At 34.5% G+C, this 143,646-nt stretch overlaps 12 protein-coding genes, 1 non-coding gene and 1 pseudogene across 19 annotated transcripts in view; 2 read left to right on the forward strand and 12 right to left on the reverse strand.

The window, feature by feature from the left end:
* Positions 1–13,713: 13,713 nt before the first annotated feature.
* LOC115979297 lies at positions 13,714–17,720 on the reverse strand. The gene is made up of 4 exons (XM_031101309.1): positions 17,656–17,720; positions 16,813–16,962; positions 15,906–16,088; positions 13,714–14,123 (listed from the first exon to the last, which is right to left on the reverse strand). The coding sequence occupies exons 3-4, from the start codon at positions 16,056–16,058 to the stop codon at positions 13,869–13,871; spliced, it is 408 nt and encodes a 135-aa protein (XP_030957169.1). The 5' UTR covers positions 16,059–16,088; positions 16,813–16,962; positions 17,656–17,720; the 3' UTR covers positions 13,714–13,868.
* A 4-nt stretch (positions 17,721–17,724) lies between these two features.
* On the reverse strand, positions 17,725–21,816 carry LOC115980372 (putative pentatricopeptide repeat-containing protein At1g12700, mitochondrial). Its single transcript, XM_031102628.1, has 4 exons — positions 21,503–21,816; positions 20,342–21,445; positions 19,036–19,120; positions 17,725–17,811 (listed from the first exon to the last, which is right to left on the reverse strand). The coding sequence occupies exons 1-4, from the start codon at positions 21,814–21,816 to the stop codon at positions 17,725–17,727; spliced, it is 1,590 nt and encodes a 529-aa protein (XP_030958488.1).
* A 15,347-nt stretch (positions 21,817–37,163) lies between these two features.
* On the reverse strand, positions 37,164–44,634 carry LOC115979298 (RNA polymerase II-associated protein 3). Of its 2 annotated transcripts, none has more exons than XM_031101312.1 (12): positions 44,479–44,634; positions 44,051–44,119; positions 42,963–43,115; positions 42,734–42,858; positions 42,356–42,477; positions 42,165–42,247; positions 41,039–41,194; positions 40,173–40,316; positions 39,328–39,510; positions 38,805–38,899; positions 38,609–38,706; positions 37,164–37,572 (listed from the first exon to the last, which is right to left on the reverse strand). In XM_031101312.1, the coding sequence occupies exons 1-12, from the start codon at positions 44,518–44,520 to the stop codon at positions 37,469–37,471; spliced, it is 1,374 nt and encodes a 457-aa protein (XP_030957172.1). In that variant the 5' UTR covers positions 44,521–44,634; the 3' UTR covers positions 37,164–37,468. The 2 variants fall into 2 exon arrangements, with proteins under 2 accessions (XP_030957172.1, XP_030957171.1); XM_031101311.1 differs by having other exon boundaries at positions 44,051–44,149.
* Positions 44,635–46,155: 1,521 nt separating this feature from the next.
* LOC115980373 (uncharacterized protein At2g29880-like) lies at positions 46,156–48,316 on the forward strand. Its single transcript, XM_031102629.1, has 3 exons — positions 46,156–46,503; positions 46,591–47,028; positions 48,098–48,316. Exons 1-3 carry the CDS (start codon positions 46,156–46,158, stop codon positions 48,314–48,316), a joined length of 1,005 nt encoding a protein of 334 aa, XP_030958489.1.
* A 5,295-nt stretch (positions 48,317–53,611) lies between these two features.
* On the reverse strand, positions 53,612–54,421 carry LOC115980374 (annotated as a pseudogene).
* Positions 54,422–63,230: 8,809 nt separating this feature from the next.
* On the reverse strand, positions 63,231–66,832 carry LOC115979299 (polyubiquitin-like). Its single transcript, XM_031101313.1, has 2 exons — positions 66,703–66,832; positions 63,231–65,069 (listed from the first exon to the last, which is right to left on the reverse strand). The coding sequence occupies exon 2, from the start codon at positions 65,067–65,069 to the stop codon at positions 63,465–63,467; it is 1,605 nt and encodes a 534-aa protein (XP_030957173.1). The 5' UTR covers positions 66,703–66,832; the 3' UTR covers positions 63,231–63,464.
* Positions 66,833–68,782: 1,950 nt separating this feature from the next.
* Positions 68,783–68,894, reverse strand: LOC115983046. The gene has a single exon (XR_004089851.1). It is a non-coding gene; the product is annotated as a small nucleolar RNA U19 (small nucleolar RNA).
* Positions 68,895–78,818: 9,924 nt separating this feature from the next.
* On the reverse strand, positions 78,819–83,651 carry LOC115980085 (anaphase-promoting complex subunit 11). Of its 2 annotated transcripts, none has more exons than XM_031102353.1 (5): positions 83,636–83,651; positions 80,701–80,728; positions 80,554–80,566; positions 80,158–80,276; positions 78,819–79,329 (listed from the first exon to the last, which is right to left on the reverse strand). In XM_031102353.1, the coding sequence occupies exons 2-5, from the start codon at positions 80,717–80,719 to the stop codon at positions 79,214–79,216; spliced, it is 267 nt and encodes an 88-aa protein (XP_030958213.1). In that variant the 5' UTR covers positions 80,720–80,728; positions 83,636–83,651; the 3' UTR covers positions 78,819–79,213. The 2 variants fall into 2 exon arrangements, with proteins under 2 accessions (XP_030958213.1, XP_030958214.1); XM_031102354.1 differs by lacking the exon at positions 83,636–83,651 and adding an exon at positions 80,855–80,937.
* On the reverse strand, positions 78,819–83,762 carry LOC115980084 (pentatricopeptide repeat-containing protein At3g24000, mitochondrial). Of its 2 annotated transcripts, XR_004089311.1 has the most exons (4): positions 83,636–83,762; positions 80,701–80,728; positions 80,158–80,276; positions 78,819–79,329 (listed from the first exon to the last, which is right to left on the reverse strand). XR_004089311.1 is itself a non-coding variant. In XM_031102351.1 (2 exons), exon 2 carries the CDS (start codon positions 83,076–83,078, stop codon positions 81,054–81,056), a length of 2,025 nt encoding a protein of 674 aa, XP_030958211.1. In that variant the 5' UTR covers positions 83,079–83,081; positions 83,636–83,694; the 3' UTR covers positions 81,018–81,053. The 2 variants fall into 2 exon arrangements, 1 of the variants encoding a protein (XP_030958211.1); XM_031102351.1 differs by lacking the exons at positions 78,819–79,329; positions 80,158–80,276; positions 80,701–80,728 and adding an exon at positions 81,018–83,081 and having other exon boundaries at positions 83,636–83,694.
* Positions 83,763–90,832: 7,070 nt separating this feature from the next.
* On the reverse strand, positions 90,833–92,293 carry LOC115979454. The gene has a single exon (XM_031101503.1). The coding sequence runs from the start codon at positions 92,267–92,269 to the stop codon at positions 91,109–91,111; it is 1,161 nt and encodes a 386-aa protein (XP_030957363.1). The 5' UTR covers positions 92,270–92,293; the 3' UTR covers positions 90,833–91,108.
* Positions 92,294–100,282: 7,989 nt separating this feature from the next.
* On the reverse strand, positions 100,283–105,502 carry LOC115980059. 3 transcript variants are annotated; one of them, XM_031102264.1, is made up of 7 exons: positions 105,096–105,502; positions 103,030–103,699; positions 101,879–102,548; positions 101,662–101,762; positions 101,473–101,562; positions 101,165–101,289; positions 100,283–100,700 (listed from the first exon to the last, which is right to left on the reverse strand). In XM_031102264.1, the coding sequence occupies exons 2-7, from the start codon at positions 103,663–103,665 to the stop codon at positions 100,544–100,546; spliced, it is 1,779 nt and encodes a 592-aa protein (XP_030958124.1). In that variant the 5' UTR covers positions 103,666–103,699; positions 105,096–105,502; the 3' UTR covers positions 100,283–100,543. The 3 variants fall into 3 exon arrangements, with proteins under 3 accessions (XP_030958124.1, XP_030958123.1, XP_030958122.1); XM_031102263.1 differs by having other exon boundaries at positions 100,341–100,700; positions 103,030–103,727; XM_031102262.1 differs by having other exon boundaries at positions 100,341–100,700; positions 103,030–103,752.
* Positions 105,503–122,407: 16,905 nt separating this feature from the next.
* On the reverse strand, positions 122,408–127,141 carry LOC115979317 (putative pentatricopeptide repeat-containing protein At1g12700, mitochondrial). 2 transcript variants are annotated; one of them, XM_031101338.1, is made up of 3 exons: positions 125,086–127,141; positions 123,721–123,836; positions 122,408–123,054 (listed from the first exon to the last, which is right to left on the reverse strand). In XM_031101338.1, exon 1 carries the CDS (start codon positions 126,949–126,951, stop codon positions 125,149–125,151), a length of 1,803 nt encoding a protein of 600 aa, XP_030957198.1. In that variant the 5' UTR covers positions 126,952–127,141; the 3' UTR covers positions 122,408–123,054; positions 123,721–123,836; positions 125,086–125,148. The 2 variants fall into 2 exon arrangements, with proteins under 2 accessions (XP_030957198.1, XP_030957197.1); XM_031101337.1 differs by having other exon boundaries at positions 123,721–127,141.
* Positions 127,142–131,503: 4,362 nt separating this feature from the next.
* LOC115980375 lies at positions 131,504–132,253 on the forward strand. The gene is made up of 2 exons (XM_031102630.1): positions 131,504–131,736; positions 131,878–132,253. The coding sequence occupies exons 1-2, from the start codon at positions 131,504–131,506 to the stop codon at positions 132,251–132,253; spliced, it is 609 nt and encodes a 202-aa protein (XP_030958490.1).
* An 8,685-nt stretch (positions 132,254–140,938) lies between these two features.
* LOC115980376 (60S ribosomal protein L12-like) overlaps positions 140,939–143,646 on the reverse strand; it is a 2,963-nt gene continuing 255 nt past the window's right edge. Inside the window, exon 2 of the mRNA XM_031102631.1 lies at positions 140,939–141,253. Within this exon, the coding sequence (XP_030958491.1) occupies positions 140,939–141,253 (315 nt within the window). The remainder of the gene's footprint in view (positions 141,254–143,646) is intronic.

A 143,646-nucleotide genomic window follows, 5' to 3' on the forward strand; every position in this document is an offset into this window, starting at 1 on the left:
AGTACAATCCAAATTCTTCATCTAAATCTTTTGTTAAAAAAAAAAAAAAAAAAACAGCAACATGTACACGTTTAAGTTGAAAAAAAATCTTAATTAAAAAGTTTATATGATTTTAATTTCTTCTATAATTTCTAAACGGATAAAATTCATAATTTGATTATAATCCAAATTCTTCATCTAAATCTTTTATTAAAAAGAAAAATCTTCATTAAAAAAAAAAAAAAAAAAAAAAAAAAAAAACAGCAACATGAACACGTTTAGATTGAAAAAAAAAATCTTAATTAAAAAAAAGGTTGGCTGCCCCAAATTGCAAGAAATTTATAGATAAAAACAAAACCAAAAATAAATAAATATTAAGCCTTATGTATATCACTATATCCTATTTGAATTTGACCATAATTGAAATACTAATCCGCATCAAATGCCACTTCTAAAACTAATTAGATAAGTTTATCAAAAAAAAAAAAGAAGCTAATTAGATAAAGCGTGTATATAAAAAATTCTAATTAAAATGAATTACAAGGACCAACAAAGCTAATTTGATAAAGCCTAAGACACCTAAACAAAAAGCAACATGTACACGTTTAAGTTGAAAAAAAAAAGGGTTGGCTGCCCCAAATTGCAAGAAATTAATAGATAAAACCAAAAAATAAAATCAATATTAAGCTCTATGTATATCACTATATCCTACTTGAATTTAATCATAATTGAAATACTAATCCGCATCAAATGCCACTTCTAAAACTCATTAGATAAGTTTACCAAAAAAAAAGAAAAGAAAAAGAAGCTAATTAGATAAAGCGTGAATATAAAAAATTCTAATTAAGATGAATTACAAGGACCAACAAAGCTAATTTGATAAAGCCTAAGACACCTAAACAAAAAGGAGAATAAGCATTTTTTTTTTTTTTTAAAGCAACATGTACACGTTTAAGTTGGAAAAAAAATCTTAATTAAAAAAAAAGGTTGGCTGCCCCAAATTGCAAGAAATTTATAGATAAAAACAAAAAACAAAATAAAATAAATATTAAGCCCTATGCATATCACTATATCCTACTTGAATTTGATCATAATTGAAATACTAATCCGCATCAAATACCACTTCTAAAACTAATTAGATAAGTTTATTAAAAAAAAAAAAGCTAATTAGATAAAACGTGAATATAAAAAAATTTAATTGCAGAATTTTTTTTAGATTTTTAGATTTTCAAAATATATATAATTTTTCTTCTCCTATAATTTATAAATTAATAAAAATCTTAATTTGATTACAATCCAAATTTTTCATCTAATCCACATAATCCTTATTTTTCAAGTGTAGTGTATTATAATCTAAATTCTTCATCTAATCCATTTAATCCTTATTTTTAAGGTGTAGTGTATTATAAAAAATAAAAATAAATAAAAATAAAGCAGTTTTAACAAAACATGCAACTTACATTAAAAAATAAGTGTTTTGACGTAAAATTTTAAAAAGAGATTAAATTTAGTTGGTTTTCTTCTTTGAAAAGTAAATTTAGTTGGTTGGTGCCACACAACTACAACCTACAATTGTGTCTATCTAAATATTATCAACAAAGTCTAAAATAATAGGATAGAAAGAAAAAAAAAATCCAAAGCATAAAATATTAAAATGTGTAGTTGTGTAAGTAGAAGTATAGCTAATCCCATAAATTTAAAAAAATAAAAATAAAAACCACTTTCATTGGGAGGATATACACACGTAAGGAATTAATAATAAATTTGTTATCTACTTTTTCAAATATATTTTGTTTTAATCTATTTATTTTTTGAATGAATATCAAATTTTTGGATAACCAAAAAAAAACTAATAACGTTAACAACTTGATATTTACTGTATATTAGGAAAAAAATTGTAATTAACGTTAATAACTTGATTGTTATGGTATTTGATTTTAAATAAATTTATTCTTTTTTTTTTCCTTATAACAACTTTTTTACAACTTAAAATTATTATTTTAAATAGAAATAACTTTTTAACATTTTATTTTTTGGGGGGTTGAAGTTTACCATGGTTGAAATTTTGTTTGTTGGATAAATGTAGGGATGATTATGGATAATAGTTTTATTATACCATGACTCTCATCTTTAGATTTTTAGGTCACTATAAATAATAAGGCCAAATTCATAATTTATTTTATTAATATTTTGAATGTCCAAGTATCTATCAATTTTTAGGGTTATTTTTTATTTGTTTTTTTGTCAAATTCAGTCCCTCTTCGCTTCAAAAAATAACTTCCCAATTTCTTATTAATATTATTCATGTTGTTTTTTATTATTTTTTTCAGTGAATTTTATTATTATTCATGAAGTTTTTTATTTTTATTTTTTCAGGTAGTTTCATTGAACTTCCGAAGCACTCGATCAAAAGTTTTTCTCAAAAAATTTCTTGAAGTTTATATTTACACATTTTGTTTTGATAGGGTGAAATTTGGTGTCTCTCCCCTCACTTTCAAAGATAAAAATTTAATTCTTACGTAAGTTTAACTACTTTTATTTTTTAAAGTTTAGTAATTTGGGTTGTTCATAATACTTAACTATTACATTGAGGTTACCACTTAAATATGCTTTCAATTTTTTTTTAATTATTGAATTGAAGGTTTTTCATTTAAATATGCACTTGAGTTTTAATTAAGCAAACTCCCTTTATATTTTTAAGGCATATCCTTTTATATTAACTGCATAATTATCCACCATATTCCATTCAATTAATTTTGGACTTATATATGATTTTTTTTTTAATAAAAACTTAATCTTACACAATATATATTCATTATATAACTTAAAGTTACTTTATTTATTAAAAAAAAAAAGAGAGAGTAAAAGATTAATTTATTTTTATTATCTATTTAATTTTAATTAATATAAAAATTATTATTTTTATTTTCATTAATTTACACGTGATTCTTGATTAAACCGTGCATCGCACGGGCATAATACTAGTATATATATAAAACCGAAGCTTCTGCTAGCTCCACAATTTTCCACGTCATCTTTTTTTCTTAAATTATTTTTGATGTTTTATTATATTAGAATTTATCCATTTAATCCCCCCACACCCCCCCCCCCAAATCAGGTCACCCTTTTTTTTTTTTTTTTTCTAATTCTCCTTAACGTATATATATATATTATATATATTATTTATATACAGTGCTTACATAAAAAATATTATTTCTGAAGAAATGTGGGGCCCCAACCCTGCTGCCACAAGAAGATTACCAAATTTCTCTATTCCCTATTCATATCATGATTATGTAACTGCCTGGTTCAGATTCATGCTCCACCAAAATGAAAATATGTCCCATTCATGGTTTATTAATTTTGATAAAGAATTTGATTCTGAACTCCCTCTCTGGTTCATCCGTTGGTGGACCCAATTTGGTTCAATTATTGAAATATTCCCTGTGCCATTAAAGGATTCTTTCCAAAATTTTACATTAAGGTTCAGAACTGATGATCATGGAGCTAAGTTCACTCCCCTGCTTCATTTCACTAAAAAATACAAGGTTCCTTGGATTCTAAAATGGCAGTATGTTAAAGATGGTGATGTTCTCACTCGCTGTTGTTATGTTAAATGGTGGGATAAGTTTGCCCACACCCAATCCATCATTACCAATGTTGCCAGAGATTTCCCTTCCCCAAGTGCTTCCCCACTTCGAATCACTACTCCTATGCAAAAAGCTGTAATTGGTGCACCTGTTTCCTCATCCGCTAAAAGTGGTAAGCCACTCCTTTATGGTATCAGAGCCACTCTTTTCTGGCCGGTGGTAGTGTGGTTGTGTTCTTTATCTCTTGTCCGTGTCTACCCGAACGCTTGATATTCCGTTGTTGTGTTCCCTTCTTACCGTCGTTGGCGCCACCCTAGTCGTAAAGTGAATTCCTAGGACCTAGCTGTAAGGCCCGTTTAAGCCAAGAGAGGGCGTGTAGGGCATGAGAGGTATGAGGTTGGTTAGGGTATGTGTTACGAAATGCAACGGTTGTGAGAAAAACATGATAACTGAGTGTTAAACCTAGGTTAGTATGGATAAGTTGTGGAGATCCAACTCCTCTATCAGCTCCAGGACTAGTTGTCCTCCTGATATTGTAAATGAAGAAGATCACACTATTGATGATAATAAGTTGATCCCTGATTTTCGTAAATGGACTATTCCTAAAGTTGATACTAAAACTATTTATAAAACTAGTTTTGTTGAAAGTACTTTTCATTCTGCTTATAAAGCTAGAACTGTTGAACAAATTTTCTCTATTTCGAGAATTCATGAAAAATGTTGTTTATTCACTAAAAAGAATATTAATGACTTCCTTGCTGCTAAAAAATTCTATTATTTGCATATTGGTATGGTTCAAGTTGCTATTAAACCGCTTACCCGAAAGGGTATTAATGCTTCTGTTCTCATGTGTTTAAGAGATGCTAGATTTAAGATTTTTAAAGATAGCATTCTTGGTATGATCACTGCTTCTTTGTATGATGGTCCTGTTTATTTCAACTGTTATCCTGATCTTACTCTTGCTTTGGATGATCCTAATATTGTTAAAGCTTTGACTTTGAATATTGCTTCATCTGGCTATCACATGGAAGAGGGTAGTAAGCCTTTTGCTTTGATTTATCGCATTTATTACAAATTAATGGGTACTCAAATGAATCCTTGTGCTATAATGCCTAGAGAACCTTCAGGTAAAACCATGTTAATCCAATGCTCAACTCCTGATGCTAAAATCCAAGTTCCAAAAATGATTCAATGGCAAGATGTTAAACTTCCTAAGGATTGGTTGTTAGAACAAGAAACCCCTCCTGCTAAACCCATTTTTGATGAGCTTGATCTCACCCATATTCAACAATATCTTGATGGTACTGTTAAAATAAGTTTTCAAAACAATCCACCTTTGAGGATCAACGAAGGAAGACATTCCTTTGCTGGATCTGAAAGTATTTCAAAAAGAGACCACGAGATCAATGAATTTTTGAAAAAGAATTTGGAAACATCCTCTGATTTAAAGCTAAAAGGTATTTCAAGTGATAAATCCCAATTTAGCTCTGTTTACTATTCAACTAAACCTGAAACTTCCACTCCATTTAGAAAAACTGCTAATGAAGATGAGGAAGATACTGTTTCTGTTACTCCATCTGATTTTGATTCTCCTATTGAAACTCCTCCTGTTTACCAAAATCAATTAAGAGTTTTGACTGTTTTAAATGATGATTTTGAAATTGATTGGGATTCTTTGTACAATGAGTTTATGCTTGCTTCAAACAAAACCAAGAGAAAATATTTCCAAGATAATTTTGCTCAGTCTGATAAAGACCGTGTTAAAAGAAAATGGTTGGAAATGATGAACCAATTGAAAAAACATATTTTGTTCTTTGATTTTCTTGAAAACCATTATGTTCCAAACAATGAGGTTTCAAAACAACATTTATATGTGATAAAGAAATCAAATTTTGTTAAGATTGATAAAACCATTGTTAGGTCTAGTCATCCTCCTCTTGATTCAATTTTGATAACTACTAAAAAGGATGAAGTGACAAAAGAGGAAGTGAAGGCCTCTCCTTTCAAAATTGCTGACGATCAAACTCCTATTGTTAGCCTTATTGAACAAAACAATTTCACTAATCAATCTTTGCATATTATTGGTCAACAGCTTGACCGTATTGAAGAAAAATTTGTTGAAAAATCTGTTCCTGTTTTTGAAAAATCTGTTCCTGTTAAAACTGAGAAACCTTTGATTGATTTACCCAGTCAAAGAGAAAAAGTTATGTTTAAAACTTCTCAGTCCAAGACTCTTGAAATTGTTGACAAAATGCTTTCTAATTTAAAAATTAAAACTGAGGGTACTGGTACTTCTACAAGTGCTTCAATGAATCGAACTATTTCCAAAAAAGAAATTGTTTCTGAAGAAAGTACAGATTCTGATACTGTTTCTTCTGTTTCTTCTGTTCCTGCAAAAAGAATCTTTGATGACGATTTCCCAGAAATTAAAAGGTTTGTTGGGAACTCCAAACCCATGTCTTTTACAAAAAATTGGTATCCAAAACCCACTCCTCCTGACATGCAGTTTGAAGAGAGATCTTTTCAAACACAGTTTTCTGTCTCTGCTGATAAGCTCTATGAATGGAATATTGATGGTTTGTCTGAACAGGAAATCATTAATAAAATGAGTCACATGTCTATGGTTGGTATTGCTTATCAAAACAACCATGATCTTGATCAACCTGAAATTGTTAACTTGCTTCTTACTGGGTTTTCTGGTACTCTTCGTGGATGGTGGGATTCATACATCACTGAAGAATTCAAAGAGTCTATTAAACATGCTGTTAAAAAGAATGAGGAAGGTTTGCCTATTTTTGATGAAAGTATTGGTCGTGGTATTCCTGATGGTGTCAATACCTTGATCTATACTATCCTCAAACATTTTGTTGGTACTCCATCCAATATTTCGTCCCGTGTTTCTGATTATCTAAATAATCTGAGTTGTCCAACTATGTCTGATTACAGATGGTATCAAGATGTTTTTACTTCCAGGGTGATGCTCCGAAAAGATTGCCATAAGCCTTATTGGAAAGAAAAGTTTATTGACGGTCTGCCTCCTATCTTTGCTCATAAGGTAAAACAAGAACTAATGGGAAAAAATGATTCTATTGATTATGATAATTTAACTTATGGTGATATTTTCAGTACTATTAAAAAACTTGGTATTAATATGTGCAATGATGAAAAATTGTTAAAACACCAATTAAAGAATAAAAGAAAAGCTAAATATGAAATGGGAAATTTCTGTGAACAATATGGTTTACCTCTTATTGCTCCTTCTAAGCAAAAAGGTAAAAAACATGATAAAAGTTACAAAAAATACAAAAATAACTTTATTAAACCCAATGATTTCTATGCTAAAAAGAAAAAAGTTTCTAAAAAACATGTTAAACAGAGATCAAATAAAGGTAAATGTTTTAACTGTGGTAAACCTGGACACTTTAGTAAAGACTGCAAAGAAAAACCTGGTAAACTGAAAAACAAGTTCAACATGTTAAACATTGATGATAATGCGCAAGAAGAATTATTCAGAATCCTTGAATCAAACAACTCGTCTGATTCTTTGGAAGATGATTTCTCTTCTTCATCTGATTCTTGCTATCACTCTGCTGATGATTCTTCTGATTCTCCTAATATTAAAATTGGTTGTAGAGATTCTTGTTGCAATGTTATTAATGCTCTCACCAAAAGTGAAGAAGATGAAAAATTAATAATTCAACTAATAAACCAAATTCAAAACCCTAAACTCCAGAAAGAATATTTGGATAGGTTTAAGAAAAATTTGATAAGAGATGAAACTGGTAAAAAACCAAAATCTACTATAAGCTTTGAAGAAACTTTGGAAAGATTTAATAAAAAGAAATCTAAAGAACTAACTGTTAATGATCTCCAAAGTGAAATTCATATTATTAAACATGAGATAAACGAATTAAGACATGAATTTAAAAGCATGAAAAGTGATAACCATAATCTCAAACAAGAATTGACAATGCTAAAACTTGATAAAGATCTTAATAAGTCCAGTAACGATCAAAATGAGCACAGTGACGGAAATGATTCCAGTCAACAGACTCTTCTTTCTGATGAAGGTACTCCTGATACTTTCATTAATCCCCAACTTGCTTTTGTTAATAAATTATTTCCTCCAAAATGGTTTACAAAGGTTAAAATTGTTGTTTCTCCTGATTATCATTTCACTGTTATTGCTATGATTGATTCTGGTGCAGATATGAACTGCATCCAAGAAGGATTAATTCCCTCAAAATACTTTGAGAAATCTACTGAAAGATTGGTTTCTGCTAATGGTTCTCAAATGAAAATTAAGTATGAATTGAATAATGCTCAGGTGTGCCATGATAATGTTTGTTTCAAGATTCCTTCTGTTCTTGTCAAAAATATGACTGATAAAGTGATTCTTGGTCTGCCATTTATTAATGCTTTGTATCCTTTTCTTGTTGAACATGATGGAATTACTACTGATCCATTCGGACAGAAAGTAAAATTCAAATTTGCTTCAAAGTTTGAGATTGATATTGATAATCTGTCTTATAAGAAAGACTCTCCCATGAATGAACTTGTTCAAGAACTAATAATGAATTCTGATGATTTTAAAGATAATTTTCATAACACCAAAATGCTAAAAACTATCCATTATCCTAACATTATCAATGATTCTTTGCAGGAATCGGACAATGATGCGCGGATAAATACCACTAATAAGTGGGATAATAGTAATAATATTCATACTTATACCACTAATAAGTGGATTATTATGGAAAAGAAAAACAAAGGAAAAGCTCCTACACAGGACTATTCCCAGATTGCAATGCATGAAGGCGCATCTTCTGGAATAAAACCCAGCGGATCAACATCCCTTCAAGGATATGTCCCAGCTAAAATGACATATTCTAGTGGTGATATGATAATTGCTTTACAAGAAGTCTTATCTAGATCCTTACAATTTCATAATGGGATTTATAGTGAATTACCAGATTCCATAAAATATATTCTTGATAATCTCTATGCTGCTTTTACCGAAAACAACCGCTCCTTGTTTGAAAAAACCCTCCGAGCTCTCGAAATCCACCTTGTTAATCTTACTGCTCAAACTGAAGCTTATATAAGCTATGCTAACCTTATTTCAGAAAAAATCCTTACTCCAGAAAATACTCTTATTTCAGAAAATGAGGCTTTTAAAAGCCATCTTGTTGACCATCCAAATACTTCAATTGATCCTTACATTAGTCAACTCTTTGGCATAGAGGATATCCATTCAAAGGATAGAATGACTATAATGGGCACTGACTATGCCAGATTGAGTCTTAAGACCCAATCTATGGTAAGAAGTGCTTTTGCCAACTTGCCATCAGATATACAATCTCGTATTCTGAAAAGCAAGGCTATGTTTAGGTCTTTCGACCTATGGTTCAAATGTTTTAAAAGGCTTGTCACAGCCACTATTCCTGATCCTGATGAATTAGATGAAGGTGATAATGTCTTCATTCAACTTGAATGGGAAGAACACTTTGGGAGTACTCTTAGAGTTTATGAAAAGAAACACCCATTTCCTGGCCTCTTGGTAAATTATGATGATGGTGCAATTTTTGCTGATGATTCAGATGATGATGATGACAGGGACCCTAACTGGCTTTCACAAATGTTTGAATATGGCTTTATCAGATCCATAAAATTAACAAGCCATTATCAGGCCAGCCAACTCCCACAGATTATTCAGGATGCTATTAAACAATTCAACAGTCCTTTTGCTTCCATTAGATGTTGGAGTACGCCGCCACAGTGGGAAAGAGATAACTGGATGAACGTCCAGCCTTCAAAACATCTCGTTCTCATTAATGGTCACACTCACCAAGGACCATGGTTTGAAGGAAATTCTCAATTATCTTTTGATAATCCTCGTGGTCTTGCAGAATGTTGGAGAAATTATTTTAATAACCAGATTATTAATGTTGCCCAGAATTTATGGAAAAATTATCATTTCATGGGAAGCACCAGTAGAATTTCTGTCTTTGGTCCCAGACCATATTCCGACGCCATTGCTCATTTGCGAATTGCTGACCATTGTAATCCACGTAGCCTTCTTATCCCAGGTAAAACTCCAACGTTTGAGCCAATTTTATACTGCGGGTTCTGTAACCAGTATGCTATTTCCCATGAGCACCCATGTGGTTCTCCACAAAGTCCTTTTGATCCTTTTGATGGTTATCCCTCTGATGCTCCCTCTACTGATTGATGAGGTCACTACTGTTTTAAGACTGGTGTTACTTTATTTGTCTGGCTTGCACAACAGCCAAAATATTTTATTGTCCTTCATAAATATGCTGCGGAAAATCCGGAACCAATTCATGATACTCCGAATTTTGCGGAAGATTTTGATTCCACTATTTGTCTAGCTTGCACAACGGCCACTATTTTTCTAGCCTGCACAACGGCCAGATCTATTACAATATTCAAAATATTTTGAAAGGCATGAGGCCATGATGATTGTGAAGAAACAATGCTCTGACAAAGGCTTCCTTTGTACCTACACAAGATGCCACCTTTGGAGTCTTTTTAGAAAAGAATGGAGCATCTACGTACTTGGTGGTGGCATGCATGCTTCTCCTCTTGTCTTTTGCCATTATTCTCCTGACATGTTGGACCAAATAATTGTCAAAGGTTCAGAAGTTTTATTTCAAAAAGTGGAAAAATCACTATTCACAGATTACTGTTCACTAATTACTGTTCACAGATTACTGTTCACGGATTACTGTTCACGGATCACTGTTCACAAATCACTGTTTACTTTTACTGTTCATGACACTGTTCACTCCGAAATTTTGCCTATTTAAGGGGGGTTGTCCCTTAAATTTTAGGGTTTTTTAAGTCAAGTTTTACTTCTGAATTCTCTTCCCTTAGAACTAGCCTTCTTAGAGAGAGAACTCACCCTACTTCTACTACTACTACCTTGATTCATCCATATTCACCACAAACTTTGTAATCCTACAAACCTTGTAACTAGGACTAGTTCAAGCTTTGTAACTATTAACTTGTACTGTTGAGATCTTGTATTCACTACTACTACTGTAAGTGTTTATTCTACTTTCAATAACAAGTATTTTCAGTTCTATGTTCATTACTTTATTTGTTGCTACCACTACCTTGGACGGATTACCGCCATACCGGATGGTTCTAAATTGCTTTCATTTATTTTGAACTATTGTTCTTATTTACTTTTAATTATTTTGATATATACTGCTTGGCTGGTTCTACCGCCTTATTATTGTTCTTACATTATATATATATATATATATATATATAGATTATCAAATTAAAACCCTAATCCAAGTTAAAACTCCCTCTTTAGCAGCCATGGATCACTGCCACTACATCGATTTCTCTTTGCCTCTCCATCATCGCTCAATCCAGTCCATCATGTTTTATTTTGAGGTAATTAAAACAGGTTTTTTACTCTCCTTAATTTCTATATATTGCTCTCTCTCTATCCACTTCAATTGTTTATGGAATTTTGTTAGTTTGTGGTTGTGGGTTGCTCTGGATTTAAGTTTTTTTGTTTTTGTTTTCATGGAATTTTGTTGGTTTGTGGTTGTGGGTTGCGGGTTGCTTTGGATTTAAGTTTTTTTTTTTTTTTTTTTCCTTTTCAGATTTCCACGTTTTCTTCTTCTTACTTTGTTGTCAAATCTATGGCAAAGAAGAATCACGAAATTTTTGTAATTAGATTTTCTTTTTCCCTTTTTTTTGTATGCAATTTTTATTGGATTTTTGGTTTCTTGGGATTCTTTTATTTGGTTTTAATTCTGGGTTTGTTTTTGTTGATATATAGTGTTTTTCTCATCTTCATTTTACATTGGTTTGGATTTTCTTTTTCCCTTTTTTTGGTTATGCAATTTTTGTTGGATTTTTGTTTCCTGGGATTCTTCTAATTGATTTCAATTTTGGGTTTGTTTTGGTTTGATATATAGTGTTGCCGTCGTCTTCATTTACATTGGTTTTCCCTTTTTATAAATTATTATAATCTCTGGGTCTTATTATATGATAGCCTATGGAATGTTATGTTGGGGCTGCCACTATTTTGGATTTCGTGGGAATTTTTTTTGAAGGTTGGGGTTGGTTAGTATAGTTGCAAGTGATTGCTGCAACATGGTATTCTCTTTTCTTGAGAGAAAAAATAACCCTTGGTTATATTGATGTTGGTGTTGCTGCAACATGGTGCTCTCTTTTCTTTTTAAAATTCTCTCTTTTCATTAAGTTTTTTTTTTCTTACATGTACACAAGCCGTTTGATAAAATTTGTAAGTGATTTTTTGTTGTTGTTCTAGAAGTCATAATAGATGGAGAGTGGTAAGGAGGAAGATAAGTAGGGAATGTGATGCTGTGTTGTTGATTTAATCAGGGTGAGATGTATTTGTTGGCCTTTTTTTCTCAATTTCATTTTTTGTGTGATGTAAAAAAATGACTGCCATTTTTTTTTTATGCTTTTTCAATTGAACTAGGATGGATTTTTTTTTTCTCCAACTTAAATGAATGACTAGCTTTTATGTACTGCGCCTATTCTTTGAACTTGCTTTCAAGTTCCACATGATTATATTCTTTAAGAAAACATGTACATACTCCAAATTAAAAAGTAGGCTCTAACTATTTGTATTAAAAATTTGTTGTTTTCTTCCTCTTGGAATATACTTTTAAATCCTTTATGAGATTTTGTGTTACCAATATTTGCTATAGCTCAATTTGTTGTATAATTTATAGTGGTGGAACTACTGAGTGTGTATTTTGGTTTCTACAATGAAAATGGTTGGTTTGAGATCTCTAAATGTGACAATAATTATTTGCGAAGTTGTGAAGTTTTGTTTAAAGGTGGGGAGCAACATTTTGTGTTGGGTAGGAAACATAGGCAACCACAAAATTTTAGAGGGTGGTTAGAGATGATCACCCGGAATGGAAGTGGTGGCTGGATGGTATGGATGATATAATATATTATATAAGTTATTCCAACTAAAATAAAATGAAATGAAGATTTGAAATAATATTTTAAACTACCATAAATAAATATTTGATATAAACTAAAATTAATAAAATTCTCTTTTTAAAATCTTATTTTCAATAGTTTTCCCGTGCATCGCACGGGTTAGTGACTAGTTTTTATAAATGTACATCTCATGTGTGAGGGTCGAGTTTGTTTAAGTATATTTATGAAAGTCTAAGGTTTAAAACATCCCATTTTAGAAATATAAGATTTTTTTTTTTTTAGAAAATAAAAATATAAGATTAAATGTATACCAATGATAAACTATATATAGATATATATATATATATATATATATATCTATGTATTATCCAAAAATTTGGTTATTGGTGTAGAAGGAAATTGAATTGTATTGGAATAATTAATTTGTGACTTATGAAACAACTAGTTCCACTGATGATATAAATACCATAAATCATTCAGCAATAAATCAATCAATAAGGTGTAGATATATATATATATATATATATATATATTTTGATACAAGATAGAAATTCTATTCTAACCTAAACTAAGTGTATATATGTGTAAAAACTCCCTCATGGAGACTTGAACCCCGATCTTTACCCCCCATACCTCACAAGCATTTATAATTGTGGAATGACTATCACATCAAGAGTGTGCGATGGTAATAATGTGTAGATATATACTAGAATAACTACATCTTTTCTTTCTTTTATTAAGTCAACAATATGTCTTTTCTTTTAATAAGACTTCTCGAGGAATTGTAGGTCTTATTTCATTATATTTGGTTTAGGATTTCTGTTTAATAAAATTTATCTTTTTATCTTTCCTTATTTCTCAAGTTAGACAAGGATTTCTTTTTAATATATTTCATCTATATTTTATGATTCTTCTTTTAAAATGAAAAAAACTCTATTAAAAAAAAAAAAAAAAAACTTAATCACAAATAAAAAAAAATTATTTTAGGATGTCATTTTCATTTTTTTCATAATTATAGCCTTTTTCTTTGATCTTTAATGTGGCGCTAGAGAGTGTTTCAATTTTCTTTTCAAAAAGTTTACCACATGACAGAATTTCCTATTATATTGATTGATTGAACATGTCTTTAAAGTCAATATTCTCAAAATTTGGATCCCAATGATAATTCCTGTAATAATGGATAAGATAATGGAGATTGTAATATCAAGGCTTAATATGTCATCAAAATCAGTTACCTATGTACACATGCACAAACTCAGAACAATGGATCATAGACTTGACTTGAAGGGATCATGTTAACAAACCATATGAAAAAGAACATATTTCAGACCTTCATGGATTCTTTTTATGAAGGTCCACAAAGTAGACCAAATAGTGGTGGAGCATTTCAGCATTTAAGTGATTTGGGATTATGATGGCTGAGTACAAAAAATGAAAATGTGATAGCACAAAGACCATCCCTAAGATCTCTTTTAGAACACGCTTGTCACCGATTGAGGCAGTATCTTGAACGAAATTTATCAAGCATCTCTGCATACTCAATTGGCGTTGCCTCGCTACAAAATACTTCATCCCAAATCTTGTTATCTGTTCAGAAAATGATTTAGTATTAACAAAAGAACTAAACTTAATGCAAGGAAAATTTAAATACCAGAATGCAGATCAGAAATTTACTTTAGTTTCACTCTTTTGCAACAAGGAATATAATTTTGTAGAGAACCAACAACAATGTGTATCTGATTATCATATTAAGCACAGTAGCCTTTAAATCCTCTGAAACTTTAGCTGCACAGACTCACTTGTTGATGAAAATCTCAGAGATTCTTAACCATATAAACTTCTCACCATATGTGTCCATTCTATTTATATTTAAACATAGAACACATACACATCTAAATATCTAATCAGATCCAGAATATGAGTACATTTATGCATTCATAGTTCAACAAAGATCAGCACCCTAGATGAATAGATTTTGAGATTTCCTAATATACCCAGTGGATGCTAACTCTTGCCTTCTCAATAAGGTCAGAATCATATTTTTTAACTGGACAAATTTAGAAGAGCACCCCCCTTTCCCCCTTCTCTCCTTATTCGCAGGCAGGGAAAAAAAAGGAGCTCAAGCTTTCGAGGAATTTGTATCCTGAAGGTTAATGATCAGAAAGGCAGTGACTTATTATTACCCATCCATGGTCTAAGATATATCCTGAAAGATTTTACCTTTTGTTAGTCCTAGACTATGGCATAATTTGTATACATTAATATAGACTTTGGCCCTTAGCTGGGGAAGCCTGGAACTGACATAATTTCAGATATACCAACTCGTTTCTTGTACCTGCTCTTTCTACCGTACATTGGGGGTGGTCCAATCATGCAGGCTAACACAATGAAAAGCACTCAACCAAACCCACGTCCCCACTGTGACTCCAACAGTTTGAAGTGAGGCTCAAGATGCCTTTATAAATTTGCATCAAAATAACGTGTAAATCTTAACAACTTGCAATGCCTTTATACAAGACAACTTGCACTCAAATAACATGAAAGCTAAAAAGCACTGTGGGATAAAACTTGATATGCTAAAAACATAAAATAAACGACACATAATCACAGTAAATTTATTAAAAACTGTAAAAGCTTGCTCATGTATATTACCATCTCTATCTGTAGATGAAAGGCACATGATAAGCAAGTCAAATCTTGAGGCATTAGTTAAATTTTCTACGTATTTGATAGCCAGATCCATTTCTTCACTGCCAAAAGTATAAAGCACAAGGGCATTAAGCACTATACAGAGCACAAACAAGAAATTACACAATCTGGAAAAAGACATTCATAGATATGTACTTATGCGAAAAAGGTGGCAACACATTTAATAATGTCAACTAGTAGGGAAGCAGACAAAGCATTTTTGAATCTGTGACAATGCAGTTGGAGATACTGCCTAATAAAGCAAAAAAAACAACTATTAGTGGCAACATCATCGAAATAACTGAAACAGGAAAAATAGCATAAAAGAAAGCATGAGTATTGTAACTAGGACAAACAGGCCAGGAAAATTTCCCGGTTGTTTTACTACATATGAATGTGAAAACCTCTTCGAATAGTCCCTAGAATTAAAAGATCAGGTCAGCAGAAGCTGACAATCAATTAATTAGTTTACTTATTGGGGACCATCCAAAGAGGAAGTTTTGGTCTATCAGGCATTGTGTACATCAACCAACAATTATGTCCATAGAAAGGGACTATGCCTATAAATACATATCAATCTTTCATGCTTAGCAATCTATATTGCTATTAGTGTATTTAAATGTGATAACAGAAACACGAATCTCTCTAGGACTAAATCACAAAAAAAACACCATTGCTTACCTTCAATAAACGAGCCTGTAGAGCACGGTCATTAGAGAGTCGCCGCAAAGAAGCGTCAAATTGATAAGCTGACTTTGGTGGTGTGATGTTTTTTGCAGCTTCAGCCTTGGCTCGAGTAGCTGCTTGAGAAGCAAGCTCTTGCACTGACTTCATCAGCTCTTGCTTTCCTGTTCTGTGATTTTTCTGAGAAAAGAAAATGATAGAGAGAACAGGTTAAAAGTTAATCTTCCAAAATAAAGCAAGTTTAGGAGAGCTAAAGCCTGCCCAGTAAGCAACGAAAGTGGGCTGAGAAAGGGACAGGGAGGCAAGGATTAAAAGGAAATGTAGCTTAAGATTAGTTAAATACTGTCACAACTCACGAGCAAATGGTAACCATTATGGCCTCTTTAGCTGACCAATCCCCCAAACCAGTAATAAAAATCCGAGTCAGAAATACCAATAAAAAAAATCCTACCCAGAAATCAGAAACATAAGTGTTTGTCTCAAGTATCGGGAATTTTGAAATGGTTTCCAAATTACAGTCTGTCGATGATGCAAGAATAGAAGAAATGGTAGACCCTGATGTAAATAAGGAAAAGAAAAGGGGGGGGGGGGGGGGGGGGGGGGGGGGGTTAAGTGACAGTCCAGTGGTAATAACATCTTTTATGATGACTCATGTTTGTGGTTCAAACCCCACCTCCCCCTCCCATACTATCTACCTATCAAAAAAAAAGAGAAAATGATGCTCAAGGTGGATTTCGTTTTCAGACCGTTTAGCACTTTACTAATTAATAGGAAAATTGTCTAACTAGAATAAGAAAACCTGCACCCTCAGAGGCCAAAATAAGCAGAACTGACGCACAAAGTTGATCATCTAATTAAAAAGTTTTGAGGAAGCATATATTTCAGCAAGGATTTCATAATTAACCTTAATGCTTTTCACTTTAGAACTCTGAATAGCAACTAAACGAGAGCCATCAACTTCTTGTTCTTCTATTCTAGTAACAGAATTCACACTTTTGTTATCTCTTTCCTCCACAGATACAGATGCACTCCCAGAAAACCGTTCAACATTGTCCTGTCAATGTAGTTTAAAAGTGACATAAAATGAGATCATACTACAAATATTATGTTTCAAAATAATGTCATACACTTTGGAAAAACAAAATCAAGCTATAAATCAAATATATAAGAAATAAAAGACACAACAAAACACACATCAAGGACCAATAAATCCTATTTTGATTATTGTCCCATCTGTTTGATAAAATAATAGAATAAAATAGGAGAAACAATTAAGTTTTAGCCAGATAGGCTTTGTAACTTCCTTTCTTAGGGTTTCCTTTTTTATTTTGGTTTGGGTGGGGAGAAGGGTTAAGAATCACTCCAATGGTCTACATGTTCTTAAGCAATGTTTCCATCTGAAATAATCATTTGTTTACCTTATGTCTTTCAATCACATGTGGAGCTTAACCTACAGTGCTATGACAAGAACAAAAGATAATAAATATACTGAGTTACATTTATTTATGATAGCCAACAAAAAGCCAAGAAAGGAAGCAGCAATATATTAGACTAACCATGAAATAATTCCATTCTGTGCTTAATGGTGTTCCTCAGAGTAAGTTTCAATTAATTTGAACATAAACGTGCTATCAAATGCAGGAAACAATCAAGTTGTGCTGGCATCCCATTTTGCCTTATTAAATGAAACTTTTCATTGACATATTATGGCATTCAAAATTATGATTAAAGCTCTAATGGCTAATACCTTGGTGTGACCTTGAACGGCAGACACTCCTGACCTTTGAATATCATTTGGTACTGGATGAACACTATGTCAATTAACCTTGCTCCCTGAACTTACTACTTTCTGCATCCCTTGCCCAGAACTTCTTGGTGGTCCAGACACCTTCTGAAGAATCTCCTGGAAAAAGAATTAAGTTATTTTAAGAACAATAATAGAATGTCATGAAAACGAGGAGTCAAAAACTGAAGAAAATAAATATCTAGCTGAGGATATTATTTTAGTGGAAACTATACACCATCAGCTCAGAGAACATGAGAGCAGAATAAAACATCAACTTTCATTAATAATTCTAATCCCACTTCCCTTTTCGCTATCATCTCTAGAATCCATCAACATCTACTCTGCAAACAGAAGTCATTATACTGCCCAATATATCCAACTGTCCAACTCATTAAAAATATCTGAGACATTCATGGCAACGTACAAATTTCCATAGCATGTACAACTTTAGCTCATTACTAAAGAGCTGTTTCACTGCTGCTCTGCCAGTTTGGCAATTGCAGTTTCATATCAAGGGTCACTCACCTGGAAAATGAAAATACTGTCCTCTTGTTATAAAAAAATGAACTCAAATGATTGTAATGTGACATTCAAAAACTTAATCCACTAAGATTTCAATTGTGACTTGACTATGTCCCCTGCTATTGATGTTGTTATGGCTACATTATTTGCTATTTTAAAGTGTGATCTTTTACTGTCACATCAAAATTTAATGATAATGGATGCATGCAGAGATTACAACTCAAGAATGTTGAAGCATAGGACCTGTTGAGCTAAATAAACACAAAAGACATTTAGTATTTAAACAGATTTCAGGATACCGATTATAAACAATCCTATCTCATATTCATAATGTCCAATCTAGCAAAATGACTCTGTGTGACAATATCATCGCATCGTATAATTATAACTTATAGTTCCCATCGTGCATCACATACACAAAGATTATGAGCTCTACAAGCAACTCATGTGCATATCCAAAAATATTGAGTTTTTTAGAAAGAATGATCAATGGCAACAAATCAAATGGAAAACAGAGTCCTTAGTTGAAGACATTCCAAGTAAGCTGTGCGGCAAGAATCCCAAGTCCCAAAAATTTGCCAATCTTGCCTCTAATAGTTTCATGAACATATTTGGGTCTGAAATGACTACGTTGCTGGTTAGAACTTTATGTTATTATCTTCAAATAAACTTTTCCTTTTTGTTGCATCCGAAAATAGTTGTGTCCAAAAAACAAAGTCCTTGAAGAAAAAAAACGTGATACCCTCTATTCCAAACAATGACAGACCTACCACCCTTAACTGTAAAGCATGCCCTGTTACAAAGAATGTTCCAACTTACCAGATTACAGAACCTGTCAAATGAACGAATTGGGAACAGGTTCCATGAATATGGGAAAGAACATGCCTCTGCCTCATATAAGAACCTGTATCCAGACTTGATTTTATTCTGAAATACTTTCCAACCACACAATGGAGAATCATGCATGATTGAAATTGGATAATGTGAAACCTGGTCAACTTTGAATTAGAAACCTCCATACAGTGGCCATAAACTGCTGCAACTTTCTTTTAATTTTCTATACGCTCAAATATATATATATATATATAGATAGATAGATAGATAGATAGATATAATCCGTTTCAATCTACCAAGAAAAAACATATCATTACATATTATTTCCTGCAGCAACTTTGCACCCCAGAGGACAGCAGTGGAAATCATAAATGAGATTTCACTGTGATAGTGAAAATTAATCACTAAATGAGATCTGATATGCTCAAGTGCAAGTAGGCTGTTTACAAAATAAGTCCATCTAAATTCTGCACTAACTAATTCAAGCAACTAATACAACCATCCCTCATATAAATATTCACAATACTTTGCTATGGTATAAACTGCATGAACCAAGTTAACATCATACAGCACAATGGTTGTGCAAACATAGTTTCAGACATCAGTTGCCAAGTTCACTTTTTATTTATTTATTTATTTTAATAAGTAAATGATTTTATTCCAAATAAGTACCTCATTAATAATACGAAACACTAGATAGCCTAAAGAATTGCAACCAAAGAATTAGATTGCATAATAATGTTAATTTTATTCCATTAAAATGAATTGAGAAACTTATGATAAATAAATAGCTCATTTGACAAAGTTACTCTTGTTGATAAGTAATGATATGGGAACTGGCATAGTGGCCTTTTTTTGTAACTTTCAAGTGGGGGAGGTGATGTTTGAACCCAAGTTCTCCTTTTGAGAAAAACAGTAACAGCACTGAGCCACAAGGCTCTTGGCATGATATAATGACTCGTGTCTTCAAACTTTAGCTAACTAGTACAAGAAATAAGATCTATGAATCTAGTCTCAAACTAGGACACTTGAGTATCCACCTAAGAGGGCAGTATAATACACCCAATGGCTAGTCAAAAGGTTTAGCAACAACATGCGTGCACAAGAAAATTGCAACAAAAGATCGAACAGTAAAAGGAATAAATAATCTTGGGCACATAAATGAAAAGAAATACCATCTCGTAAGAAGTATAGAATTTTACTCAAAGCAAATATACCACTCACATAATGACTAGTGATAGGTTAAAATATAAAAGTTGTCTTTGATCTTGAGAAGCTAAATAACCTTCACCTAGACTTTGGAAGCAGCTCTCGAATATTATCATCTACTTGATTAGACAATAGCAAGTCAATAAACATGGCAGCAGTTGTTGCGTTTGCTGAAAATCCCTTGCCAACCATGATTTTGAGATATTTCATTGCCTTTGCTGTGTCACCATGTTGCAATAACCCTTGGATTAATATGTTGTATGTGTAATGGTTAGGTGAACAACCGTTGCTATCCATTTCCTCAAGCAGCTCACCTGCTTCATCAATTAGTTCATTTTTGCAAAATCCATTGATCATTATATTGTAAGTCTGAATATTAGGTTGCAATCCTTTTGCAAAAAGACCGCTAAAAATTTCTCTTGCAGTTGTAAGTTCCCCGACATTGCAAAAACCATCAATCAAGATGTTGTAAAACACAATATCGTGGTCCAACTTTTTTTCTTCCATCTCCTGAAACAATGCCATTGCCTCAACAATTCGTCTATTCTTAAAAAATCCATCTAACAAGATGTTATAGGTTTGGGGAATTGGATGTTGGCCACAAGCTTGCATCTTATGGAATAGCTCTAGTGTAGCCTGGGGTCTCTCCACTTTGAAAAACCCATCAATAAGAGTGTTGTAAGTCACAACATTAGGAATCACTCCCTTGTAGGACATTTCATGAAAGATACACATTGCCTCATCAATTTTTTTACTTTTGCAATATCCATTGATCAATATGTTATAGCTAAACACATCGGGTGAACAATCCTTCTCAACCATCATATTAAATTCCTTAATTGCCCCATCCATTTGGTTTTGCAAACAATAACCATCAATCAAAGAATTGTAAGTGACATTGTTAGGCTCAATGCCTCTTTGAATCATCACTTCAAAAACTTTTTTTGCCTCACTCAACATCCCTTCCTTGCATAGTGTGTCCACCAGTATGCTGAAGCTTTGCACATCTTGCTTGATCTTCCTTTGTCCCATCTCATTCAACATGGTAGCAGCCTCCCTCCACCGGCATAAATTGCATAGTCCTTGAATTACGCAATTGTAAGTGACAACATCTGGCTGAATGCCTTTACTTATCATTTCAGACAAAAGGTTCAAAGCCTCAGTTACCAATTTGTCCTTACATAAACTGTCAATGATTGCGCTATACAGCTCCACAGTTTATGCAAAATTCCTTTTTTCAAACTTCCTGAGCAACCTAATAGCCACACCAGTATGGCCAATCTTACACAAACCGTTTACTATTGTTCCACAAGTAATTGCATCAGGTTGGTACCCTTTGTTTTCCATTTCATCTACCAACCTCAAAGCTCCAAGAATATTACCTTGAAGACAGAGACCATTAAGAAGAGTGTTTAGAGTTATACAGGTTGGTTGATATCCAAGTTTCAAAATTGTTGCTATGATAGAGAAACCAAAATCGACCCGGTTCAGATGGCAGAAGCAATTAATCAAAACATTGAGAGTGCAAACATCGAGAGTAATTCCAACGGATTCCATTCGTTTAATTAGAGTAATTCCAACGGATTCCATTCCTTGCAACCGCACCCAACAATTGATTAAAATATCCAATGGAAGGCAAAGGGTGCATGCGAAGCATTATATCAAACAGGCCTAAGGCATGATCAAGATTCTTAAAGGTTCCAGATTTGGAATGATCTCTCACAGAATTCAACAACTGATTCCGTTTCTGATACGGGGTTTTCGCATTTTCTCTAATAGTAGAACAATAATGAGAAGTAAAAGCACGAAATGGAAGGCTTACTCTAATAATCAGACGATTGCATATAAGAAGCAGAGAGGATGTTGATTTACCCATTTCACAATGACGACAGTCTCAGATACCAGCTCGGGTCGGGTTCGGTTTCGGCTTAGCTTCGGAACTGAGAGATCGGAGGAATGGCAGATCGGAGGGCGAAGCAGTGAGTAGGACTGGATGAGAATGATTTGTATTTCTGAGATAGTTGGAAACTCGTTCAGACCCTTTTTGACCTAAAAAAACAATAAAAAATTGTAAGGTTAGACATATTTTGTTTTACTGCACGTGTCCTTTCTAAATTTTATTGAAATTTTTGTTCATGTTGTGCAAAAAATAAAGAGAATTGACGAGCATGTGAGTTTGACTGGAAATATAACTTTATTGACCATATTAAATTTCTCAATTATATCTATTGTAGTCTTAATTTTTAGAGTTTTTAAATACTTTCTATTAAGTATAATGTTATTTTGTGGAAATGTATTTTTTATTCAAGTTAAATATTGTGACCTATCCCCTTTACACAAGCGCGAGTTTAGAGAATTTCTTTTATTATTGTTTAAAAATAAATATATAAAACTAATTGATAAGAGGTTATCCAATAAAAGTTGACACTTGACAGCACATATTCTTTCCGAAATATTTGGTGGCAATAAAAAGATGACACGTGTCCTGTCATGTGTAATACCCGTAACTAACTTGATTAGTTGAGTTAAGTAAGTCATGTGTATTGCACATGATAAAGACAAATGATATCTTCTTATTAGTGATTAAAGTCCAAAACTTTAAACATTTCTTTAAAACATAAGGTTTAGATTGGCAGAGTCTATTACAACTTAATAATCACCAAGTCAAAACATTAAATATGCAAAAGCAAAACAAAATGCATGTTAAACAAAGCATAAATCCAAATGGTTGTTAAAAGAAAACATTAAATTTGCAATGTAAAATGCAAAAAGCCCATAACTTTTCCCAAAACTGCACATACTGTTCCAAATCTATACGCAAAACCCAAATCCAAATTCATTCATATACAAATATAATTGTTGGTGTTATGAAGGTACATTTCTTCCAGGATTGACATAAAATTAGTTTCAAATTTCTCCTATAATGTACTTTGAACAAAAACAATATCTCAATAGTATTATATGAGAAATTAGGATGTAGCACCCATCATCTATATCTATATATATCTAAAAACTAAAGTGTAGCATTTATTATTGCTGAGCTCCTATTGCGCCATCTCATCGCCACATCATTGGCCACGTAATTATTATTTTTCTTATTTATTTTTTATTCTTATTTTTTTAACAAAAAAATATAAATAGATTATTTGACTTTACATATTCATCTTGGACAGTTTTAACATTATATATAATTTTGTCTTTACATATTGATCTACTTTAATTTATAATTTATTTTTTATTCCTATTTTTTTTACAAAATAAATAGATTATTGACTTTACATAGTAAATTAATTATTATTATTAAATTTTTTTAAAAAAGAATCACTTGCATTTGAAGCCCCCCTAATCATTGCATAAAATCTTTAAAAAAATATTTTGAAAAAATATAATCTATAATCTATTATAAAAGTTGAATCCTTAGAATTGATTGATGCACAAAATGGTAACACGTGTCATTTTATTGAAACATAAGTGAATGTCATTATATTCTCTTTCTTTTCTCTAGCTCATCTTTCTTCGAATTGATTAAAAATTTGGCATTTTAGATTTTCACCCCAAAAGGATGGCATTACAAATTAAGTGGGAAAAAAATAAAAATAAAATTTGGCGTTGTAGATAACAACTGTCATCTACACTCCACTCAAAGCATTTTAGATACTCACTTTTACTCCCCCACCCTTTCCACTTCTCAAAAGGCACAACACAAAACCCACCTAAATTAGCTCTCTTGGCCTCCTTCTACACTTCTTTAAAAGGGGAATATCAATGCTTTCGATTCCTTGCCTGTGGGGTTGAGCTTGACTTCCCAATTTGTTTTTTCTATCTTCATAGGACCATTATTGGTCGTTCAGGGGAGTTGAGTACTGCTTACACCCTCAAGTATTTGGAACAGGCTAGATGTGCACTGTGCCTTCATGTCAACATCTCTCATATTTCTCATAAGTTAAATTGGAAAGCATGTAGATTTTTTTTGGAATGCAACCAAGAGAGGTGACCAGGTTCTTGCTTCTATCAGAATTTGTAGTTCTTATCCGCGAAGTTTAGGGCACTATAATCTATTCAGATACTCCTCAAGGTACAGGACTCGCTGTCTTTTTTTCCTATCTTCTTTGACATTATACAACAACATATCATACACAAACTTGACACAAATATATAAACCATCTAAGACTAAGAGCATTAGATTTTCATTCAAAGGTTTGTTAGTTTTAGACAATTTCTCATCATCCTATCATATTTGATCTGAAAATGATTGTCATGTTCTTAGCTGCATGCTTTTTTAATTTCAATAAGACGGAAAATAATTTTGCTTGATGAGCCACTTGCTAAAAATAACCTCTTTTATGGACTCATGATCAAAATGTGAGATTTATAAATAGACTTGATGAATCATTATCACATTTAGTCTAATGCATGAACTAACATTATTACATATTCTCCATTGAAAGAAAGGAAAAAAAAAAGTTATTTGTGTTTTGTATTTAGCTTAATGGTTTGTTAATTTTTATTTTTATTTTTAAAAAAATTATAACTTTCATTGTTACATTTGAAATTTATACCCCATTGCGAAATCCTCCTATAGAAATATAACATTGTAACATGTTTTTTTTTTTTTTTTTTTGGTTTTACTTAGTGACATTGCTATTACGTTATTTGTTGATTACTTAATTATTGCCATTATTGTTTTGTTAGATGGTTCAATTGTTGAATTATTATTATTCTATTATAGGTTAAAGCATCTAGCTATCTAATTTATGTTGGTTTCAAAGCTTAAGCAAACAACAATCTTATCTAGATAAATCTCTCAATGATCATGTGGAGCAAAAAACAATTTGAATTTTGCCAATAGGCGAAGGAAGATCACATGTTGGATTGAATTGGAGATCTAGAGAAGTAACGGGCAAATTTGTGTCTAAAAGCAACTACCACCAATTTGTGGCTTTGCAAAATTTGAGTCTAAAAGCAGCTACCACCAGTTACAAGGAGATTAATTCATATAACATGAATACTCCATGTGATTTTAGAAATTTAATTAGATAACCGAATAGTTTTTAATTCTTATATTGTTTGGATTTGTAATGTTTCACCCGCAAATAAGTAATTAAGTTTTCATGATTATTATTGAAATCTGTTTGGTGATTTCAACAAATGTATAACATAGTTTATGTATATTTATTTCACTAATACAATTAACATGAAACTATATATGTCACATATCGCGTGGTGGTAAAATTACTAATAATCTAAATCTATATATATATATATATATATATATCTAAAAACTGAAACGTAGTATTTACTGCAATTAAACTCCTATTGCGCCACTTCATCCCCATGTCATTGGCTACATAATTATTATTTTTCTTATTTATTTTTTATTCCTATTTTTTTACAAAAAAAAATATAAATAGATTATTGACTTTATACATTCATCTTGGATAGTTTTAACATTACATATAATTTTTCCTTTACATATTCATCTACTTTAATTTAGAATTTATTTTTTATTCATTTTTTTTTTTACAAACAAATATAAATAGATTATTGACTTTACGGATTCATCTTGAGTGGTCTTAAACTTTACATATAATTTTGCCTTTATATAATCATCTACTTTAATTTAGAGGATCATTCTAGATGTTTATAACTAAATAGTGAAATCAATGAAGAATCAAAAACCAAAAACAATGTCTATACATTTCTATACTATATATATTAATGGAAGTTTTGTAATAAATTTTATAAAGCTCTTTATGCACTACATCTTTAGTATCCTTTCTTTTTTTTTTGGGTGCAATTCTTATTTAATTTTTTCAACTTTTAATCTTCTTAAATCACTGTCTTTTTAGTTCAATCTTTCATCCCCTCCAATAATTTTTTTTTTCATTTAATTGCCTTTAGATTTTAAAAAGTTTCCTTTATATCTTCTTAAATTCTATAGTGTCACTTTGTTCAACCTTTCATCTACTTCCACCATTCCTCTTCCATCTTAATTTTCACATAAATTTCTTCTTACTTCATTTCCATCTCTCTCCCCTATTCCTTCCAAGTTGCCCATGACAAAAAGGTCAATACTCTCTCTCTTTCTCCAATTTTGTTTCTTTTTTGGTGGATTTTTTTTATTGATTCGACCATTTTTATTGTTAATTTAATTGTCACATCACATGTGTTTATCTTTTTGGTATTTGCATCGACTTTTATGCATATTTAGGTAGTTTGGTATTCTAATTTCCGATCACAAGTTATTTTTCTTTATCCCATTGGTTTGTTTTGATTTGGGCTAAAAATTAATTGTTTTGCAATTTAGAATTTGATTGTTTTTTTAATCACGATCAATTTAGATGCTAAACTATATGAGACTTTACTAATTTTTGTTTATTATTTAACCCTTTGGAGTGAACAAAGTACTCTTAATAGTTGTATTAGAAGTATTTTGTAATGTCATTTATTCAGAGAGAAGCAAAGGTTTAGTCAAACAAAAATAATCAGGAGGGTGATATATTTTAGCTTTTGCAATTGCATTTTAATTATTATTATTATTTTATAACAATACATATATAGAAATTCAATTCTTAGATTTTTCAAATAATTGTTTATCTGCTAATATGTTTTGGGTGGACGAAATTGCAATTTCAACAAAGAAAATAACCTTAATAGATTATCAACAACAAATTGTTTTGCTAATTGGTTCAATTAATCATTGTTAAGTTTTGTTAATTTTTTAGTTACGTTTTTCTGTGTTTGGATTGTAGGGCAAAGAAAATAGGGTTTTAGAAAGTTTGTTTAAAAATAAAAGAATCATTTTCAAATTTTATATTCTTTTTAATGAATCACAAAATGTTATAAATAACTTTTATTAAAAAATGAATATTTTTGTTAACTTGCTTTTTGAATTTTTGAGAATTTTTTTTTTTTTTCATTTTGGTACTACAAAATTTATATTTATGATTTATAATTGTTCCTATAATGAATAAAAATATGAATGTTCAAATTTATAATTATGATTATAATTGTTCCTATATTACATTTATGATTGTTCCTATAATAAACAAAAATATTATTATGAAATACATTATTATTAATTAAATTAATACAAATTGTAAAAAATAAATTTAATGAGACAACCCTAAAAAATTCATCATGCGCAACGCGCGGGTTCGCGGCTAGTTGTAGCTAATTGCTAAGGAATATGTTTTCCCAAATCTTGTTTGCAGCATACATATATGTCAATACCCGATAGTAAATGAGATAGCATGAAAATACATTAATTGTCCAAGTCATAGCTAATTTGCTCAAAGCATCTTTCTGGATAGGATAGTATAGTATAGTAGCAATATATCCTTAGAATAGACCACCATTGTCCAAGTCATTTGACCTCCATAAATTGATTGTGTAATCCCAAGAACCTGAAAATACATAAGCATATGGAATCAGAACAAACCTTCGCTAAACTTTAAACCTCAACTTACAAACATAGTATTTTTTGTAGTTATAGTTACTAGGAAATGAACACCAAACACTAAACCACCACAAATGTGGACAAGCCATCATTCTTCATCGGATTTTAGCTTTCAGAAATTTGCCAAGTTCAAAATCTCAGATGGTACAAATATTTAGAACTAACATCCAAAAGTTGGGCGTTTATTAAAAAAAAAAAATCTAATTTAATTCTAAATTAAATTCCAATTATTGTCTAAATTTGCTTCAACGTCCTATCTAAGTTTTTAAAATTTTTGTTATAGGTGAGTTAATATTGTGCAAAAGACGACGAGTCTAATATAAATAAATTATCAAAAACCCAATAATAATAATAAAAAAGATTAAACTCATGTGCATATCCAAAAATAAAGATAAAATAAAAAATTAGAGAGAGAGGGGGTAAACTCATCTATGACTATATAAATAATTAAAGAAAATCCAATTAGATTCTAAATCGGATTTCAATTGTTATCTAATTTTACGTCATGTGTCCTCCTAATTTTTAAAAAATTTTGTTTTGGGTGAGTTATAATGCTGTGCAAAAGATGAAGATTATACTATAAATAAACCATCAAAAACTTAATAAAGAAAGGATAAAAAAGAGAGAGTAAAATCATGTGTATATAAAAAATTATAAAATTAAGAGAGAGAGAGAGAGAGAGAGTAAAACTCATCTATGACTTAAAAAATGACTAAGTCTTAAACTAATTATAATTTGAATCCATACATGTGTGTAATTAATATATATATATATATATATATATTAAAAGGCAAAGTTTAGAGAAAATCCAATTAGATTCTCAATTTTGCGCTATGTGTCTTATCTAATTTTTAATTTTTGTGTCAAATGAATTATTGAGTGTAAATATCAAAGAGGCCAAATTCAATTGAAGTCCAATTTTGTGTCGCGTGTCCATCTAATTTTTTAAATTTGGTAGCAAGGGAATTATTCGGTATAAAAACCAAAAAGTCTAAATCCAATAAAATTCTAAATTTTACACACACACACACACACACATATATATATAGACACACACACACACACACATAATGAGAAACCATTACATATTTTAAAAATGTATGGTTTAAAAAAAGTGTAAGTTAATACCATATATAATCTGAATTGAATCATGTAATTGCGATTGTTTTTCAATGTACTCGTGCATATGCACGAGGATATACGCTAGTTAATACTAGTGTGTAACCCATGCTTACACACGGAAATTGTCAATTGTAGTGGTGCTATAGGTTATTAAACATATAAAATATTAGTTAATGTAATTTAACTATGACATTGATATGTTCAAGATTTTATCATTTTAGAACTACTTAAACATATTTTGCTTTTTCCGAATTGATTTAGATTGTTGCAAGAGGGAACAAGGAAAACGATCTAAGTAGCAAAACTTGGATGACCAAGCAACTAGTCCCAACACAAAGAATCAAAATGCTGCCACTAAGTAGATTCAACTGGAACAGTCTTAACATCAAGTCCTACAACACGCCTCGGCAAAGCCTTCAATGAAGATCGTAACTCATTTATCTTAGCATCAACAACACTTGCCTTAACCTTTTCACCCTGCAATTCAATTTCACACTTACCAATTTTTGGCAGGAGAGACATTGGTATGTAGTTTAGCATGTTGAAATAATTCTAACTAGTACTACTTTGTTCTTAATATATATATATATATATATATAAAATAAAAAAAACTACAAGAAAAACATTTTCATGGGGATGATTATATATATAAGTAGAGTCAAGGTGAATCTTCTAAGAATAAACCTAATCTGTGGGCTAAAATAGTGGGAATGATAAAAATTTGGAGTAACCTCAAATTCCATGACTCATGTAATCACCAAAGGTAAATATCCAAAGTTTTTTATTATAAACTTATAGAATATATAGTTTTATTGATAAAAAGTTAAACATTATAAATATAAATTTTCTTCTAAAAAAAACTAAATATAAATTTTCATAAAAAAAAAAACTAAATATAAATGATTAATAAATTATTTATTTTTCCTTTTTCCCTCCTAAAATTTTTCTTTAATTAATTTATCTAATTTATGTTATTTTATAAAACGTATGATGTATTGTACGATTCTACTTTTTTTTTTGTGATAATCTTATAGTATTACTTATTGTGGGGCCCAAATGATCTATGGGCCAGGCCTATCTACCCAGGGAGAATCCGGAGGCCCAAGCCGAGGAGGGCTATGGTCCAAGCTCGACAAAATAGCCTTTGGATACCGCCGAGGACAGCTCAATCCTCGGCAGATCCAAAATCCCCCCAAAGAAGAAATAAGGGTAAAGACGGTATAGGACTGAAACTTGGAAGAAAGATCTAAAATATCAAGGAAAAGCTGCTGTTACTGCCATTTAATGCTCTGAACCTGACAGAGCCGCAGTCTTTAGCTTTTACAACCACCCCCAACGACTTTGAATATGGGCTGATGGGACAAGTATCAATTTTGGAAAGATTGACCCTATACGTGGACGAAGGACAATGAACGCAGGCGAATATAAAAGGAAAAAGAAGTAACCTAAGAGAGGGGTTAGGAAAAATGGCCAAAAACCAGAGCCTCCCAGCCCACCTCCAGGAGAAAGACTCCAAGGGTGAAGGAAAACCGAAACTTGTATGAATACCACGAAAAGCCCACCGCCTGTCAACCAAGGCCTAGCCTTCCAAACCCACGCTCTACAAATGATATTGTTAGGGGCATTTTCACGCGCGAACCCGACACTGTTACGGTCTGCCACGAAACGCGTCCTTACAATTGGCGCCGTCTGTGGGAAGGGCTTGTGTGTTGGTATAGGAAGTGGGTCGGTAGAGTTTCTTCGTTATATCTAACCGCTGGTTATGAAATTCTAGTATAAAGTTCCGTTAGGAACTACGTTTCTTGATTAGGGACTTGGTTGAGGAGCTAACTCCCTTAAGGCCAAGGTCCCCCGTAAAGAGCAAACTAGGCACTTTGTAACGTTAACTGTATGGATAAACTCTAGAGGCTTGGCTGAGGAGCTAACTCCCCTAAGGCCAAGATCCCGCACAAAGAGAAAACTAGGTTTTGGACAGAACCAAGGCCTTGCATGGTCCACCGGACTCAAGCCTCAGGGGAAACCAACTACCTGGATGTGGAAAACTAGGTTTTGGACAGAACCAAGGACCGAAGCCTCTGGGGAAACCAACTACCTGGATGAATGAAAACTAGGTTTTGGACAGAACCAAGGCATTGTATGGTCCTCGGACCCAAGCCTCTGGGGAAACCAACTACCTGGATGTAATGAAAACTAGGTTTTGGACAGAACCAAGGCATTGCATGGTCCTCGACCCAAGCCTCAGGGGAACCAACTACCTGGATGTGAAAACTAGGTTTTTGGACAGAACCAAGGCATTGCATGGTCCACCGGACTCAAGCCTCTGGGGAAACCAACTACCTGGATGTGGAAAACTAGGTTTTGGACAGAACCAAGGCATTGCATGGTCCTCGGACCCAAAGGGGAAACCAACTACCTGGATGGAAAACTAGGTTTTGGACACCCATTGCAAAGTCCTCGGACCAAGCCTCTGGGGAAACCAACTACCTGGATGTAATGAAAACTAGGTTTTGGACAGAACCAAGGCATTGCATGGTCCTCGGACCCAAGCCTCAGGGGAAACCAACTACCTGGATGTAATGAAAACTAAGTTTTGGACAGAACCAGGGCATTGCATAGTCCTCGGACTCAAGCCTCAGGGGAAACCAACTACTTGGATGAGGAACCAACTGTTTAAAGAAAAAACTATGGCCCGTAAACCTCGAAATCCCTCCGAAGAGAACTCCGTGTTAGCAGACGGGTTAATACCTTGATTGCGCGGATTCCTCGGTCTACCCTCGGACCCCCAGTATCAAAGGGGTTGATGCGATACGGCGCAACATATTACCCCAAAAGCACAACCAAAGTCCCTCGCTACTTAGCTACCCTTTCAGACGAATTATTTAGAGATTATCGTTCTCGGACATTGGTCTAGCATGCATCGCGTAGTACTCAGCGCTTATCCCGGTTAGTTCCAAGAATTTAACTTATTGAAAGTTACCATTGTTGTACTTGATAATATTCGTGAGTTTAAATTAGTAGGAACCTGTGTTAAAGCATTTTTTCTGCCTAGAATATCCTTAAGGGCAAGCTTGCATTTAATATTCATGCATAAAGTAGTTGTTACGGAGAAGAAAGATATGTATGGAGAAATAGACACATATTTTATTAAGACAAAGGAACAGTACAGTGTACAATGAAAAGCTGAAACAAGCTTACACTAAAGCTGACTACATAAGTAAAGGAAAATACAAGCGAGTGGAGATAAGGCCGTGGGGACAGCTCAGAGGAGAAGTTGGCTACTGCACCGAGTTATTGTCTAAGGAAACCATTCCTCCATGCTTTTGCACGCCCGTAACTCAGGCAGCAAAAGAACCTGACCTCAGGCTAACACCATCTACAGAAAAGGTGCAGGGAGCCGGAAGTTGGGAAGCCCCCGCAAAAATCTGCCTACCACAAAGTAGACAGTGCTGATGGTGGAAATTCCTTTTTCTGACATACCAAAAATCTGGCATGACCAGAACCTGCTTTGGATTTTGACTAAAAGAGGGAGGAATACCATCTTCCCTCTATCAAGACGGAGGACTGGCTTGAATCTGTGCCATCCTTGTCCATACCATATCACCTTGAAGATTCGGTGCCTCTGAAGCGCGCGGAGACCTTTCATCCCTATCCAAGCCTCAAACATCTTGCTTTAGGGCAGTGGCACTAGGAAGAGGGATCGCGGATATCGAAGAAATATAGTTCTGAAGGGAACGGGAGAGTTCATGTGCAAGTGAGGTGATCCCCTATCCCATTTATACCCAGAAGTAAACCGGTGGCATTTAATTCGCGCAGCGTCCCAAGGAACGCTACAGACAAAACGTTTTTGGCTCGATTTCCAACGTCGTCTGCAACCCTGAGATTAAAGGAGTCTCGAGAAGGTGCACCTCGAACATTGGGACGCCAAAAGGTACCGCGTGATCAAAGGTTACGGTAACACCTCTTAGTTTGTGGGCCCAGTAAATCCGCGGCCCAGGCCCATTCAGCATATGGGCCCAGGGACAGAACCAAGGCTTTGCATGGTCCTCGGACTCAAGCCTATGGGGAAACCAAGTACGAAGAATTATAAAAATTACAAGTTTTTGGACAGAACCAAGGCCTTGCATGGTCCTCGGACTTAAGCCTATGGGGAAACCAAGTACGAAGAATTATAAAAATTACAGGTTTTGGACAGAACCAAGGCTTTGTATGGTCCTCGGACCCAAGCCAATGAGGAAACCAAATACTTGGGCAAGAAAAGGTTTGAATCCCATAAGAAGGGTTACTTGATAAAAATGTCAGGTCACTTCATCCACGGCTTAAACACCATAAAAGGTTAAGGCCAATAAAGGTGTAAGGAAGGGGCTGGAACGCCCCAGCGCTTAGTCATATAAGAAGGCCGCTCATATGGTGGGTGCCATATCTTCAAATGGTTATTCCTTACATGACATCAAGCCTTCGTTTTTCACCTCGGCTAGTATGGGGTAAGTATTACTCTTCATTGATCGGCCTTATTAGGCCAAGCATTTCTATTAAAGTTATGGCGACGTCTTTTTATTATCAAGTCTTTTGGTCTTAGTCGTCATTGATTTAGATGCTATATAATCGTGCCAAGCAGCATTTGTAGATCTAAAAAAAAAAAGACATAGGAACAAAATATGCGAAATAAGGTAGACAACAACTTTTATTAATATGAAAAATTGCTACAACATACAAAAAGGGGCTCAAACGAGCCTATACAAAATGTGAACTGCCTAAGCAACCATTACATCTGTAGTACAGAAAAGTAAACTGTCAAGCGTCTTTTAAACTCGTCTTCAAAGTTTCTCCAATCTCCGCCTCATTGCTGCTCATACTAAGAGAGGGACTTACTTTAAAAAAGAGAATGAATGAAGAAGAAGGAAATAGTAAGGAAGAAATCAATGACGAAGATGGAGGGAATGAATAAAGAAGATGGAAGACATGAGTAAAGAAGGAGGAGAAGAGGAGAGAAGAAATGAAAAGAAAGAAAAGGAGCAAAAGAGGGAGAAGAGAAAGCACCAGGTCGGAACTGGTGCTGGGAAGACTATAAGGAGAGGGCGGGGGAGGGCACCAGGGAGCAAAAGAGGGAGAAACAGAAGCACTTAGCCCCTGCCTCAGCCCTGACTCCTAACACGCCGGTGCCATATTAGGTACGCTCGTGAGGAGCCGGATGGTAACGATCTTGGGTGTTCTCGACTCAGCCACGTCGAAAGTTTGATGTGACGAGTCCCTGCTTCGGATTTTGACTGAAAGAAGGATGAGGTTGATTTTGAGTCTTCGCCATCCTTGTCCCGATCGAGCCATGACGAGCTTCATCGGAACGTGGCGTTTTTGGGAGGGGTGGGGCTTTTGCATCGCTCGTTATTATGTTAAAGTGTATCACGATTTAGTTTGTGAACCAGTGGATAAAATGAACCCTAGGGGAGGCCAAGTATTTCAAATCTCAGAAGGATGAAAAGGGATTCTTTGCAAAAACAATAACCTCCTCCTTTCCTTCTTATACAGAGGGTGGAGCGGGAGACATTTAATAAGTTCAGATCTCCAAAGGAATCTGCCAACACAAACATGCCGGTTCCGCTTCTCCACCCCATCAAAACAAACCGCCAAATTAAAATAGTCTCGTAAATAGTGGTCATTAAAAGCACGTTTTGGAATACCCAAACGATAAGAACACGTCAAGCGCGAAATCAAAAAGCCGTCTCATAGACCGGTGCATTTCTTGGACAGATGAAGAGCCGCCAGCATTATTAATAGGCCAAATTGATTAGGCCGTAGGACGAGGTTGGACATCACCAAAACCCCCCTTTCCAACCAAGAGGTTGGACAGCCGGGTTTTGAGGGGCTATTGTGGGGCCCAAATGATCTATGGGCCAGGCCCATCTACCCAGGGAGAATCCGGAGGCCCAAGCCGAGGAGGGCTATGGTCCAAGCTCGACAAAATAGCCTTTGGATACCGCCGAAGACAGCTCAATCCTCGGCAGATCCAAAATCCCCTCAAAGAAGAAATAAGGGTAAAGACGGTATAGGACTGAAACTTGGAAGAAAGATCTAAAATATCAAGGGAAAGCTGCTGTTACTGCCATTTAATGCTCTGAACCTGACAGAGTCGCAGTTTTTAGCTTTTACAACCACCCCCAACGACTTTGAATATGGGCTGATGGGACAAGTATCAATTTTGGAAAGATTGACCCTATACGTGGACGAAGGACAATGAACGCAGGCGAATATAAAAGGAAAAAGAAGTAACCTAAGAGAGGGGTTGGGAAAAATGGCCAGAAACCAGAGCCTCCCAGCCCACCTCCAGGAGAAAGACTCCAGGGGTGAAGGAAAACCGAAACTTGTATGAATACCACGAAAAGCCCACCGCCTGTCAACCAAGGCCTAGCCTTCCAAACCCACGCTCTACAAATGATATTGTTAGGGGCCTTTTCACGCGCAAACCCGACACTGTTACGGTCCGCCACGAAACGCGTCCTTACACTTATCATGATCATCTTACTCCCTCTCACTTTTATCTTTTGATGAATTATTGTTTATCTCTTTAATTAAATAATACTATCTCTTTATTTATTTATATAAGATAAAATCTTCTAAAAATTTGTATGATTGTTTAAACTTATATTTATTTACAATACATTTAATGAGAAAATATCTTCTTCTTTTTTAAAGAATAAAACATAGAAAAGATCTAATGGTAAAAGAAGTACATATATGGTACTAGCCGTTTAAACTTTAAAGATCAAAAGGCTTATAATAAAAGTACTAATAAAAAAGTTTTAAACAAAAAAGAACATTATAAATTGAGTAATTATTCTAAATATGATTTTAGGATCCTCTAACTTTTTTTTTTCTTCTCCTTTTTTCTTTTCTTTTCGAAATTTACAAAAGTTTTCCAACTTTTTCTATTTTAGGAGTTCTCTCTCCTTATAGAGCAAAGAGATAATGTTTTGATGGACAATAGATAAATTTGATTACAAAAAATAATGTACCTTAAAGATATGTGTTATAGATAATTAAGTTGTGTTTATTTTGTGATTCTTTCACAAAATAAAATGTTCTGTTTATTATCCAATGCCTTTTTTTTAATCAATTATCCAATACTTTTTTTTTGTAAGTCTAATTGTTTTCAATTGAAAATTATCTTATATAATATAATTAATAACTCATATGATAAAAGCCAACTAAATAACATGTAACACACATATAGAAACATTTTTCAATTTGTAAGGACCCAACTTTCGTTATAACTCTCTTAATAAATAAATAAAAAGTATAAGGACCCAACTTTCACTATAACTCTCTTAAAAAAATAAGTATATGATTTAATTTAATTTTTTTTTAAATAATTGATTTGGCCTTATATAAAGTCACCCAAAGGTAAATATTTTTTAATTATCAAAGGAGGAAGGCTAGTGCTAGCAACTAGAAATCTCATTTAGGCTCATGTAAGGTATATATATTGCCCCACTTCATTATTATCAAAAAGACGAATATTTTATAATTAATTTGTTTGGTGTGTTTACTATCATGTTCACTGACCTCTTTATCTAGAAAATATAATAGTAAGACATATTAATAAGTTGAAACTTGAAACTTGTGAATTGATATATGTTTTAAGTACTAAGTTGTATGAAGGAGGTGGGGTTCAAGTGATAAGTTTAGTTGTAATGGTATCTTTTGTGGTATTTTATGTTTTTTGCTCAATCCACATCTCTTCCTATTCACTATTTACCAATAAATTTTTTTATCTTGTTATCTTGAAAAGAGACTGCGAATTGTATTTATGTAAAATTATAAATTTTTGCATGATTATATTATTTTATGGTTGATGTTTTCACCAACTTTAATTGAAACTTTTCACCAAGATTGGCTGCATATAGTTTAAGGGAAAAATATGTACTTATTTTTTTTGTTTAATATCATTCAAATAATATTTATTTAATTTTCTATATTACAACTTTTTTAATTGAAGCCATTTTTCATTTTTTTGAAGTACAAAATTACTAGTTAATATTTTTCTTTTGAGAAACCAATTAATATTTTATATTTAAGTTTTGTTAACACCTACTTTTCAATTGATAATATAATTAAGGTCACCATTCATAGATTATTAAAAAATTATTTTAGGATGTCTTTTCATTTTTTTTCATAATTATAACCTTTTTCTCTGATTTTTAACGTGATGCTAGAGAGTATTTCAATTTTCTTTTCAAAAAGTGTACCACATGACAGAATTTCCTACTATATTGATTGATTAAATATGTCTTTAAAGTCAATATTCTCAAAATTTGGATCCCAATGATAATTATTGTAATAATGGATAAGATAATGGAGATTGTAATATCAAGGCTTAATATGTCATCAAAATCAATTACCTATGTACACATGCACAAACTCGGATCAATGGATCATAGCCGTGACCTGAAGGGATCATGTAAACAAACCAGATGAAAAAGAACATATTTCAGACCTTCATGGATTGTTTTTATGAAGGTCGGACCACTATTTCAACATTTAATTAAGTGATTTAGGATTATGATGGCTGAGGACAAAAAATGAAAATGTGATAGCACAAAGACCATCCCTAAGATCTCTTTTAGAACATGCCTGTCACCGGTTGAGGCAATATCTTGAACGAAGTTTATCAAGCATCTCCGCATACTCAATTGGCGTTGCCTCGCTACAAAATACTTCATCCCAAATCTTGTGGAGATCTGTTCAGAAAATGATTCAGTATTAACAAAAGAACTAAACTTAATCCATGGAAAATTTAAACACCAGAACGCAGATCAGAAATTTACTTTAGTTTCACTCTTTTGCAACAAGGAATATAATTTTGTAGAGAACCAACAACAATGTGTATCTAATTATCCTTTTAAGCACAATAGCCTTTAAATCCTCACAAACTTTAGCTGCACAGACTCACTTGTCAATGAAAATCACAGAGATTCTTAACCATATAAACTTCTCACCATGTGTCCATTCTATTTATATTTCCACATAGAACACATACACATCTAAATATCTAATCAGATCCAGAATATGAGTACATTTATGCATTCATAGCTCAACAAAGATCAGCACCCTAGATGAATAGATTTTGAGATTTCCTAATATACCCAGTGGATGCTAACTCTTGCCTTCTCAATAAGGTCAGAATCATATTTTTTTACTGGACAAATTTAGAAGAGCACCCCCCTTTCTCCCTTCTCTCCTTATTTGCATGCAGGGCAAAAAAAGGAGCTCAAGCTTTCGAGGAATTTGTATCCTAAAGGTTAATGATCAGAAAGGCAGTGACTTATTATTACCCATCCATGGTCTAAGATATATCCTGCAAGATTTTACCTTTTGTTAGTCCTAGACTATGGCATAATTTGTATACATTAATATAGACTTTGGCCCTTAGCTGGAAGCCTGGAACTGACATAATTTCAGATATACCAACTCGTTTCTTGTACCTGCTGTTTCTACCATACATTGGGGGTGGTCCAACCATGCAGGCTAACGCAATGAAAAGCACTCAACCAAACCCATGTCCCCATGGTGACTCCACCAGTTCGAAGTGAGGCTCGAGATGCCTTTATAAATTTGCATTCAAATAACATGAAAATCTTAACAACTTGCACTCAAATAACATGAAAGCTAAAAAGCACTGTAGGATAAAACTTGATATGCTAAAAACATAAAATAAATGACAAATAATCACAGTATATTTATTAGAAACTGTAAAAGCTTGCTCATGTATATTACCATCTCTATCTGTAGATGAAAGGCACATGATGAGCAAGTCAAATCTTGAGACATTGGTTAAGTTTTCTATGTATCTGATAGCCAGATCCATTTCTTCACTGCCAAAAGTATAAAGCACAAGGGCATTAAGCACTATATGGAGCACAAACAAGAAATTACACAATCTGGAAAAAGACATTCATAGATATATACTTACGTGAAAAAGGTGGCAACACATTTAATAATGTCAACTAGTAGGGAAGCAGACAAAGCATTTTTGAATATCTGTGGCAATGCAGTTGGAGATACAGCCTAATAAAGAAAAAATAACAACTATTAGTGGCAACATCATCGAAATAACTGAAACAGGAAAAATAGCATAAAAGAAAGCATGAGTATTGTAACTCGGACAAAAAGGCCAGGAAAATTTCCTGGCTGTTTTACCACGTATGAATGTGAAAACCTCTTGGAATAGTCTCTAGCATTAAAAGATCAGGTCAGCAGATGCTACCAATCAATTGATTAGTTTATACATGGGGGCTATCCAAAGAGGAACTTTAGGTCTATCAGGCATTGTGTACATCAACCAACAATTATGTCCATAGAAAGGGACTATGCCTATAAATATAAATCAATCTTTCATGCTTAGCAATCTATATTGCTATTAGTGTATTTAAATGTGATAACAGAAACATGAATCTCTCTAGTACTAAAAATCACAAAAAACCACTGTTGCTTACCTTCAATAAACGAGCCTGGAGAGCATGGTCATCAGAGAGTTCCCGCCAAGAAGCCTCAAATTGATAAGCCGACTTTGGTGGTGTGATGTTTTTTGCAGCTTCAGCCTTGGCTCGAGAAGCTGCTTGAGAAGCAAGCTCTTGCACTGACTTCATCAGCTCTTGCTTTCCTGTTCTGTGATTTTTCTGAGAAAAGAAAATGATAGAGAGAACAGGTTAAAAGTTAATCTTCCAAAATAAAGCAAGTTTAGGAGAGCTAATGCCTGCCTTGTAAGCAATGAAAGTGGGCTGAGAAACAGACAGGGAGGCAATGATTATTAGGAAATGTAGTTTAAGATTAGTTAAATACTGTCACAACTCACGAGCAAATGGTAATCAGAAATACCAATAATAATAATAAAAAATCCTACCCAGAAATAAGAAAGTGTCTCAAGTAATGGGAATTTTAAAATGGTTTCCAAATTACAGTTTGTCGATGATGCAAGAATGGAAGAGATGGTAGACCCTTGAAGTAAATAAGGAAAAGAAAGATGGGTGGGGGGGGGGGGGGGTTAAGTGACAATCCAGTGATAATGACATCTTTTATGATGCCCTATATCTGTGGTTTGAATCCCACCTCCCCCTCCCATTTTATCTACCTATCACAAAAAAAAAAAAAAAAAAGATTCTCAAGGTGGTTTTCGTTCAGACCGTTTAGCACTTTACTAATTAATAGGAAAATTGTCTAACTAGAATAAGAAAACTTGCACTCTCAAAGACCAAAATAAGCAGAACTGACGCACAAAGTTGATCATCTAATTAAAAAGTGGTGAGGAAGCATATATTTGAGCAAGGATTTCATTATTTACCTTAATGCTGTTCACTTTTGAACTCTGACTAGCAACTAGACGAGAGCCATCAACTTCTTGTTCTTCTATTCTACTAACAGAATTCACACTTTTGTTATCTCTTTCCTCCACAGATGCCCTCCCAGGAAACTGTTCAACATTGTCCTGGCAATGTAGTTTAAAAGCGACATAAAATGAGATCATACTACAAATATTATGTATCAAAACAATGTCACACACTCTTCGGAAAAACAAAATCAAGCTATAGATCAAATATATAAGAAATAAAAGACACACCAAAACACACATCAAGGACCAACAAATCCTATTTTGATTATTGTCCCATCTGTTTGATAGAAAAATATAATAAAATAAGAGAAACAGTTAAGTTTAAGCCAGATAGGCTTTGTAACTTCTTTTCCTAGGGTTTCCTTTTTTATTTTGGTTTTGGGGGGGGGGGGGGGGGGGGGGGGAGGGGTTAAGAATCACTCCAATGGTCTACATATCCTTAAGCAATGTTTCCATCTGAAATAATCATTTGTTTACCTTATGTCTTTCAATCACATGTGGAGCTTAACCTACAGTGCTATGACAAGAACAAAAGATAATAAATATACCAAGTTACATTTATTTTATGATAGCCAACAAAAAGCCCAGCAAGGAGGCAGCAATATATTAGTTTTAAAGTTATATAACCATGAAATAATTCCATTCTGTGCTTAATGGTGTTCCTCAGAGTAAGTTTCAATTAATTTGAACATAAACGTGCTATCAAACGCAGGAAACAATCAAGTTGTGCTGGCTTCCCATTTTGCCTTGTTAAATGAAACTTTTCATTCACATATTATGGCAGTCCAAAGGATGAGTAAAGCTCTAATGGCTAATACCTTGGTGTGATCTTGAACGGTAGACACTCCTGACCTTTGAATATTATTTGGTCCTGGATGAACACTATGTCCATTAACCTTGCTCCTCGAACTTACTACTTTCTGCATTCCTTGCCCAGAACTTCTTGGTGGTCCAGACACCTTCTGAAGAATCTCCTGGAAAAAGAATTAAGTTATTTTAAGAACAATAATAGAATATCATAAAAACAAGGAGTCAAAAACTAAAAGAAAATAAATATCTAGCTGAGGATACTATTTTAGTGGAAACTATACACCATCAGCTCAGAGAACATGAGAGCAGAATAAAACATCAACTTTCATTAATAATTCTAACCCCACTTCCCTATTCCCTATCATCTCTAGATTCCATCAACATCTACTCTGCAAACAGAAGTCATTTTACTGCCCAATATATCCAACTGTCCAACTCATTAAAAATATCTGAGACATTCATGGCAACATACGAATTTCCATAGCATGTACAACTTTAGCTCATTACTAAAGAGCTGTTTCACTGCTGCTCTGCCAGTTTGGCAATTGCAAAAAAAGTACACAAAAATGTCTATAAGAGCTCTACAATAAATATAAAAACAATTTTAAGTTGTGAAAAGGAAAATTGCAGTGAAATCAGTTTTATACCAAGGGTCACTCACCTGGAAAATGAAAATACTGTCCTCTTGTTATAAAAAATGAACTCAAATGATTGTAATCTGACATTCAAAAACTTAATCCACTAAGATTTCAATTGTGACTTGACTATGTCCCCTACTTGTGATGTTGTTATTGCTACATTATTTGCTATTTAAAAGTGTGATCTTTTACTGTCACATCAATATTTAATGATAATGGATGCGTGAACAGATTACAACTCAAGAATGCTAAAGCATAGGACCTGTTGAGCTAAACAAACACAAAAGCCATTTAGTATTTAAACAGATTTCAGGATACTGATTAGAAACAATCCTATCTCATATTCATAATGTCCAATCTAGCAAAATGACTCAGTGTGATAATATCATCACATCATATAATTATATCATAGTTCCTATCGTGCAACACATCACATTGCATAGAGATTACGAGCTCTACAAGCAACTCAATAGGACATAGATGGCAACATGCTTACTTTGTCATACAATGATCTGGCCTCAGTGTACTGCTTCTTAATTTCTTGGTTGTCAGGCTCCAACCTCAGGGCAAACTCAGCATCTGCAAGTAACTATATTCATTATATCAGCCAGATCAGACACAAAAATATATCAGAAGAAAACATACACTTCATAATCTTGATGACAATATATTGTTATGGATGCATACCCTCAAAGCATTCTTTATATTTCCCAAGTTCTTTTCTAGCTGTAGCTCGACGTGAGTATGCTTTTATGTAGCGATCATCTAAGTTCAAGGCCTCTGTACAATCATCCTCAGCCTCTTGGAATCTAATGAACAGGAAAATAAAAATCAAGAGAAGGAAACATATTTGTTAAGATTCATGAAGGTTTGACCATTAAGAGCATTACTCAGGCATAAGAGCAACTTAAAGCACAAGATAATAGACATATGAACACATTCAGGGTACCAAAAGTTCAAAATGTACATAATGTACACAAAAAAACAGATTGATTTATCAACACCTTAGGCAAGTTAACCTGACATGTTAGTTAAGCAAAATAATGTGTTCTGCATATTACTTGCCTTCTGATTTTGAGATAGGCCATCGCCCTATTTGCATAAGCCACTGCTGTTGGTGAAAAGGCAATGCTTCTTGAATAACATTCGCTAGCTTCCTTAAACTTCTTCTGTTTAAAATACTCATTGCCCTGTAAGATTGAAATAGATTTGATACTTAACATCATTTACAATAACATAGTTGCATGCACATCCTGAATCATCAAAATTATTCTGAAAGGAGAACAAATCGTACCAGTTCTTTCTCTGAAGTAGCATCAGGAAAACTCTCTTCAGTCATGAGGCTAGTTGATGTAGAATCAACTCCATAGTTCCTCATGTAATCAAATTGTCCTGAATTACTCAAATAATCGACTGAGGGAGTTTTTCCAATGTTCCGAGAAGAAACCTATAAAAATTCCCATAAAAAAATTACGCATGATATTTTTGCTATATAGCTATACATATATCCACAAACACACGTATGTCATAATATAATACAGAAATTAAAGTTTAAACTAAACCATTCAACCACATTTTCCATATTCTTAAAATTTACCGCATCTACCACAGAATTGAGAATCACCAGAGAGTTGTCTTCGTTGTCTAAATTTTTTATCTTTACACAGAAAATCCAATCATTACATTACATTTAAACACCAATATCAACAGTTTTTCAAGAATTTATTTTATCTGTGATAAGTAGAAGAATAAATTTTCAACAATACACGGGGCACATTGTCAACCTAAATAAACCATTTCTCATTAAATACCCATAAACTTCCCAAGAACATAAGATAATAAAAAAAAAATTCCATACACCTAATTTAACTCTTAATACTCCACAAATCACAACCTTAACATTGTCACCCTACAGTTCCCATTCTACACTAAACCTAAACACTAATTAAGAAAGTTGCACTTTACTCTTGAATGATCATCTTTAAATTAAAAAAAAATATATATATATATATATATTGATACTGACTTTTATTTTCACATATTTTAAAATCACATAACCCATTGAAAAGTTCCTATTCTTTCTTTTTTTTCTTTTTTCTATTTTTAAGATAAATAAATTACACAAACATAGTGAGTTTTGAACCAAAGACCTCACCCTAGGGAAGGAGGTGGAATTTGAGATAAAACTAATTGGCAACACAACGAAAAGTTTCCATTCTACATTAAACCTATAAACTAGGTAACAAAATCACACTTTGCTCTTGAATGATCATCTTCTAAGTGAAAAAACAGCAAATTTATTGATACCCAATTCTGGTTTACACATTTTAAAGTGAAAACACTAATTGAAAACTCAATTGAGTGAGAAATTAGAATAGTTACCGATTTTTCCTTCTGAGGAGCTTGAGGCTTCATCTTCTTGTCTTTGTCCTTGAGAGAAAGCTCCCAATCCTGCAAGTCATTCAAAAACCCCTGGAAATCCTGGCCCAACAAGACCATTAGACAATCCATAACTCTCTAAGAATACCCATTATGGAAAAAAAAATTAAATTAATTACTATTCAATAATTTAAGCACACATTAGATTCTTCCCCTTCAAAGTTGAAAACTTTCAAAACCCATTTTTAGAAGGAAAAAAAGAATTCAAAACCCATTTTACAAAAGATAGAAACACAAAGCATTAGCTGATTCCCATATTGAAAGAGCTAAAAAACTTCAAAGTTTAAAACTTTCAAATTAGTTTACCCTTAAAGGGAAACAAAGAGAGAGACTTGTGAGGTTTGGATGTGAATAAAGGTGAAAGTGTGTACCATAGCTTGATCACGGCCATGCTTGCTGGGATTCCTAGACATGGGCGCTTCAGAAGAATCAGATATAGAGAGAGATGGTTTCGGAGCTAGTGAGCACGCGTCGCTTTGTTGTTGTGTTGAAGGTTCTGGAAGTGGAGGAACTTGTTTGTACTTTGAATTTTGTAATTGTTTCTTGGGATCAAAAATTAAATTTTGGGAAAGTTTCAGGGTCTATATTTTATTTTAAAAAAATTATGGTCGAAATGTAATTTAGGAAAATTTTTGGGGTGAAAGTAGAGAAATTATTAGGTACATTAGAGGACTACTGATGTGATTCTCCAAATAACAAAAGTTTATAGTAAATAAAATGGGGGAAAGAAGAGTCAAAATAAAAAAAAGATGAATAGATGAAAGAATTCTAAATTTGTAATGTTAAAGCATTCTCATCAAATGAGAAATAAATGGTAAAAGCTATTTTTAGCAACAAAACCACTAAAAAAACCCTTACATCAATGGTGCTAAATTTTAATTTTTTTTTAGCACCTTGCTACAGTAAGATGTTATTACTAACACCCTACCGTAGCAAGTTGCTACTCATTTTACATCTCCCACTTAAGAAAGTCTAGAGACATAATAAAATTTCACAATATTTTCACAACACTCTTGTTTTTAGTTAGGATGAATCCTAGAATAATTTATTTTATTTTATTTTGACCTATTATGTACTAACACCTTAATTTATTATAGTACCCGTTTGGATTCAAATTAATTTGGTGTTTACGTTTTGCGTTTATGTTTAATGCTGGGACCCACGCGCACGATGAAGCTGAGGAAACGCAAGGCTGAAATGCAAGTTTTCTCTCTACGCACCGTTTCATTTAATCCAAACGCGTGTTTCTACACTATTCATGGACACCGTTTCATTTAAGTTCTCTACGCATCATTTCATTCCAAGAGCTGAAACAATAATCTCATATTAAACGCACAAGCCTCTTGCGCGTACTGTTCATGGCTTTGGAGTGTGCTGAGGAAAATGGTGCGCTCAACTCTGATGAAAACCTTACGTGTACTGTTCATTGCACAAGAAGCTTGGAGAATCATCTGATCAAAACGGTGCGTAGCTCTCAACGGCTATTTCCATTCTCTTCACCTTTCTGCTTTTTCTCTCAACTATCGTGGCAGAATGCCTTCAATCCCCTTCAACGCTCTGTCCGAATCCTCTTCAATGTCTTGCACCTACCCACCAACCACAAAGCTATCAAAACAGAGCACATCAGTTGATGAAAGCAAACTCATTACGCGGAACCAAAAGTAAAGATCCCCTCTATTCAACAAATGCTCGAGCTCACATTCTCTCCGCTTGGGACATCGTTGCCGCCACTATGGGTCTTTGTATTCACGGATAAGTTGTTTTCCATGAGGCTTCATCAATCTATGGTTTTTTTATATTCAACATTTGTGTGTGGTTTTTGTGTTCAATGTCTGTGTGTGGTTCTTTGTTGTGTTTTTCATGACACTAGTATGTGGGTTTCTTGATCCTTCGTGTAATACCATTGTTTCTCTTACTACCTCTGTTGTATTTGGATATATGTGAGTTAACTTTGCATTTTTCATGTGGGCATGCCTAACTGATTATGATATGCACCTGAACTGTTTGTTGAAATGCCTCAATGAGTATAGAAGGAAGTTGTAGCAAAAATGGTTAAACAGAAGAAATCGATGGACGGTGGTAGTAATGATGAAAGAGCTGACTGGAAAGACCTTGAGGAACTAGAAGCTTTTTGTCAGTTCTGTGTAGTTCAAGTCATGGAGGGCCTGAGGAAGTCGACCAGATTTTTGTCCAAAATTGGGGTTAATGAAGTGATTCGGCAGTTGGGTGAGATGGGAAAAGTGGTGACTTGGCTGCAGATTAAAAACAAATGGGATCATCTGAAAAAAAGGTGGAAGAATTATAACCAGTGTTTGGACAATGAGACAGGGTTGGGTTATGATGCTGGAACTAGGATGTTTGACGCACCTGATGAGTGGTGGAATCGAAAGATTGCGGTTAGTTTTAATCAATACATAATTGTGAAAAACTTTACTGTCTAAAACTATATTCTTGTGTTCTAACTACTGGTTGTCCACATGTAGGCATGTCCCAATGCAAAAACCTTTAAAACTCATGGTTTGCCGAATCGTGAGCTCCTGAACATCATGTTTGGAGGCACGGTTGCAACGGGAAAAAATGCATTATGCACGAGTGGTCCAATACCAACAGAAACCACCAAAGGGTCTGCGGACTCCGCTGATAGCATAAAATTTGTTGACCCCCAATGTGAACCCATTGTGAATGTTGACGCAATGGAGGTTGAAGGTTCATCATCGTTGAGGGTAGGACCAATAGTGAATAAGGGGAAAGGCTTGACAACCAGTGTCCACATCTTCAAGCCAATTTGCAAGAAACAAAAAAAAAAAAAGCGTTCAGCTGCGCAAGAGATGTCTGACTCTTTGAAGAACATCTCAAATGTTATTGTTGAAAGATCTAGTCTAAGTGCCCATATACCATCTGCTCCCACGGCAACTGCTCAGGTAAAGCAATTCTGGACATGGTGTTGAGTCTTCCCGGGGTGTACTCGGGTCATTACCTTCATATGTTCAGCACCATCTACTTCATGGAAAAAGAGCCAGGTAGGCACATGTTTGCAGCACTTTCTGATGACAAGGACGTCCAGCTGAAGTGGCTAGAAAAAGAATACCAAAGGCACCCTGATTATCATTTTTAGTGAAGGAACAATAGATTATCTCGATAGAGTTGTGTAGGCTTGATGTAGTAATCGAACTTTCAGTGTTGTACCTGTTGCACTATTATTTTTCTTTTTCTTTTTTATTGGTAGAAACTAATGCTTGTTATGGGTGTGTATGTAAAACAATGCTCATCATTCCTATGTGTTTGAGCTATATTTATATATGTTTGTCCAATGCTTCTTTTATTTGACTTTTTTGTATTTTTGATGGTTATGCACTGTTATTTGTGGTAAAATTTGATGATGGTTGTTTATGATTGGAAAGAAAAAGTAATGGGATATAATTCTTGAAGCATGTTCTGAGCTCTGGTTTAGTGTGCTTTGGTTCTTTTCTGGTTCTGCCAATGAGTCTGCTGCAAAATTACTGGTTATGATTAAACAAGAGTGTTAGATGTTTTTTGGAGGCCACCATTAAGGGTGTATAACAGTTGCTAAATGAGAATACTTTCCATGAATATTCTTATATGCCCCAGCTTTTGGGAATTTCTATACCTGTTTCTTTAATTACATTGACATTAATAATAGGTGTTAGCTTCTGTCTATGTTGCTCCCCACCCCTGCATTTCTTATTTTTTTAAAAGTTCAAACATTAGATTTCTTCCTTTTTAAAGGGATTTGATTGTTTTTTCCTTGCTTTGCGGTCAATGGTGTTTTCTACCAAGTATTGTGTTATGAAAAAGAAAAAGAAAAAAAGAACTCACATGCTTCTTTGTGTGCCTGCATATCTTTTTTCATAATTTGTGCTATTATAAATCTTAATGGTCTTACACTAGAAAGTGTCATATCAACAAGTGTCTGACATGATTACCACTTATGCCCCATATTCAAAGCTCAATTGTTTAATTCAATTGCAGGATTCCTACATTGTGGATACTTTTCCAAGTGCAAGCTTTGAGGGAAACAATGGTCTTTGTCATGCGGAGTACTGTACTTGTCAGTCTAAACAGACTCCTATTCATTCTCCCAGGGAGAAAAAGAGAATAATTAATGGTCTACCATTTGAAATTGGAGCTGCAACAGGTTTTGTTCTTACTGTAATATACTGCTTCATGTCCGGATTGTCATTCCCATAGCAGAACAAGCAGGCAGAACATAAAAATTGAAATTGGAAGATAACTGTATTTCAAAGAAAAAAAAAATATGTATTACCTCTTATTTGATAGCGTGCCAGATTTCCTTGAATTTATATGAGAATCTAATTAGTGCAGTTATGTTAATTTAATTTAAATGTTCTGTTTAGTATCAAACAAATTATTACATGTACTCTTGAATATGAAGGTTCCGACAAGTGTAGGTTGGATAAACTGTACACAATTTTCCCTATTAATGGGTCTTGGTCTTGCAGAATTAAGAGAGAGAGTTTTGTAGGGGGTGTTTTAGAAAGTGGGGCTGTCAATACTCAATACCCAGTGGGATTAATGGCAAATAATAGCAATGAATATTTGAATAAGATGTGTAACTTAGTTGAAAATTGGATAAACACCTATTTCTTTATGTTGCTAAATTTCTCTCTCTTTTTTAGTCATCGAATTTAAGCTAAGACAATACTTTGAAATTGTTACATAAAACTGTAATCTCTCTCTATTTTTTATTTTACTTTAATCTTTGGTATACAGATTTCTTAAAGGGCGGGATCTTGCTGAAATTGTTCTTAATTATAACACGTGCAATAGAAACCCAGTAAAGAGTGTGATGTGTTAGTTGTGGCTGGTATGTTGAAATTGTATTGTATTAGTTGTGGCTAACTTCTCAGCTTTTGGTAAAGAGTGGTTGGTTTTTTCAGCTTGTTTTCACATTCTAAGCTTTTTCAACCTTAGATGTTGCTTTGATAGTGAACCATGGGCATTTTGAATGCCATTGCAAGAACTTTTTTTTTTCTCTTTTTTCTTTTAGGTAATATTTTAATTTAAAATCATGGCCCGAGGGCCTGAGATAACAAGTAATATTCGAGTGCAAAAGGTTGTTTCATTTTCAATTGTTTTTAGAAAGCAATAAGTGACATTATTATTAGCTGCCATTGTGTGGCTTTGCATAGTCTGTGCTTTCACTGTATTACTTGCATTGTTTCTTTGAAGCAATTACTTCCTACACACTGCAAAACTACAGACCTACACACCAAGTCACCAACACCCCTCCACATGAAGCAATTCTAAAAGGGACCCATGCCTGCAAATGCAATTACCATGTTCTTTGTTTCATCCTCACTTTGCTTAACCATGTTCTGCATAATTATCAACTTGTCTTTTCTGATGTAATAAGTTCTCATTTTTGTTACACATGGTTCTTGTTTTCTTTAAGAACATATGATCCATGACAGTATGATTTGAAGTTTTGTGGATTCTGTCATTTATTGTCTTTCTTTGTTGTTATCTTCTCTCTCTATAGAATCATTTTCAATGGTTGTAGGAAATTCAAAATTTGCTCAAGGTCTTGAGACTTATTTGCTATTTGTGAGCTTGTTTAGTGGACTTCATAATTCCTGTCCAAATAGCTGAAAAACTTGAAAAGGCCACAGGTAATACAACTCATTTAGTATAGAAATACCTTCTTGGTGTGCTATTGCAGGCAACCAAAAATAAAACCTATACTCCTAAAAATATATGTAGTAGTGCGAGTAAGGATCGTTCCTACGGAGAGTATCTAGCCTAGTTTTATGCTACGTGAACAAGGAGGGGGGGTATAATGAAAACAATTTTAGGAAAAAAGAACAACTAAGGAACAATTCAAATTAAAGTATCGAAATTAATCAAAAGAACAAACCTTGGTCTAGGTCAACATCCACCATTGGAATTTTACAACTGATCATCGATGCAAGTATATATCAATTCACACTTTGAATATTCACTGTTGGAACTATTTTCCTATCTCTCCTTAGTTGTAGTTAATTAGAAAACAAGCGATCTAATATACCCTAACTACTAAACAACCCAAGACAAGTGCTAAAGGTTTAATCTAGTAGCAGCCTTAAGAATTAGAGAGATCGATGAAACTAAACAACACAAACATAAGTGGTTGTATTTAATTTAGTCGAGTGTTCTTCCTAAGATCTAATAATTTCTGACATAGCAAATCATTAAATCTTGGTTGCTTCACAAGTTAGAGAGATCAAACAATTACAAATTTAATATCTAACCTAGCAGTAGATTGCAACGAGCAATAAACTAGTAGGCCTCCTAGTAATTAAACGAGACAATCATGAAAATAGGCACAGAAGAACATCCGATATTCAAAACATAAATTGAACAATAAAAACAAATTAGATCTCACAGTTTTATTGATTCCCAGGCTTCAGTTTCCTTCGACCAAGTATAAAAGTTTAGCCAAGTAGGGCCATGATGAAAACTCAAAGGAAAAAATCAGAGAAGAGGGGAGAGAGAGGCGTGTATGTGTCCAATTCTGATTTCTCCTCCCCTTTTACACGTTAATTCCCCCTTTCCCAAGCCTACAAAATCTCCTAAAAATATTCTCAATAATAATATCCAAATCTAACTAATTAAGGAAAAATATTAAAAATAAAACAAAATCCTAATATAACTAGGAAAGTGGTGTTTTCAAGCTGGAATTTTCGTGCACCAGATCTGGAAACTTCTAAAAATAAACCCCATCAGATCTGCATATTAGAATTGCAGGCAAAAGAACATTCCAGAACGTCAGTAGTGCAAGTGCAACAACTTCAAGCCCGATTTCGACCTTGATGCATCCCGTATCTCTCAAAACTCAAAACATGAAAGTTGTAGAGCTTTGTCTTGGCGTTCCATACGTCTTGAATCATCTCAATCGGATCTCAGATGAGGGAGTTATGCCCAGATTACGAAGCGATGTCGAAATTGTCCAAAATCGCCCAATTAGCTACGCTTTGCACTTAATGCCTCCATTTGCATCCTAAATCAAAATATAAGAATAATGAGTACATTTAGGCACCAAATAAGTATAAAAGACTAAACCTTAAGGGAGAAAAATATGACATTTTGCATTCTCATTACTTCTGCTCGTGGTTTGGCTGTCTAATGAACTAGTTGTAATGTCTACCTTGAATGTTTTATAATAATTGCTTATACTATTTTCTGATTATTATTTTTTCTTGGTTTTGTAGCATTAGATATCTTCCGTATTTGAAGGCTCTGAATTTTAAGCTCAATATCTTTTAGATCATTTTTCAATAGCTGTAAATCATTCTCAAGGTATACAAAATGATAGATTTGCTAAACGAGTCATCTGATTCCCAGCACCATTGAGTTTCTATACTTTCTCCTCTAGATGTGAATCTACAATTTTGAGAAATCTTGGATGAAATCGTGAAAGCATATGCTTAGGATTGTTAATTTATTGGTATGACCATAGTTTGAACCTAGTACTAATAAAGGTTCAATAAAATTTAACAACTTGTTTTGAGCCTACATATTATAGTATCACATGAATAAATGTACATGCAATTAAAGTCAGTAACATATGCAGGGACATAGACTTCGACCTAAGTGACGACATTGTACTCGTAGCATATCTAGTCGGGTGTGCATGTCTAGCTTACGTGGAGACCTATATGACCAAAGTACCATTGCATACGAATATACAAACAAGCTTAGAATGGGTACAATATATATTAACTGGAAATGAGAAGAAATGTCGAAGAAATTTTAGAATGTCAAGCTATGTGTTTGGACAATTGTGTAATACACTGCGCCAGTATGGATATTACGGTACCAGAAGTGTTTGTGGGGAAGTCGCTGGCAATGACATTGATGGTACTTGGTCATGCTGAGGGTAACAGAATGGTGCAGGAAAGCTTTCAGCACTCGGGTGAGATAGTGCATCGACACGTGGCCACGGTAGTTACATTGTTAGCCACCGTTATGGCACCAGACATTATCCAGCCTGCTGATCGTACATTTCGGGACGTGCCAGAACATATTCAGCATTCAAATTGATATTGGCCACATTTCAAGGTACTTTGTGAATTTGGTATCTTGACTTGATTTTATTCAAATTATCTTTATGGTCATACCACGTATTTCATTTCACATGGTATTTTTGTGGCAATGGTTAGGGTTGCATTGGTGCGATTGATGGGGTCCACATCCCAGTGGTCGTACTAGTTGATGAGCAACTCCCGTACTATGGCAGGAAGGGGACCACCACAACAAATTGCATGTGCGCATGTGACTTTGACATGAAGTTCACATTCGCATGTGTTGGATGGGAAGGGTCAGCACATGACACGAGGATTTAAGCTGCCTCAATAATAAGAGTTACAACTTCCCAAAAGCTCCAGTTGGTTTGTAAATATGCAGTTTAATTACAGTATTAAAGTATGTATTAATGTAGTGAAAATGCTAATGTAATAAACGTGTTCATTTGCAGGAAAGTATTATCTAGTTGATTCAGGATACCCTATGAGGAAAGAATTCCTTGCACCATATAAGGGGGAGAGGTACCACATTGGAGAATTTTGGCCTTTTGAAGTACTGCATCGTCCAGAGGAGAGATTTAATTATCTCCATTCATCATTCCGTTCGGTCATAGAATGAGCTTTTGTAGTTTGGAAGAATAAATGGAAAATTTTGAGAAATATGCCACACTTTCATATACGCACTCAAAACTTGATCATTGTTGCTACAATGGTTCTTCACAATTTCGTTAGAGCACATGAGATAAACAATGACGTTGAATGTTCCAAATCTACAGGGGGCACATCATTTGGTAGTGAGAGAGGTCATTACGATGCCGTGGCAGAAGCAATCTCAATCTTGGATGAACCTGAGATAAAACAGGTTTGTATTAATATTACAACATCAATATGTGCGAATGATAACTAACTTTTGTGGGGACCATAATTGACGGTTCACAAACTTCAATAATGTAAATGCAGTTGTTGTTGTATTGTTGGTAAGCAGAACTGAGGACTCACATAACTTGATACATCTCACATTAACTCGTGGATTTGTTCTGTTGTGAAGCATAAGGTTCAAGTGTTAAATCTGTATCTTAAAAACTTTCAGGACACTTGATAGGCATATCCAAATTCACACAAAAGAGTGTTTTGTTGTTGGCATAGAGTGTTTATTTTCACAAGCAGAATTAAGGTCAATTATCACTTTCATGCTAGACTGCTCTTAAGAAAATTTATGATACTTCAGTGTTAAAAGATTTATTGAACACTCAAAATAGATTTCCAATGACTTGTAAAATAAATTTGCATAATAAAGGCAAAAACAAATAGTTTTTCTTCAAATAGATTGTAAAATAATCCAAATAAATGACATAATTCACAAATATGATTTATTTAAGTGCCATTTAGCCAGAAAAATATCAAATATAAAAGAATCAACAGAATAATATCAAATACAAAAGAATCTACATCAAACCCCAAACAAATTTTAGCTTCCCCCAATAATTAACATTGTACTCTTTCTACTACTTTGCAACCTAGCTTTGGGTCAGAGACAGTACCACTCTCTCTAACATTACAGAGCAAAGCATCACGCCCAGTTAAAACTACATGAAAAAAGCCATCATATTGGTTTGTAAGAAGATCTAGTCCCTGTGAAAGTCCCTCTGCTCTCCTTGCCAAATTTGAAACGGAATTTTGGAATGCTTCCACTTCAATAGGGTCCACACCATCTTGGATCATGGAATACAATTTCTTTACACTTGTATCAACTGCTTCGAGCACTTTCGAAACTGTAAATCTTCTAGTTGAATATAATTTTCTAATTTTGCTATTAATGCTAGTTTGCAAACTGGTCAAAGCTTGAGCCCACCTATATTTGTCATCAACATTCAAATCAAACAACTTTCTTGCAGAATCAGAGATGGCTAAAGCAAAGACACTGCAAATAAATACTGTCTCCACCTTAACCCTATACATAGTACGCATTAAAACCTTCCCTTTGGCTGAGTTCTTAACCTTGGGAAGATCCAGTGATTCCACAAGCTTGTTCAAAATGGGTGGAACAATTTTCAACTCTAGGGTTCTTTGAACTAATATGCTATCTCCATGCATCAAGTGAAGATCGAGCCTTGATAAACTGTTTTGAAGAGCTGGAATCCAAATTGTGCAGCACACACTGAAGCAAGAGATGGCCCTGGTTCACCCTTGAGATTTCAGAGCTAAAAGCATTGCATATATCGAGCAAATTCACACTGATGTCCAAGAAAGTTAAAACGGGCAGGGATGACATTAGAAAAACCATCAGGAAAACCATAAAACAAAGTACCAATTTCCTGCACCTATTTGAACACCTGATTAACTAATTTATGCATATGGACTAAGTAACTAACTGACTGCAAGCTTTGCTTATCTCAATAAAATTCAGGCCCATACACTTCAATCAGTAACACCCTAATGAATGCGTGCAAGTATACCTAGTACTCAATCTTAACAACAACTAACATTGTTGGATGGGCTTTGATAAGACTGCATAACCAACAGCATAGCCACAGATACAAAGCACATAATAACAAACTACTTATCAAATAACTAGTAAATTAAAAATAGATGCTTTAAATATTGGGTCACTTATTAGTTTTTCACAGACCAGCAACAATCATTGGATAGTAACAAAACTACACAAAGCACATAATAACATAAGCTTAATAAACCAAATGCTTGGAAAAGGATGAAAATTATATTTTCACCTAAAAATCTTAGTTTTAGACTTTTAGTCAATTTTTTTAATAAGTAATGTTGAATGTGCTTCTGCATCTGAACATCATAAACACATTCAATTGTAACATATAAAGAAAGCTACAGGATGTATTATTTTTGTCAAAGGAAACAGAGAGATTCAAAGAAACATTACATTTTCTGAGCAACCATTGTCAGCCCTATGAACACTTTCAATGGTTATCTGAAACTTGGAAAAGTGTGGGCACTACAAAAAAACAAAACCAATGGATATTATCACTGGGAAAAAAAATTAAAAAAAAAAAAAAAAAAAAAAAACCGAACAACATTTATGGAATTTTAAAAATCGATTGGAAAGGGGAAAAAAATACCTTGAGTACTGGGTAATATGACATCCATTTGCAGATAAAACCAAAAAGACATTAATATAAGTATTTTAATAAAAAAAAAATAGAAAAGACAAGCATATTATACAAGACTGAAGTCAAGAGAACTCACATGAAACGAAAAGTCGAACAATTTACAGGAACATATATTTATGGGAAGAGAGGTGTCATGGGTCGGAGCTCGAGGGACGGTGGGGAAGAGGGTGAAATGGGTTTATGGAAGGAAGAGTAGACGCCAGCATCGGATTGGGGTTGTCTTCCTCATGGATTTCTCACCTGGGCTCTTCGCTGACGTCGGACCGATGTAGGTCTTCCTTCATCAATCTCTGGTGGGCGTGGAACTCTCCGAAGGCAGAGGCTTAGCTAGGGTACGGTGAGGAGTGGAAAAAAAAATTGAGTAAAACTTTGGTATTTATTTGCTACAATACTTTCAGCTGAGCTACAGTACTTTCAGCCAAATAATATCATCCACGTTTTTTCACTTATTTGCTACAGTGTTTTTAGTTTTCAGTTTCAACAAAAATAAGTTCAATCCAAACGGACCCATAATCATATTGTGATATTTTTTGGTGTACGTTACTAAATAACTCCTCCCGCTTCTATCAATTAGCCTAACACCGAAATAAATGGCCACCAAACTCTTACCTTTATTTTTAAGTTCCCCCCCCCCCCCCCAACCACAAATCCAAATTCCTTTCTTTCATTTTAGTTACAGCCCGTGAAACTCAAACTTCACCCAAAAAAAAAAAAAGTCTTGTATGGTACTAAAGTAGTAAAGCATCCATTATTTTTTCACCTCTATCTCTTATTTTTTTTCATAGTTTCAAAGTTTAGTATATAGATTAATCTCTTACTTTAATCGTTAGTAACTATGAATTGGTTGTTTTGCAATTTTTTATTTATTTTAAAATTACCTAAATTTTAATAATTTTTTTATGACAATTACCATTGTTTATAATTTTACTAGTTGCCAATCCCGCACGTTGCATGTGATAATATTTTTATGATGATCTCATTAATTGTTTTTAAAAAAAAAATTTGGACTAATTTAATAAATAACGATGTAATTCATAATCATAGTTTTATTTATTATAGGAATAATCACAAATGTAATATATATATAATTTCTACTGTACCAAAATAAAAACAATACAATAAAAAACACCGAGAAACATAATTAAAAATTAATAAAACTCAAAAAAACTACAATTAAAAATAAAAAAAAGAAAGGGAAAAATAAAAGATTGTAACTCTTTTTCCTAAAAAAAAAAAACCAAGAGTACAGTTCCTAAGGGGAAAAAATAAAGATATTTTTTTTGAAAAAAAAGAAGTATTGTGTTTATGTTGTCATAATCAAATGTAACATCTAATTTAACATATAAAAAATGATTAGTTGAATAAATAATTTAAAACAAAAAATTGAATTTAAAATCATGATACTTTCATTTAGGCTAATATCCACTATTGGTCCCTAAAATTTATTTATTTGTGTATGTTTATTATCTTCTTTTTCTTTTTCTTTTTTGTTGAAAAACTTATTCTAGCTGAATTTTGTACGAATGAAATAAAATTTATCCTGTATAAACATAAGGAACATAAAATATTTTACTGATATATTTTGAAAAAAAAAAATCAATAATAAACGTAACAATTATTATGTACTAGTTTGTAACCCCGTGCATATGCACGAGTATAATTAAAAACAATCATAATTATACAGTTTAAATTATACCGTTTTTTGAGAAGATGTTCAAAGTATACATGGTATTGCTTACACATTTTTAAACCATACATACATACATGCATACACACACACACATATATATATGATAAATACTATTTGAATATAATTATAAGTAGTAGCTCCTAAAACATTCTCAAGGAAGCAAAACCAAAACACACACATACACACACAAAAACCTATCAATAACAGTGTTAAAGGAGGGAGAGAGCAAATGTGAAATTGAAGAAACGAAATTTAGAGTTGAATTAATATTTACATAAAATAAAGATTGTTGCTTATATGTTTCTAAACATATGTTTATAATTTGTATGTTTATATAAATGTTTAATTTATCTTTTTAAAAGGTGGGTTTCAGTTAGCTCAACTGATAAAGTTTTTATGGTTGAATAAAAAATTGAATTATACTTTTAACCCTTAAAGTTTTTGTAATTTTAATCATGATCTCTTAAGTTTTGAGATTTTTCATTTTGGTTCACCAGATTGATTTCATTTTCAAAATGGTCATTTTTCCCATCTTCATGGTTGATCTAGACATTTCGTACCAAGAAAACAACATATTTTCTTTTGTTGTGTTTCTCCTCTCTTAATGGCAAGATTAGTCACAAGCATTGAGCAACATGTCCACTTTGTAATTCTATTACCTAATTAACTTTTAAAAAATTTGAGGTCAGCAATATATTAGATGTTTGCTTGGAAAATGGAGCGATATCCCACTTATTATTTGAGGTAATTCATATTTCAAGGAATCCCGATCCATATTCAAAATTCACAATTTAACAGCCATGGAATGGTTCCCACTATTGGTGCATATATAAATAGCAATGCAAAGAAAACATCAACTTTTGAAGCTACTCCATATTGAATATGATATTAAAACCCCCTAGTCACATTAGATTTTTCCCATCAAACAAAAGGTAATCAAAACTAGCTTCTTCCTTTTTCATCTTATGTAGGAGAAGTGAATTCACTTTTTAATGTTTGTGACAAATTTGGCCGTTAAGAGATGAGAAACAAGACAGAAGAATTGATGTCGTTTTGTTGGTACTTAATGGCTAGATCAATTATGAAGACATGCAAAAGGAGCATTTTGAAAATGAAATCAATCTTTTGTGAACCAAAATGAAAAATCTAAAACTTAAGAGAATATGTTGAAAATAACACAAACTTTAAGGGTCATTGTAATTTAGTCTTTTGTTTTATTTTTGAAAAATAACTTAAATATATTTTATAAACATATAAATATTAAACATATATTTATAAACATATAAGCAACAATAATTATTTTATGTAAATATTATTTCAAATCTAAATTTTGTTTCTTCAATTTCACCTTTTTTGATTAAGTGGGGGTGATGTGTTGTTGCTTATGAGAAAAATGGTCATACTTCTTTTCTTCCTTTCGAGAACTATACCATATGGAAGCATTATTCAATTGGTATATATTTTAAATTCTTTCTTGATTTCTTTTTGGTAATTTTGATAGTTATAAGAGGGAGAAGAGATTTGAACCTTGGATATTCTGGACACACTAGAAATGTACCAACCAATTGAGTTACAAGTCTCTTTAACAAATATCATAATAATTTAAATACTTCAATACATTGACATCATTGTGAGATGGGCAGAGTCAACATATTTTACTCAAGGGACTATAATATAATATGAAAACAATACGAAATTATATATAGACACGTCCATACAAATATTTATACATACAATACACCCATATTTGTAAATTTATGCATACATGTATATGTATGTATTTGCTTGGAAAATATAATGGACAGTTGTTTTTTTTTTTTTTTTTTTGAATTTCTCATTTGAATTTTTAACTATAAGTTTTAATTAAATCTTTTTCTTCCATATAAGATCTTGTAAAACTTAACAAAATTTGTTATACATTATATATATTGAATATATAAAAAGGAAATTTAATTCCAAATTTGAATTCTGATTGCACATTTGCATTTTTTTAAGTGACATTTTTATACATTTATTCTAATTTTATGTAATAAGTTTTTGTTTTTGGTGAGAGTTTTAACCTCATGATTAATTTTTTTCTACTTGTACACTTATTATTTTTATTTTGTTTCTATAAAAGTTTTAACATCATTATTTGTAATAAGTTTGCTTCTGTGATTTTTTTTTTTAGTAAAGTTTAAACCTTTTTTTTTTAAACCTTGATTATGTGCATTTAGGGTTACATCCATAGTTGGCCTCTGTACGCCTTAATTCACAAATTTCAATTGCAACGTTTTGACTTTAAAAAGATGAATAATGCTAGAGATATAAACTATTTTACAAAAAATTTTACAAACTCCTGATGTGGTGAGTGATTATTGGTAAATAAAAAAGTGATATTAATGGTGGGTTTAAATAAAAAATAATAAGAGCTAGCCACATCAACATTTTGTAAAAATGTTGTAAAATAGTTTGTGTCTATAGCATTACTCTAAAAATATTGCACTAAAACAAATTGATTAGACATTAGAGTTTTGTCCAAAAATAGGGTTTAGGTTTTTATTGTAGTCAAAACTTTAGGGGACAAAATGTAGAAAGTGAAAATTTTGTGAGACAAAATTGTGACACAAGCCAATTGCTAAGAGGCAAATACTTTGTCCCCATAAATTCTGAAGCATCTTAAAGATATTTTTTTTCATTTGTTCTAAGTTGAGTTTGAATGGCTTATGGCTGCAAGCAAGGGCAATCATGATTCAAATAGCAACAACAAAGGGCAGTTAGTTATATTAGTAGAAGCTGTACTTGATAGGAGTTGGACACTTGGCAGTGATCTAGAAGGCTGCAAGGTCAAAACAGTTAGTACAAGTACTTGAATATCAATCATTGTAATTTGTTTTGTTGATTGAATAAGAAATTAGCCTTTTGCATGCTTTCTTGGAACTATGTGTTCTTGTAGAGGTATGTCTATCCACCTATTAATTATTTTAAGCAGCTCACCATTCCCTAATTCAATTCCAAACCAGATTCCACAGCTCAACATATTCCCTGCATTAGTTTGGTGTCAACTTAAACTCAAGAGAGCTAGTGACCACAACGAATTCGTTTGGTTGTTGGGCTGGCCATTGGTTGCTAGGTTTGAGTGATCGGATGAGATGGCGACGAAGCTGGGTTTTGGTGGTCGTGGGTTGGCTAGTAGTCTTGGTGGCCGTGAGTTGAGTTTGTCGCAGTCTTCAGATTCAAGGCTTCAAGCATAAGGGTTTGACCGTTAAATGTGATTTGACACTGTTAAGAGATATTTTAACGCTGGTTGGGCTGATGTGGGTATGTTAAACACGTGGAATGATTTAATTAGAGAATCTAAGTAACTGTATCTAAGTTTTGCTCTTTTAATTAACTTTTTTCTTAATTTTGAAACTAATAAATTTTGGTTGAATTTTAAGTGTGTTTTATATTTTAGCCAAAAATGAATCATGCTCCTCTTTTTGGACTTTGAATCCTGCCAAAATGAAAATGATATTGATTTCTTAGTGGGGCTACCAAACCCAAATCAAGCCCGCCACTCACTTTAATTGTTTTTTTTTAATAAAAAAAATGTTAATTATAAATTGAAAGGAAAAAAATTCAACTAAATCAATTTGAAACTATATTCATTTTCCAATTTGAAAATTTTATTTGAGTTATTTAAAAATGGATTTACAAAATGAAAGTCGTTTCAAGTTAAATAATATACATAGATAGTCTTATAAATAAAATCATCATGTAGTAAGTTGAAGAGGATTCCTCCAAATCAATTTGAAGCTAAACTTTATCTTTATAAATTTCATTTTCATCCTTAAGATTTCATTCTTTTAACTTGTATCTGTTTTCAATATGATGTATATATAGGTATGTAAGAGCATCAGCATTGGGGCTTCTAAATGCCAAATGTTAGGAACATTTGGCATTTAAGCCCCAAAACTACCCAACAATGGGAAGGCCATATGCTATATGCCAATTCCAAATTTGGGATTTAGCTACAGTACCATCTCAAATGTAAGATGGTACTGTAGCTGAATGTTATAAAAAAAAAAAAAATTTTAATACTCTCATTTCTCTTTCCTCTCTCATTTAACCCGGGAATTTCTCTCTCCTCTCTCGTTATTTCTCTTTCTTTTCTCTCTCTTCCTCCTCTCGTTCTGCTCTCTACTCTATCTCAGATCACTTTGTTTCCATATAAAAAAAAAAAAAAATCTCAGATCAGTCTGCTATAAATTTCTCTCATCTCACATCTCTCTTTCTCGTTCAAGGCTTGCACTATAGCTGGGTTTGGTTCGTGGTCACGGCATGGAGATCGGTGGATCGGTGTATCGGTGAATCATGGGTCAGGTGGTGGCGTGGGTTTGGATCGGTGGAGATTGGTGGGTTGCCAATGTCGCCGATGATGGATCGGTGGAGATTGGTGGGTTTTGTGCTTTCGCCGATCTGGGTTTTGTGTGGGTTTTGTGTGGGTTTTGCAGTGAGGCATGGATTGATGTTGGCGGCGTTGGTGGCGGCGTTGATCTGGTGGCGCCGTGGGTCAAATGGTTTCGCCGATCTGGTTTTGTGCTTTCGCCGATCTGGGTTTTGTGTGGGTTTTGCAGTGAGGCATGGATTGATGTTGGCGGCGTTGATCTGGTGGCGCCGTGGGTCAAATGGTTTCGCCGATCTGGTTTTGTGCTTTCGCCGATCTGGGTTTTGTGTGGGTTTTGTGTGGGTTTTATCTTTTGGGTTCAGATGGGTTGGATGTGGCAGTGATCTGGTGGTTTTTTTTTTTTTTTTTCCAATTCCTTAGTTTGGGTTTTTGGTTCCGGTGGATTTGGTGGGCAGTGGGCATGGTGGCGTGGTAGGCATGGTGGTGGTGGTGCGGTGATAATTGGGTTGTTTGGTTGTTGAGAGAGGGACAGATACTCAGAGAGAGAGAGAGAGGAGTGATAGATAAAATTTAAATATTATTTTATTGTAGAATTTATATTATTTTATTGTGTAAAAATATTATTTTAATGAGTAGAATAGGAAAATAAAAGTTGGGATGTTGGGTGTATTGTAAAATGGTATTGTATAATTGATAAAGTAGGTTTTTGGGATGGTAAAATAAGATGGGATTTAAGATCCGGATGTGGATGCTCTAAAGATAGGTTGTAATAGTGTATAAGTTTAGAGAATATATTATTTGGATAAAATGATAAGTGAAAATTAAAGTCAGAGTTTTTCTATCGGTCAAAAATCTTGTTCATTCGATCGAATTGATGATGGAATTATTTATAGACAATCTGCCTCTCTCAATTCCTGTTCGATCAATTGAAAAACGAAAAAAAAGAAAGTTTTCTACAAAATTTTCTTGTAACTGTTTTAAACTTCTTAAAAAGGTTTTAATACCTTGTGGACGTTTTATGAAATATTGTAACTCTCCATTGATACCTATTGAAGGATAATAACTTTTTAGGTATAAATAGTGGTTCGTATTCACTTGGTAACTAACTTCTTATTCTCTCTCAAATTTGTAGTAGCCCTCTAGCTCTCGTATGAGAACAAATATTATCTAAAGATAGCATTTAATTGTGCCTCCAAGTCAATCATATTTTCTATTTGCTTGTTATGTTCATTTTATTCTTTCCCTGTTACTCCTTGAGTTTATAATCCCCAACACAATATAGTACCATCCATGGAAGGTGCTAATAAAGGATCTAACTGCAATTATGAAATTCATTCCATGTTTAAACGTATGCCGAAAGACGAGATCCTGTGTATAGGTCCAATTTATTCCCTCGGATGAAATTATCTTTATAATATGATTAAGCATAAATAGAGAAGTGAAAGGGGTTACTAAAATGAAACAAGAAAGAAGTACTTGTTCATGGGTTCATGGGGCTAGGTCCAGATGACTACCAAATTTTCATCTCGTCATTTGCGGATAATATAATTCTAAACCAGTGAATGTGCATAAAAAAAAAGAAAAAAAAAAAAAACACTCTTATAGCAAGGACTCAGTGGAAGTGCTAAGTAAAATATTTCTTGAAACTGAAACAAAGCAAGACTACCGACTAGACATCTATCTAAATCATAATATGGAGCAACCTACAAAACCATTATCACTGAAAAACCAAAAAGTGAACAACTTGAAGAAGCTAAAGCAACATCTGAGAACTTAAATCCACTAACAACGTGAAACTGGCAGCAATGAAGGTCACATTTCAAACAATAATATTGAAACAACGAATATTCCTTTGAGAAAATCATAAAAACACAAGCTCAAATCTGACTAAATCACAGAGCACATTTATTTATGGAAAACACTGTTCATAACCAAATAACATTGGCAGAAAATTCAAACCATGACAGGAGTACCAAAACAACCATTAAAAAATCAACCTGAGAATTAAAGGGTTTATCATCCCCAAACATCAAACTGATAAACATACAGAGAATATAACACTGTTTATTAAATCTTCAGATTGAAACCCGACTTGATTGTACCAATGTTGAACCAACTAAACATGACCACCACGGAGGCGGAGAACAAGATGCAGGGTGCTCTCTTTCTGGATATTGTAGTCTGCGAGTGTTCGACCATCCTCAAGCTGCTTTCCCGCAAAGATGAGCCTCTGCTGATCAGGTGGGATCCCCTCCTTGTCCTGAATCTTTGCCTTCACATTGTCGATGGTATCAGAACTCTCCACCTCAAGTGTGATTGTCTTGCCCGTCAGTGTCTTCACAAAGATCTGCATACCACCACGAAGGCGAAGAACAAGATGGAGGGTTGATTCCTTCTGAATATTGTAGTCAGCAAGTGTGCGACCATCCTCAAGCTGCTTTCCTGCAAAGATGAGCCTCTGCTGATCAGGTGGGATCCCCTCCTTGTCCTGAATCTTTGCCTTCACATTATCAATGGTATCAGAACTCTCCACCTCAAGTGTGATTGTCTTGCCCGTCAGTGTCTTCACAAAGATCTGCATACCACCACGAAGGCGGAGAACAAGATGGAGTGTTGATTCCTTCTGAATATTGTAATCAGCCAGAGTGCGACCATCCTCAAGTTGTTTTCCAGCAAAGATGAGCCTCTGCTGATCCGGAGGAATCCCTTCCTTATCTTGAATCTTTGCTTTAACATTATCTATGGTATCAGAGCTCTCCACCTCAAGGGTGATGGTCTTCCCAGTCAGAGTCTTAACAAAAATCTGCATTCCTCCACGAAGCCTGAGAACCAAATGAAGAGTAGACTCTTTCTGAATGTTATAGTCAGCCAAAGTCCTGCCATCTTCAAGCTGTTTTCCAGCGAATATCAGCCTCTGTTGGTCTGGTGGAATACCTTCTTTATCCTGAATTTTTGCCTTAACATTGTCAATAGTATCAGAGCTCTCGACCTCAAGAGTAATAGTCTTGCCAGTAAGAGTCTTTACAAAGATTTGCATTCCACCACGGAGGCGGAGGACCAAATGCAAGGTGGACTCTTTCTGGATGTTGTAGTCGGCCAATGTCCGACCATCCTCAAGCTGCTTTCCAGCAAAGATCAGCCTCTGCTGATCTGGAGGGATACCCTCCTTGTCTTGTATCTTCGCTTTGACATTATCAATTGTGTCCGAGCTTTCAACTTCCAAAGTGATTGTCTTTCCTGTAAGAGTTTTAACAAAGATCTGCATACCACCCCTGAGGCGGAGAACAAGGTGGAGTGTAGATTCCTTCTGAATGTTGTAATCGGCCAAAGTTCGGCCATCCTCAAGCTGCTTTCCAGCGAAAATCAGCCTCTGCTGATCTGGGGGAATTCCTTCTTTGTCCTGAATTTTAGCCTTCACATTATCTATTGTATCAGAACTCTCAACTTCAAGAGTAATGGTCTTTCCGGTGAGTGTCTTGACGAAAATCTGCATCCCACCTCTCAAACGAAGAACTAAGTGGAGGGTGGATTCTTTCTGGATGTTGTAATCAGCCAAAGTACGACCATCCTCCAACTGTTTGCCAGCAAAGATCAGCCTCTGCTGGTCTGGTGGGATTCCCTCCTTGTCCTGAATTTTTGCTTTGACATTATCAATTGTATCAGAGCTCTCGACCTCGAGAGTTATGGTCTTTCCAGTGAGAGTTTTGACAAAGATCTGCATCTGCAGATAATTACACATACAAAGAACCATCAGAATCCACTAGAAAATAAAATAAACCAACATAAAGAATATAATAACAGGTATACATTGACATGCTCAAGCATTAAAAAAAAAGGCAAAAAGAAGCAAGAAATCTCATAAGATACTAACACAGCCAGAAGCTAATGACTAAATTAACATAGTGAATGTCCACTGCAGGTAATAAATGAATTGACTGTATAAAAAAATTTATTGAAACAAAACAATTCATCAATTGAGTTAACAAAAACAACAATTCATGGCACCATATCAATCATCAAATTCAAGACAGTCAAAATACTCAAATTAATTGGTAACATTTACCTAGCAAATAATTAGACCTTTGGGGCAAAAGAACATTATTTAACCCACAAGAAAAACTTAGTGGGAAGATAAATACACTAGCCTAAACCTCAAATTATTTGTTGATTAGGGGTATGAACTTTCTTCATTACTTAGTTTTCTGGATCATTCTGGAATTTTAAGTATGACAGAAAATCAGAGCAATTGATCAGTAAATTATTTAATTCATAGAAAAAAAAATACAAACAAGGAGATTATTAAAAACTGTCATCTAAACTCTAAAAACACATAAAATTAGGCAAATCTGATTGAAAATTAGAGCCATCATACAGTAAATCTTGGAATTCATACAAAATAACACAGAAACCAAATGAACAGGTAATGCACAAGCTTGGAGTAAAAGCCCACAATCAAATAATATGCAAAATCTAACTGAGAGAATCAGAGAACATATGCAGTAAAAATAGTGAAAGAATTATACACCTATAAAAACATGAGCTGAACACAAGAATGACATAGAATTACACTAACCCAATTGAAAATCAGAGCCATCAAGCAGTATATCATGAAGATCAGAACCCACCCGAAAAGATATAATCTTTAAAATCACACAGAATTTTTTAATTATTTTTTATAAATTTTTTATAAGTAAAATTATTTGGATTTGATATAAATATTGAAAATAAATATAGTTGCATCAGTGTTCTCCCAAAGCAAAAAGAGGAGTTTTGAGAGATAGCTTTATGAAAAATCAACACGATCAATATTGCTTCAAGGGAACGAGTCATGAGGGAATGGGTAAATCCACAATAACCAGTGAATGAAGCATCTTAGAATCACACAGAATTACACAGATCCGATTGAAAATTAGAACAATCAAACAGTATATCATCAAAATACATGCTGGAAATACGAATACCACATAAGCCAAACAAAAAGATCACAAAATCACAAAAAGAGTGATATAAACCCTAAAATCAAATAGAAATACGCGAATCCAATCCAAAATCAGAGCAATCAAAGAGTGGATCACCAAAATTCATACAAGAAACCAGCATAAATATCATCAATCCATAAAAGGGGCGATCTTAACCCTAAAAATACATGGAAATAAAGCAGATCCGATCGAAAATCAGAGCAAACAAACAGTAAATCACCGAAATTCAAACGAAAACGGACAACATAAAGGCGTGAGATTAACCCTAAATAAACGAGATTCATACAAAAAACACAGAGAATTACAGGAATTCCGATCAAGAATCAGAGCAATTGAGAGAACGAAAATAGTTTAGAGAGAGAGAGAGAGAGTTACCTTGAAGATCAGAGAAGCGAGAAACGAATTCCGAAGAAGAGCTGAGAGAGGAAATTGAAAACCCTAGCTGAGTTCTAGCAAAGAGAGAGAGAGAGAGAGTTGAGAGAGAACGAAATATATAGGAGAGATTGATGGGGGCTATTTATAGGTGAAAGAAATACTATTATATGAGTGGTGGATTGGGGTTAGGATAGGATCCAGTTGGGTAGCGAGTTGAGTTTTTTTAAATCATTTAGGGCCTGTTTGGATAAGGATTTTTCATCACTCAATTTTCGTAACTCAATTTTCATCACTCATCACTCATCACTCATCACTCATCACTCATTTTTTCACACTCATTTGGCAACATCACTTTTATTTTCATCATTCAATTTTTTCACACTATTCATGGGTCCCACAACTGTCAGCCAGTACAGTTTTTTTTTTTTAGCACCCAACTCACAGAAGCTAATATATATATAATAAAAAAAAAAAAAACCAAACCGAACAGCCAACCCAGGAAAAAAAAAAAAAGAAAAAAAAAAAAGAACAACACCAACCCAGAAACTGAACAGCCAACCCAAGAAAAGAAAAAGAAAAAGAAAAAAAAAAGAACAAAGCCAACCCAGAAAGAAAAAAAAAAAAAAAAAAAAAAAAACAGCCAACGCCAACCCAAAAAAAAAAAAAAAAAAAAAGTCAAAAGGTGGTTAAAAGTTGCGACTGTGGGTCTCTCATGTGTGTTTATTTACGGAAATGCCATTGAGTTATGAGTTATGGAAACTGAAAACAGCCTTTTGTTATTTTCAGTTTCCATAACTCATAACTCAAAAATCAGAGAATTGAGTGATGGAAACAGAGTTATGGAAACAGAGTTATCGTTTGGCCAAACAACCTTTTTACTATAGGTCCCACCATTTTTTAGTTATGAGTTATGGAAACAGAGAATTGAGTTATCAAAAAACTCAATTCAAACAGCCTCTTAGGTGTTGTTTGGATGAAGTATGTTTTGAGTGATATGATCCAAAATTCATCACTCATCATCCAAAATTGGTGGGGCCCACAAAAAATATTTTGTTTGGACTCCATCACTTGGTTTTGGTCATCCTATTTTGGTGATTCTATCATTCAAAAAACTGAGTGATGAAGCCCAAAAATGAAAACAGATTCCACTTGTTTTCAAATTTGATCATCCATGACTCAGTGGCACTTCCGTAAATAGGCTGCCTCAGTGGGCCCTTCGACCAATGCATTGTCCCATCAACACTATGCTATGACTGTTGGAGCTGAGACCTGATACACTACACAGTTCTCCGAAATTTTTTTCCACAAAAATTTCCCTCTTCTCACTTCCCTCTCTCAACCTCGCACCATTTTCACTTCCCTATTGACATTCCCAGCGAGCTAGCTCCATGGCACCACAGTCCGTGTTCGAAGACTGAACCAGGCCTAAGAAGTGAGTCCGTGTTTGAAGAACAACGCCTCATCGAAACTCTGAACCAGGCCTGAATCTTCACCGGCGAGTCCACCTCTCCGTCGTCGTGTCCATACCTCTCTCTCCCTTTCCCAGTTGCAATATTATATCCCAGGTGTAGTAAATCTCTCTCTCTCCCTCTCCATTTTCCATGTCCCTGATCTGGTTTGGGTTTTTTGTTGGATGTGAAAGGGGGGTTTTTGATTTAAAGTACTGATGTTGGTTGTGGCTTGTGAGACATGTTGATTGAATTCTTCTCATATGAATTTTTAGGGAAAATTTCTATTATCTTACTCTAATACCATTGGTCCAAAACAGAGCATGTAAGTGAAAAAAAAAAAAACAAATAATCATTTGTATTATAATGCAGATGAGCAATAACCAAGAAACGAGGCATATATATCTTATTCTATTTGATGCTAGGATGGTACTCCGGTAGCATGACGTCTAAGCATGTAGATTTACACTAGGAGAGGTATTGGGTATATGACACTGGATAGGACAGTATATGAGTACACCATCTTACTTTTGCCTCTGTCTGAACGGAAGAGTTGCATTAGTCCACTCTGCAGCTCTAGTTATTCAAGAGGCAACTTTTCTGTTCTTAGGAAAAATATATGCTGTAGTAGATTATGTCCTAAGACTGCTTGGAGGACAATCGACAAAGAAGCAAAAGTCCTCTCAAAAGACTTAAGAAGACTAATAATAATCCATTAATCTTTGCCTCCTAACTAAGCCAATATGGCACATGATAACTCATATGGCTACTCAAAGAGGCAGTGAGTTTTAGAAGCAAAAATGGAAAAAAAAAAATTCGGCGAGTTGCTAAAGTGATGACATGAGTTTATATTTAGAGTTGCATTTTCATATTAAACAATACCACATGGGAGGTTTTGTGTTAAACAATTAACGGTTTTACACATAAAACAATACCACAGGTGGGTTGAGTGTTATACTTAAAACCTCAAGTGGATTCTGTGTTTTTAGAACAAAAAGCAAATAGCAAACAGCAAAGAGGTTTTTTGGATTTTTCCTAAGAAAAATGGTAAACACCCAGTGAAAAATGATTTAAGAGTTTGTGATTTAACATCTATTTAATCTCTTAAAAACCTAGCAATTCTGCCTATTAAAGCCCATAAGAGAAGCCACATGAAATCAAAGACTGTTCAAGTATTGCAAAACCTCTTAAGTGATCCTTGGTAATGGTTTTGTAATCTTTTAAATTTTGGGTTGGGAGAGGCACTCTGTTTTCAGGGGAGATGGGGAAATGAGAACTGAAGGAATTGGGAATTAGTGCGGGTAGACAACAGCTATTACTAACTTGGTGATCAGTTGGGGGTCCCACAAAAAGTGATGAAATATTTGAGTTATTTGGAGTGAAAACAGTGTCCAAACGCAAGGGAGTGAAAATTGGGAAATTTTGAGTGATGAGTGATGAATGATGAGTGATGGGTGATGGGTGATGAGTGATGAAAACTGAATGATGAAAATTGAGTGATGAAAAAGTCCTAACCAAACAAGGCCTTAGACTCGATCCAATCTTGTTATAGTCTAAATTTTCAACCAACCCACTATTTTTGGAGGTTGATGAGTTAGCGATGGTTTGGAAATTTTCCGACTTGCCTATAATAGATTGGTTAAAAATTTTAAGATTAACTCATCCAATACGATCCGCTTACACTCCTATTAATTGTGGTGTGTATCTAATCCATCAATTCAACAAAATCAACCTAAGGCATGGATCGGATGGTGGGTTAGGGTTAGGTTAGGTTTGAACTTTTTTTTTTTAGTCTTGGTTTATAACCCGTCTAATCCAACCTAAAATATATATTGGGTTTAAGTTATATATGGTTTTGGTGTAAATTTTACCTTATTAAAAAGTTAGAATATCGATTAGGTATAATAGGTGATTTGTAATAATTTATTATAAAAAAAATGGTCTAAATCCCCTCTCCCTAAATTTTATCCTATTAAAAATTTAGAATATTATTTAGGCATATTAAGATGAATTGTAATAATTTATTATTAAAAAAATGATCTAATAGTTTATGCCCCCCCCCAACCCCCACCCCTCACATTTTTCTTACAAGAGATGAAACATTTGATCTGAACCTGACCCAACACAATTCATATGGGTTGTGTTAGGTTAGATTCTTGTAGTGGGCCTTTTTGTTATATCGGGCTGGGCTGCCTCCTGTGGTACTTGACCCAAATATTTTGAGTAAGGGAGTTAAGACTAATCTAACTGCAACTCAATTTGGTCCGACTTGTGCGCAAACTATGCCTTATTTGCCAAGAGCAAGCTTATGGCAGGCAGAGCTGTTCTAGATGAGTTGTGGTAGGCAAACATGATAATAATAAAACAAAAAGAGAGTACTTCGGCTTCTTAATTAAAGTGAACAAATAATCCCTAATTAAGAAAAATAATCACAATAACAACAATTACTTTTATAAAGAAAGTAAGGGAATAAATGGGTAGCATATGGGTTAATCAAAAGAAGAAAGAAATCAGATCAAATCTGATCCACAGGACCAAAACCAGAGAGGGAAAAACGTTTCTTCTCAATGCGAATAATCTCCCGGGGAAATCCTGCCGTGGAAATTAATCACTTTGAGGGAAACGGACCTGAATGGTTGGTGCCCAAGAGAATTCCTTGCTTCTGGTAGAGAGCAGGACTTTGAGAGGAAGAGAGGGAATCAACCTATTGGTGCATGTCTGCTGGTCTAACTCTCTATTTTTTCTTTTCTTCCTTTTTTAATTTCCTTCTTTATCTTTCCTTTCTTTCCTCCATGCTTGTTTTCTATTTCGTGGTTTTCCTTAGAGGTTCTTGTTATCGTGATTGTGTTGTCACCTGTGCACGGCCAGGGCCTTCTTTTATAGTGCCTACCGTGACCAGGTTTTACTATTTTAGCCCTTAACCATCTTTGTCTGGTCTAGGTGTACTTGCCGACCACTACTGGTCCGTCTATGTGCCACTCCCTATAACCAGACAAAGAAAGCTATTTTGTTTGTTAGTCTGTAGTGACACCCTTTCCTGCTACGGTGTGGGTGCTCTCTCTCCCTATTTCTCATGGCATGCACTTAGTGGGTCCAACTCAGCCTTACTTCTTTTGGGTGGTATGTCATCCCAGCAGGACACTTCCCCCAAAAGAGTCTGAGTAGGAACCTCAGAATAGGTTTTTCCCCTCTCCCCACCGCCAAACCACGCCCTCTTACCTCTGACCCATGACCTTACCATGTCCCATATTGGCTGGGTACAGGCTGGTGATGTCTGGGCCTTGCACGTGCCTCCTTTCCATGTGTGTCCAAAATCTGCCTGCCGCTCATGTGTTCGCCGTGGTCTGGAGGCTTGCCTGCACTGTCTGCCGTCCGTTCTTAACTTTTTATGTGAGCTACTTTCTAATTTCCCACTCCCCTTAGGGGTTGGACTTTACTTGATGTTGGGCTTTGCCTTCTTTTAGTCTACTCTTTGACTGCTATCATTTCCTGCCAAATCACTCTGTCATTCTTGCTATGACATTTATTTGACACAATCTTGCTGGACCCTTTTGGGCCTGCCGTTTATTCTTTCCCCAGTGGCTCAGTATGGCCATTGGTTTTTTATTACATTACTTGCGAGCTCCTGTATCCTATTTGTTTTCTCTTGGTCATCCTTGGCCCATTTGCTTTTCTTGGGATTCCTTGGCCATTTCCCTAACTCTGTATTCTCATGGGTTTTTACTAACTTCATTGGGCTTCTCCAGCCCAATTACCTTATCCTCATCCTTAGGGTTCATGGGCTTGCCATCAACCCCTTACTTTCTTTGCTTTCATTACTTCGGGTCTGTTGTGGCCCATTCTCACTTTTCCACATCATATACTGCCCATGGGTTTGTTATTTCTCTCTTTTCGGGCTCCTTTAAGCCCATTTGCGTCTTCAAAGCCCATTTATTTATTTCATGAGTCTGTGATCCATTATTCCTACCGCTTGAGCTTAATGGTTTTTCTATCTATTTGCCAACTCCTTTTTGCCCGTGTTGCTGGGCTTCTTCTTTCCTTTTGACTTCCAAAATGACCATCAACAATTCTAAACTTGACAAATTTAAAAATTTTTCTAATCCAACCCATGCACACTCCAAGTAGTGGAAAGTTGAGATAACTTTTTACATGGAAGTGGAGCCACTTCTATTTCTACTACCATTCACAATCAACCAATAATAATTAAAAAGAAAAAAAAAATCATTGAGTATTGCTAAATACATAACAATTTTTCACGAGTGTTGAATTTACATGTTTTTATTGTTTCTTGTCTTAACCCACCACTTACATCACTTTATTATTTATTAATCACAACTTATCACATTGGTAATTAGGAATATATTTTGTCAAAAATGTCGTAACTCTAAACTTATTGTAGAAGGTGAGGCAAGGAATATGACCATTACTTTACTTTGGACATAAGAAAAGAGGAAAAAATGCAAAACAATGTCCTATAATTTTAAATCTATGATAAATAAACTCTTATGCTTTTAATTGTGTCAATTTAAACCTTGTACTTTCATTATCCAAATAATTAAAACCCTTTAATTCACTTTGTTAAATTTTGAGAGAGAAATCAAACATCAATATACTCCAAAGAGAAGCACTAATATTTCATCATATAGAATAAAGGGGGAACTTTACCAAATAAAAAAAAGAAAAAGGAAGTGTGTCATTCTATTTTTCTTTAACTGAATTCACCATTGCCATTCTTCTTTAAAAAAAAAAACAAAAACAAAAACAAAAACAAAACTTTGGCATTCTATTTATCTTTCAATGAATTCAACATAAAACAACATTGTTGTCTTTATAATTCAAAAAAAATGTGTCATTTTTTGTGTGTATTGGTGCCTGTGGGTACCTGCCCCCCATTAATCGGTGTTTGTCCGCTTTGGGAGCCAGTCCCTCACGGTTTTGTCACGAAGGAGTGGGAGCACAGGATTTTTGCCATGAAGTAATTGACACCTAGGCTCACCCGACTCCCACATCGCCTAAGTAACCCTCCCACTCATGGTTTATAAGTTTCTGGAGCGACCATGAGTGTACCACTACTAAGCACAAGTGGTACACTCATGGTCGCTCCAGAAGCTTATAAACCATGAGTGGGAGGGTTACTTAGGCGATGTGGAAGTCGGGTGAGCCTAGGTGTCAATCACTTCACGGCAAAAATCCTGTGCTCCCACCCCTTCGTGACAAAACCGTGAGGGACTGGCTTCCCAAAGCGGACAAACACCGATTAATGGGGGGCAGGTACCCACAGTGCCAAATTTCGTGTTATTAAGAACGTTTAAGAGTGGGATTGTCACAAGTATAGGGTTTAATTAAGGGTTTTGATTGTCATACTCACACTGGTAGAAGTGCAGTTTTAAATTAGGACAATTATAAATTATAGGGTTCAATTTGACACAAGTATAAAACTATAGGACTTTTTTTCAAGAACATATATGTGGGAGATGAGTCTTCCCCAAGAAGGTATTGTTCGCTTTGGGATGGACAGGGTCGACCCTTGCTTCCACCCCATGTAGGATTGAGCAAATTCGTGCGGGTGGAAACAAGGGTAGACCCTGTCCATCCCAAAGCAAACAATACCTTCTTGGGGAAGACTTGTCTCCCACAATATATTATAATTTTTTTTTTTTTTGAGAAGACAATATATTATTGTAAGGACACGATTCGTGGCGGACCGTAACAGTGTTGGGTTCACGCGTAAAAAGGCCCAAACAACATCATTTGTAGAGCGTGGGTTTGAAAAGTTAGGCCTTGGTCACCAGGTGGTGGGTTTTTCGTGATATGCATACATGGTTAGGTCGTCTTCGCCTTAGGAGTCTTTCTCCTGGAGGCGGGCTGGGAGGCTCTGGTTTTTGGCCATTTTTCCCAGCCCCCGTTCTAGATTACTCCTTTTTCCTTTTATACTTGCCTGCGTTCACTGTCCTTCGTCCACGTATAGGGTCAACCTTTCCAAGGCTGATACTTGTCCCATCAGCCCATACCCAAAGTCGTTGGGGGTGGTTGTAAAAGCTGAAGAATACGGCTCTATCAGGTGCAGAGTATCGAATGGCGGTAAGGACAACTTTCCCTGGATATTTTAGATTTTCTTTCAAGCTTAGTCCTATATCGTTTTTGCCCCTCTTTCTGGTGGGACTTTGGGTCTGCCGAGGACTGAACTGTCCTCGGCTGTTCCCCAAGGCCATCTTGTGTTTTATATTATCGAGCTTGGACCATATCCCTCCTCGGCTTAGGCCTTTGGACTCCCCACGGGTAAATGGGCCTGGCCCATAAATTATTTGGGCCCCACAATAGCCCCTCAAAACCCTGCTGTCCAACCTCCTGGTTGGAAAGGGGGTTTTGGTAATACTGAGCCTTTATTATGACTCATTTAATTCGACCTTTTACTAATGCTGGCGGTTCTCTATCTGCCTAGAAAATGTACCGAACTACGAGACATTCTTTTAATCTTATTCCTGACATGTTTTCACCGTTTGGTTATCCAAAACGCGCTTTTAATGACTTCTATTTACGAGACTATTTAAATTCGACGGTTTGTTTGAAGAGGTGGGGAAGTGGAACGGGTACATCTTTGTTTACAGGTTCTTCTGGAAACCTGGACAAATTTAATACCTTCCGTTTTGCCATTCCTATAAGAAGACAAGGAGGAGGCTATCGCTCTCGTATAGAGATCCTTTTTACCCTTCTGAGATCTGAAATCCTTAGCCTCCTTTAGCGTTTACTTTACCCACTAGTTATACACTAAATCATAATACGTTCACCATAACAACGAGTAATGAAGGAACCATATCCCCCCCCGTAAACACCACATTCCAATAAAGCTCGTAATGGCTCGGTCAGGGCAGGGATGGCGAAGACTCAAAATCTATCTCACCTTCCTTTCAGCCAAAATCCAAAGCAGAGTCTCGTCACGTCAAACTTTCGGCGTGACTGAGTCGAGGACACTCATCATCAGTACCAACCGCTCTCTCATGAGCATACCTAACATGACACCAGTGTGTTAGGAGTCAGGACTGAGGCAGAGGCCAAGTGCCCCTGCTTCTTCCTCTCTTCGTTCACTGGTGCCTCATTTTGCCTTTCTTTCTTCTTCTTTCCACCACCAGATCCATCCTGGTACTTTTCCTTCTCCCTCTTTTACTCATTTTTCTTTCTTTTCATCTCTTCCCTCTTCTTCTCCTCCTTCTTTTCATTCATCTCCTCCATCTTCTTCATTCATCTCCTCCATCTTCTTCCGAAGAAGGTCCTTCTCTCGATATGGGGGCTACTGAGAAGAAGGTCCTTCTCTCGATATGGGCGCTACTGAGGCAGAGTTTGGAAGGACTTCGGAGACGAGTTTAAAAAGAGATCTGACTGTTTACTTAATGTATTGCTTTTTTTTTTTTTTTTTTTTTTTTTATTGTTTTAGCAATCTACTTTTTGTATAGGCTTGTCTAAGTCCCTCTTTGTACGTTGTAATACATCTTTATATTAATAAAAATTGTTATCACTTTACTTCATATGTTCTTTTTCTATATTTTTGAAATGATAGCGCAATGCATAGACATACAATCTTGTGAATTCTTTTTATTTTTAAACCGTGGCTGACGTCTAGGGCCAAAGTCCCAGTTAATAAAAAGATCTTGCTCTGTGTTTATAAAAACAATCCGGCTTAATAATAATGAATTGAACAAGTGATACTTAGGGGTGAAACTCCCATTAGGCAGGAAAAGAAAGAACATTATAATGAGCTTACTGAGTCGGCCTGGCGCAATACCGCCGACCTTAGAGTTCAATACTTGGGGCCCTAATCCTTTATCAAAGAGAAAGGCGCTATTATGAATTTGCAAGTGCTGTTCGGCACAATAATATAGCATTTGAATCAATGACACCTAGGGCCAAAATGCTTGCTAAGAAAAAGATACCACCACGACTTTAATAGAGTTGTTTGGCACAACAATGCCGACCTGTGAAAAACGATACTTACCCCAAAACTAGCCGAGATGATAGCTCAATGCCCGATGCAGTGTAGGAAGTAACCATCCGAGGACATATCACCCGCAAAATGAACTGCCCCCCTATGCCACTGAATAGTGGGGTGTTTCATCATCTTCTTAACACTCCTATTGGCACTAACCTTTTACAGTATTTGAGCCGAGGATTGAGTAACTTAGAATTATTATTAAGTAGCCAACCTTACAAAACTCAATCTTTTTCTCATTTAAGTAGTTGGTTTCCCCATAGGCTTGAGTCCGAGGACCATGCAATGCCTTGGTTCTGTCCAAAACCCAGTTTTCTCATCCAAGTAGTTGGTTTCCCCATAGGCGTGAGTCCGAGGACCATGCAATGCCTTGGCTCTGTCCAAAACCCAGTTTTCTCATCCAAGTAGTTGGTTTCCCCATAGGCTTGAGTCTGAGGACCATGCAATGCCTTAGATCTGTCCAAAACCCAGTTTTCTCATCCAAGTAGTTGGTTTCCCCATAGGCTTGAGTCCGAGGACCATGCAATGCCTTGGTTCTGTCCAAAACCCAGTTTTTTCATCCAAGTAGTTGGTTTCCCCATAGGCTTGAGTCCGAGGACCATGCAATGCCTTGGTTCTGTCCAAAACCCAGTTTTCTCATCCAAGTAGTTGGTTTCCCCATAGGCTTGAGTCCGAGGACCATGCAATGCTTTGGTTCTGTCCAAAACCCAATTTTCTCATCCAAGTAGTTGGTTTCCCCATAGGCTTGAGTCCGAGGACCATGCAATGCCTTGGTTCTGTCCAAAACCCAGTTTTCTCATCCAAGTAGTTGGTTTTCCCATAGGCTTGAGTCTGAGGACCATGCAATGCCTTGGTTCTGTCCAAAACCCAGTTTTCTCTTTGCGTGGGACCTTGGCTTTAGGGGAGTTAGCTCCTCGGCCAAGCCCCTAGAGTTATCCATGCGATTAACGCCACCTAGCGTAGCCCCTAGTCAAGAAGCGTAGCCCCTAGCGGAACTTTACACTAAAACTCTATAACCAGTTGTTAGAAACGACAAAGGAACTCTCTCGACTTACCGCCTATGCCAACACACAAGCCTTTTCCACAGACGGCGCCAATTGTAAGGACATGATTCGTGGCGGACCGTAATAGTATTGGGTTCGCGCGTAAAAAGGCCTAAACAACATCATTTGTAGAGCGTGGGTTTGAAAGGCTAGGCCTTCGTCACCAGGTAGTGGGTTTTTCGTGATATGCATACATGGTTAGGTTGTCTTCGCCTTAGGAGTCTTTCTCCTGGAGGCGGGCTGGGAGGCTCTGGTTTTTGGCCATTTTTCCCAGCCCCCGTTCTAGATTACTCATTTTTCCTTTTATACTGACCTGCGTTCACTGTCTTTCGTCCACATATAGGGTAAACCTTTCCAAGGCTGATACTTGTCCCATCAGCCCATACCCAAAGTCGTTGGGGGTGGTTGTAAAAGTTGAAGAATACGGCTCTGTCAGGTGCAGAGTATTGAATGGCGGTAAGGACAGCTTTCCCTGGATATTTTAGATTTTCTTTCAAGCTTAGTCCTATACCGTTTTTGCCCCTCTTTCCGGTGGGACTTTGGGTCTGCCGAGGACTGAACTGTCTTCGGCTGTTCCCCAAGGCCATCTTGTGTTTTATATTATCGAGTTTGGACCATATCCCCCCTCGGCTTGGACCTTTGGACTCCCCACGGATAAATGGGCCTGACCCATAAATTATTTGGACTCCACAATTATAATTTATTGTGTAATAATTCAAACTAAAGTAGTGTTAACAAAAAAAAGTTACATTTTTAAATAACAATAATGACAAATATTTAAATAACACTAAATTAAATTTGGTAAAGAAATTTCTTAATTTGTTTAGTGTTGGTAAAAGTGGCAATGTTTGACATGACCGACAAACACAAGCCACATGACACTATTTTTTGTGAGTTAATGTTTGGTATAAATGAATTTAGGGTAAAATACTATTTTAGTTCCTAAATATTAGCAAAAGTTTGTTTTTCATCATTAAATTTTAAAAAATTCTTTTTATTCTTTACAAACTTTGTAAATAGTATTTTTAATAGTATAGAAAAAAAAAATAGAGATGAAAAAAGAATATTTTTCAACAATTTAGAAATGAAAAACAAACTTCGATAAAGTTCAAGGACAAAAGGTAAAACATTTTCAATAGTTTAGAGATAAAAAATAAACTTTTCAATAATTATATGACAAAAAAAAAAAACTTTTAAAGTTTAGAGATAAAAATAAACTTTTAGTAAAGTTTAGGGATCAAAATAATATTTTATCCATAAATTATATCAAAATGGGTCAACATACTTTAACATGATTAATAATAAATATATTAATTTCTTGTTGACCTACTTGACTCGCATCAATGCGAAATAACTCTTTATTATTTGTATCAAGATAGATTGACCCATTTTTTAAAAACTCTTTAGATACTTATTTTTAAGAAAATAAATCTAATCCTATTTTGCTTTCAATACAAATGAAGCTCATTAAGCAAATATAATTTCTATCAAATTTGAAAATATAAAAATAAAAATAAAAATTAGTTTCTATGAGAAATTAATAAAGTCTGGTTTGTTAAAGGAACAGATATCATATTAGACAAGGACAAATATCATATCCTACAACAAAAATAATGAAGATAAAAGGGGAAGAAAGGAGGATAAAATCAAGCAAAATAGTTTTTACTTCTAGATAATTGGGCTGTTACTAAGCAAACCACAACAGCTCCTAGTACAAGAAATTGATTTGATTGACAGATCTGCATTAAACAAATATATAATCCACATTAACACAAACTTCTAGTAGTAATGTAGGTTTAGCCACAAAATTATATAAGCCAAGTTCACCATTTTAACAGGTTGCTACAAGTGGCATCCCTTAATTAAATTGCCTGTAGTATTGGAGGCTGCACAAGAGGAGCTTCAACACTAGATGGGGCAATGTTCTTGAGAGGTCCTTGAAGAGTAGCAAGCACGCAAACAGACACACACAGAGGGAGAGAGAGGGAGAAGATCTGGTATTCATTCATTTAACTTGGAATTCATTTATTTTTCTCTCATTCTTTGAACTGCCATTCCCTACGGCACATTGGGCAATGTGCTTGCGAGGTCTGTGAATTCACCCATTTCAAGATGCAATGAAGATGGAACGCATGGTTGCATGCACCCCAAACTGCAAGATAATACTAAACATCAATACTTACTCTCATAAAATTTCCCAAACTACTACCGAAGGCAGAAGTCAATTCTTTCTTCTTCTTCTTTTTAATTGTGATCAGTAAAAAGAATTTATTCAAAAAGGTACGCAACCTTTTTTTTTTCCCCCCTTTTTTGGGGAGGGGAGGGGAGAAGGGGAGTTGTGTTTGGGGCACTGAATGTTAAAAATACTATAAACTGTTGGGAGAAGGAGTATAAGATTTAACTTTCTGAGATGACATATTTTCAGAGATCCAGCAACAAAAGCATGTGGAGAAAAGGCATGGAAAGAAACAACCTCAGTGTAAAATGCTTTTTTAAACTACAATATATGCAAATCTAAATAAACAAAGATACTACAATCACATGGCTAGTAAATACATATAAGAAGATGTCAATTTCTATATGCAATTGTCTCATCCCTTAGATGCAATTCAAAATGATTCAATTAATACTGTCAGCTACGGTTTTTTTTCTTTCTTTCTCCCCCTACCTTTGTTCCTCCCTCTCTGTTAGTACACAACAGTAGCACTGCCCTTGTACTGGTCAAACATCCCAGAACCATAGTTAAAAAAATAAGGCATTGCTGCAATCAGCATAGGATTTAAGCTACATTAAGGGCATGCCATAAAAGGAAAAAAATAAAAGGTTGACATGTTGAAAGTATAAACTGATTTTACTTAGAGAGAGAGAGAGAAGACTCATTCGAGGAATTCCTTAAGTTAGGAAATTAAAAAACGGAAGACAAAATGGCAAAACATGTAAACAAACTGAAATTGCATCAAAGATAATGTATGTTACTTACTTAGTGGGCAATCATCCCCAGGAAGCTTACAATCAGGACAACAACCATCAAATGCCATCCTACAGATGCCACATGTTTCATCCTGGGCATCCCAAGTCCATGAAGCAACACCATGCCACCTATTATTAACACAAGGGAAAAAATTATGGCTCTGCAGCAACACATTATAAACAATATCGACAGTATTATATGTGCTAAGGAGTTCCAATCATGACTTATCAACAAAAAAAAGGAGTTCCAATCATGAGAATGTCTTGATTAAAAATAAATCTTCATCCAATCTAAGAAATTTTAAAGTACACTAATCACATATACACATAAAGGTCATATATCACACGATTAATTATAAGTTCATCAGTGAAAATAAAAGATATACAAGAGATAAAGAGAACATACTCTGTTTGAAAGCCCGGCAAATATTCACAAAGAGAATTGAATCAAGGAAAAGCTGTTTCCATAAATGGCCCAAACAAGAATTTACAACTAACTTAAGAACAAAATCAATTTGTAAGAGGAAAAGGCACAATATCATGGCAAGGATACGTAAGAGCTTGACTTTCATCCTCCTTTCCTGCAAAACCAGAAACCAATTTTTTCAGAACAGTTAATATGAACAATATGATCGCATACGGCCACACACTTTAAAAATACATAAAACCCTCTCAAAAAAAAAAAAAAAGATATGAAAAATATCTACCACATATGTGGCAGAGGAATACTAGGATTCGTGATGGTCAAGTCAAAATAAAGGAGAGCCTTCATTGAATGATTAGAGAAAATGTTAGAACCAGGGATGGTTTAGTACTTCAGATGCTGACATAACTCCACTTTCAACTGGGAAATAGCCTGTTAAACTTAGGACACAATCATTTTCATAGATGATTGGGTAGCAAGCACTACCAGTAGTCCCTGCAAGAACATGAACCATCATGGAAATGATGGAACCGATTGGTATCTCTCACAATGATTTCTCTGTCCACCAACTTTGACACAAACTTGATTGCTGAATGACAATCACCACAAACTCTAATATTTTTCTTGATTCGTATAGGAGAACCTGGAGGAGTTTTGAGAAGGGAAAATGCTAGAGCAAGCTTCTCACTATGGTACTGCAACTTTACTTCCCTCTCGTGCTGATCCACAAACAAAAGCACATGGCTAGTGTCTGGGACATATCCAATCTCCTTGATCTTCCCACTGATCTCTTCCCATTTCCTATAGATATCCTCTCTTTGTGGGTGGGCATCATCATTTGCCACAAACAAATGGACTGCATTCTCAATCTCCACCCAACTACAAGCAGGCTCCTTCTTCACCCCGCTCTCTTTCATCATCCTTCTCACTTTCGCAACATCACCCCATCTTCCAGCAGAGGCATAGATATTAGAGAGCAACACATGGGGCCCTGAATCATATGGATCAAGCTCAAAAACATGTTCAGCAGCATAAGCACCTAACTCCATATTCTTATGCATCCTACAAGCACCAAGTAAGGCTTTCCAAACTGCTGCTGTGGGTTCAATAGGCATTTCTCTTATGAATTTCAAGGCTCGATCAAGAAGACCAGCTCGACCAAGAAGATCAACAATTGTCACATAATGTGAAACTCGTGGTTCAATCATGTGCTTCTTCATCAATTCAAAATAATATAGTCCTTCATCTAAAAGCCCGGCATGGCTACAAGCAGAAAGAACACAAAGGAAGGTTACGTGATTAGGTTCAATTCCTATACTTAACATTTCTTCAAACCATTGCACACTTTCCTTCCCGAGCCCATGTTGTGCATATCCAGTGAGCATTGAATTCCAAGAAACCAACTCTTGTTTCACCAATCTATCAAACACCTTTTTTGCATCCTCAATGCTTCCTGATTTTGCGTACATGTAAAGAAGAGTGTTTCCTACAAAAGAAACAAGCTTACCCCCTGATTTTATCACATGTGCATGAATCCATTTGCCTTGCTCAAGAGATCCAGTGCTTGCACAAACACTAAACACACTCGAATAGGTGAAATGAGTTGGTTTAAAATCTGCTCTCTGCATCTCCCGAAACATACTTAAAGCATGCTCTCCTTCACCCTTCCTAGCATGCCCAGCAATCAAAGCATTCCACGATACCTCGTTCTTGCTTACCAACCCATCAAAGACTACTCGGGCTTCATTTATTAGATTAAATCTAGCATACATGTCCACAAGAGAACTCCCCACATAAACATTGGAATCATAACCATACTTTAAACAAAAGGCATGAACTTGTCGACCATGTTTATCATTAGGCCTGGCCCCAGAAGCCTTTAACAAGCTAGACAAAGTGAATTGATTTGGTTGAAAGCCAAAGTGAAGCATCTGAGGAAACAAAACAAGTGCATCCTCAGCATGATCATTCTGAGAATAGCCAGAAATCAAGGCAGTCCAAGTGACCATGTCTTTACTAGGCATTTCGTCAAACAGTTTACGAGCATCATCCAAAGCACCACACTTGGCATACATGTTGAGAATGGTATTAAGAATAACAAGGTCATCCTTGAACTGGGAATGTACAATGTGGGAGTGCACAGCTCTTCCTTCTTTAACCTTCACAAAATGGGTACATTTCTTTAGCAAATTATTGTATAGAGCACGATTGGCTTCCAATGAACCACGATCAATTAAGTCAAGTACATGAAGCCCCGTAGGGGAATTACGGATCTGGCTCCTGCGGAGAAGGTCCTTGTCTTGTATGATGCAAGAACTAGAGCCACAACAATCTTCTTCTTCTCCTTCTGAGGCCTCGAAATCAGTGAAACTAGCTAGAGTTGCATATGACCCAAACCGCGTAGATATTGACATTTTGTTTGGAATTCCAAAACAGCTTTTACCATGTAAAATTGCATTGTACAAGGTAGATTTACTAGTACACAATATAACTATATGCTTGTTCATGATCTGAGCTAGGTAGGCATCAAACAAAGACAATAGAAAAAAAGGAAAAAAAAAAAAATAGTATTAGGGTCTTGTTATTTCAATTTACCTTAAAATCATAGAATTAAGGGATAGCAATTTGAAACCATACAAGTTACAATAATCCAGGACATGGGTTCTTTGGTTTAAGAAACTAAAGCAAACAGAACACTTAAAAATCCAACCTTTAGATTCATGTTTTTCATCTGCACACTTCTTCTTTTTATTTTTTTCTCACTAACCAAACAACATACAAAAAAGGGCCGGTCCTTCCCTTAGGCGAGTTAAGCAATTGCCTAAGGCCCCCAAAATTTTAGAAAAGAACCGGGTAGTAGAGGATTTAGTTTCAAAAGAATTACAAAAAAAATCTGGCACATCCTTTTAACCAAAAAAAAAAAAAATTTTGGTAAATCCTATTAAACATTGGTTCTAAACAAAATCATTGACCAAAAAACAACCAGATAAACTACAAATCCGGTCTAAGAGATTAACCACAAAACAATCACAAATAAATCCACTCAAAACCCTAAAAAATTTACCTTTCTCTCTAGTCTCTGCTCTCCGCCTCTCTCTAGTCTCCAGTCTCCACTGTTCAGTCTGTTCTCATCTCAGCCTCTCTCTGATTCTCTGCTCTCCGCCTCTCTCAAGTCTCAACTGCTCACCTCACCGTATCAAGTTCTGAGGTTCAGGAATCAGGTATAAAATTATAAATATTTGGGCTTTTATTTGTTAAGAATTTAAGATAACTTTGTTTATTTGGGCCCTCTCTGTCCCTGGCTGGTTTTGTAACTTTGTTTATCACTTATCAGTTTATCATTATGGCTGCCTGGACCCTCCCTGGACTGGGCGTTTAGTTTGGGCCTTCAAGTTTTTTTTTTTAAAGCCTGCTTTTTTTTTTTTTTTTTTTTTTTGGTTATAGATAGGATTTTTTTTTTTTTTTTTTGGTGGGTGGGTCTTATTAATAAGTCTTGTGTCAGTGTTATGACTGTGCTTAAATTTTTGTTATGCTTGTACTTAATTTTTTTTTTTTTAAATTTATATATGTTGAGATTGCTAAAAACTTGTTATTGTTTAGTGAAACTACAATAATACTTTTTATATAAATCATGTTCTATTTCTCATTTGCTCTACACTTGAAAGTTATTTTTTATTTTAGTCTTTATAAATATATTGTTTGATTAAAAATGTCTACTAAAATATATGCATCTGAATATGAAAAACTTAAAAAAAATTAATTAATTGAGTCTCAAAAAGGATCAATGGATAAATTTGTTATTAGTAATAAAAAAAATATAACACAAAATTTAGATGAAAATATCACAAATGAGCAAGAAATTCACCAAAATAATTTAGAAGAAAATGAAAATAATGATGAAAAATATTATATAAAAATATTAAATAAACATTAATTTAATTAATATATAAGTATAAAAAAGGCCCCATTTTTAGTTCTCGCCTTATGCCCCAAAATGTCTAAGACCGCCACTGCATGAGTATTAAACTACATGGCGTTTGTTTTGTTTTATTTATTTATTTATTATTATTATTTTTTAATTTAAGGATTGCATAGGGATTTAATAAGAGATGGACCCGATAATGAGTCATGTGACTTAAATAATTTATGAGAATTGTTTTTTTAACCGCTATGTAGTGGTTTGCAATCTATATTTATATATATCTAAAAGTTGAAGTATAATATTTATCGTTGTTACGCTCTAGTTGAGCCATATCAGCGTCCATGTCATTATCTTTTTTATTAGTTCAGGTAAACGGCATATCATGGGTATTAAACTACATGGCGGTTTTTATTATGTATTTATTTATTTTTAATTTAAGGATCGCATAGGGATTTAATAAGAGATGGACCTTGTAGGGTCACGGATTGGGGCCTAAGCTCAAAATGTATGAAGTTTTGGTCTAATGAGCCCAATACAATGCATTTGTAGAGAATGGGTTGGAAACTTGGATCTTAGCGAATCAGACGATTGACCAACAGGTCTTGATGATAAAGAAAGAAAGATAATGTAGATTTACTAGGAAGAGACGTCCTCGGATAATCTGAGGACATTGATTCTTCTCATATATCATTCGTCCCCCTCTCCGTTACCATTCATTCCCCCTTATTTTATATTATCTTCTTCCCATTTCCACCGTCCATGTGTAGATTTAGATTGATAGTGCTGATACTTGTCCCATCAACCCCTCTCTAAAGTCATTGGGAGTAGTTGTAAAGGCTGAAAAGTAGAGTTCAGTTAGTTGCAGAGCAATTAATGCAATAGTAGTAGCTTTCTCTTAGATATTTTCATGCCTTTCTTTGTTCTTTTCTTTCTTAATACTTGTCCTCTTTTATGGAGTGGTCCGGTGTGTCACTCTCAAATGGCAGATCGTCCCTTTTGTCTTCGGCCTAGCTTGATCGAGGAGAAATTCTTCCTTAGACTGGGCCCTCGACCCAACATATATATTGGTATGAGCTCCCTGGTTTGTCACCCCCACAGAGCTGATAATGAGTCATGTGACTTATTTAAATAATTTATGAGAATTTTTTTTTTAACTGCTATATAGTGGTTTGTAATCTATATCTATATATGTCTAAAAGCTGAAGCGTAGTATTTATTATTGCTATACTCTAATTGAGCCACATCAGTGTCCATGTCATTATCTTTTTTATTTTCAATTTCCCTATAATTTTTTTAACATTACTCATTCACTCTTTTTTTCTTTTTCTTTTTAATATTTACACTTTCTCAAACCTTTCTCATTCCCTTACCTTTACATCTCCCCACTATCCTCTACTTTAATATCATTATTCATCTTTCTCTTTATCTTCCTTTATTTTGTCTTTTCTTATTCTCACTCTCTTACTATAAAGTTGTCATTTTTTCTTTCATTTTATGCATAGTTTTCTCTAACAAAAAAAGGTTATCTCTCTCTCTCTCTCAATTATTTGGTAGGTTTTTTTTTTTTTAATAAGTTTTGGTAATTTTGAGCCTTTATGATTATTTAGTGTAATTTATGGTCCAATTTACAAATGGTTTGATAATTTATGCATGATACAAGCTTAAAATGATAATTTCTATCATTTTTGTTTGTTGCAACATGGTGTCTCCAATGCATAATTGATGAATATTAAAATTTCAGGTGCATGGGAGCTCAAGTGGTGTTGGTACATTTGCAATTCAGATAGCTAAATACCATGGAGCAAGTGTGTTTGTTACTGCAAGTCCAATACCACTTTTCTTCTAATGCATAAGTTTGGTTTCCAAGTATTCATATATTTTTAGATTGTGAGTGGCAATGAGTGATGAAAAAATGGTTGTTTGCAAGGATCTTAGGGCTGATGTGTGCATCAATTACAAGATAGAGGACTTTCTTAAAATGGTGAAGGAAGAAACAGGTAGATTTTTTTAATATTGAAACCTCAATTTCCTCAATGTTTATAGAGATTGATGTTTTTCATTATTCTTTTTGCAATGATTATTAGGTGATAACAAAACAACTAACTAAATGTTTAAGGGCAGGAGTTTAAGTTATTCTGGTTCTTAGGCTTTAAGGACTTTTCTTGATTTTTTTTTTTTGTCCATTTTTCTTTTTGCATTCACAATTATGCAATTTTGTTCTATCACCATATTTCATTATCCTTTAATTATTCATTATGTTTTTGTTTTACATTTCATGTGGCATATCTGCTATAGATAGCTCCACATTTGATGGTAAAAATGATTTTGTAGGGATAAAAGTCCTATTGAGAAGTGATTTTTTTTTCTAAGTAAATAGTTTCTTAGTACATACTTTTTTTATACCATTTTTCAACTTCCCATCTATTACTCCATCAAACCAAATCTATTTCCATTTCTCTCTCTCTCTCTCTCTCTCTCTTAACGTTTCCTAACTTTTCAACTTTCCATTTACTATTCCATCAAACTCAATCTGATAATAGTTCAAGCTCCCTTCAAGTCTATGACTCTTCTTCTTCTCAATCAAGCAGCTATGAAAACTGTTCAATTGCCACCCAATTAGTATTAAAAAAAAAAAAAAAACTACTGACTTGTTGAGTGTGAATATATATATATATATATAGTTAGTTTTTTTTTCTCCCCCATATTCTTCAGGTTTTCCCGATTAATTTTGTTGGTGATGTGCCATCGAAGATCTTAAGTGCCAACAACATTAGTTCCCATAAACCAACCAAAAAAAATTCTCAAACCTATGGTAAAGAATATAGTAAAAGAATTGTAGTGGGGTTTGGCTACTAGGGGTGTCAATTCGTATTCGCAGGTCAGGTTCGTGTCGTGTCGAGCCATAAGTACCCTACTATATGGGTTGACCCGAACCTGACCTGTTTAGTATACGTGTCAAGAATCCTCAACCCTAATTCGACCTGTTTATTAAACAGGTTGACCCAACCTGACACGTTTAACCTGTTTAATCAATAAGTCATGTAAAAGTTAATACAAATAACCCGTTTAATAACCTGTTTGATTAAAATGTCATACATGACCTAAATAATCTATTATCAATTTCTATATTTCTAAAATTAAAATACAATTACAACCATAAATATAGTAATAAACATATAATTACAACAACAAAATTAAGCAATAATAACAAAATTTAATACCTTTATTATCTAAACGGGTCAAACAGGTCAGACGGGTTCACATGTTGAACACGAACACAACTCGTTTATTAAACGGATCAGCCGTGTCGACTCGAATATGATCCGAACCCATTTAGCCTCAACCTATGACCTGTTTATAAACGGGTTAGTTATGTTGGGTTTGCGGGTCGTGTCAGATTTTGCCACCCCTATTGGCTACTATAGTTTTATGTAGTTGTTAACCAATGTTTAGAAAGTTGTGTCTTAGATAGAAATGTATATTCAATTTTCAAGTAATTTATAGATGTATTCACCATTATGGATAAAGTATTCCCTTTGTATATGTATAGCATAAATCAATTTTTTTGTACATACATATTAGTTGTAACATGAATATTGATGCATAACTTAGTACAAGATATGTTACTCTTTTTTTGGTTTTGTATTGTAACAAATTTAAATACTATTATGGGATGCCTTTGCTGGAAGACTTTGCCTCAAAATCCATGAAGATCAATTGGATTTAAGAAAATCCAAGAAGATGTATGCTTGGTTAGCTATCTAAAGAAATTGAATTTGGATAAAATATGAAGAAGACCAATTGAATTGAATTGAGTTCCCTATCATAAATCCTCTCTCTCCCTCTTATTGTTTTGATTTAATTTTTGTTTGAGTTATGACTTAGTCATTTTGAAAGTGAGAATTTGAATTTATATCAAAACACAATCTTGGCTATGTATGAATGTGCCTATTGGTTATTTGAGTAATATTAAGTGTAATTTTATGATGAGTTTTCATTATCATGATTAATATCCTTTAAGAGAAAGAGAAATTTGAATAATATATTTGAAACTTAAAAAGTTTAGTTGTAAATAAATTTTTTTTTTGGGAAAACATAACGCACTATAACATAATTTAGAAGAATACGAACCACCTAAAAAATAGATAAATATCAATTGAATAAACCCAAAAATAATAGAATGATTTATTTGTAGAGATAGAAAGATGGAGAATAATTTTAAAAAATTGTTTAATTTTATGGAGAACAAATTATCTTCAACAAATTTAGGAGAACAAATTATACATTATTTCATAATTACAAAATACTTATCTATTCCCATGCATCGCATTGGTCTGCGACTAGTAATATTTGATAGGAAAAGCTAATAAAATGTATGCACATGAGAGCGTTATCTGCATTTCTACACCTCCCTTAACCCGGCAATGAAAATGAAAATGAATACGTTCACACACAAAGGGATGAATATCACATAACAATCCAAAATAGCAGCAATATCAGGGTACATCCATCCATCCCAACTAGCACCATATAGAAGCTCCATAAATCGAAATAGATGTTACACTTCTAAGGGAATTCACTCACAAACATGAGCAAACAATTTTTAACAAAATGCTGGCTTTTAGAAAAAGAATTGCATGCCATATACGACTCACAGCAGCTTCCATGTAAAATAGGAGTAGAATACAATAACTTTAGCTCAAATGGCCCCTCCTTACCTAACAAGAGTGGCAAAAGATGAGGCTGTGACCCACTGAATACGAGTGTAACTTACAAATAAAAAACAGACAGCCAAATTGAACAAACAATAATTTAATACCAAGACCAATACATCACTGAGCCTCTACAAGAGTAACCACAAAATATTAGTTACAGGTATCATTCAAGACAGCAATAATCAGTTCATCTTGTTAAAATGAAAGATCAATCATGAGAAGAAACAATTGAGGATCCATGATGTAAGCATTTACACTAGCCGGGATCATGCAACACAATCACATAAATTAGAATCGGATGTCTCTAGACAAAACAGAAAAGGATTTAAACTTTAGCCTAAATTAGTTGCACCCTTACACATGACTGAATGAAGTTCAAGAACAATGTGTAAACAACAAGAAAAACACAAAGAACTTACATCCATGATGTAAACAATTATAACAGATGCATCCAAGTCTCTCTCCCTCTTAACAATTGTCTGAATACAAGAAAGCACTTCATTTATTTTAAAACAACTCAGCATGATATATGTCACTTGCTCAAGAACACACGACACTGTTTTTGTATTTACTAAATTATTTATCACAAATTCATATCTGAACAACTTGTAGTACACCTTTCTTTTTTCACCTAAACAACTCATGTCACACATTGCATTAACAGCAGTAAGTCTTTACTCTAGCCAAAAAATTCCCCGGCTCCTCAACAACCCACCCCACCCCCCTTTGTGCGCGCGCTTTCTCTCTTAGCTGCACTCAAACTTGGAACAAAGCAAGTTTGAGGATGAAACACGTAACTAACCAATAAAAAATGCAAACAAATGAGGTCACTGTGTGATCATTATGCAATTGCTGCACTATGCACTTCCCTCTTAACCAGCTCCCACTTTGTAACATCCAAGCTTTATCTGTATATATTCTGCAGATGGGAGGGCCTTCTATATGACAGTTCACGAACTTGAACAAGAACGAGTAGTACCAACGCCCTTAAAATGAGTCTCTTCTCTGAGCTGTGGAATCTCGAACACAACCAAAGACTCCAATACTCATTCATTTCATACAATTTCAGGTAGGTTGGAGTGTTTGAGTTGCATTATGCAGGTCCATTTTCAACTAAAACACAAAATTTGGTTCCAAAGATCTCAATTGTGCACAATTTTTCAGTTATAATAAAATCTACTTGTATATAAAAGATAGGGTTGAAATAAAGGGCAAATGTCAACTTGCCTAGCCACATAAATCCTGGTAAGAGAGTTAAAATAACAATTGTCCATTCAAAAGTCAAAGTAAGGTGTGATGGTAAAAAATGGTCCAACTAGGCCTCATGATAGATTTAGTGACTTGCAAACACGAATTCAAAACACTCTCCTAACTTACTTTCACCACAAGAAAGCTGATTGCTAGATTTGTCCACTTGGCTGACCTGAATTTGACTCGAGCCATTAAGATAAACAGCTTATAAAGCAAGTACTTTTGCAATTTCTTTTTAATTCTGTAGAACAAAAGAAATCCATATACTTTCTGCTGCTCTTTCTTGTAGCCATCTGAACATGCAGTGCATTCCAGATAGGCGCCATATGAGAGCTCTGCAAATCAAAATAACATAAAAATTCTGCAAGTACTGAGAGAATTTGCTCACAAACATGTTAAACAGAAAATTGTTAGGTATCTTGGAATGCACACAAATTATGAGACTTCACCATAGTTTCAATATATACTCAGTGTAACCAACTTGAACTAGCAATATCAGTCTCAAAACACCATCCAGTAATACAATTGCATTAGCTAGAATGTTCAAACAAATAAAAGATAACTCACATTACCAATAAAAAATTAATATGGGTTAATTGCAATCTTGGAGCTCAACTAAAGCAAGTAATTTAACAAGGTTATTCTCTTCTCATTTTGAAGAATCCAATGATCCCTTGTATAGCTTCAACAGCTCAGAAGCCTCGTCCTCATGAATCATAACAAACTTCTGCAAAAATGTCTTTTCAGGGCACTCAAAATATGCATGCATTTTAAAATTCTTCTTGACCAAACCTTTCGATAGCAAAACTTGAAGAACCAAATCCCTAGGAATCAATCTCTTTTCCAAGCTTAAAGAAAAAAGTCCTGGGTGTTTCTTAATGAGGGAAGACTCCATACCCATCTTGTTGACAAGAAAATCCATTACCCTCGTAAGCTTTTCCTCAGACACCGTCATACACCATGGATGGCTTCTAAATGCCATAGAAACCTCATCCTCAGTCCAACCCCATTTCTTATAAACATTGAGCTTCCTTTCCCATGTCGATTTGCTCATTGACCGCACAGCATGTACTGCCACTGCAAACTTCATCGTCGAAGGATTAAATCCCATTTCTTTTACTTCCTCCACAGCCTCTCTAAACAAAACAGGACGAGCCCTGAATGCTCTTGGCTGATTTTTAAGTATAGAAATAATAATTGACTCGGGCATTCCGCTCTCTCTCAATGTATTCATATTGGGCACCACATTAGTTTCAAGACAATCTGTTAACATACCCGAATGTCGTTGTAAAGCTTGAAGAGTCTTATCCTCAGACTGAAGCAAGCTTTTAAACAAATCAAAGGAAGGTATAATTTGTTTCTCTAAGCTTCTTCTAAAAAGATCAGGGAACCCAGCAAACATTTTTGCAAGGTCAGGACTTGGAATCCCTTTAGAGGAAAAGAATTCCATTTTGGGCAAAAGGGTTTTCTCAGGATTACATTTGAGCAGTCCTGGGCGTCTTCTAACAAGGTTCGAGATCTGGGTTTCAGAGAACCCATGGTTCTTCAAAAACTTAACCACAGCATCTGCTGTTTCTGGGGTTTCGAAATGAACATATTTGGAAGCTGATAAAGCAGCTTCTGGTGTGAACCCAAGTGAGTTTATGAGGTAAGAGACAGCAAATGGTTGCTGACTTGAAGTGCTGGAGACATAGTATTTCAAGGATAAAGATGGGTTTTGAAGAAAACCCAGTTTGTGAATTGGTGTTGGAGATCTACTAGTAATGTGTTTCTCACCATTTAGAATGGTTTTGTAGAGACAATTAAACATGGGGATTGAAAACGCACCTGTTTAGTTGTGTAGAAGCAATGACTTCTGTGCCTGACTGAATTTTTGAACTCCACAGGTAGTAGAAAAACTGAAAAAAAAAAATAAAAATGGTGCTGGGAAGTGATTTTAACTAAAACCCTCTTGTGGAATTGAAAAGAGATTTATGGTTTTTTGACTAAGAACACGCAGAACCGACGTCGTTTGTGACCTGTGCTATGTAAAGAACTCTCAATCTTGAGTTTGAATGAATTCTCTAATTCTTTTTCTATTTATATAATTTGTTATGTTATTTATAATTAATTGATTTTTTAGACTTTTAAAAGTGGGGGAAAAAAAACTATATAGATTTGGGCAGTACATTTAAGTCAAGAGCTATGTAGTCCAATAAACGGGACTGCTGTTGTGATGGGGTTTAAATCTTTCTCCCTCAAATATTAAAATTAAAAAAACTAGAGAATGGAATTGAAAAAAAAAAAAAAAAAAAAAAAAAAAAAAAAAAAAAAAAAAAAACAAAACAAAACATTAAAGGACAAAATTGAAGACATGTTACTTAGAGGGTGTAATTAAGTCTTTTTTTTTTCTTTTTTAACTTTCAAAGAAATACTCAAATTTTCAGTTTTGTATATTAAATTAACACAGAATTTATTAAAAAAAAAAAATTCAATTCAATATATTCAATGTACACAATTATTCAAAAAAAAGTATATAATTATGTACAAAATTTTTCAAAAAATATACACAATATAGTACATTAAACTTACTCAAATTTTCAAATAATGTGTATAATGTTGTATGTGGGGGCCAGTTAATTAGGAGATACTGTTAAGGCTGTACTAATTGGGCCTATAGCCCATTCCGAGGACATTAGACCATCCGAAGATGTCCAGATGAAATTATAAGGGGAATGGAGTAAAGAGAAGAGTAGAGATAATAAGAGATAAGTTCAACGAATGTTTGAGGAGAAAAGCTATCTCGGTAACAAGGGTCCAAAGTCAATAAGAGTGTCATATTATCATGGACTTTCTTCGAAGTTACATCACAACTAAGCGTTGGACATTGGACAAGGGGTAAGAAAAGAAAAGGGCAAACAAATATATTCAAAAGCTGCTACCTCCGCATTAAATACCTCCCAACCAACTCTCTGGCCACATTAATGTGAAGGTGATGCCTGAATAGTGGTCAAACAGCCTTACATCTACTAGTTGATGGTTCTGAGAGGGGCTGGATGGAACAGAATGGAGTTCCCTGAATCTAATCCACACGTGTGTGGTAGGGATGATACCAAGATTACAGTATATAGCATGGGAGGATGTACTAGAAAAGGGGATCGGGAAAAAATCAAGCAATTTTAGAATAAGACTGCGAACTCTTGTATAGTTATATTTTATCAACAAGACAATATAAGAAAACTCCTCAAGTTATTCCGAGGACAGATTTTCTCATCCTACTTGTGTCTAACAGCTCTAAATTACCAAATTTTATCGTTTTTCTTCTGGAATAGATCTAGTTCTTTCATTCACGCTCTACAAATTTATTGTTTGAGTTGTTTGGGTTTAAACCCAATCCTGTATTGGGTCCAATCCAATTCCAGTCCTTACATTGTATATTCAATTTACAAAAATTTTAAAGAATGTTCACAATTCAATATATTCAATATTTATAATTTTTCAATTCTATAAATACTATGTACACAGTATTTAATATAATGTACACAATTACAATTAACAGACACAATTTTTCAAAAATATATACAATTATATAAATTCAATGTACACAATTTTATATTTAATTCACATTATTTTCAAAGAATGTACACAATACTATACATTTTAAGTACTTAAATTTTCAAATAATTTACAACATTTTGTTTTTTCAACGTATATAATATTTCAAAAAATTTGAATATTATATATTCAATATACACATTTTCTCAAAGAATTGACAAAATTTTGTACATTCAACATACTCAAGTTTCAAAAAATATACATAATGTTGTAAATTCAACGTATACATTTTTTTCAAAAAATGTACACATTTTAATTTTCTTATATTCAGTGCATATAATTTTTCAATGAATATTCACAATTTGGTACATTTATTATATATAATTTTTCAAAAAAATTACAGGAGTTTGTATATTTGATGTAAACAATTTTTCAAAAAAGTACACAATTATGCATATTCAACTACAAAATTTTTTAAAGAATTTACTAAATTTTGTATATTCAATTTATACAAATTTTCAATTATATACATTCAAGGTATACAATTTTTCAAAGAATGTTACATTCAATGTACATAAGCTTTCAAAGAATGTATACAATTTTTTTACAATCAATGTACACAATTTTTAAATAATATAAACAATTACATATATTCAATGTAAACAAATTTTCATAAAAAATGTACACAATGGAGATATCAATAATTAGTTGGTCATTACATTGTTAAAAATTAAAGTTCAATCATGAGAAGACATTGAGTATCCAAAATGTCAGCATTTACAATAGCTAAGATCATGCAATACAAGCAGAACAATTAGACCAAGTAAACAATCACATAAATTAGAATGGGATATCTCTAGCAAGCCAAAAAAAGAAAAGAAAAAAAAAAAAAATAGGATTCAAACATTAGCCTAAATTAGTTGCACCCTTGGACATGACTGAGCAATTAAAGGAACAATGGGATCAATTAACACAACAAGGGAAACATAAAGCACTTGGATCCATGATTTAAACAATTCTTAACAGTTGTATCCAAGGATCTCTCCCTCAAAACAATTGTTTGAATAGAAGTAAGCACTTCATTAGTTCAGAAAAATCAAAGCACTGATTTTGTATATGCTAACTTATTTAGCACAAATTTCTCTCTATTAGCTGCAGTCAGACTTGGGCTAAAGCAAGTTGAGGATGAAGAATTCAAAGGGATTTTTAAGTAATAGTAAGGAAATGCAAACAGATTTGGGTTCATTGTGATCATTATGTAATTATTGCAATATGCACTTCGCTCTTAACCATCTCCTAATTTTGTAATATCCATGTTTTACATTCTGCGGATGGGGAACTTCCTATTTAACAATTCACAAACTTGAACAAGTTTTCATTACCCTCAAACATAGCAGTCATATTGAAATCTTTGGATAAAACTGAAGCCCTTCGAATGACTCTTCTTCGAGCTCTAGGTTTTCAGCCACAACCAAAGACTCCCATGCTCTTTCATTACTATTTCAGGCAGATTGGCATGCTTGAGTTGCATTATGCAAGTGTTCCAACAAGGGTTTGAATTGTGCAGAGTTTTCCACTTAAAATAAAATTTAGCTGTATAGAAAAGATGGGGTTAATATCTTATAAAAGGGCCAACTGGCAACTTGCCTAGCAGCAATATCCCAGTAAGAGCGTAAGACAGTGTAATTAAAAACTGTCCAATTGAAAGCCAAAGTATGTGATGGCAAAACATGGTCCAGCTAGACCTCTTGAAAGATTGAGTAATTTGCAAATATGAATTTAAAACCCTCTCCCAACTTACTTTGACCTTGAGAAAGTTGGTTGCTGGATTTGTCCACTTGGTTGAGATGGTTTTGACTCTAGGCATTAAGATAAACAGTTTACTAAGCAGGTACTTTTGCAAAACTTTTTTTTCTTCTTCTGTATAACAAAAGAAATCCATGCACTTGGTGCTGCTCTTTCTTGTAGCCATTTGAACAAGTAGTGCATTCCATATAGGCACCCCGTAAGTGCTCTAAAATCAAAACTGTGGGGGTGGTAGGCCCAGTAGTATATATCTATGTATATATTAGGTCGGGAGTCCAATCCGAGAACATGGAATAGTCCGAGGACGGGGAAACATTGTTATAGAAGTCCATGTTAGTGAGTGAAAAGGTGAGATATGGTCATAAGAGTCCAAGAAAGTGATCTGAGAAGGAATGCCTCCTCGACTAATCAAAGTCGAGATCCGTGGCTGTGATCTGCCTTTTAGGGCAACATTCTAGGAGATTCTACTAGTAAGGATACACATCCAGAAGGCACAGGAAAAAGGAGGGTTATGAAATATCTAAGGGAAAGCTACTACCACCACATTGAATGCTCTGCAGCTAACTCTCTGGACACATTAATGAGAAAATGATACCTGAACAGTAGTTTTTAGTCTTACAGCTACTCCTCAAAGATTTCAGGAAGGTGCTGATGTGACAGAGATCAACACCAACAATCTAATCTACACGTAGAGGGCAGAGATGAAAGGAGGAAGATAGTATAAAATAGAAAGGAGGCCTTGAGAGAAAGGGATTAGAGAATTGAAAAAGAAATATTGTAGCAATAAGAACTGTACTTGTAATCAACTTCAAGGATTGTATACAAGAACTGATCTCCTTGGACTGTGCCGAGAACGATTTTCTTTAGATAAAATCAATCTTTTTTTACTCTATTTTCATTTGGATTCACTATAATTGCTACCCAACTCATTAGAGCCTAGTTTTGCATAAAAATACATGCAACCTAGATTGCATAAGTGTTTTTTTTTTTTTTTTTAATTTGATTTTTTTTTTCTTTGACACTTATTTGATAGGTTCTTTGATAAGAGCAACTACCAATTTATAATATATTACTTTTATGTACTATTCTATTTTCAATTTTCGGCTACCTAGTTCTTTTATTTCTTATTTTTTAATAAAAATTTTATATTTATCTACTAATTCTTTTTTAAAAGGTATGTACTAATGATTTATATTTATACACATATATGTAAAATAGCAGTAACCCCAAAATAGTACAGTAATATATATATATCATTCCCCTAATTAAATCAAAATGGCATCGGGTTTGAAATTAACTCCCATGGTTTCAAGTTTTAAAATGGTTGGGATTAAATGCTAAATGAAGTTTGTTTCTTAAATAAAATAAAATTTTAAAAAGAAATAAAAAAGGAAAGCTAAATGGAGTTTACTAGAATTGAACTCCTCATGTCAAAACTATTGTTTTGATCCATAAACTGCATGTCACATTTCAATTAATTTATGTTATTAGGCAAAAATATACCCTTGCTCCCTAAAAGTTAGATTAGGTTTTATTCTAGCTCATTGATTTTTTTCCCCTAAAAAATATTGTAAACAAGTTAGTACGTCCATAATATGTGACACTTCGTTATAATGGCAAGGTTACAGAAAAACAAACTTGATAAATTGAAAATGTTTTGATGATTACAAAAATGAAATTTGAAAATTAGATTCCAATTGATATCTAATTTAAAATCAAATTGGATTTGGTCTCTTTGATTTTTACACTCAATAATTCATTTGGCACAAAATTAAATAGGACATGTGACGCAAAATTGAAAATTCAATTAAAATCTAAGTGGATTTTCTTTGAGCTTTAGCTATAATAATAATAATAATAATAATAATAATAATAATAATTGTAGGGTCCTTGGGCCCAGAAGTGCATTATCTATTCATATGTTGGGCCTATAGCCCAAGTCGAGGACAAAGATCTGCCTGAGGATGAGATGTCTTCGTCAGCGGAAATTACATTGATGAATAAATGGGGGTGGAGTTTAGTCCTAAAGGCTCCGGAAAGTTTGCCGAGGACGAAAACTTCCTCGGCCGAGGTCCTGGGAAATGGATTGACAGCAAAAATGGCAATCCTTGAAATTCGTTTGGGGTGGACAAGCACGGTAGGGATATGAGCTAAGGATGAACCCCAAAATATCTGGGGAGAAAGCTGCTGCCTCTGCATTAAATGCACTACAGCTAATCCCCTGGCCGCATTAATGTGAAAGTGATGCCTGAACAGTGTATTTCAGCCTTACAGCTACTGCTTGAAGACTTATGAGGAGGACTGATGGGACAAGTATCAACCCTAACCATCTAGCATACAGGTGAACGGTTGAGGTGAAGGGAGATGTGAGTATAAAAGAAGAAGAGAAAGAACAGGAGGGGTGATCGGAAAGAAGAAAGAAAAAACACTGTAGCAATCCCCAATCAAACTTGTAACACTTTCTAAGAACATTATATTAGAACTATTGTCCTCAGACCAAGCCAAGGACGTTCCTTTTTCATTTCATAAGAGTTCATTTTTATCTTTTTGTCATGAAGCTTATCTATGTCGTTGTCTGATTAACTAAAGCCTAGTGTTTCGACCCATTTCTCTACAAATTCATTGTTTTGGGCCTCTTGGGCCAAAGTCTGTCCACGTTTTGGGCTAGCTTTTCCAAACCGGGTCCTCACAATAATAATAATAATATCAATTATAGTGAGAATCACTCAATATAGAAAAGCAATTTCATGAAAATCACTTAATTTCTAGAAAGAAATGTGGCAAGAGTAAATTTGTCTTCAAATTTTCAAGAAATTATTTTTTATTTTTTATAATTCAATAGTTACAATGAGAGAGAGAATTTGAACTTTGTATGTCTTCAAAAGAAACATCAATGCTCTTAACCAAAATTTCAAGAATTAAATTTACACAATTAATTGTGTATGGACAATGTGAAACTCCAATACATACTTTGATGACTAAAATCATGGTTTGTGATGGGGATAATTTTTGATTGATCGACATGGGGTGCCGAGCCTCCCATACAATCCCAAAGGGATGACTAATCCCACGGGGCTGACGGATCAAGTTGGCGATCCAGCCTCTATCCTGACGACCCATTGCCCTAGGGTTTCCATGGGATTTGCGTGAGGCCCACTCATGCATCCTTACATAGAAATTACTTGCGCATCGCAATCAAAGACCCTACCACGCAATCAGATCTCCTATGTATGAAAAGGTGATCCCGAATATCTGGAGATCCTTCTCTCTACAAGGAAATTCTCTCGTATCAAGGGATTCGGGTTAGCCCTCCACCACTATATAAACTACAAACCTTACCCTTCTTGAGGTACATGAATTCTCCCTAACTCTTACACTCCTGAGTTCTTGAAGATTCTTCTATTACTAACTTAACCTTCAGAGGGTCTTTGGCCGGTACCCTTTGATTGGTTCTTCTCTTTTGTTATTCAGGTACATCCATTTGAACGTCTATGGACGATCAATTCACTAACATTTTTTGTGCATCATCAGTTTGCCTTTTCTCATTTAGGTGGATAACGATATAAAACATAGTTTGATGACCAAAATCGTGGTTTGCATTTTCTTCTTTTTAGTAGATATTGATCTCTAACTCTCTATACATGTTGTCATAATGGAACTGTATGTTGTCATAATGGAACTGTGTTGAAAGCCAGAGTAGTTCGCATTAAAGAACCTGGTAAACTAAGGTGATAGAGAAATTGTACCCCAAAAGGACCTCACAATAGCGTTTAATAGCAAAAAGTAACCACATCTTAGATTCTGAATCAATATATTCTACATTTTGTGAGATATCTGCTGCATATAACAGCTATATGAGATACCCTTCTGTGGGGATCATATCATATGCTGTGAGACGCCTGTTGATTCAGGAAACAGATCTCTAGAATGTCATGTGAGGAATTAGAGTCATATTACTTCTAACCAAACGTAGTGCTCAAGTTTCGGATAGCAAGGGGTAGAAAGAAGTCTTGAATATATTGTCTACCATACACATTGGATTCACAATTCTACAAACATCATTCTCTTAAATGTTATATTTTTTGACAATTCAATTGTTACAACAATTCTCTGTAATGTTGATACCAGGTAACAAAACCTACCTTCAAGGTTCTATTGCATTGCATTAATAGGTGAAATCAACAAAATGAGAATACCATGGTAGGGTACATGGATCACCGGGAAAATACTTTGGATGGTTCAGTTTTTACAAAAGAATAGTTTTCAACAATTGATCATGTAAAGAAAGTTTCAAAAAGTACAGGTGAAAACAAAATACATGCTGCTTATTAACTTTCTTTCAAATTTTCACAGTTTTTTTTAAGGTGACAAGTATATATAACATCAGTCTCTCATGCATGCAAAGTTCATGCGTATGAATTCCACGTATATGTGAGAAGGTGTCATACACATTCTGTTACACACAAAAATTCCAATGTCATAGTTTAGAGAGAATCAAAATATCTTCCAAACACTAGCTTTACTTACCAATACAAATCTACTTGATTTGAACAGCCTTATTTCATGAAGAACAAAAACAATTATCCAATATCATACTGGGGGGAAAAATTCAAGCAAATATAATTTCTATACAGATATTTGAGCTGCTGTTATTGGAGTAATCAAAACAGCTCCCAGAATAGAGATTTGACATTATCTATACAAAATAAAGGTCACAGTACAGGACTACCTACATACATCAAGACTATATAGCTAAGTCAACCTGATTAATATGCTGCATCTTTTCATTTATTGCCTTGTAGCATTCAAGACTGCACAAGGGGAGCTTTGACTTGGAATCTCGGTACTTGTATGGATTCATACAAGATGGCCTGGAGCATTTCTCACGGGGAGGAGGGTAACTGAAATCCATAAAAACCAATTCATCACAAAACGTGGAGGCAGTTTGAAGACTAAGCATAGTACTAAGATTTTTGATAAGTAAATATATGTAAAATTTATATAATCTCTATGTTTGTTACAGTAATAATATGCTCAGATCTGAAGCTACTTTTCGAAAAAATCAAATCTCCAGCATGTCATATTCAGGAGTCAAATGAGGAGGAACTTTTACCAATTACTAGATAGCACATTATGTAATGACAGGGTATATAACATAACAAAAAAGCATGCCGCCTACTAAACAATCACTCTGGAATGAAGCATTATTTACTGAGAAACTTGATAGAATCAAAGAAATTCAGTACAGATCATAAGGACCAAATCTCAGTGTTAAACAAAGGTTTAGAATAAAACATAATAATCAATAATTTTCTTTTGTGTTGGGGGGTGGGCGGGCTAGAATTCGCTAGAAGTATTTCTTTACCTGCAGGGCTTGGAAAAAATAGTTGGCAAGCCTATTTCATTGGGAAATGTAACAACTGTTCCTGAGGGACCTATGACCCATCTAACAGAGTCTGATGCAAGTACCATATAATTGGCAGCCTTCTCCTGCATAAGATTATAGAAGTGAACAGAGTAAGAGTTCTGCTCCATTGCATAATCTTTTTTGGTATTTAAATATTTCTTCAGTAAAAAGAGATGTAAACGGTGTCCAAATATATGTGTAGTATACAAAGGGAAAGAACAAATTGATGCTGTGGATTAAGAGCAAGAGTACTCTTGACTTATTACCTGTGCCAATTCTTCTTGCCGTTTCTTCATCTTATCTTCTCGCTTCTTCCTACTTGAATCTTGGCCCAGGATTTTTCTGATAGCCTCGGCCTAAAATTCAGTTAAAGGTGAAGAAAACACTTAAATTACTACTAACATTTGTGCTGTTAACAAGGCTGACAAAAATATGATACAACGAAGGGGCTAAACCTCAGATTCCCTAGCTGCCTTTTCCACTTGCATCCTACGCCTCTGAAGAGCCTCAGCCCTCTTCAACTGCTGCTCCACTTCAGAAAGTTTCTCTTTTTGCTCTATCACCAAAATAATCATTAATATAAAAAATGAATAGAAATTTAAACAAATTTCCAGCAGAAGGTAACTATAACAATAAGAAGATTAGATAAGCACAACAGTGAAAGTTACTCACTCCTAGGTGGAGCAGGAGGCAAGCCATTTGGGAACTCAATTAGACTTGCACCGAAGCTAGAAGAGACATCTTTGCCAGTTTGAAGGGCCCGCTGACGTGTAGTGACTGTCATTTCCTTCTTATTATCTCCCAATAAATCAACAATCTCCTTTTTTGGTTTCTTCTTATTAGTATTGATCTCACCATCTGAGATTGGATCTTCATCTTCCACATAATCAGTATCTTCAAATACTCTCCCTGATCGAGACTTTTTACCATCCTTGCCTGATCTTGACGAGAGGTGATCTTTCACATTAACATCATATCTTCCATCAACATTACTCTTCAACACCCTTGATATCTTCCGTTGTTTCCTGCTCCCTCCTTCCTCATCATCTTCATACTCCACACCATAATCAACAGTAGCCTTGGGTGTTCTGAGCTTTTCAAGGTATTTAATCTCATCGTCTTCATCTTCATCTAACACACGTCTCTTAGAGATGCGTTTGCTCTTGCGAGTAGGCTCGTACTTATCAACTTGGTTTGTGGAAATATTTTCTTCAGGCATCCTACTCCTTGAAGAATCCGCTTTTCCCACATTTAAACCATATTTGGAGAAATCCTTCCATGGAAGCCCTCGTAAGCCACTTCCCTTCTCTGAAGTAAAGGAACATTTGTCATCTGAAATGTCCTGTAGCACAAATATATATTAGAGAGAGAGTCTCAATAAGATGCCTACCAGTCTTTGAATTGGACTACAAGGCTGCAAAAAAAATTGGAATCTAAGGCATCACAGAATATGATTAACTGGGATAAAATGGAAGGGAACAAGAAATATAATTTCTTTTACACCAACAGGAACATCATAAGGAATTTCTAGCAGTTAAGGTGACACAAAATCCAGTGTAAAAACTTTATATTTTGTGTGCACCACTGCAACCACATCTAGAAGAGGCTACCATGAAAATTTAAAATTCAAATTTTGCATACAATCTGATTCCTCACACAGTGATAAAGCAAAAAGCAATTGACATGTAGCTGTCCTGCTCATATATTATGCCCAGCTGTAATGTCCTCAATTTTGCCATGCCATGGATATGAATTAAACCTCGTTGCATACAGTTGGTACAGATTCAATAAATTTTGAAGAATAGGTTAATGATGCTTTATACCTGACCAATCAACTTCTGTTGCAGCCGAGCAGCATCAGAAACGCGAGAAGCTTTTGTAGCAGAAGACCCAACACCAGATGCCCCATCTGATATTGACTTGGCATGAATTGTACGCGTGACACCATTAACTTTAAGCTTAACCTTTTTCACTTTATTCTCATTTTCTAAGCCATCTGAAACAACTCCAAAGTGCCCCACCTTGCTTGTGCCTTTCCAATCAGCTGGTGCAAGGACACCTTCACTGTGTCTTTTGGATTCAACTCCACTATGAATGTGCTCATTACTTCCTCGGAAAGAACCATTATTGGAAGCTTCATCAGATTCTCCAAATCCTCCATCTTCGTTCTTGATCATATTCTGGCCAGATTCTGCTTCACCAATGTTAACAGATAAAGCCCTAGCGGTGCATTGGTTCAAATTGAGCTCTTTCTTTCGAGAAACTGAACCATATTCATTATTCTCATCACTTGATACTTTGCTCACATTATCTGAGGGTGGTGTAGATGATAAGGGTGAAACATCATGGTAATCTGAAGGCAACAGTGAATCATTCCGTGGACGACGGGATGTATTACTCCTCTTCTTCCTCACAGCACTGCTTTTATCACTTAACCCAAAACTTCCAAAACCTTCCATGTTGGCAAACGAGGCAAGCACAAGCCTAGTGCCACTGTAATTTCCCAAAAAGGGTAATAAGCCTAGATAATTACACAAAGAAAATACCTGAGGAAATTAAATCGAGCATTAACAATATTTTCTACGCAAAACTCCCTATTTCAAATTAGATAGTTGAGAATTGAGAGAACGCAGTGAAGACAAAAAATATTCTAAACCTAAGTTTCTATAATGCACTGGTTTCCAAAACCTAATTTTCAAAAAAAGCCAATATGCAAATTGACTTGTTTTCCTACTCTCCACTTCCAAGTAATAATAAAACTAAAACTAAAGGAAATAAATATATTGAATTTCTACCTATTCCTGACTTTCAAAGCAACTGAATGGAGCACAAACATATTCAAAACTGCTACTACAGAAAACCATACAGCAAATGGGCAGAGCCATGCAACAACAAAAGATTGCCATCATAGTTCCTTTTTTGATAAGTACCATCATCAAAGTCCCTTACAATAGTACTATTTTATAAGTACTTTCTTAGAAAAGTATTGCAAACAACTTATCAACAGAATTATTTGATGATTTTCGTTGATGAGTCTAACCACAATCAACTTTTTGGGAACAAGAAAAATTTGTATTCTTAAATTATATCGTGGAAATTCCATTTTCTCTACAATTAATACCTTCTTTAGAAAGGCAGAAATCGTAAAATCTTACAAAATATGATCCATTCATTCAATATATTTTTTTTCAGAGCAAATTCTCTAATTAAAATTATGTGGCAGAGGTAATAATACCCAACCCCATCCATCTGGAAATCTTGGCTAAAACCCTTTGCTACTGAGTGAAAAATACCCCTGCTTTGCACTTAGTGGTTCTTTCTTCACAATTATTCGAATTTGAAATATTCTTATTATAAAAAATAAATCCATTCTATTTTTTCAAAAAATAACCTAACAAAGCCTGATTTTTATTTTTATTTTTTTTGAATGACTAACAAAACCTGATTTGCATATAAACCTGACTTAAGGAATCCAAAATTCAATGAATTGAACAAAAATCCAGCAATCCAAATCAATGACAAAGAACCCAATCGTAAAAAGACCAAAGCTTTAATGAATAATCTATACAACAAAAATCAGAGGAAATTTCAAATCCCCAAAACCAAATCAGTCGAACAAAACAGCTTTTGAAGTTTGTGAAGGGCACCCATTTACAAGTACCTCATAAAGAGATCAAAATTCAGATACCCATATAACAAAACCTTATAGTTTTGAAAATTACACGGTGCACAAAGAGAACACAGCCACAAAATCACAGCAAAAAGCACAAATTTGAAGCAAACCCACATACAAACACCTTATAAATAAACCAAATTCAGAATACCCACATGATAAAAACTCACAAGATGGCCAAAAGAGCACCAAAGAGACCAAGATGAAAGCGTTTACCTTTGTGGGTCACGATCAAAAAAGCTCAAAACCCTAGATCACCATCAAGGAAAAGCTGAGAGCCTCAGAGAGAGAGGGTAGGAGAGCGTGTAAAATTGAAACGAAAGTAGGATATTATTAGCCAGGTGGTGTAACGTGATTGGAAATATAGAGTTGGGTTTTAGAGAGAGCTTCACCATTGTTCTAAAACCACTGGTCCTGTGGTTTAGTTAGGTCACCACCACCTTGCACTCTATCCTTTTGTTGTCATTGTTGTTGTTAAGGTCACCCATCTCTCTCTCTCTCTCTCTCTCTCTCTCTCTCTCTCTCTAACTTTGAAAGACCAAAGCTTTTGTTGGTGACAGTTGGTTGATGCAGGTAAAGTGCGTGTGCGTAGCTTGGTGAAACTACACACCCCAGTTGCATGTTTTCCCTGATTTTAGCTTCCTCTTGTAGTTATAGGTACCGATTGGCGATTGCTTACCCTACCTAGGAAAAATTTTACGGTAAAATTGTGATCTAAGTAATATCACCAAGGGTAAACGACCCAAAACAACTAAAAACATGAAATTGTTTTCATGTTTTGGGTAGTATGTATTTGTATTTTTCTTTTTAGAGTTTTAACATATAATGTTCGGATTTTTTTTTGAAAATAACTATAAAAGTCAAACTATTTTATTAGTTAGCCAAGGTTTGAAACTAATTGGGTATCTAACAACTCGAGTCTTGTAGACTCGATTTCGCTGTAGCAAATCGACTTTAAGAGACTCGATTTCTATGCGCTGCCACTGTTCACCATCTTCTTCCTTCGTTCTTTTTCTCTTTTTTTTTTTTTTTTTTTTTTTTTTTTTCTCCATTTCAGGTCCTGTTCACCATCTTCTTCCCTTCTTCCAAGCCCCCAAAAACCCAAGCCAGTTCTTCCTTCTTCATCTAGATCTATTTCTCAAAATCTCAAACCCAAATCATGATCTCAATCGGAGCAAAAATCCAAACCCAAAAATCACAGTTTCTTCTTGCGTTTTTCTGGGTTTCTGCGTTGGATCCTGGGTTGCGTTGCTATGATTTTTGGGTTTCTGCGTTGGTGTTTTATGGGCTGCGTTGCTGTTGGTGTTTTCCTGCGTTGCTGTTGGTGTCTTCCTGCCTAGCGTTTTCTGGGTTTCTACCTAGTGTTGGTTTCCTTTTATTTAACCTCATGGAAATCGAGTCTGTCAAAGTCGATTTGCTACAGTGAAATCGAGTATTATAAACTCGAGTCGTTACATACCAAAATAGTTCCAAACCTTGGCTAACTAATAAAATAGTTTAACTTTTATAGTTATTTTCAAAAAAAATCCTATAACGTTCGATGATAGTTTTTTATTATTAGAACAAGACACCAATCAGTTTTTAGTGTAGACAGAGATTTGAACCCTGAATCTCTTATTTAATCATTAGAAACTTTATCAGTTGAGCTAACTAGAATCCATGAATGTATTTATATTTTGCATAAAATGTATGTAACGGATTTTTTTCCCAAATTTTTTTGTCTCGTCTAATTCTTTTTGTCTTGCTACATCATCCCATGTGGGTTTTTCCATCCCAAAGAGAAAGGGATGAGACGGATTTTGCTCATTCTGTCATTGATCTGTCCTACATGAATTTTTTCCACCCAATTTAAGGAGGGGAGGACCAACTTTGTTCCATTTTGTTGTCAACACTCTATAATATTATTTTTCACATTAGTTCATGATGGTTGATGTGAAAAGTATGATGAGAGTAATATCTTCATTTTCACTAATGTCAATTATTGAGTATTGACATTATTTTCATTACCACAAATGAAATTACAACATACCATTAAGAGTTGGTAAAAAAATTTTCTGAAAATTCTGTGTCAAAATGTTATGTTAAAAAGTTCTCATTTATTTTGAAAGAGAGGAGGTTAATTGTCTTTCACCAATAATAAGAAAAACAAAGATTCAAGTCAATTTCAAGATAATTTTTTTGTATTTAATGAACTTAGAACTAAATATAATATTACTTCATTTAAAATTGATTATCATTTTTTATTAAGTGGTGTGAGATTTTAAATGACACTTGTGAATATAGATCATTTAAAATCAATTATAATTCTTTATTTAATGAAATCAAATTTAGTTAACATAATATCATGTTCCCTTTTAAATTATATAAAAATGAAGAGTAAAGTATACCATTGGTCCTTAAAGTTTGAGATTATTTTTCATTTTCATATTAGTCACGGCAACATTCTCAAAAAAAAAAAAAAAAAATTAGTCATGGCATCAATTTTCATTAATAAAAACTAAATTATGAATCGTTGCAATAAATAAAGGTGAGATTGTTCCTGCTTGATGTTTTTTTTTTTTTTTTTTTGGAGAGTTTCAATATATAGCATCCAAGATCTTTTATTCAATTATCAGAGACTTTACCAGTTAAGCTAACTAGAACTCACTACTGCTTGATGTACTTTTTGTAACAAAAATTGCAATATATATTTTGGCAATGCCAACACATAATGTTCATAAAAAATTTATTAAGACAACTTTTTAAGTTGAATGTGGATATTGCATCATGAGTAGGTTAATTCAAGTTTAAGAAATCAAAAAAGAAAAGAAAAAAAAATCCATTCATGAAAGAACAGATAATGAATTATGATATATGCTATTAATCATGATTAATCTAAAAAATTCTCAAAAGTTTGGGAATAAAACTTGGTCATGAAATCAGTACTGTATAAGAAGAAATTATAAAGTCCTCATGGTGGACAAGTAACGTGGTCCACCATTCCACTAAAAAACTCCCACTTGTTTAAAATTATTGAGTTAATTTTTTTTTTTTTTTTAAACAGAAACTGATTACTGACTCAACAATTTTAAACAAGTAAGACTCTTTTAGTAAAATGATGGGCAAGTAACGTGGTCCACCGGAGGACTGTATAATTTCTCCTATATAAGCGGGTTTGTAGGAGGATTTACAACCTGTATTTATTGGGGCCAACAGTACATTGTAAAGACAAAATACATTTTCAAAAATTCTAAAATAGTAAAATTTTAACTAAATTAGAGAGTAAGCGAATTGCACTTCTCAATCAGGCATTTTGCCATTCATTAACTGTTGGATATTTTTATAAAAAATGTCATATTTAATTTAATACTCATTTATGTGTATCAATTATCCCTTAATGTCAGATACGTTGATTGCTAAATTTGAAAATTCAAACATAATTCAAAATTTGAATAGTTTTTGTCAATGGTTTTAATCAGAAAATTTATGAACATTAACGTGATATTAATACCACAATTGCCAGCATATTTGGTTTTATTACAAATATATACTTTCCATTCTAAACGTTTTGTATTTAAACGTTCTTAATTGAATATGACATAATAACGTCATATATGGAAGAATTTCAGCACTTAAATGTACAGCTATTGCTGAATTATTTTATGTTACCATATATAAACAAGTGTTTATTATTTGGTTTAAGGAAAGTCAAAAACAAATGGCAATATTTATGCATATTTGAAAATTGTATTACACGGTTGGCTTTTAGTCTTCAGCCACTTTATGAGACATTAAATGCATAGATCATGATTCTTTATTTTCTTATTCTCAACGTACAAAAGGCTGGCAAAGACTTGATATCCAGTCTATATAATATTATATATATATATATATATATATTAAGAAAGCCATTGATTATATTATTAATTTCAATAACTTTATGACCATTTAATGGATATCAAACCTTTTTGATTCTTTGGCTAAAGATAAGTTATAAGTTCGGCTATCTATATATATGGAAAGGAAAAAAAAAAAAAAAAAAGTTAATATACTCTTTTTTTTTTTTTTTTAATTTTGAATTAGAAAGCTGCAAACTTTTCAAAAACAATTTTTTGTCTTAAACACTTACCATCTATTGCTTCTTACTACTCACAAAATATTCTATCTTTTACAAAATTTTCTAGGAAAAGAAAGTACTATAGAGAGCTTATATCCTACGAGCAGTGTAGGCTCGCAAGGATATTCAGCAAAGGTGACTGGGCTGTTGTATCCTGGGGACAACGTGCAGAAACTATTTGTCTAACTACATCGGATATACCGTAGACTGCACGATTTGTCTCAAGACAGTGACTTGGTCCACGCCTCATCTCTGCCACCTCTTTTTCGTAAATCAAATTGTGTAATTTCCAAGGAAAATTCAGGTATTATCTCTCCTTTATTTCCAACAATTTTGAGACAAATCAGTATGGAGAACACAAAATCATCCTTGGAAAATGGTAATGTTATGTCTAATTCCTCTGGAGCGGGTGATCTTAATAAGCCATTCTGCTTCCGTGGTGTTAACTTTAAGAGGTGGAGACAAAAGACTTTATTTTATCTTACTCTCTTGAATGTGGCTTATGTGTTAACTGAGAAAAAAACAAAGAAAAAGAAAGCTGAACAATTGACTGAAAAAGAACTTTCTCAACATAAAAAAGATGTTAAGAAATGGGATAAGGATCATCTTTACTGTAGAAATTATTTACTTAATTGTCTTGCTGATGATTTGTATGATTATTATGATCAAGCTTACAAATCAGCCAAAAAGATATGGAAGGCATTGAATCAAAAATATGATATAGAGGAAGCTGGATCCAAGAAATATGCATGTAGCCGATTTTTCAGATTTCAGATGGTTGAAGGCAAGTCCGTGGTGGAACAATTCTATGAACTCCAAATGATTTCACAAGATGTTCGATCTGAAGGCATTCGAGTAGATGAACAAATGCAAGTTTCAGCCATCATTGACAAGTTGCCTGAGTCTTGGAAGGAGTTTGCCAAAGTCCTAAGACACAAGCAAAAGGAACTCTCCATTGAATCCCTTATCACCCGTTTGAGAGTGGAGGAAGAGGCTAGGAACCAAGACAAAGCTGTTGAACTCCATGGAGCAAGTGGTCCAAAGGTAAATTTTATTTCTTCAAATGAAAACATGCCAAAAGCCAATGTAAAAAATAATGACTATGTAAGGCCTAAGAAAAGGAACTTCAAACGTAGGCCAAATGGAAATCAGCCTCAACATAAGACCCACTCTAATCAAAGAAAGAACCAAGCACACCATCCTAAGCATGCTCCAAATAATGGCAGCCACTCTAATAATAGCAATTATGCATGTTTTGTATGTGGAAAGCCTAGACATTCGGCTAGAAATTGTCGTTTTCGAAAACATGGGCCTATGGCTCAAGCCAATGTCATTGAAGAGCCTCTTGTGGCTATGGTTACCGAGATTAATATTCTCGAAGGCTTAGGAGGGTGGTGGATTGATTCTGGGGCAACCAGACATGTTTGCTATGATAAAACTTGGTTCAAGACCTACACCATTTTGGATGAGAAAAAGAAAATTATGCTTGGTGATTCTCATACCATTGAAGTTGTAGGTATTGGAGAGGTGCTTCTCAAATTTACTTCTGGAAGAGAAGTCACTCTCAAAGATGTCTTTCATGTTCCTAACGTTAGAAAGAATCTAGTTTCTGGTTTTTTGTTGAATAAGGCTGGTTTCAAACAAGTCTTTGAGGCTGATCAATATGTACTCTCTAAAAATGGCATGTTTGTTGGCAAAGGCTATGCTTGTGATGACATGTTTAAACTTAATGTTGAGATGAATGAAAATTCAAGTTTTGCTTATATTGTTTCTTGTGTGAATGTTTGGCATGGTAGATTATGTCATATTAATAATAAATATATGAAAAATATGAGTGGTTTAGGTTTAATTCCTAAACTTGAAAATGAACTTGAAAAATGTGAAATTTGTAGAATGACTAAAATTACTCAAAAGGCTCATAAATCAGTTGAAAGAAATACTGAATTACTAGAACTTATCCATAGTGATATTTGTGAATTTGAAGGACATTTGACACGTGGAGGTAATCGGTATTTTATAACCTTTATAGATGATTTTTCAAAATATTCATATGTCTATCTTATGAAAAATAAAAGTGATGCTTTTGAAAAATTATCAATTTTCTTAAAAGAAGTTGAGAATACTTTTGATAAAAAGGTTAAAAGGTTTAGAACTGATAGAGGAAAAGAATATGATACTCTTGGTCTTAATAATTATATTCAATCTCTTGGTGTTGTTCATGAGACTACTGCCCCTTATTCTCCATCTTCTAATGGAGTAGCTGAACGTAAAAATAGGACTCTTATAAATTTAACTAATGCCATGCTTGTTAGTTCTGGGGCTCCTAAATATTTTTGGGGTGAAGCTGTTTTAACTGCAAATTTTTTTTTGAATAGAGTACCTCATAAAAAGACTTTTTTAACTCCTTTTGAATTATGGAAAAAATATAAACCAAATCTGAATTTTTTCAAAGTTTGGGGTTGTTTAGCATATGTGAGGCTACCTAATCCCAAAAGACCTAAACTTGGGGTAAAGGCTTCTACATGTGTATTTTTGGGTTATTCTTTATATAGCACAACTTATAGATTTTATGATATTGATAATAATACAATAATTGAATCTAGAGATGCAATTTTTCATGAAAATAAATTTCCATTTAAATATAAAAATAGTGGGGGTTTTGAACAACAAGAGAAATTTGAATGTTCAACATCTAAGTCAAAAGATGTTAATGAATAGGAGATTGAACCTAGGAGGAGTAAAAGACCTAGAATTGAAAAGGATTTTGGTCCTGAATATTATGTGTATAATTTACAAGGTGACCCTACTTCTTTAGAAGAAGCTTTATCTTCTCCTGATTCAGGTTTTTGGAAAGAAGCCATCAATGATGAGATGGATTCTATTATATCTAATAATACTTGGAAACTTGTAGATTTACCTCCAGGTTGTAAAACAATTGGATGTAAATGGGTACTTAGGAGAAAATTAAAACCTGATGGATCTATTGAAAAATTCAAAGCAAGGCTTGTAGCTAAAGGTTTTAAACAAAAAGAAGATATTGATTTTTTCGATACTTTTTCTCCTGTTACTAAAGTTATGTCTATTAGATTATTGATTGCTATAACAGCTATTCATAATTTGATGATACATCAAATGGATGTAAAGACGGCATTTCTATATGGAGATTTAGAAGAAGAAGTCTACATGGACCAACCAGAAGGTTTTACAATGCCAGGTAATGAGCACAAGGTATGTAAATTATTAAAATCTTTGATCAATGTTTGCTTTCTAATGGTTTTAAAACAAATGAAAGTGACAAATGTATATATTATAAAACCTTTGATGATGCTCATGTTATAATTTGTTTATATGTTGATGATCTTCTAATTTTTGGTCCTAATATGGATATTGTAAATGCTGCCAAAATGCTTCTTAAAAATAACTTTGACATGAAAGATTTAGGAGAAGCTAATGTGATTCTTGGCATAAAAATTTCTAGAACTTCAAATGGCATATTTGTAGATCAATCTCATTATATAGAAAAAATTTTGAAAAAATATAATTATTTTGATTGTAAACTTGCAAGTATTCCTTTTGACTCTAGTGTGCATCTTTTCCCTACTAAAGATGAAAATGATATTTACAATCAAAAGGAATATGCTAGTATTATTGGTAGTCTTAGATATGCTACTGATTGTACTAGACCTGATATTGCTTATGCTGTAGGAGTTTTAGCAAGATTTACTAGCAAACCTAATTTTGAGCGTTGGAATGCCATAACTCAATTAATGAGATATTTAAAAAGAACTGTGCACTATGGTTTGCTATATCAAAGATATCCTGCTGTTCTTGAAGGATATAGTGATGCTAGTTGGAACACCTTATCAGGTGATTCTTTGTCTACCACTGGCTATGTATTTACAATAGGTGGTGGAGCAATAAGTTGGAAATCTAAAAAACAACAGATTATTGCTAAATCCACCATGGAGGCAGAATTAATTGCCTTATTTTTAGCTAGTGAAGAAGCGGGTTGGTTACGAGATTTATTATCTGAAATTCCCATGTGGGAGAAACCTATTTCACCCGTCTTAATTCATTGTGATAGTACTGCCACTATTGGTAGAGTGCACAATAAATACTATAATGGTAAATCCAGATCTATTAGAAGAAAACACAGTACTGTGAGATCATACATAAACAATGGTACCATAAATGTTGATTATATTAGTACAAATGATAATATTGCGGATCCATTAACTAAAGCTCTAGCTAGAGAAAAGATCTGGATAGCATCGAGGGGGATGGGACTTAAACCCAAAGAAGAATAAACTACCTATGAGGATACCCTACCTAGGGACTGGAGACCCCAAGAACTAGGTTCAAAGGGAAAAACTAATCATAGAGTAGTTTGATTAACATGCACTAAATATATGTAGGAGTAATAATACTCATGTCCCTCCCTATGGTGTGCGTGCATGTATCTTGTAACGTTATATAGGATGAGTTTTTATAAAAACTCTTAATGTGGACTATTTCTCTTATGAGTGGGATGTTAGAGTTACAAGAACATCCTTGATAGCCACACCTAAGTGAGCATGGAAGTGAGGCCGCTTCCTTTGAGAATGGGGCTAGTTCTCTAAATAGCTCATGGATGCTGGGATAAAGCACAAGGCCGTAATGTGCTGGCTTAGAAGCTCGTAGCAGAGTACTGGAATATTATGTGAGTGATGTAACGTTTTGTATCCATAGAAAAAGTTATAGTTCAAGACTTAGATCACTATTAACTTTGGAACAATGTTGTTGAAACACTAAATGAGGGTTTAAGCCATTGGCACTCCCATTATGCATAATGTTCTACTTAACCCAGAAAATTTTCTTATATATATACTTACCTATTTATTTTTTATAAAAATAAGTGGGGGATTGTTGGATATTTTTATAAAAAATATCATATTTAATTTAATTCTCATTTATGTGTATCAATTATCCCTTAATGTTAGATACGTTGATTGCTAAATTTGAAAATTCAAATATAATTCAAAATTTGAAGTTTTTGTCAATGGTTTTAATCAGAAAATTTATGAACATTAACATGATATTAATACCACAATTGCCAACATATTTGGTTTTATTACAAATATATACTTTCCATTGTAAACGTTTTGTACTTAAACATTCTTAATTGAATATGACATAATAACGTCACATATGGAAGAATTTCAGCACTTAAATGTACAGCTATTGCTGAATTATTTTATGTTACCATATATAAACAAGTGTTTATTATTTGGTTTAAGGAAAGTAAAAAACAAATGGCAATATTTATGCATATTTGAAAATTGTATTACATGGTTGGCTTTTAGTCTTCAGCCACTTTATGAGACATTAAATGCATAGATCATGATTCTTTATTTTCTTATTCTCAACGTACAAAAGGCTCAACGTACAAAAGGCTGGCAAAGACTTGATATCCAGTCTATATAATATTATATATATATATATATATATATATATATATTAAGAAAGCCATTGATTATATTATTAATTTCAATAACTTTTTGACCATTTAATGGATATCAAACCTTTTTGATTCTTTGGCTAAAGATAAGTTATAAGTCCGGCTATCTATATATATGGAAAGGGAAAAAAAAAAAAGTTAATATACACTTTTTTTTTTTAATTTTGAATTAGAAAGCTGCAGACTTTTCAAATTTTTTTTTTTTGTCTTAAACACTTACCATTTATTGCTTCTTACTACTCACAAAATATTCTATCTTTTACAAAATTTTCTGGGAAAAGAAAGTACTATAGAGAGCTTATATCCTACGAGCAGTGTAAGCTCACAAGGATAATCAGGAAAGGTAACTGGGCTGTTGTATCCTGGGGACAACGTGCAGAAACTATTTGTCTAACTACATCGGATATACCGTAGACGACACGATTTGTCTCAAGACAGTGACTTGGTCCACGCCTCATCTCTGCCACCTCTTTTTGGTAAATCAAATTGTGTAATTTCTAAGGAAAATTCAAGTATTATCTCTCCTTTATTTCCAACATTAACTATCTTTTCCCTTTGTCTATTCGCAAGAAGTCTTGATGATACCCTTCTTCTGAACTGCCTAGACCCAACCTAGTCATAGGATCATATGAAAACGTTGTGTAGATGCTCAGGTGCTATAGGCTGGCTAGTAAAAGAACCAAAGTAGAATGCCTCTAGTGCTCTGCCATCATTGACTTTTCATAAGTTGGGTTTTACGTATCATGTTTGTGTCACTTATTTATGGTAAGTGTTACATTTCTTTTGCTATGTGTAGCATTCAATTTATAAGATAACTAGTAGGGTGCATTTGTTATTAGTTTCTTCTAATATTTCAATAATGCTTTTGGTAAAATTTTGTAATCTTTAGTATTTTGTTTTATAGAAAAAAAAATCAAAAGACAATAAAAATATGATTTGATCATCCTCTATGTTTTTAAAATTGCATGATATAGTGATTGATATATAGGTATGTTTCACACCTACTCAAGAATGAAAATATTGTTTTGATAAAATAAAAATGTAAATATTCTTCAATCATTTTTTTTAACATTTTGATTGTGTGTCATTATTTTTTTCCCCTTTTTTTGACTTTGTTTCAAAAGCAACTAAATTTGAGCAAGAATGTCAAATTTTGAATTCATAGGTTGATATATAAATCTTAGAAAAATAATATAAAAAATTTTCATTGTACTTAAATAACTAATGCACCACTTAAAATAATTAATATAACAAAATGAACGAATTCATCTTTTAATAATCTTTTTAATTACATAAAGTAAATACTACAATGTTGGTTCATATATATTACATGTCACTTCAAGAAATTAGGAAATCTAAATGGTTAAGATTAATTTTAGTGAATTTACAAATATTTAAATTTTATGGATTTTGTGTCAATTGTTTTCAAAGCATTTAAATATGAGGAAGAATGTCATATTCTAAATCTATTATTATTATTATTATTATTGTAGGGATGAAGGGCCCAAATATAGGTATTGGGTCGTAGGTCGTGCCTGAGGATGCCAGATATCTCGAGGACAATACTAGCGGAGGCATACAAATTAAGGGGCCGTGGATGAAGTCCAATAGGAGACGTTGTCCGAGGAGAAGTACCTCCTCGGCTAAGCAAAGTAGAGGCACCCAGCCTACATGGGTTGGGTTGGGTCGGGTTGAACCCATGGGTTGGACAATTTTTTTTTATTACTATTATTATTAAATTGAGCAAAAAAAAATATATCTCACTTGCCACCTAAGTTGATAAACAAAATATACATTAATATATAAATTAATAGTCCAACTTAGTTGTAAACAAAATATGTTTAAGTATCCAACTGAGTTGATATACAAAATATAAATGAACTAGTATCCTAATTCACTTATAAACCAAATATATCTAAATTTTTTAATTTTTTATTAATTATATAATATATTTAAATATATATATATTAAAAGAACTAATATGATTTTATATTATATATGATAGTAGGAATCGAGGAAGTGCTCTACAGTTGGTTTCTTTAAAAAATTTATCAAATATATAATATATTTTAAACATATATTAAAATATAGGTGGGTCGGGTTGGGTTTGGTGGGTTTGTAATTTTATGACCTAAACCCAACCCGACCCCCTATAAAAAAAAAATTTGTAATCCAACCCAACCCACCAAGCCCTAAAAACCAACCCAACCCGGCGGGTTAGGTTGGGTCAGGTCAGGTTTGGCAGGTTGGTGGGTTTTCTGCACACCCTTATTATTGAACCTCCACAACCTAAACCACTTTCACTCGATACTATCCTCAAACATGGTTTGTTTTTAACCTCCTTCAATCAATTGTCTACAAAAAAGAAAATAGCCAAAGACTTCATATTATCATCTTCTAGAATAGGGACAGATCGACTTGTCTTGTAAGGCCATTCTAGCCTATAGGCAGTGAAATCTTCAAGATTTATATTTCACTTCAACATTGGTAGGTCCTATTAATCATTAGTCAATATGTTGATATGATTACAGTACAAAGTAAAACAATAAATATTCTCCATTATAGAGATGACTTTCCCTAATCGGAGGGAGGGAGGCATGAAGCAACCAAAAGCCTCAAACTAATTACTACTAGGTGCACTATTGTCGCTGTGTGATATAAAAATAAATAAATTTACTAATGATGGCATTTTTACTTTAAAACTATTATCCTATGTACCCTCAAATGAATAAAGGTTCAAAAATCCCCAGTAATATTCAAATAGTGGTAAGGTCAAATAGGATTAGGATCAAAATTATAAGGGTTGACACAAATTTCATCCTGTGTTTTGACAAAAGACAACCAAAAGATATGAAAGTGAAACAGACAGTAACTTAAACTGATTGATATTGCACAGGTCTGACAACTCAATCCAAAGTTGTTTTAATTAATTTGTTAAAGTCAGAATTGGTACCAATTGGTAACGTGCCTAATATGGAGGAATTAGTGGAGATTTTGGGTTGTAGGTAGGCTTCGCTTCCCTTGAAATACTTGGGCCTTTCATTGGGTGCTACACATAAAGAGGAGACAATTTGGAACCTTGTATTGGAGAAGATGGAGAGGCGTTTAGCTGGATGGAAGATGATGTATTTATCTAAGTGGGGCAAAGTAACTCTTATTAAGAATATTTTGTCCAGCTTACCTACTTTTTTCCTTTCTCTCTGTCCTATTCCAGTAAAGGTGGCTAATCGTATGGAGAAACTAAAAAGAGACTTTCTTTGGAGTGGTATGATGATCCTAAGATACCTTTGGTGGAATGGGCTAAGGTTTGTATGTCGATGCAGAATGGAGGTTTAGGGATTTGACGGCTGAGACGATTTAATTCTGCATTGTTAGGCAAATGGTTATAGAGATATGGAACGGAGAGAGATGCCCTTTGGAGGAAGGTTATTGAGGCAAAATATGGGGATTAAGGGAGTTGTCTGTGCATCAAACTGGTGTCAGGGACTTATGGTGTTAGTGTGTAGAAATCCATTAGAAGTGGTTGGCTAGACTTTTCTAAATTCCTTCGATTTGATGTGGGTGACGGTACTAGAGTAAAGTTTAGGGAGGATGAATGGTGTAGGGATTGTTCTCTTAAGTTAGCATTTCTAGAATTGTATAGTATTAGCCGGAATAAGGAGTTTTTTGTGTAGGAGGTTATGTAGTTCTTTCATGGGTGGCTGCATTGGAACATTTCGTTTCATTGTCCCCCACAGGATTGGGAGGAAGCATTGATCGATTTGTTTTGGGATGTGCTTTATTCCACAAATGTGCGGGGCATTGGTGCTGATAGACTTTGTTGGAAGCCAGCATTGAGTAGAGGTTCTGAGGTTCGAAGTTTCTATCTCTCTTTATCTCCTTCTTCTATCATTGATTTCCCTTGGAAAAGGGTGTGGAAGTCAAAGGTTCCTCCTAGAGTAACATTCTTTTCTTGCACTGCTGCCTTAGGAAAGATCTTAACTATAGATAATCTTTGGAAGAGACATATTGCAGTGATAGAGTGGTGCTTTATGTGTAAAAGGTGCAGGGAATCGGTGGATCACCTTCTCCTTCAATGTCCTATAGCTTATGAGTTGTGGTCAATGGTTTTTTGTTTGTTTGGTAGTCATTGGGTTATGCCATATAAAGTTAGTGAGTTGCTGGCTTCTTGGCAGGGCAAGTTTGGTATGCATCGAAATATAGATTTATGGAGGTTCGTGCCGCACTTTTTGTTTTGGTTCTTATGGCGGGAGCAAAATGCTAAATGCTTTGAGGATTGTGAACGGTTTATTTTTGACATTAAATCTTTCTTTTTCCGTACTCTCCTTGATTGGAGTGTAGTTTTGCCTTTTTATTCTTGTTTTTCTCTCTCCGATCTTATTGATTGTTGTAATCTGGGCTCTTGATTTGTGCCACTCTAGTACATTTCCAGTGTACTTGGTTGGTTTTTTCTAATAATATTTCTTATGTTACTTATAAAATAAAATAAAAAACAATAGTTTAACTTGAAAGCGCCCATGATTTGCTTTAAAACTAAATTTGATGAGCTAATTACAATCGGATTACTTTTGTAAAACAAAAATTGATTCAAGATTTAATTTGGTCCAGAACCTAATCACTAAGGATTTAAGAATTTTGGTGCATCACTCTTAAGAATAGGCTCATGGATGGTAACATCTCAATTTTTTACCACAATTTAAAATTTTAGACTCTTACAATAACTAAGTACCACAATTTAAAATTTTAAACTCTTACCATATCTAAGGAAAAAAAAAAAGTGCAGGTACAACCTCCACGTGAAGGTGCTTTGGTAGTAAAGATTTATTTTGCCAAGCGAAAACTAGTATGGGAAATTCTAGAGAATGCTTTGAAGAAAAAGATTGAAATACAATGGTCTGATGTTATAGGTGTAGGGTCACGATTCGGGGCCCAAGCCCAAAAGGTATGGAGTCTTGGTATAATGAGCTCAAAACAATGAATTTGTAGAGAATGGGTCAAAGAACTAGGTCCTAGTGAATTGGACAACGGCTAGTATTGAGCTAAACGATGATCAAGCACAAATAAAAGATGTTGATGTCCATGGACTTTCAGTCCGAGGAGGCTAAATTATAGTATATTGATCACCGTTGGATTCTAAGACAGTTTGGATTGCTACAGTGTTCTCTCTCCCTCCTTTTCTTTTTCAATCTCATGGGGATTTCTCTCATTATATAGCCTTCTTGGAGCCATTTTGATCCTACACTTGTTAATCATCCAAATTCTCATTAGAGTGCTCATCCCATCAGACACCTCCCTTCAGCTTTCTGTGAGTTTTGGTAGCCAAGGCAACACTGTTAAGTGGCCCTCTTCACATAAATGCGGCGAGAAAAGTAGCTGCATTGCATTTAATGCGGTGGTAGCAGCTTTTCTTTAGATATTTTGCATTTCCTTCTTCCCCGTATGTTTATATAGCGCAGTCCCATCGCCAGGGCCTTTCGGAGGGGCCCTCTAATTTCTAGAATTACGCATTTGAGCCACATCGATCGCATCCAAGGAGGTATTCCTCCTCAGATCATCTCTCATGCATTTCCTGTTTATGGGACTTTAACCTTGAGTCCCTTTTGCAACCATTTGCCTCCCCTCGGATTCGCCAATTGTCCCGGGTGAAGCCCAAAGCCCACTACATGATTTTGAGTCTTTGTCCCTACAATAGGAATTCAACCTAAAATTATGGAAGATAAGTTCAGACTTTACTGATAATCAAGCTCAAACTTACAGGTTTGTATTGTTTTCTATTTTTGAAATTTTATAGTTGACATTGCTTTTGGTTTCTACATTACAATATTTTGTTTAGTTCATTTGTTATTTTGTCACATCTTTCAACACATATTTTTCTAGTTGTAAATGTGTTATTCTATTTTAGGAGTTCTAATGATTTTTTTGCTAATTAATGAATTATTTTTCTAGTTGTAAATGTCTTATTCTGTTCAAGACTTCAAGGAATTATAATGAATTTTGTTGTTGGCATGCTATCCTCAGGTTGCACTATCTTGAATTTCCTCCAGGAACCCTTGACAAACACTATGAGAAGCTCCTGCAATGTGACCCCAATTTGTTAAAGTTGAGCCAAAGACCTTTCCCAAGTCTTAGTTCTCCTTACTTCCATACAGATTGCAACAATGGGAGTAAAGAATTTTCTTTGGATTTTTATGGACATGGGCAGTTACCTTTACCATTCTCGAGTATGCATTCGCCATTTAAATCTATTCAACAAATTCAGGCATATGAACAAGCCCACCAACAGTACCTTCTTATGACAAACTCAACTTCACCAATATCAGGTATTGAATCGTGCATATTCCCAATTCCACACTGTTCTAAGGCTTCAATTGTACTCTCACTTGGTTTTTCAAATCTTTTGTGCTGATATAGTTATGGATTTCTCTCCACATTCAGATGGAGCCATCAGCAACCAAGGAGTTTTTGATGATCCAAGGATGGCAATGTGGTATCAAAGGATGACTAATCCTGCAAACGTTCTAGGGAGAGATCAAATGCAGGGGCCATTTTCTATGGCTTTACCAACCCAAGTAAATCCAGCCATATCTGGTCAAAACTATATATATATATATAAATATATATATATATATAATATAATATAATATAATATAATATAATATAAAACAAAATAAGATCAAGTGACTTCAGAGTACCGTCAAAAACCTATTAGGAAATTAACAATGCAATTTTGTGCTGGAAGTTTTAGCGTATTGGTGCAGTGAAGATTGATGGTAGGGTGTCTGGCGATCAGGGAAGCTCTATTGAAAGTGATTTCACCTAAACATCAACTCACATGATGGTTGCAAGGAGATAGAAAGAATGATCAAAGGCAGCAAATCAAATGGAAAACAGAGTCCTTAGTTGAAGACATTCCAAGTAAGCTGTGCAGCAAGAATCCCCAGTCCCAACAATTTGCCAATCTTGCCTCTAATAGTTTCATGAACATATTTGGGTCTGAAATGACTATGTTGCTGGTTAGAACTTTATGTTATTATCTTCACATAAACTTTTCTTTTTTGTTGTATCCAAAAATAGTTTTGTCCAATAAACGAAGTCCTTGAAGAAAAAAAACTTGATACCCTCTATTCCAAACAATGACAGACCTACCACCCTTAACTGTAAAGCATGCCCTGTTACAAAGAATGTTCCAACTTACCAAATTACAGAACCTATCAAACAAACGAATTGGGAACAGGATCCATGAATATGGGAAAGAACATGCCTCTGCCTCATATAAGAACCTGTATCCAGACTTGATTTTATTCTGAAATACTTTCTAACCACACAATGGAGATTCTTGCATGATTGAAATTGGATAATGTGAAACCTGGTCTACTTTGAATCAAAAACCTCCATATAGTGGCCATACACTGCTGCAGCTTTCTTTTAATTTTTCTGTACAATAAGTTTAGGCTCAAATATATATATATAGATAGATAGATAGATAGATAGATATAATCCGTTTCAATCTACCAAGAAAAAACATATCATTACACATTATTTCCTGCAGCAACTTTGCACCCTAGAGGATAGTAGTGGAAATAATAAATGAGATTTCATTGTGATAGTGAAAATGAATCACTAAATGAGATCTGATATGCTCAAGTGCAAGTATGCTGTTTACAAAATAAGTCCATCTAAATTCTGCACTAACTAATTCAAGCAACAAATACAACCATCCCTCATAGAAAAATTCATGATACTTTGCTGTGGTATAAACTGCATGAATCAAGTTAACATCATACAGCACAATGGTTGTGCAAACATAGTTTCAGACATCAGTTGCCAAGTTCACTTTTATTTTATTTTATAAGTAAATGATTTTATTCCAAATAAGTACCTCATTAATAATACGAAACACTAGATAGCCTAAAGAATTGCAACCAAAGAATTAGATAGCATAATAATGTTAATTTTATTCCATTAAAATGAATTGAGAAATTGATGACAAATCAAAATCAAGACTAAATAACCATATTTGCACCACCCCACATCTGTTATAAATAGCTCGTTTGACAAAGTTACTCTTGTTGATAAGTAATGATATGGGAATTGGCATAGTGGCCTTTTTTGTAACTTTCAAGTGGTGGAGGTGATGTTTGAACCCAGGTTCTCCTTGAGAAAAACAGTAAAGGCATTGAGCCACAAGGCTCTTAGCACAACATAGTGATTCGTGTCTTCAAACTTGGTTGGGTGATTTACTAGAATCTTCTAGTATGGTTGGAGGATCACCAAATATGCTTGCAGCTTCACATGCACCCCCTGCATTCAATTCACTAAAACTCCTTTTCTTTAATGAAGAGGGAGAATTCTCCTTTTCTTTGTTTTCATTAGCCCATTCTTTTCCTTTTCCTTTTTCTTTTTCATTCTCAATTTCTTTATTAGTATGAGTCTCACCGTCTGGCAGGGGAAACAATGGAGGTTCCCGGCCACTCAATCAAGAAAATACCTTTTCAACCATCTCACTAATTTCCTTCCCCAGACCATTACTGTCCAAAATTAGCTCCCAAATTGATTTAGAAGCTTTCTCCAGCACTGGAGCTCTGTATGAAATCGATACAAAATTATAAGTTACAGAAGCTTCAGTACACACAAGTGCCATAAAATTAGTATTGTCACACATTGGAAGCCCCTTCTAAACCATGACATTGTAACAAACCACACATGCTGGCAATGTGGGATGTTCTTACAGATCCACTTAGAGATCCTAGGTTCAGAGTAAAAAAAGTGGCAATGGACAAAGAAAGCTCTATCCTCATGTGCATTACTAAAATTTGACACAGAGTTGATTTAAGCTTTGAACCACCTAAGGTATGTACATACAGGGTATCTACCCACATGGATTCAGCCCAAATACAAGGTATCTGCCCAAAATTGCTAAACCCACTTTCAAGTTTCATTCATTATTTTCATACATCCATCCACATTAATCATTAAAATTGGTTACACTGGATTGGTCATCTTATTAATTTTTGACAAAGTTAAGGAAATTTCATGGTATTGAAAACTCAGTCACTATTTAACATTTGATACTGCTAAGATAACTTTAAGATAATGACAATTGTCCAACAGATGACCAAAGCCTTTACACAACCACATAAAAGCTATGAGTTTTCCAAAAAGTAAGTGAATGCCTTTAGCGCGCACCTAGGAGGCTATTACTACCTCTAAAAACAAATGAAAAAAGGACAAAAATCACTAAAACTTACTCAAGTTCCTGCCTTAGTGCATCAAACAACTCTCTTTTGGTTTGTTTCTCTGCCCCAGGGGTGGTAGGAACTTTACTCTGTACAGCCATTTTAATAGTAGTATTCTTAAGCTCTTCCTGCAAAAACAAAGAGCATGGACATACAAAAATTTCACATTAAAATCAAAATAGATTTCTTTTTAACTATTGAACCTCCACAACCTTAACCATTTTCACTCAATACTATCCCCAAACATGGTTTGGTTTTAACCTCCCTCAGTCAATTGTCTACAGAAGAGGAAATATCTAAAGAATTCATAGTTCATACTACTACTATCATTTTCTAGAATAAGGACAGATTGGCATGTCTACCAGGCAATTCTAGCCTTTCTTACCTAAAAAAAAAAAAAATCTTCAAGATTTCCCATGCACTTTAACATTGGCAGGTCCCGTTAATCATTAGTCAATATGTTGATATGATTATAGTACAAAGTAAAAAAATAAATTTTCTCCATTGTAGAGATGGCTTTATCCCAAAGGGAGGGAGGCATGAAGCAACCAAAGCACCAAACTAATTATTATTTGTTTCGCTACTGCTGTATGATATAAAAATAAATAAAATTACTAATGATGGCATTCTTACTTTAAAAATATTATCCTATGTACCCTCAAATGAATAAAGTTTCAAGAACCCCTAGTAACACTCCAATAGTGGTTAGTGCAAACAGGACAGGAATCAAAATTAGTAAGGGTTGACACAAACTTCATGTAGCATTTTGACAAAAGGAAACTAAAAGATATGACAATGAAATAGAAAGTATCTTAAACTGATTGATATTGCATAGGACTGACAACTCAATCCATAGTTGTTTTAAAACAATAGTTTAACTTGCAAGCACCCCTGGCGTCTTTTAAGACTAAATTTGATCAGCTAATTACAACTGGATTACTTTTGTAAAAATAAAACTGATTCAAGATATAATTTGGTCTAGAACCTAATCGCTAAGCATTTAAGAATTTTGGGGCTGGTTTGGGGAGGGGAGGATACCTGTTGAAGGTTTGATATTTAGGCTATATTTGAATTGGAATACTAGTTTTTATGATTGGAAAACTTTGAATAATGGTTGGAACATAGTATAGCTAACAAGTACAAGAAATAAGGTCTATGAATCTAGTCTCAAACTAGGACTCTTGAGTATCCACCTAAGAGGGCAGTATAATACACCCAATAGCTAGTCAAAATGTTTAGCAACAACATGCGTGCACAAGAAAATTGCAACAAAAGATCGAACAGTAAAAGGAATAAACAATCTTGGGCACATAAATGAAAAGAAATACCATCTTGTAAGAAGTATAGAATTTTACTCAAAGCAAATATACCACTCACATAATGACTAGTGATAGGTTAAAATATAAAAGTTGTCTTTGATCTTGAGAAACTAAATAACCTTCACCCTGACTTTGGAAGCAGCTCTCGAATATTATCATCTACTTGATTAGACGATAGCAAGTCAATAAACATGGCAGCAGTTGTTGCGTTTGCTGAAAATCCCTTGTCCACCATCATTTTGAGATATTTCATTGCCTTTGCTGTGTCACCATGTTGCAATAACCCTTGGATTAATGTGTTATATGTTTGCTCGTTAGGTGAACAACCATTGCCTTCCATTTTCTCAAGCAGCTCAATCGCTTCATCAATTAGCCCCTCTTTGCAAAACCCTTTGACCATTATAGTATAAGTCCGAACATCAGGTTGCAATCCTTTTGCAAGAAGACTACTAAAGATTTCTCTTGCAGTTGTAAGCTCCCCAACATTGCACATACTGTCAATCAAGATGTTGTAAAACACAATATGTTGGTCCAACTTTTTTCCTTTAATCTCCTGAAACAATGCCATTGCCTCAGCAATTCGTCTATTCTTACAAAATCCATCTAACAAGATGGCATAGGTTTGGAGATTTGGAAGTTGGCCACAAGCTTGCATTGTATTGAATAGCTCCAGTGCAGCCTGGGGTCTCTCCACTTTGAAAAATCCATCAATAAGAGTGTTGTAAGTCACAACATCAAGAATCACTCCCTTGTTGGACATTTCATGAAAGATACGCATTGCCTCATCAATTTTTTTACTTTTGCAATATCCATTGATCAATATGTTATAGCTAATCACATTGGGTGAACAACCCTTCTCAACCATCATATTAAATGTCTTAACTGCCTCATCCATTTGGTTTTGCAAACAATAACCATCAATCAAAGAATTGTAAGTGACTTTGCCAGGCTCAATGCCTCTTTGAATCATCACTTCAAAAACTTCTTTTGCCTTAGTCAACATCCCTTCCTTGCAATGTGTGTCCACCAATATGTTAAATGTTTGTACATTTGGCATGATCTTCCTTTGCTCCATCTCATTCAACAAAGTAGAAGCCTCCCTCCACCGGCCAAAATTGCATAGTCCTTGAATTACGCAACTGTAAGTGACAACATTTGGCTGAATGCCTTTACTCATCATTTCAGAAAAAAGGTTCAAAGCTTCAGTTACCAATTTATCCTTACATAAACTGTCAATGATCGTGCTATACAGCACCACATCTTGTGCAAAATTCCTTTTTTCAATCTTCCTGAGCAACCTAATAGCCACACCAGTCTGGCCAATCTTACAGAGACCATTTACTATTGTTCCACAAGTAATCGCATCAGGCTCATACCCTTTATTCTCCATTTCTTCTACCAGCCTAACAGCTCCAGCAATGTTACCTCGAAGACATAGCCCATTGACAAGAGTGGTTAGAGTTATATGATTTGGTTGATAACCATGTTTCAAAATTGTTGCTAAGACAGAGAACCCAAAATCAACCCGTCTCAAACGGCAGTAGCAATTAATCAAAACAGTGAGAGTATAAACATTGGGCGAGATTCCGAATGATTCCATTCGTTGAATTAGATTAATGACTACAGAGTAATGCTTCATTCTTGCAACCGCACCCAACAATTGAGTAAAATCGACAATGGAAGGCAAAGGGTGCATATGAAGCATTGTATCAAACAGACCTAAGGCATGATCAAGATTCTTAAAGGTTCCAGATTTGGAGTGATCTCTCACAGATTTCAACAACTGATTCCGATTCTGACATGGGGTTTTCGCATTTTCTCTAATAGTAGAACAATAATGAGAAGTAAAAGCACGAAATGGAAGGCTTACTCTAATAATCAAACGATTGCATATAAGAAGCAGAGAGGATGTTGATTTACCCATTTCACAATGACGACAGTCTCAGCTACCAGCTCGGGTCGGGGTCGGGTTCGGTTTCGGCTTAGCTTCGGAACTTCAAAAATCGAAAGGAGAAATCGTGGTGGTGGAGTGGCAGAAAGGAGGGCGAAGCAGTGAGTATGACTGGATGAGAATGATTTGTATTTCTGAGATAATTGGAAACTCGTTCAAACCCTTTTTGACCTAAAAAAAACAATAAAAAATTGTAAGGTTAGACATATATATATATAGTATTTTTTTTTTATTAAATACTTTTCAAAAAACACACCCCTCAATTTTTTATTATATTCAAATTAAAAAGAAAAGTTTCTAAACACACCAATAGCATAGGTGGGAAACTCGTTCAGACCCTTTTTGACCTAAAAATACAATAAAAAATTATAAGGTTGACACATTTTGTTTTACTGCACGTGTCCTATCTAAATTTTATTGAAATTTTTGTTCATGTTGTGCAAAAAATAAAGAGTATAATATAAAATAAAAAGATCTGTCAAAAATGCAATAAAGAAAAAAAAAAGCGTAAAGCTATGTGTTTATTAAAAAAAATTAAAAATTAAAAAAGTGAGAGAGTAAAACTCATCTATGACTTGAAAAATGTTTAACTCTTATACTAGGTATAATTTGAACTTATATAATCTAAATATATAACTAAAGTTAAAACTGAGAGCAAATGTAAAAGTAAATATTTTTTAATTATCAAATGAGGTAGGCTAGTCTTAGCAACTAGAAGTCTCATTTAGGCTCATGTAAGGTGTAAGGACTCGATTTTTAACGACCCAATGAACGACGTTGGGCTCGCATGTAAAAGGCCCCAACAATATGATTTGTAGAGAGTGGGCCTAAAAGGCATGACCTTGGACACAGGTGAGCGGTTTAGTCGTAGTTCCTACGGGAATTTATGTATGGACGGGCTTGGTTTGACTAGCTAAACCCTCCATTAGCAAGGGTTGTAAGACTTAAGCTTCACCGGCCCCCCAACCCCCTTTTTAGCTTTGTTTTCTTCTCCTTTTATACTAGTATTCTATTTCCTTTTTTGTGTCCACGTGTTAGTTTTACTTTTTGGGGTGCAAGCCTGTCCAATCAACCCATACCTAGAGTGGTTGGGGGTTGCTGGAAAAGCACAAGGGCATGGTTTTGAGTATGAGCTTGTCAGATGCAGGATTCTGTATTACTGTGTTGGCGGCTTTTTCCCTTGCCCTGCTCCTGTACCGAGTTTGCCTCTTTTCTCCAGGTGTTTTGGGAGGTGCTGAGCATAAGATCATCCTCGGCCATGTCCTCGTGCCCTTCTTGGGCTTTCATTAGGCGTCCTCGGAGACAGCTTCTCCTCGGCTTAGGCCTTGGGCCCAAACGAGGAGTGGGCTTGGGCCACAAATTATCAGGCCCCACATAAGGTATATATATTGCCCTACTTTATTATTATCAAAAAGATGAATATTTTATAATTAATTTATTTGGTGTGTTTACTATCACGTTCACTGACTTCTTTATCCAGAACCTATAATAGTAAGACATATTAATAAGTTGAAACTTGAAACTTGAAACTTGTGAATTGGTATATGCTTTAAGTACTAAGTTGTGAAAGATGTGGGGTTCAAGTGATAAATTTAATTGTAATGATATTTTTTGTGATATTTTATGTTTGTGGCTCAAACCACATTTCCTCCTATCCACTATTTACCAATAAATTTTTTATCTTGAAAAGAGACTGCAAATAATTTGTACTTATGTAAAATTATAATTTTGTGCATCAGTTTATTCTTTTTTGGCCAGTGTTTTTACTGACTTTAATTGAAACCTTTCACCTAGAATGGCTGCATACAGTTTGAGGAAAAATATGTGTTAGGTTCTAAAAGTTTAGAATAATTGGCAAACCGTGAATACAAACTTGTCTAGATATAAATCATAGAGTCTATAGGTATTATTAAATAATGCTCAAGGTGATACAAGTCAAGATTCAAGATTATACAAGTTGCAAAAAGAAGAGTTCAGAAACTGCCTAGTTCAATCGATCGAAAGACAAGCTCGACCAATCGAAACATGTATCTGCAGAATTTTAAGTTTGGTCCAACAACAGTTCAAGTCTATTAAGGATTAGGGTTTCGGATCTACTTTTTCTAGTATATAAAGGAAACCTTAAGCATGTTTCAAGTTGGATGGATTCATACATGTCACCAATTTAAAGTGGTTTGAAGAATTTTATTCCAAATTAATTTGGAGATAATCTTTGTTAGGAGGGGAAGTGAAATTTTAATTAAGGCAATAGCACATTCAATTATCAATCCCAACTTTTACAATGAAATTGCTTCAGGCTTTTGGATTCAATGCATGATGAATTGCAAGGATTGATGAGAGATTTTGGTGGGGCCAAAAGGACAATGAGCATAAGATTTGTGTCGGTTGGTTGGCTGGCTTGGGGAGAAAAACGTGTATATCAAAGGTATTTTTTCATGAAAAAGAGTTGGAAAAAACAATGAATGAAACTTGAAAATGAGCTCTCGCTCCAAGCCTTGTGGACTATCTAGGGAAGAGGAAGAAGAACTTGCCAGAAGCAAGAAAAAGGTTAAGGACGTTCATCATGCTAGTTTTAATGATGGATCCAATGAAAACAAGCTTTCTCAGAACCAACAGAACGCTTGGTTTTCACCCAAAGACTCCTTTAAAGACAAACTGGTAGGAGTTATTCCAGGTGCTTATGCCAAAGCTTTCGACTTCACAGACTATATGGAAGCAGAGGACGGAGCGAAATCAGATGAAGAGGTGGAGGACCTCCGTGAGGGACTTGCTGTTGTGAAGCTAACTAGGGACACCAAACTCCATATTAGGAGTCCTTGGTTAAGAGCACTGATTATAAAGCTATATGGGAAAACCATGGGCCTTCACTTCCTTCAAACCAAGCTTAACTTTCTATGGAAGCCAGTTGGGAGATTAGACTGCGTGGATTTGGGGAACGAGTTCTACTTAGTCCGTTTTTCATTGAAAGAAGACATGGATGCAATCCTGGAAAAGGGGTCGTGGTTCATCGGTGGGCATTATCTGTCCATTCGGCCATGGGAGCCTTTCTTCAAACCATCCATAACGAGCGTTTCATTGATAGCGGTATGGGTTAGGCTCCATGAGTTTCCTATGGAGTTGTATGAAGCTGAGGTCTTGAAGTAGATTGGTGCATCCATAGGCAAGGTTCTCCGGATAGACACTTACACTGCCATGGAAGCCAGAGGGAGATATGCTAGGTTGTGCATTCAAGTGGATACTAATAAGCCATTTATCAACACCGTTCTCATCGGAAAATTTGAGTAGTCCGTTATCTATGAAGGAATACATGAGCTGTGTTTTTCCTGTGGTAGGGTAGGCCACAAAAGGGACTCATGCTCGTACACTATCAAAAACCCAAAACCGTCGGTGGCAGAAATTCCGTCAAAAGGAGGAGGAGGTCGGACTTAAAGCCGACACAGGTTGCATGATGCATCCAATACCATGCCAGGTAGTGGCATGACAAAAGAGCAGATACGGAGGAGGACAAGTATGGGCCTTGGTTGCTTGTGACACGTAGAAGGATGGGACAAAGAAGGAGCAGAAATTCCGTTAGACCAGAGGTCCCCACAAGACTCGTGTCGAGCTTAGAGACTAAAGAAAGCCAACACGAAATTACCAATAATTCTATTAAAATGGGCCGACATGTGGAGTTAGGCGTTGAAACAAAAGACAAATTCTTATATAGTGGGCCAACGAAGTTGGGTCTCGTGCTCAAGGAGTTCAATATTAAAGGGAAAGCCCAAATGGAGCCCCACATTTGGTCCAGCCCATCAGTCCAGGGTAAAAATGAATTAGCTAGAAGTAGGGTAGCCAAGAGCTCCATTAGGTCAGCCGAAGGAAAAAGTGAAAAGCAAAATCTAAGTTCATCATCTTCTTGGTCCTTACTTAGCAACAAAGGCACCAAAGGCTTTAATGGCCCTTTCCAATTCACTGCTTCATCCAGCATCGGTTTGGGTCATCAAGTCCAAGATTCTCCTCCTTGTACCCTAAAAGAAGATGAAGAGCAGGAGGGGTTACTTCGTCAAGGCACGAATGGGTTTGTTGCTAAACGAGAAATGGGTCCCTCAAAGAACTCTCCTTCATTCCTTAATGATTACGAAGAGGTGCAAGATCAGCCCTATGAGGAGGGAACCAAACTTGTTAGGAATGGAGCATCTTCTGACCTTGTGCTCAGAGAAATGGCAGATAAAGGAGAGACTTGTGATGAACAGATGGAAGTGGAGGAAGGAGGCGGACTTGCAAATTCCACATGATGAGTTTTCTATGGATTTTTTTTTTCATGAATATTATAGTTTGGAATAGTAGGGGTGTTCTAAAGCCCAAATTTCAGTCTCATGTCAAGGAGACAACCCAAAACCACAATCCTGCTATTTTGGTGGTTACGGAAACTTGGCTAAGGGGTGACAGAGCTAAGGAGATAATAGACCGTCTTCCTTTTGAGGGTGCCATTTATACCGAGAAGATTGGTTTGGCTGGAGGAATCTAGTTGCTTTGGAATTCAGATATGGTAGAGGTGGTGCAACTTGCTAACACAAAGCAAGAGATTCATGTGGAAGTGAAGGTACACTCCTCTAACCAATCTTGGATATTCTCTGTTATATATGCTAGTCCTAGGAGTGCAGAAAGATGTATTCTCTGGGAAAATCTAGCTAAGGTTTTTGAGTTACATAATAAGCCTTGGGTGATAGCTGGAGATTTCAATGAATCGCTTGCAGAAGAGGATAAATTTGGGGGCAGGCTAGTGAGCATATCTAGATCTCTCCTCTTTAAAGAATGCATGGATAAGTGAAATATGGTGGACATGGGATTTAGTGGGCTGAGATTTACCTGGTCTAATAGAAGGGATGTTAATAACCTGATTTAGGAAAAAATTGACAGGTTCTTTATGAACTCTAGCTGGTGTTTGCTCTACCCAGATGCCATAGCAACTCATCTAACAAGATGTCATTCAGACCATTGCCCTATACTTAAGGAAACCAATCCTAGAAGACCCACTCAATTGAGTAGACCCTTAAGATTTCAAAGTTTTTGGCTCTCTGACCCCTCCTTTCCAAACGTGGCTAACCAGGCTTGGAGACAATCAAGGAAGCTTTCAAAAGCTATGGAAGCTTTCTCCAAAGAAGCTATAGTATGGAACAAAAACCACTTCAGAAATATCTTTGGCAAAAAGAGAAGAATTATGGCTCAGTTAAGGGGTATTCAAATGGCTATGGCCTCCAATCCCTCCTCCTCCCTAATCATTCTTGAGAATTAACTTTTGAGAGAGTTTGATGTTGTTCTTGATCAGGAAGCCGAATTATGGGCTCTTAAATCTAGAATTAACTAGATGGTGCTGGGTGATAGAAACACTTCCTTTTATCATGTGTCCGCGCTTGCCAGAAGAAAGAGAAACCTCATTACATCAGCCAAGAATGAGGTTGGAGAGTGGCTGTTTAAGGAAAGAGAGGTCATGAATCATTTCAGGGAAGGGTTCATTAGTCTTTACTCCACATCTCAAGAGTCAGCTACCTGGGGACTTGATTATCATTCTAAGTGACAATCCAAGCTGTCGAATGAAGAGAAAAACAATATTAGCCTTATGGTGACAGATGAAGAAATCTTTACAGCCCTCTGGTCCATGAAGGCTTTCAAGGCCCTAGGACCAGACGAGTTCCATGCGGGCTTTTTTCAAAGGTTTTGGCTCATCGTGGGCAACTCGGTTAAAGAAGAGATAAAGAAAATCTTTGGGACCAAGAAAATTCCAGACTACCTGAACAGAACTAGCATCGTTCTTATCCCGAAAGTGCAAGGGCCAGAGTCTATCAATAACTATCACCCCATAAGCCTTTGCAACACAGTTTATAAGATTATAACTAAAGTCATAGTTAATAGGCTTAGGCCTTATTTGGATAAGCTTCTCTCTCCCTGCCAAATTGCTTTCATCCCCAGTAGAAGGGGAGTGGATAATGCGATTATTGTTTAAGAGATCATTCACACAATGGGCAAAACGAAAGGGAGAGTGGGGTATATGGCCGTAAAGATTGACCTGGAGAAGGCCTATGACAAACTTGAATGGAGCTTCATAAGGGGAATTTTGAGAAGATAAAACCTACAAGATAATCTTATTGAGCTTATTATGAGCTGTATTTCAACAATCTCGACGTCTCTTCTTTTTAATGGGGGAAGCTTAGATTCATTTAAGGGTCATCAAATAGCCCACGGCCCACAGCTCAACCCAGAAACCCGGCGGCCCACTAGGCTAATGGGCAGCCCGGCTCGTTGTTATTGAGGCCCATGGGTAGCCCACTAGCCCAGTGGGTCTGGCCGTGGTCTAGTTTTTATGCCCATGGGTACCCTGTGGGTTAGCCCAGTTGCCCAACCCGTTGCCCAGCCCGTTGGCCTAACCCAATAACTCATAATTCATAACAAAAATATATAGAAAGTGTATGAAGAATTGATCTTAAGATATTATAGAGAAATTTCTTAAGAGAACTCCCTCAACCACTAAAATACTCAAAGTAATTGTGCTAAACTTAGTTTACTAAATATATATTTTTCTAGTAGTCTAGCAAATTTGAATTAACCATTTGACATTTTTATTTTATTTTATTAAAGATAAAAAATAAAAAACTATTTAAAACCTTAATAAAAAAAACTTAAATAGGTTTCCATCAACAAAACAAAAAATTAAATAGATTTGATTGTAAACACATTTGTAATTAAGTATTAAAATCTTTAATTATTTCCTTTAAAAAAATAGATTGATTATTCCCTTATAAAAAATTGATTCTTTCTTTATAAAAATAATAAAATAATATGCTAACACAAGCCCATAAATAACCTATTAGGCCCAACCCAATAGCCCAGCTTGCTAAAGACAAACTAGGTATTGCCCATGGGCAGGGTCATGGGCTGAGGTTTTCTCTTTCGGCCCAGTTTGACTTGGCTCGTTAACTAGTTAATAGCCCATTATGCCCAGTGTATTGTGCCCATGGGCCAAGTAAAAATGGGCCAGACTGGCCCGGCTCAGCCTATTGACAACCCTTAGATTCATTTCACCCTATTAGAGGGATAAGACAGGGTGATCCTATTTCCCCTTACATTTTTATCCTTTGCATGGATTTTCTAGGCCAATTGATCCAAGAGAAATGTGAGGTTAAAAAGTGGTGCCTAGTGAAAGCTTCAAGAAGTGGCATGGAAAAGTTGAAGTATTTTCCAAATTCTTAGTTCATGTGAAACCAAACGCATCTTATGCTTGGAGAGTATATTAGGGGTTGTTTGGTAAGAGTATTTAAATATAATTTTTTATTTTGCAATCTATAAAATGGTGGGTCTCACACTTGAATTTATTGTTTGTCTAATATTTTCTAAATACAGTTTTCAAAAAACTGTATCCTATTTTCCTTATTTAAAAAATATTTTAAAAACTGCTTAAGGGGTGTTTTCAGGATATAAAAAATGTTTTTAATGACATAGTTGTAAATAAATTGAAAACAGTGAACCCCACATATTTGTCTAAACTCTTTTATCTCTTAAATTTAGGAGTTTATCTTTATCACAAAAAGAATTCTCACACTTCAAATTTGAAACTTATTATTAAAAATAAAATAAAAAACATGATGAGCTCTATTTCTTTATCATTATCCACACAAAAAAAGAGAGAGTAATATATAGATTCTACACGTTACTTTTTATAAATTTTTTTTTTTAAAATTTCAAAAATAGAAATGATCTCCCAAACAATTATTTTTGTTTTTAGTATTTTAAAAATTGTTCTTAAAAGTGTGAACCAAACACGTAAAATATAAAAATTATTATTTGAAAACTAGTTTCAAGTTCAATTTTTTGAAACTTGTTTTTATATTGTTTTGAAAACAAAAACAAAAATTCTCCTACCAATCAGGCCCTTACAATTCCAATTTGTGACTTTTTAAATCATTTTGTAACTTGATTGCAACTTTTCAAGTTTTGAGAACTAGATTGAAACTTTTATATTTTCTAGATATCAAATAAATTTTTTTTTCCAGATTAGTCGTTTCATCATTACTAGTTGTTAAAAAAAAAAACAAAAAAACTTATTCCATATTTGAATAATGTCAATTTTACAAATACCAATGGATGAAATGACTAACTTGATGGAAAAGTTAAAAGTTCAAGGATTAAAATGACAAAAATTAAAATTTTTAACGATGAAAATGACAATTCACACAAGTATGTGCATCTTCACTTTTTATTTATTATTTATTTTTTATTTATTTAAGATTCACTAAATTCCCTTTGAGAATATCAATTCTACAATGAGCTATAAAAGATCATGGTCTACAGTAAAATATTTGATGCAAGTTTAGATCATGTGTCTTTAAAAGCTACTTTAAGATGACCCAAAATTGTTGCCTAGGACGTAGGAGAGAGAGAGAGAGAGATAATTAGATGGTCATTTTCAAAATCTTAATAACATTCAAAGAAAGTAACAAAGCATTACATTCTATAAAGGGAAGCAAAAGCAATGAAAGTACAATTTGTAATGTGTAACATTGAATGGGGTCTATTGAAAGGTTGATAATCTAAGCATGGTTTTGAAACTCAGACCATTCAAAGAACCAAAGAAGGAAGAGGTTCAAAGTTTTCGAGGTTGGACTGAGGTCGAACCGTGATCGAACCATGATGAAGTCATAATTAATTTAATAGTTATTTAAAATATAGATAAATATAATAAATTAGTACAAGGAGAAAAACTGTCTAAAATAATTCAAATAAATATAAAGACCATCATTCAAATGTATTTTTTATATCATAACTTTCATTATGGTGTTTCAAAAATCAACATAATATTATTATTAATTGTTAATAATAATAATAATAATAATAATAATAATTAGTTTATATTATACTATCAAAATAAAATAGATTTATATTATAAACAAAATGAATGTCTACAAAGTTATATATTTTTATGCAAATATGTATAATATTGTACACTTTTTTATAAATTTATATAATATTATACACAATTATTTAATCTATAATATAAATCCTAATTTACAATAACAGTACATAGATGGTTATTGAGAAGAACAGTACATGAATTTAACATATGAATATGTGGGTTTGTAGTACCAATAAATAATGCAATTAAATATTTAAATGTCCTATAAATAATGCAATTAAATGAAAAAAGTTTTAAAAAATTTAAAAGCAAATGAATGGTGAAAGTGTGGCCAGATGTCCAACTTTTTCATGGGGAAGGGGTAGTGTCTACCATATTGGTAGACAGCTTTATTGGAAAAGAAAAAATCTAGACTTTTGATTTCTTTTGGTTTTGGGCAACAATGACAAAAGAAGAAAGGAAATGCCAAAGAAGCAAGAAGAATAAACGCAGAAGAATGGAGAAGAAGGAAAAATTGGAAAGCGCAGAAGAAGGGGTAAAGATAAGGTTTGTGCTTTTCATTTCCTTTTTATTTTGTGGACTTAAGTGTGTTTTGAGACTGCATTTTCGGATTTGTGGTGAGGATGAGAGATAAAAAGACAAGGTTCAATAGAGAAAATGGCACAACGCTGCTCCTTTTTCTTATCTTTTCCAGCTTCGACCTGGCCCGTAAGACCCGGCCACGGTTCTCCAACCCGAATGGTTCGAAAGATTCACTGTTTTTTTTTGTGTATAGCAGGTTTTGGAGTTAAAAGAACCATCTCAAAGGGCGGTTCTCGGTTAATCGAGTCGAACCATACGGTCCGGTCCGAATTTCAAAACCATGAATTTAAGGCTGGCATGGCAAAACTTTCTTAATTTCTTAGTTATAAAATTTTGGGTAAACTACATCTTTGGTCCTTAACCTTTGCTATAAATGTCAATTTGGTTCCTAATGATTCAAAGGTGTCAGTTTAGTCCTTAACTTTTTGATATTATGTCAAAATAATCATTGCAATTAAGTAATGGATGGAAAATATAGACATGATTAACAAAGATATTAAAATATTATTATTTTTGCCAAGTAAGTTGTCACGTGTCATTCAACTAAAAAATGAAAAAAGAAAGCCAATTGATTTGAGAACATAATCTATTGTGAAAGGAGAATGAAGGGGAAGGGGGAGATCGAAGAGTCTAAGAGTGCTCAATCTACGGCGAGGGCAACCCACCCATCCACGACGCAGCTGATATAGCTAATGGAGAGGCCTGGCTGAGTGGAGATCAGCGACCCACAACGCTCCTTTGTTCCGTCATCCTTGTCTTCTATGTTCATTAACCGCTTCAGCACAACACTCCTTTGTTCCATCACTCATCTCCTCACTCGCCGCTGCAACACAATGCTCCTTTGTTCCGTCACTCATCTCCTTATCCGCATCGACAAACTCAATCAACTCATCAGGTGCCTGAAGAATCATTTAGTAATATATTACTAAATCATGTCTATGTGACTGTGTCCTCCATATAAGCCAACAATTGTTATGCCTTTCACAAAATTTCTATTTTATAGACCGTGTTTTGATTTTGAAATTTTTTATTATATAAAGGGTATATCTAATTGTTATTCTTGTTGAAATGTATCTTGAGGATTATTTTATTTTTTTAATTCTAATTTACAATAGTTTTCATTTGGATTGTTTGTTATTTCTGTAATCGGTGTTTTTATTGTTAAAATAAATTATGAAAATATAAAATGGATTCGGGACCTTTGTTTTAGTTTTTCGGGATTTTTCTAAGAAAAAATTTTGAATTATAACACCAAAACATTTCATTAAGGCTTGAAGGAGCTTATTCAATATAAGATTCAGAAATTCTACAATTTCAAAACGCATAATTATTTATACTTGTGTTTAATCATGAACTCCGCAAACAACAGCAATATTATTAAGTTTATTAAATCCGCAAACAAGGCCATAATTTTGTGGCTTCAATACAGTCCATAAGAAAATCACTTCAGATATCAATGCAAAGTTATAAATACTGCCTTGTGGCCATTTTTGGTTTGTTAGTGCTGGAACAAAATATTTTGACTTCCGTTAATTTCAGAGTACCGTATATATAATACATATATTTTCATAAACACAAAACCAGCATTTTGATAACTAAAAAATGTTCTAATTCACTCACAAAAGAATTATGATTTTTAATTTCAAATTCTATTTTAATATCAAAACATAAAAAAATGATTCACATATATGCAGGTTAAGGACTGATATACTGTGATTGAACCTTACACTCAAAATACAGATATTGAATCATGTTGTCAACGAACACAGATGGCCAAGTTGATTGTACTGTAATGTTGGCCAGTATTCACATATGTGCTGGTAAAGGAATGCTATAATGTGATTGAACCCTATGCTCAAAATACAGATATTGGATTACTTTGTCAATAAACACAGATAGCCAAGTTTTTGGCCAGTATTTTGAGCTAGACAGAATTGGTAGCCAGTACAGAAAGTTTTGGCCACCTGACTGATACAAAATGATATAACTTTGGATCAATGTATTTTCTCCAAGAATTTATTCTCTCTCATGAAATTTCCTCAAACCTAAAATGTCTCCTTAAAGGATGATATTCAGGAAAAAAAAAACTAAAGAAGAGGAGCAAAGGATTTATTAATATTCTCATTCAGCAACATTTGCTCTACAAATAAAAACCTCACATAACATTTTCTTCTCAATTCTTAATTTTTCTTTATTTCAATCTTTCCCAATTTGAAGAGGCAACATGACATTAGCACATAGCAGTTGAAGCAACCATCCAGAAAACAACAAAATTAAACTGTTAAAGAAGTAAAGATTAGTCTCAGCTGAGAATTAATACCTGCACAGTAGAGGTATTCTCAAAGAAATTTCGAAGTGGTGGCTTCATGTCAAGGCGTATTCTTGTATCACCCATCTTTGGAAAAGTATTATGAGCATGACCCTGACGAATTTTGTACAAGAGCTTGATCATAATTTGCAAGCAAAGCAAATCATCTAGTAGTTCATCATGTAAGAAGAGAAGCAAGACAAGAATAAAACATAGTTACGTACAACATCATTTCCAGCAACAAATGCTCCAGAGGCAGCAGTAATGGCAAAAAGTATGCCAACAGGAAGGGCAAGTCTCTTTACTTTGGTCGCTCCACGAACCCAAGCTACTGATTCAGCAGGTGGCTCGGGCATAACAACAGAAACAGCAGTCCAGAAAAGGCAATAGGAAATTGCAGATGCTGAGAATAGATGAGATGCGAGACGGAAATCATCTAGTAGTTCATCATGAGCATGTTCAGATGCTTGCACCTATTGAGAAAGGATATAAAATTATTATTATATTTAGACCCATCTAAAACAAAATAAACATCCCAAAAATTTTCCACAATAACAAAAATTACCAATAGAAAACTAAAAACAATTAAGCACAATTGACTGATTTTACCAAAAACGAACAACCCAGTTCTTTTTAAAAAAAATTTCAAAATAATTTTGTTATTGAGAGTTTAGCATATTGACCACAATGATAAGTGTGAGCCTCATTTGAGTCAGCAGAGCCTCCACTAGCTAAGTCTGAGAGAGCCCTAATAGTAATGAAATGTTTTCGTTGTTGAAGACTTATCGGTGCCATAAAGCACTCTCTCTCTCTCTCTCTCTCTCTCTCTCTCTCTCTCTCTCTCTCTCTCTCTCTCTCTCTGGGTTTCGTAAAATTTATACAAACTCGTCATTCTAAAGCCATTTGGTATTTATTTCTATAAAATATTGGAACGTGTAATTTGAACATAATTGGTTGTTAAAAGGTCAATTTTCATCTCTATACTTTATTCGAATCAGCATGGTGGCAAGTTGGTATATTTTTTGCCGAGCAACTCTGGTTCGAATCCTTCACGCCTGCAATTTTATTTTTTTGAATTTTCAATTTTTGGTCCATAAGCTGAAAAGCCCACAAGATCCTACGCCTAAGAAAAACCCTAGTTCATCCCAAATCTTCTTTCCTTCAATGTCGGTGATAACAACCACCGATTTTCCTCTCTTTCTCTGCCCTTTTGTTCGAAGTCTCCATCGTTTCTTGTCACTAAAATCTTAGTATATCTCATCCTTATTCTTTAGTTTTCCATCTGGGTTTTTTGCCGTTTGGCTTTTGTATTGTTGAATTGTTATTAATCTTGTTTTGTTTTTGTTTTCTTATTGGTTTCGCAGGGTCAGGGATAGACATAGGTGGGGGCCCGGCCCCTTTGGCCCAAATTTTTTTATGGTAAAAATACAAAACTAACCGTCTAACTTTCAGCTTTTGTCATTTTAGTCCTCTAACTTTCAGTTTTGTCATTTCAGTTCCCTAACTTTCAATTTTTGTCAATGAAGTATTCCGTTAATCCTAAGTTACCGGCTGTCGTTAAAGTGACTTTTTTTTTTAAAAAAATATTCAAAATTAAAAAAAAAACTGTAAAAAAAAAAAAAAAAAACATTTAAGGGGACAACGTCTTTCCCCTTTCCCTGAAATCAAAATTCAAAACCCAAAGTCTATTTTTCATCTTCCAAATTTCCAAATTCCCATTTATTTCAGTTCCAGTTTAGAGCAAGAAAGAAGTATGGGTGCAGCAAGTAAAGCTTCTTGGATGGTGGCAGCAAGTATTGGTGCAGTTGAGGCCTTGAAAGACCAAGGTGTTTGTAGATGGAACTATCCTGTAAGGTCACTTCACCAGCATGCGAAGAACATTATCAGATCATACTATCAAGCCAAGAAACTCTCCACTCAGTCTTCCACACAGAGCTAACAACCACACATCAAACCAAACAATACAAACAATCACAAAAGCAAAATTAACCACAAAAATCATTGAATCAAACACAATCACCATAATTCAAAATAAGAAAAACTAAATAATTATCCATCTATATCATCTAATTACCTTGAAATATCTCAAGATTCACCAAAATATCCAATTTTTTTTTTCAAAATTAAAATAGAAGAACCTCTATCACTCTGTCTCTCTCTCTCTCTCTCTCTATCTCTCTCACTTAGTCCAGAGGGACTTCCATGTCACCATCGGAGATCTCCTGCTGCAAATCCTTAGGGTCTTTCCCATCGACCGTGCAACCCACAGAGACGCACGTGCCGAGAATCTCCTTGACAGTCCCACTGAGGTCTTTGGCCATGGATCTAGGGCACGTAACCTTGGTGGTCTCAATGACGTCGTCGAGGGAGATATTCCTGTTGTGCTTGATATTCTTCATCTTCTTTCGGTCACGCTCCAGCTTCATCAGTGCCTTGATGACCAGAGCCGCCGCCGATGGCACCACCGACACCTTGGCCTGACGATTTTGCACAGTTAGCTTCACGCGGACCGATCTTTAGGGCAAATGAACTCGCAGTACCGACCTCACCTCCCGTGACTCGGTCTCTCTCTCAAACCAACCCAGTTTTCCTTAAAATTAGAAATTCATCGTGTGTTCTGGTTTTGATTTCAAGGGAAGGGGAACGGCATTGTTCCCTTTCAATGTTTTCTTCTTCTTCTTCCTTTTTTTTTTTTTTTTTTTTTTTTTAACTTACAGCTTTTTTTTTTTTTTAATTCTGAAATTAAAAAAAAAAAAACCAAAACAGCATCGTTTTGGCTCACTTAACGGCAACAAGTAACTGAGGTTTAACAGAATATTACATTGACAAAAATTGAAAATTAGGGGACTGAAATGACAAAACTGAAAGTTAGAGAACTGAAATGACAAAAACTGAAAATTAAAGGGTTAATTTTGTATTTTTACATTTTTTTTAAAGTAGGTTAATTAAAAAAAAGAAAAAAAGAAAAAAAAAGACTTGACCCCCTTACAAAAAGCTTGTCCCCTCTGAAATTGTAAACCATTAACCCACCCGGCCAACCCACATGTTAAAAAAGAAAAAAGAAAAAAAAGTTGAGTCCAAAAATGTAAAACCAGCAATCCGCCTGAAGACTCCAGTCTCCTCTCCAAAGTCCGAACGGAAAAACAAAAGAAAAAAAGAAAAGAAAACCTAAGGCTGAAAAAAAAGACAGAGTGACAGGCGAGAGACTCAGAGTGAGAGAGACTGCCGCTGCCCATGCCGTGAGTGAAGCTGCCAAAACGTGAGGTGTTATAGTTCCAAATAAATAATTAATCATAATTGTTTGCAGATATAAAATCACACACACGCACATACAAGCTTTTTTTTTATTGGTAAGTTATACATCCACCCAATTGGTTTTAAGCCCAGGACCTCACCCACCAGCCATTCATTCATATGGGGGAAGGAAGTGCAATTTTATGCGCTTAGCAATGTCCTGTTTCTAACTGCATAACTTTGTATCAAAGGCATCCAAAAGAGAACCTCAATCAGAAGTTTTTACAAAGAGATGAAAAGAAATGGAAGGAAAATCATAAAATTTCTATGTAGTCCATATTCATCTCCAAGAAATCTCACAAAGTTCTTAATTCTGAAAGACAGTAGAACTAATATCATCCACCCAATTCTGGAAGATTGGAAGTATCTAGCTAAGGGAAGCTCAACAACATGGGCATAACAGGAAAAACATATTCTCCTACTAAAATAGATAACAAAGCAAAGGGAAAAATCCAAATGAAAATTAATATAAAGCCAAGATGTTTTCGAAATGGTAATAAATTAAGAGAGCAATCCAGCAGAACATAAAAAGAAGGTTCTTTAGTTTTTCTCTTGCAGTATCTATCCGCAGAACTAAAAATAAAGATAAAACTAAGCAAATAACAGCATATTAAACTAAAAGGATCAAGCAGCAGTTGCCAGACACATAGTCAGAACAAATACACCTCAAAGCTATACAATGACTTCTTGGACGAAAAATAGCCATGCACGTCCTAAACGATAATGAATAAAACCAGGAAATCCAAAGAAACCCCAACTGAGTCCAAGAAAGAACAAAGAAAAAATCAATGCATAGAGGAGACAAACAAAACCACAATCAGAGTCATTTACAGAGCTAATCAACCAAAAAAAAAATTAAAAATTGAAAATAATAGATAGTTCAAATCCATCAAACACCCAACTTAGTCCACATAGCAGAGCTTAAACATATTAACAAGAAAAACAGGAAAACCAATCTCAGAAAAATCCAACTGAAACCCAGAAAAAATAAGCCAAATAAAACACAAATTAACCATCAATTCCCCATATGATCAAACAAAACCACCAAAATAAGACTGGAAATCAACTTTCACTAATCAAAATAAGAGAAACCTAGACCACATTTCTTCACAATTGAACACCCAAAACACAAAAGAGGAAGATAAGAGTTGAGAGAGACAAACCTGTGTTGCCGCGAGAAAAAGAGAAAGAGCTTGGGTGAGGAAGAGAGAGCATTATAGAGTTTCTGGAGCTGATTAAAAATTGAGAACAAAGTGTGATTTCTAAATTTTTGGGTTTGTGAGGTGATTTCAAATCAATGGATTTGATTCCTCTCCTTTTAAGTTACCCAAACAAAGAATTTGGATTTAGGCCCCTCAAATCCAAATCCTAGTCCAAATCCATGCCATCCAAACAGACCATAAATGAGTGCAAAAACCAGCCCTAAACAATGCAAAAATATAGCGTTTATTTACTTAAGGATATTATTTCATTGCATAACAAATTATTGAGCGAAAAATCGGAATCAATGAATACTATCACAAAAATAAACAACTATGTGAAGGATTTGTCTCTCCATCCTTTACCCAATATTGCAAACCCATGTCTAAACTCAACT

Source organism: Quercus lobata, chromosome 3 (assembly GCF_001633185.2).
Source record: "Quercus lobata isolate SW786 chromosome 3, ValleyOak3.0 Primary Assembly, whole genome shotgun sequence".
Taxonomy (NCBI): domain Eukaryota; kingdom Viridiplantae; phylum Streptophyta; class Magnoliopsida; order Fagales; family Fagaceae; genus Quercus; species Quercus lobata.

What these genes read in the sequence shown, in the direction of transcription:
- LOC115979297 (XM_031101309.1), bottom strand. Translation starts at nt 16,058, where the DNA reads ATGAAGTCAGTGCAAGAGCTTGCTTCTCAAGCAGCTACTCGAGCCAAG. An exon ending in TACAGGCTCGTTTATTGAAG is followed by an intron (nt 14,124 to 15,905) that starts GTAAGCAATGGT and finishes TTTTCTGAACAG; the next exon opens with ATAACAAGATTTGGGATGAA.
- LOC115979454 (XM_031101503.1), bottom strand. Translation starts at nt 92,269, where the DNA reads ATGTTTAATTGTCTCTACAAAACCATTCTAAATGGTGAGAAACACATT.
- LOC115979317 (XM_031101338.1), bottom strand. Translation starts at nt 126,951, where the DNA reads ATGGGTAAATCAACATCCTCTCTGCTTCTTATATGCAATCGTTTGATT.
- LOC115980372 (XM_031102628.1), bottom strand. Translation starts at nt 21,816, where the DNA reads ATGGAATCCGTTGGAATTACTCTCGATGTTTGCACTCTCAATGTTTTG. An exon ending in GCTATTAGGTTGCTCAGGAA is followed by an intron (nt 21,446 to 21,502) that starts GTTTGAAAAAAG and finishes AATCATTGACAG; the next exon opens with TTTATGTAAGGACAAATTGG. An exon ending in GAGCTGCTTCCAAAGTCTAG is followed by an intron (nt 19,121 to 20,341) that starts GTGAAGGTTATT and finishes GTCTGGATACAG; the next exon opens with GTTCTTATATGAGGCAGAGG.
- LOC115979299 (XM_031101313.1), bottom strand. Translation starts at nt 65,069, where the DNA reads ATGCAGATCTTTGTCAAAACTCTCACTGGAAAGACCATAACTCTCGAG.
- LOC115979298 (XM_031101311.1), bottom strand. Translation starts at nt 44,520, where the DNA reads ATGTCTAGGAATCCCAGCAAGCATGGCCGTGATCAAGCTATG. An exon ending in TGTGTTGCCACCTTTTTCAC is followed by an intron (nt 38,707 to 38,804) that starts GTAAGTATATAT and finishes TACTTTTGGCAG; the next exon opens with TGAAGAAATGGATCTGGCTA. An exon ending in TTCATCTACAGATAGAGATG is followed by an intron (nt 37,573 to 38,608) that starts GTAATATACATG and finishes TTTTCTGAACAG; the next exon opens with ATCTCCACAAGATTTGGGAT.
- LOC115980059 (XM_031102264.1), bottom strand. Translation starts at nt 103,665, where the DNA reads ATGGAAGGTTTTGGAAGTTTTGGGTTAAGTGATAAAAGCAGTGCTGTG. An exon ending in AACAGAAGTTGATTGGTCAG is followed by an intron (nt 102,549 to 103,029) that starts GTATAAAGCATC and finishes TTTGTGCTACAG; the next exon opens with GACATTTCAGATGACAAATG. An exon ending in GCCTCCTGCTCCACCTAGGA is followed by an intron (nt 101,763 to 101,878) that starts GTGAGTAACTTT and finishes TTTTGGTGATAG; the next exon opens with AGCAAAAAGAGAAACTTTCT.
- LOC115980085 (XM_031102353.1), bottom strand. An exon ending in TGGGGATGATTGCCCACTAA is followed by an intron (nt 79,330 to 80,157) that starts GTAAGTAACATA and finishes ATTATCTTGCAG; the next exon opens with TTTGGGGTGCATGCAACCAT.
- LOC115980373 (XM_031102629.1), top strand. Translation starts at nt 46,156, where the DNA reads ATGGTTAAACAGAAGAAATCGATGGACGGTGGTAGTAATGATGAAAGA. An exon ending in GGTGGAATCGAAAGATTGCG is followed by an intron (nt 46,504 to 46,590) that starts GTTAGTTTTAAT and finishes GTCCACATGTAG; the next exon opens with GCATGTCCCAATGCAAAAAC. An exon ending in CTCCCACGGCAACTGCTCAG is followed by an intron (nt 47,029 to 48,097) that starts GTAAAGCAATTC and finishes ATTCAATTGCAG; the next exon opens with GATTCCTACATTGTGGATAC.
- LOC115980375 (XM_031102630.1), top strand. Translation starts at nt 131,504, where the DNA reads ATGGTAGAGGTGGTGCAACTTGCTAACACAAAGCAAGAGATTCATGTG. An exon ending in GAGGATAAATTTGGGGGCAG is followed by an intron (nt 131,737 to 131,877) that starts GCTAGTGAGCAT and finishes AAAAATTGACAG; the next exon opens with GTTCTTTATGAACTCTAGCT.
- LOC115980084 (XM_031102351.1), bottom strand. Translation starts at nt 83,078, where the DNA reads ATGAACAAGCATATAGTTATATTGTGTACTAGTAAATCTACCTTGTAC.